At 38.7% G+C, this 137,980-nt stretch overlaps 22 protein-coding genes across 28 annotated transcripts in view; 8 read left to right on the plus strand and 14 right to left on the minus strand.

The window, feature by feature from the left end:
• Window positions 11,572-13,472, minus strand: LOC109721926 (pentatricopeptide repeat-containing protein At2g15690-like). Its single transcript, XM_020249750.1, has one exon. It carries the CDS (start codon window positions 13,354-13,356, stop codon window positions 11,881-11,883), a length of 1,476 nt encoding a protein of 491 aa, XP_020105339.1. The 5' UTR covers window positions 13,357-13,472; the 3' UTR covers window positions 11,572-11,880.
• LOC109721928 (probable serine acetyltransferase 1) lies at window positions 16,736-18,181 on the minus strand. Its single transcript, XM_020249755.1, has one exon. It carries the CDS (start codon window positions 17,833-17,835, stop codon window positions 16,882-16,884), a length of 954 nt encoding a protein of 317 aa, XP_020105344.1. The 5' UTR covers window positions 17,836-18,181; the 3' UTR covers window positions 16,736-16,881.
• Window positions 18,666-22,233, minus strand: LOC109721927 (G patch domain-containing protein 8). 4 transcript variants are annotated; one of them, XM_020249754.1, is made up of 8 exons: window positions 21,906-22,231; window positions 21,594-21,683; window positions 20,977-21,169; window positions 20,405-20,559; window positions 20,063-20,206; window positions 19,493-19,596; window positions 19,246-19,396; window positions 18,666-19,119 (listed from the first exon to the last, which is right to left on the minus strand). In XM_020249754.1, exons 2-8 carry the CDS (start codon window positions 21,663-21,665, stop codon window positions 19,030-19,032), a joined length of 909 nt encoding a protein of 302 aa, XP_020105343.1. In that variant the 5' UTR covers window positions 21,666-21,683; window positions 21,906-22,231; the 3' UTR covers window positions 18,666-19,029. The 4 variants fall into 4 exon arrangements, with proteins under 4 accessions (XP_020105343.1, XP_020105341.1, XP_020105342.1 ...); XM_020249752.1 differs by having other exon boundaries at window positions 20,063-20,559; window positions 21,594-21,686; window positions 21,906-22,233; XM_020249753.1 differs by having other exon boundaries at window positions 20,063-20,559; window positions 21,594-21,750; window positions 21,906-22,233.
• LOC109722588 lies at window positions 22,609-26,562 on the plus strand. Its single transcript, XM_020250683.1, has 8 exons — window positions 22,609-22,927; window positions 23,341-24,009; window positions 24,537-24,725; window positions 24,806-24,897; window positions 25,071-25,130; window positions 25,235-25,304; window positions 25,444-25,647; window positions 25,953-26,562. Exons 2-8 carry the CDS (start codon window positions 23,359-23,361, stop codon window positions 26,340-26,342), a joined length of 1,656 nt encoding a protein of 551 aa, XP_020106272.1. The 5' UTR covers window positions 22,609-22,927; window positions 23,341-23,358; the 3' UTR covers window positions 26,343-26,562.
• Window positions 26,685-27,799, minus strand: LOC109722589 (chlorophyll a-b binding protein of LHCII type 1). The gene is made up of 2 exons (XM_020250684.1): window positions 27,399-27,799; window positions 26,685-27,295 (listed from the first exon to the last, which is right to left on the minus strand). The coding sequence occupies exons 1-2, from the start codon at window positions 27,707-27,709 to the stop codon at window positions 26,806-26,808; spliced, it is 801 nt and encodes a 266-aa protein (XP_020106273.1). The 5' UTR covers window positions 27,710-27,799; the 3' UTR covers window positions 26,685-26,805.
• Window positions 28,304-31,431, plus strand: LOC109722586 (pentatricopeptide repeat-containing protein At5g27110-like). The gene has a single exon (XM_020250680.1). The coding sequence runs from the start codon at window positions 28,345-28,347 to the stop codon at window positions 30,835-30,837; it is 2,493 nt and encodes an 830-aa protein (XP_020106269.1). The 5' UTR covers window positions 28,304-28,344; the 3' UTR covers window positions 30,838-31,431.
• LOC109722587 lies at window positions 31,419-34,619 on the minus strand. Its single transcript, XM_020250681.1, has 5 exons — window positions 33,529-34,619; window positions 33,388-33,440; window positions 32,461-32,627; window positions 32,224-32,372; window positions 31,419-32,093 (listed from the first exon to the last, which is right to left on the minus strand). The coding sequence occupies exons 1-5, from the start codon at window positions 34,346-34,348 to the stop codon at window positions 31,654-31,656; spliced, it is 1,629 nt and encodes a 542-aa protein (XP_020106270.1). The 5' UTR covers window positions 34,349-34,619; the 3' UTR covers window positions 31,419-31,653.
• On the minus strand, window positions 35,065-41,363 carry LOC109722369 (serine/threonine protein phosphatase 2A 55 kDa regulatory subunit B beta isoform-like). Its single transcript, XM_020250418.1, has 14 exons — window positions 41,056-41,363; window positions 40,241-40,344; window positions 40,038-40,133; window positions 39,828-39,947; window positions 39,237-39,443; window positions 38,914-39,005; window positions 38,117-38,235; window positions 37,355-37,478; window positions 37,119-37,242; window positions 36,544-36,612; window positions 36,363-36,454; window positions 36,201-36,278; window positions 35,807-35,874; window positions 35,065-35,724 (listed from the first exon to the last, which is right to left on the minus strand). Exons 1-14 carry the CDS (start codon window positions 41,162-41,164, stop codon window positions 35,588-35,590), a joined length of 1,539 nt encoding a protein of 512 aa, XP_020106007.1. The 5' UTR covers window positions 41,165-41,363; the 3' UTR covers window positions 35,065-35,587.
• Window positions 45,365-48,086, plus strand: LOC109722207 (NADH-quinone oxidoreductase subunit B). Its single transcript, XM_020250152.1, has 2 exons — window positions 45,365-45,882; window positions 47,556-48,086. The coding sequence occupies exons 1-2, from the start codon at window positions 45,485-45,487 to the stop codon at window positions 47,788-47,790; spliced, it is 633 nt and encodes a 210-aa protein (XP_020105741.1). The 5' UTR covers window positions 45,365-45,484; the 3' UTR covers window positions 47,791-48,086.
• On the plus strand, window positions 48,680-52,336 carry LOC109722208. The gene is made up of 3 exons (XM_020250153.1): window positions 48,680-48,838; window positions 50,119-50,307; window positions 51,889-52,336. Exons 2-3 carry the CDS (start codon window positions 50,126-50,128, stop codon window positions 52,073-52,075), a joined length of 369 nt encoding a protein of 122 aa, XP_020105742.1. The 5' UTR covers window positions 48,680-48,838; window positions 50,119-50,125; the 3' UTR covers window positions 52,076-52,336.
• On the plus strand, window positions 56,910-59,045 carry LOC109721891 (aspartyl protease family protein 2-like). The gene has a single exon (XM_020249701.1). The coding sequence runs from the start codon at window positions 56,974-56,976 to the stop codon at window positions 58,525-58,527; it is 1,554 nt and encodes a 517-aa protein (XP_020105290.1). The 5' UTR covers window positions 56,910-56,973; the 3' UTR covers window positions 58,528-59,045.
• LOC109722224 (probable inactive ATP-dependent zinc metalloprotease FTSHI 1, chloroplastic) lies at window positions 61,297-68,996 on the minus strand. Of its 2 annotated transcripts, XR_002219417.1 has the most exons (16): window positions 68,028-68,996; window positions 67,836-67,920; window positions 66,893-67,327; window positions 66,487-66,540; window positions 65,993-66,058; window positions 65,459-65,554; window positions 65,228-65,356; window positions 64,930-64,982; window positions 64,556-64,751; window positions 64,303-64,417; window positions 63,798-64,072; window positions 63,465-63,548; window positions 63,246-63,358; window positions 62,896-63,145; window positions 62,160-62,419; window positions 61,297-62,093 (listed from the first exon to the last, which is right to left on the minus strand). XR_002219417.1 is itself a non-coding variant. In XM_020250173.1 (15 exons), the coding sequence occupies exons 1-15, from the start codon at window positions 68,858-68,860 to the stop codon at window positions 62,216-62,218; spliced, it is 2,988 nt and encodes a 995-aa protein (XP_020105762.1). In that variant the 5' UTR covers window positions 68,861-68,995; the 3' UTR covers window positions 61,297-62,215. The 2 variants fall into 2 exon arrangements, 1 of the variants encoding a protein (XP_020105762.1); XM_020250173.1 differs by having other exon boundaries at window positions 61,297-62,419; window positions 68,028-68,995.
• LOC109722121 (pentatricopeptide repeat-containing protein At3g49240) lies at window positions 69,635-71,875 on the minus strand (the record flags this gene model as incomplete). The annotated part of the gene is made up of 1 exon (XM_020250008.1): window positions 69,635-71,875. A coding segment is annotated over one exon (1,968 nt), but the record flags the coding sequence as incomplete, so codon positions are not given.
• Window positions 73,013-74,758, minus strand: LOC109722122 (premnaspirodiene oxygenase-like). The gene is made up of 2 exons (XM_020250009.1): window positions 73,872-74,758; window positions 73,013-73,808 (listed from the first exon to the last, which is right to left on the minus strand). The coding sequence occupies exons 1-2, from the start codon at window positions 74,716-74,718 to the stop codon at window positions 73,141-73,143; spliced, it is 1,515 nt and encodes a 504-aa protein (XP_020105598.1). The 5' UTR covers window positions 74,719-74,758; the 3' UTR covers window positions 73,013-73,140.
• Window positions 78,128-84,410, plus strand: LOC109722234. 3 transcript variants are annotated; one of them, XR_002219419.1, is made up of 6 exons: window positions 78,128-78,547; window positions 78,630-81,074; window positions 81,309-82,568; window positions 82,682-82,886; window positions 83,267-83,985; window positions 84,163-84,410. XR_002219419.1 is itself a non-coding variant. In XM_020250187.1 (5 exons), exons 2-5 carry the CDS (start codon window positions 78,873-78,875, stop codon window positions 83,725-83,727), a joined length of 4,176 nt encoding a protein of 1,391 aa, XP_020105776.1. In that variant the 5' UTR covers window positions 78,131-78,547; window positions 78,630-78,872; the 3' UTR covers window positions 83,728-84,147. The 3 variants fall into 3 exon arrangements, 1 of the variants encoding a protein (XP_020105776.1); XR_002219418.1 differs by having other exon boundaries at window positions 78,131-78,547; window positions 82,682-82,934; XM_020250187.1 differs by lacking the exon at window positions 84,163-84,410 and having other exon boundaries at window positions 78,131-78,547; window positions 82,682-82,934; window positions 83,267-84,147.
• LOC109722236 (fe-S cluster assembly factor HCF101, chloroplastic) lies at window positions 84,677-90,250 on the minus strand. The gene is made up of 15 exons (XM_020250188.1): window positions 90,087-90,250; window positions 89,878-89,994; window positions 89,481-89,623; window positions 89,340-89,390; window positions 88,323-88,478; window positions 87,969-88,112; window positions 87,745-87,887; window positions 87,075-87,144; window positions 86,901-86,996; window positions 86,591-86,680; window positions 86,434-86,487; window positions 86,112-86,235; window positions 85,750-85,874; window positions 85,409-85,531; window positions 84,677-85,082 (listed from the first exon to the last, which is right to left on the minus strand). The coding sequence occupies exons 1-15, from the start codon at window positions 90,148-90,150 to the stop codon at window positions 84,999-85,001; spliced, it is 1,584 nt and encodes a 527-aa protein (XP_020105777.1). The 5' UTR covers window positions 90,151-90,250; the 3' UTR covers window positions 84,677-84,998.
• On the minus strand, window positions 92,075-97,728 carry LOC109722248. Its single transcript, XM_020250204.1, has 12 exons — window positions 97,046-97,728; window positions 96,183-96,282; window positions 95,872-96,086; window positions 94,610-95,421; window positions 94,394-94,508; window positions 93,769-93,891; window positions 93,536-93,588; window positions 93,383-93,428; window positions 93,182-93,251; window positions 93,013-93,092; window positions 92,632-92,701; window positions 92,075-92,543 (listed from the first exon to the last, which is right to left on the minus strand). The coding sequence occupies exons 1-9, from the start codon at window positions 97,516-97,518 to the stop codon at window positions 93,224-93,226; spliced, it is 1,965 nt and encodes a 654-aa protein (XP_020105793.1). The 5' UTR covers window positions 97,519-97,728; the 3' UTR covers window positions 92,075-92,543; window positions 92,632-92,701; window positions 93,013-93,092; window positions 93,182-93,223.
• Window positions 103,043-109,623, plus strand: LOC109722314 (probable ADP-ribosylation factor GTPase-activating protein AGD14). The gene is made up of 14 exons (XM_020250333.1): window positions 103,043-103,265; window positions 103,374-103,573; window positions 104,678-104,739; window positions 104,968-105,055; window positions 105,177-105,238; window positions 105,313-105,406; window positions 105,777-106,181; window positions 106,814-107,269; window positions 107,635-107,796; window positions 107,871-107,978; window positions 108,069-108,146; window positions 108,409-108,550; window positions 108,636-108,705; window positions 108,991-109,623. The coding sequence occupies exons 2-14, from the start codon at window positions 103,475-103,477 to the stop codon at window positions 109,157-109,159; spliced, it is 1,995 nt and encodes a 664-aa protein (XP_020105922.1). The 5' UTR covers window positions 103,043-103,265; window positions 103,374-103,474; the 3' UTR covers window positions 109,160-109,623.
• Window positions 110,437-111,570, plus strand: LOC109722635. Its single transcript, XM_020250739.1, has 2 exons — window positions 110,437-110,874; window positions 111,394-111,570. The coding sequence occupies exons 1-2, from the start codon at window positions 110,622-110,624 to the stop codon at window positions 111,450-111,452; spliced, it is 312 nt and encodes a 103-aa protein (XP_020106328.1). The 5' UTR covers window positions 110,437-110,621; the 3' UTR covers window positions 111,453-111,570.
• LOC109721938 (leucine-rich repeat extensin-like protein 3) lies at window positions 121,406-123,631 on the minus strand. The gene has a single exon (XM_020249766.1). It carries the CDS (start codon window positions 123,399-123,401, stop codon window positions 121,812-121,814), a length of 1,590 nt encoding a protein of 529 aa, XP_020105355.1. The 5' UTR covers window positions 123,402-123,631; the 3' UTR covers window positions 121,406-121,811.
• LOC109721875 (protein MARD1-like) lies at window positions 129,936-131,135 on the minus strand. The gene is made up of 2 exons (XM_020249681.1): window positions 130,551-131,135; window positions 129,936-130,261 (listed from the first exon to the last, which is right to left on the minus strand). Exons 1-2 carry the CDS (start codon window positions 131,102-131,104, stop codon window positions 130,114-130,116), a joined length of 702 nt encoding a protein of 233 aa, XP_020105270.1. The 5' UTR covers window positions 131,105-131,135; the 3' UTR covers window positions 129,936-130,113.
• Window positions 136,404-137,980, minus strand: part of LOC109722123 (ARF guanine-nucleotide exchange factor GNL2) — a 4,629-nt gene continuing 3,052 nt past the window's right edge. The window contains exon 3 of the mRNA XM_020250010.1: window positions 136,404-137,980. This exon is cut by the window's right edge and continues 1,722 nt beyond it. Within this exon, the coding sequence (XP_020105599.1) occupies window positions 136,519-137,980 (1,462 nt within the window). The 3' untranslated portion in view covers window positions 136,404-136,518.

Raw genomic sequence — 137,980 nt, forward strand, 5'->3', positions numbered from 1 at the left:
TTGCACATTCTGAAAATCGATATTAAAACCCATATTAGCATATAAAAATAAAGTATTCGAAAATTAACTCATATTAAATTTGAAAAATTTTGCTTAAAAATTATGTTATGCTCCGTGGGTGATGTGGCGGACCCGGTGCACCGCACAATTGACTACTACAGTGTGTAGTCACAACTCACAACAGGTGGGTCCCAGCCGCCGTTATCTCTTTCGCCGTCAACGTCAACCCATTGAAAAATATAACGGCGGAGGGGACGGCGTTATGGCGCCACTCGCGGATCGTGTCATGGCTCGGAAGGTCCTAAAGCCTATTCATCTCACTGAAACCGAGAGGTTCCACGCACGAGAATTAATTTAAATTAATCAATAAAAAATTAGTATAATTAACANCAATTTAAACATTTTTAATAAAAACTAAAAAAATATTAAAATATTATAAATTATAGAGTAAACTTCAAATACCACTCTGGTTGTTTCGCTCCATTTCATTTTAATAGTCTGTGGTTTAAAGTGTATCAATTTAGTACCCTAGCTATGATTTTATTTTTTTCTTTCGCTAGTTCCCTAGTTAACTTTCGTTAAATCATATACAAAAAATTTCAGACACCCGACCTATAGTTTATCGAATATTTATTTTAGTACACTTTAGTACCCTTTAGTTTTAATCTTATTGTTGATTTAATAAAAAATTAGTGGAGAGGATAAAAAAAAAGAGAAAAATAAAATAGTAAAATATAAAAGTGATACATTTTAAATGATAGAGTATTAAAATAAAAAAAAATATAAAATTACAGTGACGATATTTGAAATTTTTCTACATTGTAACTCGATACCATAAATATACTGGAACGAGAGAAAATATAAAATAAAGGTGGTTGATAGAGACAAGGAGGGACATGCACTAGGCACGTGCCTCGAGCTGTCAATTTTGAAAATTTTGGAAATGGGGGTTGTCTCAACGTGGGATTAGGTGCAACAGTTGCTTGTGAGATGGAAAAATGCTTTTGGCTAATCTCCATGAATAATTTTCAATAAAAATTAATTGCACGTTGACTAAAAATTTAATAATTGATTGTCTAGATGTTAACTTCAAATCCTAGTTACTTTATATTTTTATCTAAATTTAATTTTAAAAAATGAACGAAATAAATAACATTTTGGATAGCACGTGTAGTGCGGCATTTTATGCCGATTGAGTGCTATAAGAGTATATTTTGATGCATATTCATCTTACACAATTATCTTTATTTATATTTACTTACAATGAACATATTATATATATATATATATATATATATATTTTAGAGATAGATAGCACGTTACCCGCTTCGTTTATTTCATTTAGAAATAAATTTAACTAGAAATATGAATCAACTAGGATTCGAACTTGGGTCTCGGATACCAACCACCAAGCCCTTTGCCACTTGCTCTAGGGACGGTCGGTATGAACATATTATATTTAGTTGATGATATATATATATGTTTTGGTTATTATATTTTTATAAGTATAGATCTCTTTTATACTTATAAGTTTTCGACCGTTAGAACGGTCTTTTTAATTATTTTCACTCGGATTATATTATTCAACTAACTACCAACTCAACCCTAAAAAACTATTAGCATTCTAATCGGAAACCACTATTATTAGAATTGCACATTCCTTCATTCAATGGCCAAAAACTTTTTTTTGAGAGATAGGTAGCACACTACCCACTTCATTTATTTCATTTAGAAATAAACTTAGCTGGAAATGTGAATCAGCTAGGATTCGAACTTGGGTCTCGGGTACCAACCACCAAGCCCTTTGCCACTTGCTCTGAAAACGGTCGGTCAATAGCCAAAAACTTATGAGTACAAAGGATTTATACTTATAAGAATACAATAGCCCTATTACATGTATATATATACACGCACAGAGTCTGACTATTATACGTATTATCGATAGCATATCAAGTTTTCTGCTGTTAGATCTACCCTTTGATCATTTTCACCTGTTAGATTATACTATTCAACAAACAACCCACTCAACTCTAGGGGATCACTATCATCCCAACCGTATATCCTTTCATCCAACGCCCGAAAATTCGATAGTACAAAGTGATTGGTACTATCGATAGTATAGTAACATATATATATATATAAAGAACATATTCGAAGTGCCCTATTAAATTAACTCGTCCGGCGCTAATTAAATTAATCACTAGATCAATTAACTAATAATTAGCGAGTAATAATTAATTGATTGATTGATTAATTAAGGGCCCGTTGTTGGGAGTTGGGGGCATGGTGGGGTCCGCGCTGGCATAATATGCTCGTCCAAAGCCTGTTTTTGTCGTATTCGCCACGTAAGCAAACGGGTTTTGGATTCGTACCCGGGATTCGGGTTGAGTTCTTTTATGCGTGCAAAGTGGCTTATTATTACGAGTTCCAAAATAATTAATTAATTAATTAAGTAATTAATTATGTTTATTTGGGTATGTTGCATTACAAGTAATTAGAAAGAATCTTAAAAATAATTGTTCATTTCCTTTTGTGAGTAATATCACGCCACGCGTATTCTAATAAATCAGTTTAGATAGAATTTTTATTATTTAAAATTGACAATTTTTATGAGTCGTTTAGTTAAAAATTTTATGAGATTTCGAAAATATTATATATTTAGATCAATAAGTTTGATAGCAACTTATTAAATTATTTGAATTAGCCTGTTAAAAACTAGTATGTTATTATCAATGAATTAATAATGATTCCTATCAAATATGAACTTAAAAATATCTTCTAATTAATTACAATTTAGTAATTTTTTCATCCAAAAATTTATAATAATTTTATTATTTTGTTAATATTTTTTATAACTATCTGACTTGAGTTGAATATTAACAATTTAAACATTTATAATAAAAAATAAAAAATATTAAAATATTATAAATTATAGAGTAAACTTCAAATATCACTCCTGTTGTTTCGCTTCATTTCATTTGAATAGTCTGTGGTTTAAAGTGTATCAATTTAGTACCCTATGATTTTATTTTTTTCTTTTCGTTAGTTCCCCCGTTAATTTTTCGTTAAATCATATAAAAAAAGCTTCAGATACCCGACCTATAGTTTATCGAATATTCATTTTAGTATACTTTAGTACCCTTTAGTTTTAATTTTATTGTTGATTTAATGAAAAATTAGTGAAAAGGATAAAAAAAAAGAGAAAAATAAAATAGTAAAATATAAACGTGATATATTTTTTAAATTATAGAGTATTAAAATAAAAAAATATAAAATTACAGCGGCGATATTTGAAATTTTCCTACATTGTAACTCGATACCATAAATATAGTGGAACGAGAGAAAATATAAAATAAAGGTGGTTGATAGAGACAAGGAGGGACATGCACTAGGCACGTGCCTCGAGCTGTCAATTTTGAAAAATTTTGGAAATGGGGGTTGTCTCAACGTGGGATTAGGTGCAACAGTTGCTTGTGATATGGAAAAATGCTTTTGGCTAATCTCCATGAATAATTTTCAATAAAAATTAATCGCACGTTGACTAAAAGTTTAATAATTGATAGTCGAGATGTTAACTTCAAATCCTAGTTACCTTATATTTTTATCTAAATTTAATTTTAAAAAATAAACGAAATAAATAACATTCTAGATAACACGTGTAGTGCGGCATTTTATGCCGATTGAGTGCTATAAGAGTATCTTTTGATGCGTATTCATCTTACACAATTACCTTTATTTATATTTACTTACAATGAACATATTATATATATATATATTTTAGAGATAGGTAGCACGCTACCCGCTTCGTTTATTTCATTTAGAAATAAACTTAGCTAGAAATATGAATCAATTAGGATTCGAACTTGGGTCTCGGGTACCAACCATCAAGCCTTTTGCCACTTGCTCTAGGGACGGTCGATATGAACATATTATATTTAGTTGATGATATATATATATATATATATATATATATATATATGTTTCGGTTATTATATTTTTATAAGTATAGATCTTTTTTATATTTATAAATTTTCAACCGTTAGAACGGTCTTTTTAATTATTTTCACTCGTTGGATTATACTATTCAACTAACTACCAACTCAACCCTAAAAAACTACTAGCATTCTAATCGGAAACCACTATTATTAGAATTGCACATTCCTTCATTCAATGGCCAAAAACTTTNATTGTCTAGATGTTAACTTCAAATCCTAGTTACTTTATATTTTTATCTAAATTTAATTTTAAAAAATGAACGAAATAAATAACATTTTGGATAGCACGTGTAGTGCGGCATTTTATGCCGATTGAGTGCTATAAGAGTATATTTTGATGCATATTCATCTTACACAATTATCTTTATTTATATTTACTTACAATGAACATATTATATATATATATATATATATATATATTTTAGAGATAGATAGCACGTTACCCGCTTCGTTTATTTCATTTAGAAATAAATTTAACTAGAAATATGAATCAACTAGGATTCGAACTTGGGTCTCGGATACCAACCACCAAGCCCTTTGCCACTTGCTCTAGGGACGGTCGGTATGAACATATTATATTTAGTTGATGATATATATATATGTTTTGGTTATTATATTTTTATAAGTATAGATCTCTTTTATACTTATAAGTTTTCGACCGTTAGAACGGTCTTTTTAATTATTTTCACTCGGATTATATTATTCAACTAACTACCAACTCAACCCTAAAAAACTATTAGCATTCTAATCGGAAACCACTATTATTAGAATTGCACATTCCTTCATTCAATGGCCAAAAACTTTTTTTTGAGAGATAGGTAGCACACTACCCACTTCATTTATTTCATTTAGAAATAAACTTAGCTGGAAATGTGAATCAGCTAGGATTCGAACTTGGGTCTCGGGTACCAACCACCAAGCCCTTTGCCACTTGCTCTAGGAACGGTCGGTCAATGGCCAAAAACTTATGAGTACAAAGGATTTATACTTATAAGAATACAATAGCCCTAATACATGTATATATATACACGCACAGAGTCTGACTATATTATACGTACTATCGATAGCATATCAAGTTTTCTGCCGTTAGATCTACCCTTTGATCATTTTCACCTGTTAGATTATACTATTCAACAAACAACACACTCAACTCTAGGGGATCACTATCATCCCAACCGTATATCCTTTCATCCAACGTCCGAAAATTCGATAGCATAAAGTGATTGGTACTATCGATAGTATAGTAACATAATTATATATATATATAGAGAGAGAGAGAGAGAGAGAGAATATATGACTACAACTACCTAGCATTTATGCTCTCTGAGTTAATTAATTTTCCCAAAAGTATGATAAATCAGTTGCAAGCAGAGTATTGTATTAGACGACAATAATTAGCATTAAGAGCAGTACACTGCAGAGGATTACAATAAAAAAAAACCATGTACAGTTTACAAGGGGGAATTTCAGAGCATGTAAATTATCATTTGATGACTTATTCTGTTGTCAGACTAGGTTATAAAGAAAATTTTAATTAAGTGATATTCACATTGGCCACCACTAGCTTTGTTTCATTAGAGTCGATATTTAGCTCACATCAGCTATCTTTGTAACATAATTTAAATTCATAATATTATTGGGTTATTAATACAATAGGTCGAGGCAGGGTACGCTAGCTTTGAGACAAAAATAGTGTTTTAATACGGGACTGCTATTTGAGCAGATATACGGAATATAAATAAATGTGTGGGTAGGTTATATGTATTATTAAGGTGTCTGCTCAGTTGATTTGAAAACTGGGAATTAATGATCATTTTCATTCACATAAATGCACGAATATTATGACACATCCACTTTTATTTATGTATTATTATTATTATCATTGATTATTGATGAGTCTATTTTGGATGATAAGTTTGGAGCTATTGATTGTCACCAGGACATTGATTTTGAAAAGTTATATCATATGATTATAAACTGAGGTAATGTACAAAATTAATTTATTAAATTATTTTAAATTATTTTTTGAAATGCATAAAAAATTATCCTTTTAGCACTAGATTCATTTAGAACTCTCACAATCTAGGTGGAAAATGACTCCAATATTATGTGTCCTTAATTTGTTGGGGAGCTTAAATCTGAAAATATTATACCAGAGTTTTTTCAAAAAAATAAAAAAATATTAAATCATAAAAAATAAATTGTTTTCGGAACTTTAACTCATGGTCATGAGTTTCACAAAATTTTAAAAACGTATATATATTTATATATATATATATACTAATATCTATTAATTATATATATATACTTTTCCGACTTCAGAAGTATAGAACAATCGATCACCATCACATCTAAACAAATCAAAACAAAAAAACTCTATTTTTTTCAGAAAAATGTAGCACGCTACTCACTTCATTCATTTAGTAGATGAATTTAGCTCCAAGGATTGAGATAACGCGGTCTCGAAAAACATTAAAGACAATAAAAATAAAAAAAGACAAATAAAAAAAAATTATAGAAAAATTGATTGTTCTACTTCTCACTTATAATCAAGTCATCAAAAACTGCAAAACTCAATCCATTTTCTGCTTACGTGATTCGTCTAATAGTAAAAAATATAGTTAAAAGATTGATTTGTAAAAATTATGTTATTTTTTTCGTCAGATCATGCACAAATAAATTGCGACCCTCGTGAGATCTCTCGCAACTGTGGACCAATTAATTATTGTGTTTGGATGGTGTTTCCCTATCACTACGCCAGGTAACTGTTGTGGCAAGTGATGGCCACGTGGGAAGATGCCTTTGTGGTGAATTGGCAATAAATAAGCTCACAGTAGCCCCATTAATACCTTCACCAATATTTATTTTGAGTCCCATGAGAACCATTAAAGACAAAGCTTTAGCAAATGTTATACTGAGGATACTACTACTGCATCTGACATGAACCACAGTTTTAACTTGTGCTTTTATGGGCCCTTTAATGCAGATAATATATACAGAGAGAGAGAGAGAGAAAGAGTTGAGTTTATGTACTTTTAAAAAATATAAAAAAATTTATATTTATAATTTTTTAGCCATCAGATTATCTCAAAAGTCAGAAAGTATTATTAACAGTGTGTCCCATTAAGTCCACTTTATTAGTGTTGTACTGATATTCAGATAATCCGACAGCTAAAAAATTACAAACACGTTAAGCTCCAATGCTTCTAAAGGCACATGAGCTCAACTCTCTCTCTCTCTCTCTCTATATATAGAGAGTAAGGCTATTGTATTTTTATGAGTATAGAGTTATTCGTACTTATAAGTTATTTTCGATGATATAGCTTCCGAATTGATGGTCTATACGATTAAATATATTCTGGAGCACTTGAGATTTCTAAAAAATAATTTCGTAATTTTTTGAAATTATAATAAAGTTCGTCAAACGGATATAAAATGAACGGTAAAAATCGATTTACTAAAAATAGAGAATCAGATACTTCAATTTAAGATTAGAGTTATTGATCTTTATCTAGATGGCGAATAGAATTTTCAATTACAAATTCAATCTATTTCAAATCTTTTACATCGTTAACTAACAATTATTTCATATCGACCGTTAAAAATTATCAATCTTGATATCTTTTGATCGTATGGTAAATAATGTCGAAAAAATAATAAATTTTGATTTCAAAATTTTTTTATTATTCTAAATAATGTTTGAAGGTATGGATTGTCAATTCGAAAATTCTATTATCGAAAATGACTTATAAGTACGAAAGCGATCGTGCTCATAAGAGTATAGTAATCGAACTCTGTGTTAATATATATAACAACTATTTATATGAGCAGAGAGGTTCACAGCACAGTTTAAATTTGGGCCCCAGGTGTTGGGTGTGTGCTATTTAATGTGAGATCCCATAATGGATCTTGTTTTTGTCCATTAGAGGGTAAAATTTGAACTTTTGTTGCTTGTTCAAGTTGATGAATTTGGATTCAAAATTGTGACACTTTCCTTAAGAAAATGTTAGGAAACCTGAAAAGACCTACAAAATGCTACTTTTGTACCAGATCTGGTTCTCAAAATTAAAGCTACTTTAAAAGATGTGCCGTAGTGTTTTTACATGAAAACAATCCACTTCAGGATGGGCTGATAATGTACTACTGGATTTGAAGATATCGATTGCTAGTTCAAATCTGAATTGCAAATATACTTTTGAGATTTTTTTCAAATCAGTGAACTTTCCTTAGGTTTTACTGGTCCTTTTCTCCTAATCCCTTATATATATATATATATATATATATATATATTATATATATATTATTATATATATATATATATAATGATTATATATATAGAGTCCAAATCAGCTGAATATATTGTTAAATTTTATTAAAAATATTTTAAAATAAGATCTAGATTCTAAATCATGGAATTACAAATTTATTATTCACTTTTTAAAAAATATTCATTTTTAGCTTTCATTTATATATTTACTTGATGCAGAGAACAGTATATAAAAAAACATAAATTTAATTTTTTAAATAATTTAAATGGTATATAAATTATATTAGGCGACGTCGATCGATGATTTTAATATTTATTATAATTAAAAAATGAATCGCATAAAGTGAGTCGTTTTCTATGATAGTCCAGCATTTTTTTTTTTTCTCTGTTCTCTTCTCTCTCTCTATATATATCTATATATATATAATATCTATATGTATGGTTATTATTATTATTATTATATTATTATTAAAATGCAAGGAGACATGTTCTAGTACGGTGATGCGAGTGATACTTTGGGACCACTTCCACAGCAATAAAGACAAAATTTTCCCACCAGAGAACGTGAATTAATAGTGGTAATTAACTTCGCCTAGCAAACAAAACCAAACAAAACAAAAAGATTGAATAGTCTTGATGCCAAATTTACAGTAACAATCGTATCGTTTTACTCAATGGATGTTGTGGAGTGTGGAGTGATCTCAAGGGACCGGTGAATGGTTTTGTCCTTTGCAGAACAACATGCCCCACTTAGAACTCATTTATATAGTATTAATAATTGAGCTGCTGCTTCTTCTTCTTCTTCTTTTTTAACTTTATTTAATTATAATATGCGTACAGTTCTCTATAAACATATCGAATAACAAATATATCCACACAAAATTTAATTTTTATATTTTTTTCTATAAAAATCCTCATATTTTTAAATATACCCCTTCTGCTAGGATCCATTAAAAATATATAGTTAATCATAGGTAAAATATTTAATTATGATTAGTGAATGAGTTAAATTAACTTTTTTATCTCTCTTATATTATTTGTGATGGTTGAAACGAAGAAGATGACCATAAAAATTTTTTAGAGGATATTTCTGTATAATTCTAACAGTTGGAGCTTTTGTAGAAATATATTTGTAATGACAAAAATATCATTTTATTTATATTTTATTAAAAAATAAATAGTGCTCTTACGCCAATAACAAGAGGGATAAATATAAATATCACTGAATTTTTACGGAAATAAATATTAAAAGTTGAAAGTTAAATTTTGTAGCGATATATTTGCTTACACGGAGCTGTATGAAATTAATCCTATGGGCGCGTTTGGTTCGAAGTCGGAATCGAAATCGGAATCGGAATCAAAATAAGCTGGAATCGGAATCGGAATGACTCATTACCTAATTCTGNATATCTATATGTATGGTTATTATTATTATTATTATTATTATTATAAAAATGCAAGGAGACATGATTCTAGTACAGTGATGCGAGTTGATACTTTGGGACCACTTCCACAGCAATAAAGACAAAATTTCCCCACCAATGAACGTGAATTAATAGTGGTAATTAACTTCGCCTAGCAAAACAAACCAAAACAAAACAAAAAGGATTAATAGTCCTTGCATGCAAATTTAACAGTACAATCGTATCGTTTTACCCAATGGATGTTGTGGACTGTGGAGTGATCTCAAGGGACCGGTGAATGGTTTTGTCCTTTGCAGAACAACAATGCCCCACTTAGAACTCATTTATATAGTATTAATAATTGAGCTGCTGCTGCTTCTTATTCTTCTTCTTTTTTAACTTTATTTAATTATAATATGCGTACAGTTCCCTATAAACATATCGAATAACAAATATATCCACACAAAATTTAATTTTTATATTTTTTTCTATAAAAATCTTAATATTTTTAAATATATAGTTAATTATACGTAAAATATTTAATTATGGTTAGTGAATGAGTTAAATTAACTTTTTTTATCTCTCTTATATTATTTGTGATGGTAGAAACGAAGAAGATGACCATAAAAATTTTTTAGAGGATATTTCTGTATAATTCTAACAGTTGAAGCTTTTGTAGAAATATATTTGTAATGACAAAAATATCACTTTATTTATATTTTATTGAAAAATAAATAGTGCTCTTACGCCAATAACAAGAGGGATAAATATAAATATCACTGAATTTTTACGGAAATAAATATTAAAAGTTGAAAGCTAAATTTTGTAGCGATATATTTGCTTACACGGAGCTGTATGAAATTAATCCTATATGTATATAAATTTTTGATTCTGTTGTAGATTCACTGCTGGGAAATGTAGATTCAAAGAGACTGCTTAAAGATCATTTTAAAGAAATCAATCAAGTAATAAAAGAAATTGATAAAACTAATGAAAAACCCATATTATGCTAGGCGAACCAATTAAACTTAATTTAATTAAAGTTTCACTCCTCTCCTATGCGGGCATTAGAAAGGTTTATGTTAAAAAAAAAATAGTTCTTAGCCTAATTATGCCAAAGATAGTTGAGAGTGAATGAACAACATATGAACAATAATGGAGGGCCATAAGTAAGATGGAGGCCCATGTTTATCGATCTGTTTGGGCCTATCCATTAATAGATTCAGGGTCTGGGGTCTTATAGTTGAGAATTTGAAACTCAATTTTATGATCACCTATTTATGTGAAAAATTGAATAGGTATCAAGCAAATGTTAACACAGAAATAACCTGGGAGAAATTACAACAAATATAGCAAAGTATACATTGAGCAGATGCAATTTTACACATTGCATAAGCTTTATGCCCTTTTAACTATATTAGAGTTTACTAACATAACATATTCCTTGAGAATGTTAAGTTCATAATTAACAGCTGTAGCATACACATTATCACATATCAGCATAGATAATTGCGGTAGACCCTCTGTGCAGAGAAAGATAATCCAAATGAACTAAGTAAAGCACATCAACTATCTCATTCCAGATAAATTGATATCATCATGCTAAGTTCTAGTAATATATATATATAAATCATTTTTTGCGGCTGAGTTTTCCATTATCTATAATTCCATAGCAACAATATATTTCCCACAACAATAAACATCATGTTTTCAACCTCCCTCGATTTGTTTTGGCACCATCATCTTATCTAAAGATGTATTTGATCAAAATTAGCTACTCAAGAACTCAATTGCTGCACATTTGTGGAAGCTTTTTAAAGGGATGCATGTTGTGATTTTATAGGACATAGGAGGAGCAAAAAAGAAATAAAACAAGAAATGTTAGCGACCGTAAACTCGACAAGAATAACAGAAAAGGCAAAAAAGTAATTCTTGCTACCTGTCGGAACAAGATCAAAAGATTTATTTGTGGTTCTGCAGACTGTCGAAACCAAACTAGACTTTTAAGTACTGTAATAAAATTTTAGAACTGTTAAAGCCTACAATAAACCAGGGGGGTGACAATGAGAAATTCATCTTCTGGTATGCTCACTCATATAATTTAGCCATTCCATTAGACCATGAGCACAAACACCATCATCTATTTATACATAAGGAAGGTTTAATAACATATGCTCTTCCGCGCGACACACGATCCTTCCGAGTAAAAGAAACTTCACCAGTAGTCTCCACAGGAGCACTTCCCATCCTTGAAATGATGAAACCTTTTGTTATCCCTCACAATTAGCTCCCTCCCGACAATCCTCGACATGATCTTAATCGCGTTGTGGCAATCCCCGCAAATCCGTAAGTTCTTAATGATCCGAAGAGGCGTCCTAGCTGGCGTACTGATCAAACCATAAGCGATCGCGAGCCGCTCACTGTGATATAACAAAGCTTGCTCCTTTGCCTCTTGATCAATGTCGTGAAGAACGTATCTTGTATCGGGCACATATCCTTGCTCCTTCACCACCTTCTTTTCAATCTTCGGGGGCAATCGGTACTCGCCCAATTTGTTCCTCCCATCAAGCATGTTGATCCCAAGCCTCCTTTTGGGTGGCGGGGTTGCAAGTTTAGAGGCAACGGCTTTGGATGGATCGACTGAAACCAAAAGCTCTTGTGCTCGGTCTTCGAGATCGACATCTCCCTGTGCCCGCGCCAAGTTCATCAAGGTCTCCCACACAGCAGCAGGAGGATCAAATGGCAGCTTCTCAATGAATTCCACTGCTTCAATAAGGTGCCCCGATTTCCCTAATACTTCGATCATCGCAATATAGTGTTCTAGACCTGGAGCGATTCCGTAATCCTTATACATGGAATTGAAATGTATGAATCCATCTTCAATTGCCTCCGCACTAGCACACGAAGCTAAGACCAACAGAAAAGTATGCGAATTGGGATGGATTCCCACATTCTTCATCTGCTCAAATAGCTGCAACCCTTCATCGCCTTGATTATTCAAAGCATACCCATCAATCATCAGGAGCCACGAATCCATGTTCCGGTCGGGCATATGATCGAACGTTCGGCGGGCATCGGTCATGCTCCCGCATTTAGCGTACATCTCCAGCATCTTGTTGTTGATTTGGAGGTCCGCGCGGAACGGGGACCGGAGGAAATAATCGTGGATCTTCTTGAGCTCGTCGAGGAGCTTCGGATCCGAGCACGCGGCAGCGAGGGCGAAGAAGGTCGGCGGGTCGGGGCGGGCGCCCTGGCTCAGGAGCTCCACGGCCTCTTTAACCTTGCCCTGGCCGCAGAGCGCGGCGAGTTCCGCGGGGCCCGGCGGAGGCCCCACCGGCGCCGGCGATGGCGCCGGCCCCGGAGGGGATTGGTCGGCGGGAGCCCGGGGATTGAAGGGGGGGCGTTGGTGCCACTGGCTAGGATTTCCGCCGCGGCCGTGGGGGAAGGCGCGGGGGTCGGAGGGAGGCGGTTGAGGAGCCGTACGGTGGAAGCTGTTGGGGGCGGCGGCGGCGGAGGTGGAGAGGGAGCGAGCGGGGAGAAGGGATCGAGAGACGGGAAAAGGGAGGGGTTTCAGGGTTTTGAGGAGGAAGGGTGAGGAAGAGGGGGAGAGGAGGCGCACCTTGGAGAGGGTGGCGGCGACCATGGGGTTCGCGGCGGCGCGGTGGATCGCGGCGAAGGAGGAGGACGCCATTTCCGCGACGAGGAGGAGGAGAAAACCCTAGGGTTTAGATCGTTGCGAGGGGAAAGAGGAAAGGGGAAAAGGGCGATTTGGTTTTCGGGGAACGTAGGGTTTATCGCTCACCAGAGAAGAGGATATTAGTCGACGACCCGGAATTGGGCCGTAGCTAGGCCGGATCACTAAAAGCCCAACGTTGGCATGGACGCACATTTCGTTGTTCCCGTGTTTTGGCCCAAGTGATGTTCATACTTCGATCCGGGCCAAATCCTGATTAATAAAGAAAGGGAAAACTTCAAAAAAAACCCAGTGGTTTCACACTTTCTCACTTAGTACCCTGTAGTTTAAAGTGTACCAATTTACCCCGTAGTTTCGTTTTTCTCTTTTTAGCATCAATTTTATTATTATTTTTTTCTTAAATCATCAGTGACAAAGTTAAAGTTAAAGAGTACTAAAGTAAATATTCGATAAATCTAGATGGGTATCTGAAGTTTTTTTTGTATATAATTTAACGAAATATTAAGAAAAAAACTGCCGAAAAGATAAAAACAAAACAACAGGGGGAGAAATTGATACACTTTAAACCACAGTGTACTAAAGTAAGAAAGTGCGAAACCACAGGAAGGGGTTTTTGAAGTTTTCCCATAAATAAATAAATAAATGTCTAAGAACTTCCATGCAAAAATGCCACATGCCGAGTACGTGATTTTTAGTATCCGCACTCGTGCAGTGTGGGGCTTTCTTTTGGATCATAACCCCCAGAGTTAAGAAATTTAGCTTTTTAAGAGATCTTGGTAACTAACATTTCTCATAATAATTTGTTCGCCTCTCTGAATGATTTATCGTGCTCTAATTTTTCGGAACATAATTTAGGGACCAAATATGCACATACATATAAATTACAATTGTGAACATTATTTTGTACCCTCAACGGCTTATAAGCACCTATAATTAAAAGGCCTCTTTGACACAGGCTAGTGATTGTAAATGCAAAAACTATCACGAATTGTGCTTGTAAAATATACAGGAGAGTAATAACTAAGATGCAATATCATCAAAGTACCTTGACCATCCATGTCAATAGATTACTATTGCTTGATAAATTTATTGGGCACAATCTATATGTAAAAACACTCATCTGGAAATTCTAATTGTGCATGTCCTTCTAACACAAATCACTCATACAACAGTCGGAGGAAGTGCTTCAAAATGATATTCTCTGACATGCAATTAGATCATTACTCAAAGATCAGAAGCTTCCAGAGAAATCAGAATTATAGGCAGATAGTTAAACAGCCACCACCACCCAATAAATCTATGCTAATTTCCAAACAAAGTAAAGCAAAATCAGAAAATAAAGAAATTCACAAATGAAAACTTACCTGATAGGTAAATGAGAAAAAGAGAGAGTAACTCTGTTAAACCATGAAACTACAAAATAGAGAAAATGACTAGATTATAAGAATCCACAGCCTTTTGTAAATGCCTTTTCATGTTTGCACAAGTTTATGCAACTATCATAAACTAAGAAAAATTTGGTCTTAATCCAGGGTCTGATTAGGACAGCTTATCTACAGTGGATATTATATATATAGGAGCTTGGTTTGACAATTAAAAAGTCACCAACCCCTATGCAAAAGAATAGTCTCTATAGCCTCCAAAATAAATTACAGATGCATCATGCAAAGTTTGATGTTGATAATACAAAGTTTTTGCCCGGGTAGATAGAGAGACAAAAAAAAAAAAGAAAAACAAAAGAGAAATTAAAATATTAAAATACCACAAATACTTTTGTTTGGCCATCACAAAATGCGTGTGTAAACAAAAATACAGAGCTAAAATACGACGCGCCAAATTGGCGTTCGACTAGTACGTAAAGATGTTGCTTAACCTTCACATAAAGATGTTGCTTAACCTTCACATACTTCTGCAAGACTCTAAAGACTCAGAAACAAATATTTAAAAAATACAAAAACATCCTTTTTTATTTTTTAAAGACGAATGGATAAGCAATTGCTTCTACAACATGACACGATTGTTATACGCGATTAGTATTTTGGGATGAGATGTACCAGATGGAAATTGAGCCAAAGTACTGCATGAATCAAATTACTTTCTTGCGTGAAAAGCTTAAAATTTGGGCGTGGAGAATACTTTTGAGGATTCACAGCAACTACAGGAATGAGTGCTAAGATTACACAGATAAGGAAGCAGATACCTATAGACTTGATAGGTGAAATCAAATGCCTATATACGAACATGAAATATGTTGTCAATTATGTTTAAATCTTATAACAAATGGTATTCATGAGAGAATCTAGATACCCAAATGTATGTCAAAGTGAGTAAGCAGCCATATTCTAAATAAACTATTGACTATCACATTCAAAAATGAAGTGCTACCAAATCCACAAAAGGATAATCAATTAATTAGAGGTTGACGTCAGCTGACAATTACTGCAGTAGCAATTTGTCAGCACGACTTAAAATAGGTCAGAGAACCCGAAAATTCTCCACAAGAATCATGTGGCATTCAGAGAAATCTGTGAAAACTTACAGGTTAGTCCATGTTTTAGTTTGTTGTATTGAAGAAGAATTGGCTCGGGAGCAAAGCCACGGTGCTCGCTTTGTTTCAAAGGAAACAACAACAAACTGTAGTTACAGTTAAGAAATCTCTTAAGACCACAGAAAATATATTAGAGATGTGTAAACTGTTTATTTTCCTTCAAATTTCTTGATCAACTAACTAAAGCAACATGTAATCTGAAATAACAGGGAGAGTTTAACATAGAGGACTTTAAGGCAAAGGCTTATTTCATGGGTTGTAATTAAATAGTTGACAATCGTGATTCAGAAGCCTCACCAGTAAAAGATTCCCCAAAGACACATTGTCATCCGTATCCCCCCGCCAAAGTTATAATCTTTCTTTAGTACGAGTGGTCCAAAGTACACAGATTATACTTTGATTCACATTTCAGCCCGAAAGGAAGCAGCTCTTTCCAACAGGTGCTATTTTATCAAATCCCAAATGGTAGAACGCATTATCATACTAGAGAATTCTCCAAAGCAAGAAAACTGCGTTATTCAACAAAAAAAATCCACACTTTTGAACCAAAAAATCCACAGGAAGCGAGCAAGCAAAGAAAATCACGACCACAGCAAACAGAAGCAATTCACCGAACATGTAAAGTGCGTAGCTAATTGATATACAAAAGCGCGCTCTGATTCATCAAGGACGCATATAATTTGAATTCCACAGGTTTGTATAGTTACACTCTATCTGATGAATCCTTGTAACACACTGAACCATAAATTATGGATACCTCAGCTAGTTAAACACTCAAGTAGCAAAATTATTATTGGTAGGAGAAGGAGGAGGACAATTTTTTGTCGCGTTATTAGTATTCCTAGAAGGGGGAGGAGCAGGAGCAACTTGCCATATATACCTAATGAATGGAGATGTTGCAGCAGAGCAGAGGGGGTGGGGGTGGGGGCGGCGGCAGCGGCAGCGGCGGCGGTTAAAACCTTTGAAAAAGGAGACTAGATGGTGTAGTCGGACCACTGGTCCATGAAGGAGGTGTGGTCCATGGACTCGCCGGGGACGTCCTCGTGGCGCGCGGGCTTCTCCTTGCCGCCGACGAGCCGGGGGGGGACGTCGGTGAGGACGACGGAGCCGGCGCCGATCTTGGCGCCGGCGCCGATGCGGACGTTGCCGAGGATGGTGGCGCCGGCGCCGATGAGGACGCCGTCGCCAATCTTGGGGTGGCGGTCGCCGACGGCCTTGCCGGTGCCGCCGAGGGTGACGTGGTGGAGGAGGGAGACGTTGTTGCCGACGACGGCGGTCTCGCCGATGACGAGGCCGGTGGCGTGGTCGAGGAGGATGCCCTTGCCGACGCGGGCGGCGGGGTGGATGTCGACGGCGAAGACGTCGGCGACGCGGGAGTGGAGGGCGAGGGCGAGGGGGCCGCGGTGCTGCAGCCAGAGGAGGTGGGCGACGCGGTGGGCCTGGATGGCGAGGAAGCCCTTGTAGTTGAGCAGGCAGTGGGAGAAGGAGGCGCAGGCGGGGTCGCGCTGGCGGGCGGCGAGCAGGTCGGCGACGGCGGCGGAGCGGAGCGAGGGGTTGGCGGAGAAGGAGGCGAGGAAGAGGTCGTAGAGCAGGGTCGAGAGCAGCGTGGAGGAGCAGAGCTTGTTGGCCAGGTGGAACGACAGCGATCGGGGGAGCGACGGGTGCGACAGCACCGTCGCGTACAGGTAGCTCGCCAGCGCCGGCTCCGATTCCGCGTCGCGCCGCGCCTCCGCCTTGATCTGCGACCACACCCAGCTCTCCTCCTCCTCCGACTCCGGCGGAGGGTACGCCGGCACCGCCTCCGGAGACAGCGCCCGCGGCACCCCACCCCTTGTCCCCCCGCCGCCGCCGACGCCGCCGTTCTCCTCGTCCTTGGACCTGCTGGCGCCGCCGCCGCTGCTGTTAACCTCGTGGTGCCCCCCCGGCATCTTCTTCCTTCTTCGCCGCCGCCGCCGCCGCTAATTCGGAGGGTGAGAGAGAGAGAGAGAGAGAGAGAGAGAGAGAGAGTTGAGGTGGGGAGTACTGCGACGAATGGTGGGATTGGTTGAGATGATGTATTAGAGGGCGTTTTTTGGGGAATTTGGGATCACAGAATAATATGCTGTGGCTGGTCCTCCTTGGGCCCAAGTAACATTTAGGCTCGGTTCAACGAGGAAGAGTCCATAGTGTTCCGCGTGCAGTCGTGTTTGATTCGGAATCCATACAAAAAAATGGACGAAATAGTGGCCGTAGACTATTTTGATTCCGATGGCGGCTAATAAAGCTGAAACAAAAATAGGAAAAAAACAACAAAAAACGAAAAACAGAGAGGCCTTCGATTTGGTATCCAGTTAAGGATCTGTGCCTTCGTGAGCCACACGACATCTTCCCAAGCTTTAAATATCTGCAGTCTTTTCTCCTCCGGGTTCAAAATGTGTGAGGCTGCTGAAAAGAGAAGACGCTGCCATAATTTCTCGGATAAATAACTAACCAGTTTATTTAATTAGTCTTTACATTAATCCCTAATATTAACAGTTACCACATTCCATAAATCCTTTTCAAGTTCAATAGACTACTGAAATTGACAATTTACTCGGCATTAATTTGGGCTGCATGGTGAAATTATCTAATATTTACTACGCGAAGGGGAGAAAAAAAAGAGATCAACTACTACCCATGGTACCAACAAATCGACCAATCATAGAAATTAAATTATATATGAAGCAACAAAGCTGTAAAACAGTTGAGAAGTCATCTTATATGAACTCTCAGAACATAATTCTCAGCAAGAGCCTCATAATGTACTCGGGCATTCAATATCATAAATCTTCATGTGCTTCAGAGTTGAACTTTATAGTTACTCCCAACGAGAGAGAGAGAGAGAGAGAGAGAGAGAGGGGGGGAGCCAGAGAATCACCGAACCATTTAAAACTTGGTTCAAAGAATACAGAACAGCGGACCAGAAAGTATTGGTTAGTTTCTGCAGATGGAAAGGCCAAATTGCACAGATTCACCATTTTAGAGAGATGTATGTATGAGCATGTTTCAGACATGGCAAGCAAATGTCAAATAAACACACACACACAAGCCGTGTTCTACAAAGAGAAACTGTTGCTTCATAATGCTTATCCAGAGAAAGAAGATCATGAATCCTCATCGCTGACATTTCCAAAGATTGAGGATACTGTGGCAGCAATCTTTGGCTTCTTGCTGCCGCTGCCCACTGAAGATTTCTGAGCTCAAAATAGAATAGTAATATCAGTTACACGGCTATTACATGCGTGTAACATACAAGTCGTTAGAAAAAAGGAAAAAAGAGGAAGAAGAAGCAGAAAGATATAAGGTGTCGGTAAACAAACCTTGGACGGGCCAACCCTAGAGAAACCAAACTTCAACGCCTGCCGTTGATCCTGATCGACAAGTGTATTAGCGTTCCTAGGGGGAACAGCTGGTTCTGCAGAGACCTCTGACTGTTCTTGCTGCTGTTGCTGTCTTTTATGTGCATCCGCCCTAAGAGTGCATTAAGGAAGTTGCACAAGAATTAAGACTAGAACTTCCCTAAAGAAAATTCTAATTCTATGTTATTTACAAAATTCATTAGTATACATTTGGGCAAATTTGGCCATTTCCTTCTCTTCACGTAATTGTTCCCGTTTCTGCCTATCATCACGGCTGCTGCTACCATGCATTTCTCTCATTTCCTTAAACCTCTGCACAATTATTACGAAGTAATCATTAGGGCTAAATTCACAAAAGCCCAAGAAATTTTGCCTAATTGCACTTGGACTCACAAACTTTAATCTGGCTGAAGAAAACCCAACAAGTTCTTTCCCACCGCAATTTGGCCCATGATGGTTTACTAGCTGAGAAACCTAACTAATGTTAGTAAGTTCCCATTTGGTGCAGAAAGTCCAATTTAACCCACAAAATCTCATTAGGTGCAAAAACTTAGCATGATATGTTAGATAATTGATCAGTTTGGACACCACATCAAATTATATGGGCTCAATTGTGATGAGGAATAATCTCTGGATTTTCTTTTCACACCAAATTATAGTTGGTGGGTCAAATGACAGTTGAGGAACTATAAATAGTTTTTATATGATTTTAATGCACAATCAAACATCTGAATGGAAAGAAGCACCTCGCAAGAGTAAAATAGAATAGTAGATCTACCTTTCTGTGGTTGTGATCATATGAACTCAAATGACTTTCGAATTCTATCGCCAATTTGTACTGCTTGTTGCACAGATTACAAAAGAACACCTTCTGTATTTCCTTGACCTCGGTTTGGATTTTGTGCTCGCGCTCTGCTATGACCTGGATTGTCAATGATTGGCACGAACCAGGCAGTAGAAGCCGACCAGATAATAAAAAGTGCACGAAATTCTCAAGAATCCTCGAATAGTTGATGCTGCCTACTACTAGATGTAGGGTTTTAAAAGTGTCAAGCATCAACCTCAAAGCATCTAATATATTTACTCTTTTGATGAAAACTGGGCTTTGTTTTTGACATACCTCACGCTTTTTTACATGTTCTTCTGTCTCCGCGTGTTCAACTTCTAGTTTCTTTCTTTGCACATTTTCCTCAGCAGTAAAAAAATCGTCTTCTTCTTGTTTCCCAACACCCAGTTTTGGGTCCCTAATACCTGCTTTTATTGGCTCAACAATACCTGCACGTCCATGTAAAATATGGCATCAACAATGAATAGTTGGAATGTTGATTAAGCTAGACACAATACAGAGGCAATTTCTCACATGACCTGAAAACTAGTGCATGTAAAGCGCTCCAAAAAACATTTCCGAGCCTTTTGCCTCAAAATGTAAGTGAAAGATATTCGCTATTGCTTCTTAAATTATATATTTTACGTCAGTGCTCTCCAGCATACCTTTTTTAACCTAACCTTATAAAAGTAAGTGATTATAACAAAGTTCATGTGCAGGCATTTCATATGCAAGTGCCGTCAAAATACTGTCGTACTTTCCTTTTGGTTAAAAGGCCATTACTGGTGACCTATGCAAAGCAAAAGAATAATACAAATAACTAACGAAAAGCAATAAAACACACGAAATTATCCAAAAGAAAGTACCTTGTTCATTTTTGCCAAGGCCTTTGCCTTTCCAACCCATCTTCTGCAGAAGCCGGAAACCTACGTTGGACGATGTTAATTGTGTATCCAAAGATGCCTGCTCCAAATCATCAGTATCAAGGTTTTCGGTGGGCCTATGATCAATGGGCAACCGAAAGTCCCCAGAGTCATCAGCCAAGGAATCCGAAAATGCCTAGGACATCAAACAACAACTTACAACATTAAACACAGAATAGCTATATGTTCATCCAAAAATAGTTGTAATGCAACTAAGAGCCTATTTAGCCCTGTTTTATGGCTTAGTTCTGTCCAGTGAAGTTTCATCTGTGAGAAGCACTACCGTGAAATTCACCCAACAGCGTCTCCTGCGGCAGAATCATAAGCTCAAATTTCTAAATTCTGCTTTCAGAGCTCAAAATCACATTTCTGCTTCTCCCCACAGCAGAATCTCCAAACCTTCTATTTGTCAGAGGCTTTACCAAGGAGACTGCAACTGACGGCAGAAGCTGATGCAGGCCCAACCAGGCCTTAATTATAGCAGTACAAAGTATGATGTAGCAACTGCGCAATAAACATCATTGTATAAAGTTCAAACCAACACAAACAACGATGCTTACCTCTTCTGTTTCTGCTGATCGTTTATCCGGATCATACAACACACGTCTACTGTTGTAGGGTTTTCCTTCCATCTGGGTCACCCAAATACACTGCTAATCAAGTACACAAATCAGAGAATTCCCAAAGATACAACGTGTAACTCCGAAAGGTTTCCACCTAGTTTACAGACCAAAATAAATAAATAAATAAATCGTACTTCATCTATATGCTGGTTAACTGAGGATTCAGATTATTACGATGCATGAATTAAAATGTTGTGCTGTGAGCTACATCTAAAAAAGAGCTACATCTAAAAAAGAGATGATTGTTACCTCGATCTTCGAAAGTCCGAGAGATCAGAGAGATAGGTGGAATTTTCTGAGACGAAACAACGATATGAAATTATGCGCTCACAGGAACTAAGAATTTCTAGGGTTTGGATCCTTGTGGATCGTTCGGGATCGCGAGGGGATATAGGGAGAGATGGTTTTAGGGATTTGGGGAGGAGATCGAACCCGGAGAGAGGAGTAAACCCTAGAAGAGGAAGAGGTGATTAGGCCGCGGCGCCGAGGGAGGGAGAAGGAGAGAGGCGGAGAACGGCGGCGACGAGGGCGAGGGTGAGGCGGCGACAGGGGTAAGAGTGCGAATTCGATGGGTGAGGAGGGTACTTTCTCTCCGTCGCTTCAAGAAATTTTTGCATGGACCTCGGTCCATGGACCAAGTCCCCGAACGCTAAATATTTTTAAATTTTTTTGAAATTTTTATTAAAGAAATATTAAAGTAAATTTCGTATACACTATTTTTTTAAAATACTCTCAATATACATATATATCGTACGTAGCATTTATTTAAAACACTCTCAATACTTAGATTTCTATATTTAATGAGTTAATTTAATTTGTTATTATTTGATTTTTTTTATTAAATTTAAACATAATTGGTTCTCTACTTCTTATAATTTAGTGTTCGGTGCATAAGACGAAACATTTCGGGCCCAGGCCGTTCGCGAACCGGATTCTCCTAACCCATTTAAACCGGACCAACCGGTCCAGTGAAGTGCATCGTCCCACTGGAACACCGTAGAGCTGGAACGCGGAAGCGACCTCCGCTCACTTCGCTGCATCCACCTGTCCACCGAACAGCCAATCCGCCGCATCCCTCTGTGCGCCACGTACCCCCAACCGAAAGCAACGGTCAGCGTCGGCGCCACCTGGCCGAACGCCACGTGTCCGCCTCCCGCCTCGTCGGCCGACCCATCTTGTATCCGATCCCCTTCCCGTGTGTGGCTCGTTCCCTCATCCTCGGCGCCGCTCCTCCTCCTCATCCCCGTCCTCGTCTCCTCAATTATCACAGCGTACTCTCCTTTCTTATTACTCTCCTTATCAAAATTAAAGTGTAATTCTTATGTGGTTGTTTAGGATAAATTCAACTTGAATTTGCTTTGCTCTCTCATTTTGGGTCAAATGTTGCAGAGTTGAGCTCTATTATTTCACTTCCTCATCCTTTTTTTTTTTTTTCCCTAGTTCTTTTGGTACTAAATTATTGATGCTATGATTTGAAGATTTCTTATAGAGCATAGTAAGATTATTCATGGGTTGGAACAAAACCAATTATTCCTCTCACTTTAGATGGAATTTTAGCTGTAATTTAATTAAACTCTACGATGTTTTTGAAGCAAACAGTCCTCATGTTCAACGCGCACATGCTTAGCATTGCCGCATCATTTTACATATATTCTCGACAGTCCACTTATAATATGCTTCTTAGATAAAATTAGATCGAGGCATGGATGGCCAATCTCCGCCGTGCCACAGCAAGAGTAAGAAGCAAGAGATCAAAGACGGTGCGCCGCGAAGCGACCTATGGACCGACGGTCTCATCTGTGCATTCGAGTTTGTCCGATGCAACACTTGGACCAGCCCGAATTCATCTCGGGTGCAGTCCATGCAGGTTAAAGACAATTTGAACCCGAAGAAACAGGGAACGAGATGTAGGCCGGGTAGCGTTTCCCCGGAAAATTTGAACAAGCACAATTCCGTTCATTCCTTAGATCTGCCCGTAATTGATGATGAAGTTCCTCAATCTGAGGATTTCAAAGCAAATTCGAAGTATGCGACGAACTCCTCAGAGAGCCACTGGATGCCCATTGGATGGACTAGGATTTCCGAGCTTGTTCAAATGGTCCAAACTGATGCTACTTGGGATTCAGAGCGTATTGATCTCATTGAGGATGGGGATGATTTTACAGTTGCTGATGTGGCGGCTCCTTATTGGGTTCGCCCGGCGGGACCTACGTGGTGGTGCCACGTAGCGGCGGGCAATAAGTCCGTCGATGAGTGGCTGAGTAATGCGCATTGGTTGCATCCGGCCATCAGCATTGCTTTGAGAGACGAAAGCCGTCTTATCAGTGAGAAGATGAAGCATCTATTATATGAGGTGATGACTTTCTTGTCGGTTTTTGCCATAGCTGCTCCGATTCCTTTCATGCGCGTATTCGTGTGCTTCCGAAGTGTTACTGTTCGTCTTCAAAAATCATATTCGCTTAATTGTTATTGTGGTTTTGCATTTTTGGAAAGGTTAATTATGCAAGTGAACTAGGTTTTCAGCGTAACTACGGCATTTGATATTATCTATCGATTTGCATTGCTATCTTATCATTAGTTAAATATACAGGTATTGCAAAACGCCGTACTCTTACATTCATGCATTTTTCCTGTTCTGCTTAGGTTTACATAATAGTTGTACTCCTCCCCTGCGTTTGTATGTACCTTTAGCTAAGTCAATCACGATAGAGGCACAAAAAAATCTCTTCTTTTTTTTTTTTTTTTCATCTTGATGCATTTATTTTTGCAATTTCACTATTTAAACTGAAGAATCATCAGCCTTGGTAATTTACTGTATCAAATTTATAAATTTAAATTTTCCTCTAGATTAGTTAAATGTTGATGCTGTTTACTATTTAGGTCCCAGTAAGGGTTGCTGGTGGCTTATTATTCGAGCTCTTGGGCCAGTCGGTTGGAGATCCATCTCGCAATGAAGATGACATACCTATTGTGCTTCGATCTTGGCAAGCTCAGAACTTTCTTATAACCGCACTGCATGTTAAAGGGTCCGCATCGAACATTAACGTGCTGGGAATAACTGAAGTGCAGGTACTTGAACGAAAGATTGGACATTCCTTTTTTTTTTTTTTGAGAAAGAATAGGGACTAGAATGACTTGAATCTTTTCAGGAGCTTCTTTTTGCTGGCGGGAGCGCAGCCCCTAAATCGATCCATGAAGTCATAGCACATTTAGCTTGTCGTCTTGCTCGATGGGATGATAGGTTACCTCAATAGTTTACTCTTTTTGAAGTTATAAGCTTTTGTTCATTTAGATGCTAAATTGATATATGTAGTTTAAGTTATTCTACATTATATTTATGTCATGGTTTTATTATAGTATTTGTGTTAACTTGTGAGCTTCATTGTTTACTTATATTCCTCTAACATGCTATAGGTTGTTCCGCAAGTATGTATTTGGAGCAGCAGATGAAATCGAGTTAAAGTTTGTAAATAGGTACTTAAGAACCATAGTAAATGCTCTTTTTTCACAATTTTGCCTCTTTTGGCTCATTATACTATCTGTTCTTCGATTGATTGATGTGTAATCATCATTTCCAGGAGAAATCATGAAGATTTGAATCTACTCTCCACAATATTTAACCAGGAAATTAGAAGATTGGCTACTCAGGTATCTGCGCCAAACTTCTTTCTGGGTAACATTGATTTTTATCGAGTATCATTTTGTTTTTTTTTTTTTTTTTGTGAGGATTAAGTGAGTAAATTATTGAATACTCTGCGATAACAATTTAACTGTTTGTTTGTGATAGGTTATTCGAGTTAAATGGTCACTGCATGCAAGGGAGGAGATCATATTCGAACTCCTCCGGCATTTGAGGGGAAATGCCACCAAAGCTATGCTGGAAGGGATGAAGAAAAATACAAGGGAAATGTTGCAGGAACAAGAGGCTGTTCGAGGCCGATTGTTCACAATTCAGGATGTTATGCAGAGCACTGTTCGTGCATGGTTGCAGGTTTGCAGCTCAAAGATCCCTCTTGTTAAGAACTCTAATGATCATGGAAACCTCTATAGTGCATTGCGAATTTAAGTAGTCCCCTGTATTTTAATGACATTGCGACTTAGTCTGTGAGCTTTTCACTCATATAGTTCAATTCACGGACTTTTCTACATTTGTCCGAGTGAAAGTGAAAGTAGAGGGAGATTCATATGCATACCTTTGTTTTATTCCTGCTTCAAGTTGTAACATAAATACTGTGTATGTTTTTTGCGCAATATTGAACTCTAATGAAAGTTCGAGCCTTGTTCGCTATTTTGTAGGATAAGAGCCTGCATATCACTCACAACCTAACTATCTTCGGAGGTTGCGGCCTGGTCCTTTCCATAATCACCGGACTGTTTGGGATCAACGTAGATGGAATACCGGGGGCTGAGAATACCCCATACGCGTTTTCCTTATTCACGGGGCTTCTCTTCTGTATTGGTATAGTGTTAATCGTGGTCGGAATGCTCTACTTTGGATTGAAGAAGCCAATCACTGAAGAGCAGGTGCAGGTGCGGAAGCTGGAGCTGCAGCAGCTGGTCTCGATGTTCCAGCGCGAAGCCGAGAATCATGCTAAAGTAAGAGAAGGCGTCTCCCAGCATCACTTGCTTCCGAGTGCCTCCGATATCATCTCCGATGCCGAGAGAGGCTATCTCCTCATACCTTGATAACACAGAAGATTCGAACATATAACATAGTCCATCTAATGGATATGTTGTTTTGAGTAGTAGTTTTAGTTTCCGAGCATATTTAGAACTGTAAAGTTTATTTGCATCCGTGGGAATGTAAATTCCGAATTAAAGTTGACCGAGGATTATTCAGTCCTAAACTATGCTGTTCATAGTCATGCTTCTAAACAATTGCTTTGCTTTGAGAAGCAGTGGTCAAGGTTTCGGAATTCTTGAAGAAAGTGCTTTCGATGAAAATATTATTAAAATATTATTAGTGCTTCTTTAGATGGCTCTACTCAAAAGCACTACAGATCTCTCTGTAGCGAGGCTGAACACAAGTGATTTGGCAATCAAAGAACATTCCTTGATACAATATTAGTACACAATTTGCTCATTTTACACCATCCCTTAACAATCCAACCAACCACATCAATTCGGCGCTGATGTGGACTTTCGGCTCTCACTTGCCGGGGACGAAGTTGGTGGCGTAAGCCCAAGCATTGTTGTTCACTGGATCAGCGAGGTGGTCGGCGAGGTTCTCCAACGGGCCCTTGCCGGTCACGATCGCCTGCACAAAGAACCCGAACATCGAGAACATTGCGAGCCGGCCGTTCTTGATCTCCTTCACCTTCAGCTCCGCAAAGGCCTCGGGGTCATCAGCCAATCCTAGTGGGTCGAAGCTCCCGCCGGGGTAAAGCGGGTCGGTCACCTCACCAAGAGGGCCACCCGCAATCCGGTAGCCCTCGACGGCGCCCATGAGGATGACCTGGCAAGCCCAGATGGCCAAGATGCTCTGCGCGTGGATCAGGCTCGGGTTGCCCAAGTAGTCCAGGCCGCCCTCGCTGAAGATCTGGGCTCCAGCTTTGAACCACACGGCCTCGCCGAATTTGACCCCGTTACGGGCCAAAAGTTCAGGAAAGACGCAGCCCAAAGCACCCAACATGGCCCACCTAGATATATTAGGTTGGCAACATCAGAAACGACACGATAGCACGATTCGAATAAGATACAAATACCATATAACTGTGGAACTAAAATTTTCCACCCTTATACCTGCAGTGGATGACCTCGAGCTCGCGGTTCTTGGCGAAGGTCTCGGGGTCAGCAGAGAGCCCTGCAGTGTCCCACCCGTAGTCACCGGGGAACTCACCAGTGAGGTAGGACGGGGGCTCGCCAGAGAATGGGCCGAGGTACTTGACGCGGTCCGGGCCGTACCACGGGCTCCCGGAGGCGGCGGGCTTGGGCCTGGCGCCGGTCTTGCGCATGGTGACGCGGCCGTCGCCGAGGATGTTGGAGGCGGTGGGGGCCAGCTTGACCGGAGTGCCGGCGAGGGCGGGGGACGAGAGCGACATCGTGGCGGCCATCGGTTGGGCTCTCTTTCGGTGTTTGCTGTGCCGGCGAGAGGTGAGAGGATTGGTTGTGGGTTGTGGTGGTGTGGAGAACAAATGCTGTTGTGGGGGTGTTTAAATAGTGTCAAGGATGAGGAGAAGAGGATAGAGGTCCTTATCCTTTGTGGGTAGTGAGGATCTTTTGCTTGCATCTCATTGGTTGATGGGGGTTTGTGTGTGATCCGAGTCAGCAGCTGAGGAGTGCTTTGTTGTGGGGTCCGAATCTTTGCGGGTTCAGGTTTATCCAATCAGAAAATGCCGTGTCAGCTTATAAGAGATGTGTGAGATAGAATTTGAAACATGTCCGAGCATTGGTCAAGCGCAAGACACACTAATTAATCTTAGTTATTTATCAAAAGAGTAATTAATTTAAGTAACATGCAAGTAAAGCGTAGTAACAAAATAGACACCATTTGATTTATATTTTATTATTGGGCCTTTTACCATGATGTGACTTGCATATTTACATAATATGATTTTGACCCAACTCCGGATTCAAATAATCGGGTCCAGTTAACGGGTTATCGGATCGATCACCACATCCACCTCCTGCATATATATATAAAACGCACTCGCGCTCGCGCGCCAGAAACCAACGGCTACGCGGCGCCATGCTTGTCTCCTTCTCCTCCACGAACCATCTCCACCTCCACTTCTCCCACTCTCTCTCACTACCAAATCTCCCGAGGAGACCCAAATCCATCGAATCCACTCATGGGTTCTTCCAAAGCCGTCTCCTTTCGCCTCCCTCATGCGCCAATGGTACAATCCGTTGTTCAAAATTCCCCCCCTTTGATCACAACGACGCACTCCGGAGCTTCGCCATTACCCTTCAAGAGTGCGCCTTGAAGGGGTCCCTCATCAATGGCAAAGCCACCCATGGACGCTTAATACGAAGCGGAATCGAGCCCGATACGTTTCTCTATGATCGCTTGGTCAATATGTATGCGAAGTGTGGTAGTGTTGGTTGCGCCCACCAGGTGTTCGATCTAATGCCGAGCCGAGATGTTGTGGGTTGGACGGCTGTGGTTGCCGGACATGTGGCGGAGAACGATTCGGAGGGGGGTGTGAGGTTGTTCGTTGAGATGCAGCGAGAAGGGATTCTGCCAAATGGGTTCGCTCTCGCCGCCACTCTCAAAGCTTGTTCCGTCTGTTTGAGATTGGGATTCGCACAGCAGCTTCATGGGGAAGCTATAAAGATGCAGCTTTTATCGGATTCGTATGTTGGTTCGTCTCTGGTTGAAGTTTATGTGAAGTGTGGGGAGATGGAGTTTGCTGAGAAAGTATTCTTTGGATTACCGGAACATAATTCTGTCTCTTTGAATGCGATGTTAAATGGGTATTCTCAAATGGGTTATGAGATTAAGGCTATAAAGCTTTTCCACAAGTTGTTGGAGCCAGAAACAAGGCCTAGTGAGTACATATTTCCTAGTGTTATTAAGTGTTGTGCGAGTCTAGGTGTTGGGCGACAAGGTAAGGCTATTCATGGTTTGTTGGTTAAGTATGCAATTGAGCTTGATGGTGTTTTGGGTAGTAGCCTAATTGATATGTATTCAAAGTGCGATTCAGTGGAGGACGCGCATAAAGTGTTTGAAAGGATACCTGAACCAGATGTGGTGGTTTACACTGCAATGATCTCATGCTTTGGTCGAAACGGCATGCCTCTGGAAGCATTTCAGCTTTTCTCAAATATGAGGAGAGTGGGGATAATTCAGAATCAGTATACGCTCGTAATTGCTGCTTGTACTGCTTCGAAGTTTGGTGATCGGAGACTTTGTGGGAGTATTCATTCTTACATTGTGAAAAGTGGTGGTCTGCTGGAAAAAGAGTTGGGTAACGCTATTCTGAATATGTACATGAAAGTCGACGCTGTTGAAGAAGGTTGTAAGGTTTTCAACTGCATGTTGGACCGTGATATTGTTTCCTGGAACATGCTTCTGTCCGGATTTCACAGCGGAGCCTCTTGTGATCAAGCGCTTAGATTTTTCAATCAAATGATCACGGAAATGTACATACCTAACAAATATACATATATTAGCATTTTAAGATCTTGCACTAACTTTAAAGCTTCAAGCTATGGCACCCAAGTTCATGCTCATATCATAAAGCGAGGAATAGAAGGAGATTCCCATGTTGGAAGAGCTCTTCTTGATTTCTATGCGAATTGCGGGCATTTTCCTAGAGCATGCTTAGTATTCAATAGAATGCAAGAAAAAGATGTCTTTGATTGGACTCTGGTTATAACAGGCTATGCAAAGAGCGATCAAGGCGAAAAGGCTATAGAATATTACCGCGACATGCAGCGAGAAGGTGTGAGCCCTAATGGGTCGACATTGTCGAGCTGTTTGAGTGCTAGCGCCGACCTGGCGGCTTTAAGTTGCGGCCTCCAATTCCACTCGTGGGTCATAAAGTCAGGAATCGGTGACGAATTTGTTTCGAGTTCTCTCATAGATATGTATGTAAAGTGTGGGAGCTTGATGGATGCTGAGGCGGTATTTTACAGCTCGAGTATAAGAGACGAAATCTTGTGGAATACGATGATTTGTGGATACTCTCATCATGGATGTGCGGTTCAGGCAATTGAGGCCTTTAAAAGCATGATGGACGAAGGCAACAAACCTGATGAGACTACATTCATAGGTGTTTTATCAGCTTGTAGCCATGCAGGATTAGTTAACGAAGGATTATCGTATTTTAATGCATTGAGTCATGTATACGGAATGAACCCTACGATCGAACACTGTGCTTGTATGATTGACATACTCGGAAAAGCTGGTAAGCTAGAAGAGGCTGAAACTTTTATATGGAAAATGGCGCTGACTCACAATCCTTCAGTGTGGCAAGCAATTCTCGGAGCTTGTAGGATGCATGGAAATGTTGAAATTGCGGAGAGAGCAGCGGAGAAGCTGTTTGAATTAGAACCAAATCGGGATTCGACTTATGTGTTGTTGGGTAATATTTACGCAGATTTGAGAAGGTGGAATGATGCTTCGAGGGTTAGAAAGTTGCTATCGAGTCGAGGGATTAAGAAAGAACCAGGGTGTAGCTGGATCGAGGTCGACGGTCGGTTTCATGTTTTCCTAGCACAAGATGGGTACATATGAGTACGAAATCTATCTAAACAAAGATTGGACAGCCAAAATAACCTCAAAGAAACAGATGAGTGATATCATCGAACGGAACTAACCAACAAAGCCTCTTAATTATGTGAAACGATTAACAGATTCGGAAGATGAACAAGAAACATAGACCAGCTCCATGGAAACTCTTTCTGATTCTCCATGAAAACTTTTTCTGATTCTCACGACTTGATAATCCACAGGAAATATCGAGGATAAGTACATAAACTGTGGCGACAGGGTGCAGCTACAGGGGAGAAAAGAAATAGTGTAAAGATTAGAGGTTGAAAAATGGGTACACAAAAATAGCAAATAAGTCCCTGATACAATCAAAACCCGCAATTGCTGCAGATTATACAAGAAAAGCGGAGAAACACTCAGCTTCAAGAAAGAGTTTGTCGTGGAATGTTTGAGAGGATATGGCTCTCCACTCGGATTTCACAGCCATTCATTTGGAAAAGTACATCAAACTCACACAAGAAATCTCCAGGTGCCAGCAAAAAGTAATGTAGACCACACTCAAATTTAAGTATTCAGTGCTTGAAATAGAACACTACATTGTTCAATTAGAAATTTTAAGTAGTTCTTGCCGTTAAGAGATTTTGATCAAAATCTACATTTTTTGTCAGTTTTCTGCACAACAGGAAACATAGAGGAGACAACATTGTACCGTAATATGCCCTAGCGAAGTATGTTAATACAGAGAAGCAATATCCTTAACCCTACATTATCCTCTAAATTCCAGGAGAACAGTTGTGTGCCTCAGCTATTACAAAACAACAATTATCCGATGTCATCCTATTAGTCTGTTTCTTCCATTTCAGCATCTGACGGTGAGTTTTCAACCTCGCTGCCGCTACAAACCCCATTGGTTATAGGCAAGAAGTAATCCTTCACTGAGCTATCGTGAATCTTATACTTAACAAATTTCACCTGTAATTCACCCTCACCTCCCGAGCCCTTTCTCTTTCTCCTTCCATCAATTGCTGATTTCATGGAATTAGCAGCAGCCATAAAAGCATTATCCACCATTTCGATGTCCCGATCCTTGTGATCCTCCTCTGTATCATTCCTTTGTTTATCGAAAAAGAAGAGATCGGCGTCTGTTTCTTTGCTAATTGAATCAACCATTGCGTGTTCGGAAACAACTTTAGACTCTTCGAACATCAACCTCTTGCGAAGTCTAGAAATGTTGTCCCCCAACAGTCTAAGTCCCTTGTCTTCAAAATCAACAAGCCACTCTGCAGAGAGTAACAAACAAAAAAGAACAGTTCAAAACAGTTACACAGTGAGAGAAACACAAGCACTTAAGAAATATTAAAAATCTGAAAAAATAAATAGCAAAAATGAGAACGGGTTACATAAACTCACTGAGAAGAGCTTGAGGAGCAGTGGAATTGGGCCTGTTAAGTTTTTCCGAGCCAACCTGACTGCCAACCCACTTTGTCAAATAAATGGGAGTGCTCGAAGTTGAAAAGGCATTTATATATGACAAGGCTCTTCCCTGATCCCCTTTCCTCCTGTTGTAGAGAATGATTTTGAAAACACAATTTTATACTTCGTGGTATATGCAAATGCAGCTGCAAATATATTACGTTTCACCCTTACCTGGCGATTTCAGTGGCTTCATAAGCAACAATCAGCCGTGTAATAAGTATACTTATTGTTGACTCATCAGCTTGTTCCACTTCGACTCCAGGATTAACAAAAGAGTAATCTACTAAGATGAGAGCATCATAGAGGATGTCTCGAACCAAAATCTCTTCTTCGGTACTCTGAATAAACAAAACATGGGTTAGAACATCTCATCAATAGTCAGCTTCATAATTACATAAACTATGCAACAAGAGGAACAAATGAAAGGTTACATTCAAATTCCACACGTTATGTATAGCACGGATGTTGTGTAATATAACTAATATTCGCCTGACTTAGGCTGCTTAGTAGGCCTATCGATTACCCTCGCTTGCTATCTTGTAAGCTGTCATTTTTAATTGAATACAGGGACAGAAGATGTAGTTCACCTCTTTCAATTTAGTATACAACCCCCGCATATGCGCTAGTACAAAAATGTTAATTGACCATAAAGTTTTAATAAAATAAGAAACAAAGGATCTTGGCTCGTTTCCCCCTGTTATTCCAACGTTGATCACCCTCGGCAAACTGAATCAATGTGAAATGCCGATAGATAATAGATTACAATCAAATCAAGAACTAATAGGCATGTCGAACATCTCCCCACTTTTTCCTAGCTTAACAAATATAACGCCGACCCAACAAAGTCAAAAGCTGCTACTCAAGAGAGATATCTAGAATGACTTCCACCAAGAAGGACGAATAGTAAAAATTATTCTTAAAAAAGCCAATAAATATGTATTAACAAAAAGACTACATGGACCCAACTTGAAAAACTTGGATAAGCTCCTCTAGGAATAACTATTTTGCATTGCCAACAAACCTACATATCCATTCAGACAGCGGAGCAGGTGCATATATGAAATTAAACAAGAGAGCCGCCGATTGATATTTACTTACCAAGAGAGAGGCGAGAGGCGTATGTGGTTCAAGCAGCAATCTCAACAAAATCTCTGTTTTCAACCATAGAAGTTCGTATTTGATCAGTAACATAGTCAAGCAAGTTATCTTACCGAACACGTGGATAGCGGAGCCGCTTACCAAAGAAGACGCGGTTCTGGAACACGGTGATCGAGCTAACAGTCCAAATCCTCAGCTCCTTCTGCAACTCCGGCCTCGGAGAACCACCGCCTTGTACCTTCAAGCACAACCTCAGCAAGAACGCCTCGGCCACCACAACCGCAGCTAAGTAACCAATCCCACACCCTTCTTTACTGAACTCATACCTTGTTTCATCACTAACCAACGGGAAAAGCACGCCAAAGCCGCTTCCTTTGTTGTTCGCATGGTGCACGGTCCACACGCGAACAAGATCGCCGAAACCCGGGAGCAAGCAACTGGGAGTAGAGTCTCCCCCACCGGAACTCTTGCTGCTGCAAATGCTAATGTAGCTTAGTATTCCTTCTACTAAACACTCCATCTCCTTGTTAACCCTCTTCGCCTCCTTCTTGGAGAGCTTCGCCGCAGCGAGGGCGCAGTAGTACAGCTCGGAAACGGCGGGGGCGAGGAGGGCGAGGCACTTGGCGCCGCCGCAGGAGGCGGAGCACGCGGCGAGCATCTGGAGCAGGTCCTTCACGGCGGCGACGCGGCCAAGGGGGTCGTCCCTCTTACCGGCGATCGCCTCGTGGTAGCCCACGGCGGAGTAGAACCACACGATCTCGAGCGGGGGGTCGGAGCTCGATTGGAGGAGGCGGAAGAAGATCAAACGGAAGGGGGAGAAGTCGCACGAATCCCGCTTCTGGATCTCGACCAGGAACCGGTCGATCGACTCCTTGAGCACGGACTGGAAATTGGGGGCGCCGAGGGGCCCGAGAGAGAGGGGTTTCGCCATTAACGGGGATTCGAGGAGGACGGAGTTCATCTGGGGTGGGATTCGGGGGTAGGGCTTTTTCGAATTCGAGGATCAAGCGGGAAGAGGAGGGGACGGGAACGGGGACGGGGAGGTGATGTGAAACCCTTGGTTGGTGTTTCGATTCGAAGGGTTTATGGGGCACAAAGTGCAGTGCAGTTATTAGGGTTAGGGTTTTCGCAACGGGCCGAGCTCGGGGATGGTTTAGTATTATAGCAGGTACACTGGGGACCGTTGAACCACTTGCGTTGTAATTCAAATGGAAGATAATAATATAAAATAAAATATGGGTGTTTCTTTTTGTTTTTAATAGAAGAGCAAGCAAATATTAAGTGGGACGGTGTCTGTTGAAAGAGAAAATTGGGTCCGAAAATTGATTTTTTTTTTTTTGTTTAATTCTTCATAAAATACTTACTTGTGAAACACAACTTTACATATACAGAAAACACATCTATTTCCTTTTTCTTTTTTTATTTTTACAAAAAAAAAATCTGTATGTTTTCCTCGTGCGGGAGAATTAGAGTTTTCCAGCAAAAAACAAAGGTGCGTGCTTGAACATTTGGGAAGTGAGAAAAACTCCCCATTACAGAAGCATAATTACTACATAAATCATTAAGCTTCATCTGGTGATAACTGGCATAAATTTATTACACAAGAATTAAGATGCTCATCCCAGGCAGAAAAGTAAGTGCTCATGGCTGAGAAAATGTCAGAATAGCAAACCAAAATAGAAAGAAGCTGATAACAATTTCAGTTCAAATGACGGAAAAGGTCTGAAAGATGAACAATTACAATAAGATAATAATTTTCAGAAAGCCCCAAGAGGCGCGTCGCAACGTTACAAGCCCACAGTTCTCGAAATAAATACATATCATCCTTATCCACGATATATCGTTGGATGCTCTCTGTTTTGATTGAAGGAGAGCTACAATCTATTTTTTTTGAACCTAAAAAGAACATTTCCAACAAAAATGGTCGATATTCGGACCCCCTAAAAAGAAAAGGAAAAAAAGGGGAAAACAGAACCAGGTAGCTCTCATTGAGAAAGAGTAGTAAGTTACTTCCTCGTGTATCTTAATAGCTTTTTCTTTCCCCAAAAGGGTGTTTACATGGCCACCGACTGATACAGCCTCCTGCATTTCCCACGTTCGCCGCGTGAAAAGCAAAGTGCCTTCACCAGAAGCAGCACCCAAAAGAATCATGGTACAAGTAGAAGCTTTTTCATGGAGAAGTGCATTTTGGCCGTCGCCTCTATGCATAGTACATGTACAAGCTGTTGGCAGCAGCACAAGCAATTGAATTCTCGGTTGGGTGCCACGCCAAATGGAGCAGCTTCATAGAAAAGTCGTGCGAGTTCCCATTGGCATCAACTGCTGCGCTGTCCGTTCCTGTTTAAATTTCCTTTTAATGAAAAAGTTTCCAACTAGAAAAGTTGTTAGAACCGAAAAGTTATAACAGCTAAACACTAACCTCTCCTGACAGCACGGGTCAAGTTGCTCAGAGATCTTGCAGGCCTTGAAGGGTTTTGGACTTGTTTCCTAAGATGATAACAGTCGAAGAAAAATACACTTGTAAGTTAGGAACTCGTCAAATTCATGGGAACTAAATGGTTTTGCATTAGAACATGTATTTAAAAGAAAGGGCATTTTACTTTGGCTTGTAGGAATAAGCAGCTACCTTTTTAAAGGGCACATACAAAATACAGATTTCAGGGGCATATGTATAAATATCTCCAACATAAATATAAACTATCAGAAGATAATTTTAGACGTCAGGAGGTCCCAATGTTATTTTGGTATCAACCTATATTTTACAATGTATTATCACTGCTTATTACTTTTATAAGGACTTGCATGACTAATACCTCATAGGATTTTTACTTGCTTCCAAAGTTGTCGCCTCATTGCTTCCAGGAACACATCCAAACACTCGGAAAAGGTTGCTGAATTGACACAAATAGATGGCATTATTATTTTTGGTTGAGTAATCAAAGTTAGGTCTCAATCAGATAAGCACAGAAGTGTACCTGTAAGAACCAGTAGCTACTCTTAATCCATCTCCACTTAAACAACACTCGAATTTGTCAAAAATAGAGTCATTTTCATACAAATCACATAGCTGTAGGAGGAAAAACACAGCTGCATCATAAACAATGTATAAATTGCATGAACTTATAGTTAACTAGGCTTAACGGGAAAAGAGATCACCTTTGGCCTTAAATATTCATGGACCTGGAAAGTCGCTACAGGGCCTGCATTCATGTTTACGTCCCACAGCTGGAAGTATTAGACGAAAACTAACATATAAGAATTTGAAGAACACCAATGAAGGAATCAAACATTTTAGTCTAGGTAATAATATTGCATCCATTGTAGAAATTCAACAATTTGGTTAGACCATTGTATCCATCACATAGCATGACCAAAACAACAAAGCAAAGTAGCTATAGACTAAACGATAGAAATGTTTCTCCCATGAGAATCATTTATACCTAAGTAATAATAAAGAAAGCGTAATATTTTCTACTAGCTACAGATCACAATACATGGAAGGAGCACAGAATTATAAACCTATTCAACTACGGCAATTACTAAAGAAAAGAGTTGTTTGATCTGTGTGAAACAGTTAAATCTGTAGAATAATATTATTGGACCAAACAACCAAACAATCTGATACATATATCTAACAGTATGAAGTTCAAGGAAAGAAAATTAGATCAATTGTGCTTGAAACAACAAAAAGTTACAAAGCAAGACATGCTAGCAGATATAGAAAAATGAACCTTGAGAGTCATGTAATCACGGCTAAGAATATGCCTTCCATCCCTTGAGAACTTGATATCTGAAATTGAAGCAATAATCTCAGTAAAAAATGATCTTGAACCTGGTGCATCATGCTCCTCAAACCTGTAAGGGCCCAATATTAGCTGTTAAGATGATAGAAACGCTACCCGATTTTCTGAAATTTTAAGATTATATGAGAAATACAGCAACGGATAGCACCCAGGAAAGAACTTACTGCTGGGAATGGTTGTCACATAAAGCTGATTGCCTCAAATCAATAAGGCGTATTGAGCCCTTCGAGCTACTATATGCCAATGTGTTGCAATGAATAGGGTGAAATTCAGCAGACGTTATAACCTCTGCATGTTTCAGAAAGTGAGTTCTGCAGTTGGTCCCATTCATTGAAAATAAAACATAAATTGCCAAGACCAAGAATGAAAAATATCATGCAATAATGACACTAAGAAAACTATTGTAAGTTAAATAGATGGAGACATCTTATGAATGAAAATCTTTCCAATTTGTGATGCAAAGACATCAGGCGCCAAGGAATTCCAATATAAACCTCAGCAGTTTAAAATGCTTATTAGGGAATCATCTCTTTCTAGATACTTGATAACACAGATCCTTGATAACACATGTAATTCAATTTGAGTGGAAAAGTTTTTATTCTATGATCTGAAATTTTAATGTACCCGTATGAGTTTTAATATCAACTGAGCTTAAGACCTATCACTTCCAAAGCAAAACTTAGTGTCTAGGCCCTGGAGATCATCCATCTGCCAACCTATCTATGACTTTTATAAATAGTAGTGGTCGCTAAATTAGCAACTAACTTTACAGCAGGGAGTGCATAATACATAGATGAGATACGCATTACGATATAATAAAATCACAAGCATCGAGAAGACCTTTTGCCTTGCCAAACAAATTATTGCAGTAGCAAGACAGAAACAAGTACCCAGAGTATAATACACAGTAGCATCAGAACATATACCAGTAAGGTCCTCCATGTTTGCAGGCTTCACATCAACAATGTTGAAACTCTGGTCGCTGACTTCCAGGTTCCAAAGATTAATCCGCAAATCATCAGCTGATATGAAAGTCTCGGCATCACTGAACAATAAAAGGGAAAAAAAAAAATCATTACAAAACAGAAACAAAATGCTCAGAAAGGAGCTAGAAATTTCAAATTTAAAAGCATCCAAAGTAGTGAGAAATTTAAACAAAAGAACTTATATTACTGAGATAACAAGAAAATAAACTTCATTTTGAGACAACCAAGGAACTGCTTTACACAGTCATACGGCCCTTTCAAAACATGCTAGCAAGAAATAAAGGCAACAAATTAACCAATCACCAACCAATACTGATAAAAGAAACTATCTGCTGATATATTGTGGAAAGTCTTTAACAGAATTGGATGCAAGTTTTAATAAAAGAAAAATCAAGAAGTAAAAAATGCACAAGTTGGTTTAACATTATAAAGAACAAACTTTGAAATGTCATAGCTTTTTTCCAGCCCATTAATAATAAAAAACCAAAAGTTAACACCACTCAAGGTAACTACCATGCTTATTAAGATAAACTCAACTATATTTCTTATCTCTAAGCATTTACTTGCCTATAAAACCTTTAAAAGAGAGAAACATGTGCAGCACTGAATAAATAGTAGCTAATAAATGCAGAAAAAACTAATGTGGCCTAAATAATATATCAAATTTGCAAACAAATGCAGTCATTCAATAAAATCTTGCTTAGGCAACTATAAGGATAAGAAAAAAGTGTACAAACCTGTTATTTGAAATGGAATTTATGTGATAATCATGCGCATGAGCGTATACTCTTCTGCATTTAGCAACAAGGCTTGTTTCCTGGGTTGCAACCTGTAATTATCAAAAATGGGGCACCGATAAACATGAGATGACTTAAACAAGAGTAAGCACTGAGGACAACTAAATTAAAAGAAGAAAAAACAGCAAAAACATCAGGATAACTAATACAAATGTGCGGCTCAGTGCTATAATTTTTTTTAAGAACAGGGAGGGACAAAACCTATACTAATAGAAATGGAAAATTCAGTTTTGCTCAAACAAATAGGTTGGTGTGAGTACAACCACCACAGGCAAGCGAAGTGATGGAAATCCTCCAAGTGGAAATAAAATATCACCACTGGAATAGCCACACGGCCTTTCTGAACAACCACCGTTTGGCAGGCATGCTCTCGGACTAGGAGTGTTACAACCAGTATAGCTACCATTTGCTGAAGCTTGTGAAGAATCCAGGTTCATCTCACAAACTTTCTTCACCTTCTTTTCTTGGACCTACAGAGACATAAACATAGTTCACAAAAATAACCCTATTAAGGTAGTATTAAGATACAAAAGAAAGACATCAACAACAATATAAGATGCAATTAATGTTTCAACTATTTGCATTCCATCACATAAACAAGATAGCAGCAAAAAGAGCGAAAAACAAAAAAAAAAGTAATTTGCCACCAATACAAAATAAATTGATCTGTATCAGAAATGAAAATTCACTTGTGAATGGACAAATATATAGAAGAAAACATCCCATGCTCAGCAAAAGAGAGTCGAATGAAAGAATCATAACTGTTATTAGATATCAAACCATCATGTCAAGCGTATTCTTTGAAAAAATGCATTTACAGAGAAAAATTGATATTCAAAGAAATTTCAATCTACCTTCCAAAACTTGATTGTTTTGTCGTTTGTGGAGAGAAGGAACAATGCAGAATTGGCTGTTTGCCACCATCTTATCTTGTTGATCTTCTCTTCTATTTCCAAGCTTTTAAGGTAATCAAACTGATTGCATAGAAGTGATGCGATATCAAATTAGAGATGGATCAGAAAAGCATCAAACTGCTATTAGTAAGAATCCAGAAAACATAATACCTCTGGTTCATGACTCTGAAACTCTGTTTTGTAGTGGAATTCTGGATGCCTGCGAATTGGACAATCTGCCTTCTCTAGATCCCTTCTACAAACACGCTACAAAATAAAGGAAGAAAAACAAAATTGAAAACATCGCAGAGAAGAAGATGGTGAAAAATTTTGATAGAATTTGGCATGCCCAATGTTTTTTTTTAACAACATACATCCTTAAGGTCTGTCCTCTCAAATAAAACGACACGGCCTCCTCTGTCTCCAGTCGCAAGATGATTGCCAGATTTATCAAATTCTATGGCAGAGATAATGTCAACTGCAACAACCAACAAAGTCAAGGAAGCAAAAAACAAAAGCATTACACAAAAGGTCCACAAGAACGGCAAGACGAGGTAACCCATAAGACACAAGCATAAGGAACACTAACATGGCTAGATATTTAAGCATATGACAAAGAAATCTACTAAATTTTAATAGCACCCAACACTAAGGACCTGTTTGGCCCTGCTATAGGGTGTAATGCAGTTGGATGAAGTTCTCTCTGAGTAGTGCTTTTAGAAGTAGTTCAACAGATTCTCTCTGCTTCAAAAGTAGAAGCACCAAACTGGTATCTCTGCTTTGGACCTCAAAACCTAATTTCTGATTCACTAGCTACAAAAGCACTAAACTTTATTATTTTCCGAAGGATCTAGTGGAAATGACTATTGCTGGAAGCGGAAGCATAAGTGACGCCAAACATGCACTAACTTCTAGTGATTCAGCTACATAAAGTCTGGTTATGCAATTCAACAGCCAAAGTTAAGATAGATCGCAAAAAGATTCCAGCTTTAAGCTAAACGAAGTACCAAATATGCTAATCCAATGATATAATCACGCATTTGCCCTACTTCACAACAAAGCAACTATCATAAACGAAAGGACCAATTGATTCCGATCGCGAGATCATTGGAAGCTCCCTACCCAGAATCCACGAAACCCCAGCAACCCAAACGGATCTAAGTAAGATACAAGTATCGATCGATCGAACCTTCCTGTATCTCCTCTCCCGCGGTCCGCTCGCCGAAGACCTGCGAGAACTTCCAATCCAGCAGCGGCGGTGGCGGCGCGGCAGCGTCCTCGGCCCCCGGTCCGTTCATTTGCGATCGCAATCCGCTGCGAGATCGGCGGCGGAGACCACGCGCATCAATGATCCGAGGCGGAGATCCGGGCGTAAAGGAGGGAGGAGAGGTCACCGGAGGCGGAGGAGAGCGGCCGATGAGCTCGTCGGAGCGCCGGCGAATGCGTTCGCCATGAGAGGATGAGGAGGGGGAGGCGGGAGGGGGGAGGGGGAAGGGGGAGAAGAGAGAGAGGAGAGATGGGGGTGGTGGTAATGGGGACTGATGAGACGGAGAGGAAAACATAAAGAAGAGCAAAATGTATCTATAGCCCCTGTACTATCCCAATATTGCAACTCAATTCCTCGATGCTTTTTTATAATTTAAATATTTTTTTGAGTTAACGCATATGCTTTTAAGGGTTTTTTTTTTTTTCACTAACAACTAATTTTTCTAATCCCGCGAAAGCTCAGAATTTAGTCGAAATGATTAAACTCGAATTTGTAAGCATGATTCATATAAAAGCATAATAAATAATACAATGTATTTTATAATTTAAATTTAAAAATTCTTGTTCATGGTGACATCTTATGGTGGACGATTTGGGGCGATAGAAATAATATTATTTTCTAAACTTACCCTTCGATGTTTCCTCAGTTGCACACCATGTTGAGATCCTGGCGAAGGAGTGGGCCACCTTTTGTTGAATTAGGGAACATCTGAGGTGTACCACCTATTCTCTCGACTTATGTTTGTGTACCTAAGTTTGCTTTCCAATTTTATCTTTTTTTTTTTTTTTTTCTTTCTTTGAGGCCCTGGCTGCCTCACTTTATGTAGCTAAAATCATCTTCCTATTGAATAAAGCGGGTAGCGTGCTACTTTTTTCTCAAAAAAAAAAAAAATCTTGTTTATGTGGAACGATGAATTCAACCCAAGAGTTCTTAAATAACAAACACCCTCTTTATTTTGAGAAAATAATTTTTATTCAAAATATTTTTTGATAAAATATAGAAAATTAGTTTACTATCTAATTTTTTAAAAATTATATTTGTAAACTCACTAAAAAATTGGTTATAAGATATTTACTATATAAGAGATATTAACAAGTTGTTTAGTAATTTTTTGTATTTAATAAAATAAAATGTGTCATTTTATAAGAAAATTAAAATGATTATTTAAAAATAATTATTTAGAACGGAGATGTGAAAATTTGAAGACTACAAGTCTACAATGCTTAGATAAAAAATAAAGGACTAAGTTAAAATATTGGAATAGTATAGGAATATAAACTTTAGTTAATAAAGAAGTGTAATGCTTTTTTAAAATTTTTTTAACTCGGTTTGTGTATAAGCCGATCGATGTTGTCTTTGGTGTAACTGTTGTTTATTACGGTGAGAGAAAACTTCAAAAAAACCCCTGTGGTTTCACACTTTCTCAGATGAGTGCCGTGTGGTTTAAAATATATCAATTTGGTATCATGTAGTTTCATTTTTATCTTTTTATTATTAATTTTACTATTTTTTTGCTTAAATCAGTGACAAAGTTAAAATTAAAGGGTACTAAAATAAATATTCGATAAATCTAGGTAGGTATTTGAAGTTTTTTTGTAAATAATTTAGCGAAATATTAACCAAAAAGCTATAGAAAAGATAAAAATAAAACTACGGGGTAACCAAATTAATATACTTTAAACCACAGGCACTCAAGTGAGACATTGCGAAACCACGGGGCGATTTTTGAAGTTTTCCCTTACGGTAATTGAGACTGACATGTGGGCCACACCTAATGCTATGTGGGGCCCGCATGTCGGAGCCCTAAACGTGTTATATCACCGTCACATTGGTGACCCTGAAGCTTTTTCCCTTTTTTTTTTTTTCAATTTTTTCTTTTGAGTTGCTGTTTTATCATTTACCTTTCATCTTTCGTCTTGGTGTAACTAAAAAACTGTGTTTGGTCTGAATTATTATTCTTAGCTACTACACTTCCTCTTAATTAGTCAAATTTAAAAAAATATTTATTATTTCAGATTTTTCTAAATTGTTTTTTTTTTTCTATCACTGGTGGAGTTACTGGGACTCTGCAAAAAGCCTCGAGGAGTCCACTGTGTGCTCTGGAATTCGTCATCTTGTGAGCTTGAGTCTAACTTGAGTGTGATGTTTTTGTGACAACAGATGAGATAATTAAGTACAGGGTTCAAAGGAAAGCTACAGGCCAATTCATCAAGTCCATTTATTTTTTATTTTATTTATACATAAAAGAGTGTAATAAGAAGAGAAACAGTGTAAATATTTCTCAAAGAGTGTAATTTTTGTTTAAAGAGTGTAGTTTTCATCTTAAAACTGCAGTTTACATCTTAATAGTGCAACTTATAATTTTTTTTGCAGTTAACGATACAATTTGATATTCATCCTTCTTTTTATATAATTTTTTATCTTTATTTTTTTTTTCTGTTTTTTCTATAATTTTTTTTTGTCACCTTCTCTGCCAACAACCACGGTGCCGGCGACGACACCGCTAAGGACCCCAGCTCCGAGCCTGTAGCGCCGCAGTGACCTCCACGGTGTCGACGTCGGCGCCGGCGAAGATGCATCGTCGTCGGAGGCGGCAGAGAATGAGGGAGAGGGAGAGATGAGAAGGGCGGGAAAGGACGAGAACAGGTACCAGACGCACCAAGCCCTTTGCCATACGCTATGCCCGCTGAGAAAAAAAAAGAACGAGAGAAACGAAGAGGAGAGAGAAAGAGGAAAGAGAAAAAGTAAAAAGGGTATTTTGGTCAGTTTGCTGAAAAAGTGGACCGAATCTGCAAAAACGAAAAAGGTGGCCCGGTTTTGCAAAAGCCCAAAATAAGTGAATTTTTTATGCAAATTGGCCTATATATATCCCGAGTTGAGCTAGAATATTATCGATAGCAAACGGGCTATATTGTCATCCATTTATTTTTGATGATAAAGCCTCCAAATCGACGATCGGCACCGTTGAACATGATCTATACCACTTGAAGTGCTTAGAAATCAAATTTCAAATCTTTTCGACATCATTTGCCTAATAATCAAAGGGTTTCAAAATTTGTAATTTTAATAGTCGATATGAAGTATTTTCTCGTTTAATGGCGTAAAGATATATCCAAATCAATTAAATTTTTGTTAGAAAATTCTTTAAACTATTTAAAACAAGATCTATACTCTTGATATTGATTGCAAGACTCCTATCATCATTTTTTAAAGAATATTTATTTTCAGCCGTTCATTTTTGTGTCCACTCGATGGATAAGAGAACACTTTCGAAAATATATGAAATTTGATTTCTAAACACTTCAAGTGGTATACATCATGTTCAACGGTGCCGTTCGTCGATTTGGAGACTCCATCATCGAAAACAAATGGATGGCAATGGAGCCCGTTTGCTATCGATAGTATTCTAGCTCAACTCTATATATCCCTATCGCATGTGTTAAAGAGCTTAATAATTGATATATAGAACCAACTGTTCCTAACGCATGTGACGAAGGACTTGGTGGTTGGTACCAGAGTGTCCAAGTTTAAATTCTAATTGATTTACATTTTCAGCTAAATTTATTTATAAATGAAATAAACGAAGCGGGTAGCATATGGCAAAGGGCTTGGTGGTTGGTACCCGAGACCTAAGTTCGAATCCTAGTTAATTCATATTTACAACTAAGTTTATTTCTAAATGAAATAAACGAAGCGGATAGCGTGCTACCTACTCAAAAAAAATAAAAATAAAAATGGCCACTCTATAATTAGTTGGAATTACTAGAAGACTTAATACCGATCATTCTAAATTTATAAAATACATATTCTTTGATACTATAAATCTTAATTATTTTGCCTTTATCTAGGATTATGGATTTAATGCCTTGTGTGTAATGGAGGATTTTGAGTAAAAAAATATTATTTATCTTCATAATTATTAAACATCGGTAGATCTATAGTCATGTTAAAAAATAAATACATATATTTTTATATATTTTTGTCCCAATTTCTGATCACAATGGAAATAGGATATTCTAGTCTCAACGGGCCCTATGATTTGAATACGTATACTGCAAAAAAAGTTCGGTGTACGAGATGTTTCTGTACACCTTGTGCACGCAACATGTTCTACTTTCGCACCGGTGTGGTTCCTCAACACCGACCAAATGGAACCGGGATCTCACTAGGGCGGTTCGAATCAGTATGCGGTCAAATTTCGAGGTCGCTTTTCGAGTCCACGTAGCTCCTCTCCTCTGCCACTATTTCCGCGAGCTTCGCTTGCCCATCGTGATCATCCACGTTCCCCCATCGTCTCCCCCCTCCTCACACCCTAACCCTAACCCTAGCTCTAACCATAACCATCCAATCCATGGCGCTCCTCCCTCGAACCGCGCGCCTCGCCCTCCTCTCCGCCCAGAGATCCGCCGCCGCGCCCTTCTCCGCCGCCGCCGCGTCGTCGTCGGCATCGGCGTTCCCGGCGCCGTACGCGCGGGCGCCGCCCCCGGCGTCGCCGTCCCCAACCGGGCTCCCGAAGGCGGTGGAGTTCGTGATCTCGAAGGTGGACGATCTCCTCAACTGGGCGCGGAGGGGATCCATCTGGCCCATGACCTTCGGGCTTGCATGCTGCGCCGTGGAGATGATGCACACGGGTGCCGCCCGCTACGACTTCGATCGGTTCGGTGTGATCTTTCGCCCTAGCCCTCGCCAATCCGATTGCATGATCGTCGCAGGAACCCTCACCAACAAGATGGCCCCGGCTCTTCGAAAGTAAAAGCCCTAATTTCTCAAATTTTCCTGTAAATTTATTATCATTGGTGTGCTTTTAATTACAGTTGTTAATTTAAAGGGGTTTGATGGCACAAATCACGTGATCTGTTTGTTTTTCCCATCTCTTAGTTCCCTGAATTGTGAATTTCTCTTCTGCAAACGAGCTTAGCCCTATAGGGATTCTACTCGACTATTTCCTAGTGTTTGTTCTCAATTAAACTAAGAAGAAATTAGTTAGATGAACAGTTCTCAAATTCTTTTTATCGAGAAGAACTTAGTTAGACAAAGAGTTCTCAAAATTACCAATTGATCATGGCTAGTAATGTTCGTTTTAGATGATTTAAGAAGATCTTATTTTGCTTGAAATGTTTGTGTTTAAGTGTTATTCATAGCATTATGCAGGCAACTATAAAAGTGACGCTTTCTCAAGTTACTTGCCAATCTAGATGGATTTTTTTGGAGAAAAGACACAATTCTGACCTTGTATTGTCTTGGATCGATTGTTCGGTAATCCTGGACATTCACCTAAGTAGAAGCTTTTTGATTTACTCACTCTGCTGAATGCGGAGTTATAAATCCTCTTCTGGATCAAAGATGCTTATGTTAAACTGTGTTTTTTGTCCATCAGCTTGTAGATTTTTCAGGTTCACCTTTTCTCTGAACAAGGGTAAAGGGCACGCAGACGTATTGAATTGAGGAATGTTTTCCTTATTTGGACTATGCATCAACTAGCAGATGCGGATTCTTTGCTTTGCAAAGATAGTGACTAGGTTCTCTTGTAGTAGGATAGCTCGCTTTAACATCTGGAAACAGAAGAAGTTTTTTCGAACAGCAAGCTACATAAAACAACTCAGAGTGAATTATTAGCATGCGTCGCTTAGCTTTTTTTTATATTTTTTTAAGGATAGTACAATTTTTACATTTTTTTTTCGTGAACTTGATTGAACTCTGTTGTATGCTCTGACTCCGTTAGATCTATTTTAGATTCGAGACTCTTTCTGTTCATTCTCTGGTTTGACAATTCAGGTTTCTTGTTAGCGTTAACTGACAAAGTATCTTATTATGTTTTAAGAAGTATGACAGCATACAGGAGATCTATATGTTCTGCTTCTATAGGAGTATCTTTGGAATCGCTGATATGGATTAATAAATTTTAGAGCAAGTATATTTTCTGGTCTTGGAAAGAAAAGTTTGATTGGCTTGTTTTCATGTTCACTGGATTAGGTTTCATTTTGCGCTTAACTTATTCTTTCTCTATAATTGACATGATGTCTTATCTCACTTGTGGATTATTTCTACGTCTGGGGGTTTATCTTGAGAATTGTGATTCCATATTCATTAATGTGAACTACTGTTAAGTCTGGGCAATTTTAATTCACTGATCACTAGCCTTATATATTTCATGCATGTATTTCTATTCTCCGACTTAACGGATACTCATTAGACCTATATATCTCTACACATGATATATTGCTCTCTCATGGTACACTAGATGTCTACAACCCCATTGCTTTGTGCTTCCGTAGTCACATACTATATTTCTCATCTACATATGATACATCTTTTGCAACTTTCTTTACTATGCAATGTGGCTCCCCAGCAGAAATAATTCTGACTCTGCTCCTGTGTTTTCTAACTCTGATGTTATAATGTCATCCCTTTGTTCTATGCAGAGTTTACGACCAGATGCCTGAGCCACGGTGGGTCATTTCGATGGGAAGCTGTGCAAATGGTGGAGGATACTATCATTATTCATACTCCGTCGTTCGTGGCTGTGACCGCATAGTTCCTGTCGACATCTACGTCCCTGGATGTCCACCGACTGCCGAGGCTTTGCTCTATGGTGTCCTTCAGCTCCAGAAGAAGATCAACAGGCGCAAAGATTTCCTTGTCTGGTGGACCAAGTGAAACCAGCTGATCTATCGGTTCAACCTTTATGAATTACTTCCTTGGGTCTGTCATTTCCGCTTGAAATAAAAAAAAAAGCTATATGCTGGATTTTGTAAACTTGTGTTGTGATTTGAAAGTTCTCTGGAGACTTGTCTGTCAAAGTGAACCTCTTTTATGTGTTATTATTAAATTACTTCTTATATGAAGTAAACACACACTGTATATGGCTGTAACTTTTTTTTGCTGTTCTGTTCCTTCTATCCGTAAGGATTGATTTTAATTTGTTGATACTTGCATAGTTGGTGGTTTTGCATATATGCGCGCATTGCAGCTGTGCTTTTGATTCCATATCTACTTGGCAGAAGATGTTGCAACCATGCTTTTGATCTTCATGAATGCCGCCGTCTGAAAGTTTCATTTCGAAAGCTGCACAGATATTTGGGATTTTGCTTCTGAGTTTTGTTTGCGAATTTTTATTTCTAACAGAGAAATTTCGATTTTGTTTTAATATATAAAATAGGCCTGTGAGCTGATATGCTTGGATTGTGCATTAACATCGTTTCGAGTTTAGTCCAGCTTTTTAATAGGCTGGATCAATGATCGCTGCTACTTTCCAAGTTTGATTTTGTTATGAAGGAACAACAACCGATATTGTAGCTAGATTGTAAACGAAAAAAAAAATTGTATGAAGAACCTGTCGAGTACAAACCATTTAGAATTATTATCTTTTAAAATTGATACTCTTCAACTGTCGTTTATTTGAATTTAAGTCATTTTCTTTAATGGAGCTGAAAACTAGCTATTGAAATTGGTAAATTTTGCAAATTTTCAAATCGATGTTAAATGTAGTGGATCCACTTCGAAATAGCATGGAGTTGCGGGGGGTCTCCCTACATTTTCACCTAAACAGGCCGGCTCAGTTTGCGGCCCACGACAAACCCTAATCATCTCTCTCTCTCTCTCTCTCTCTCTCTCTCTCTCACCGCCGTAGCTCATCGTCTCGTTTTCTCTCCGATCGATTCGTCGCCCTCATCTCGTGCTCTTCTCCTCTCAATTCTCGGACCAGGTGAGTAGATCCTTCGTTGGATATGCGATCGGTAGTTGACTTACTTATCTTTCACTCGATTTCTATTTTTTTTTTTTTTAAATGTGTTGACCTTGTTAGAACTATGGAGCATTTCGATACGGAGATCCGAGCTTTAAAAATTTTGATACTAACTATCGAAACATTATATTTGGTTAGCATTTGATGGTTTACATTAGAAGAATTAGAGGGTATTCGTTCCAAATAGCATAATATGTTGTTAGATTGAAAATATTTTGTCGATAAATTAGAGATAGTGCAAAATTCTTATAAACATACTTAGATCAATCATATTGCAAGGTTACGCAGTAAAAGCAATATTTTTAAAGTAGATCTAATCATTTCAGTGTTGATCTACTTTTCAGCTTGCTTTCCTTGGTTATTTTTTTTGTGTTGGGGGGCTGAGGATACTCCGGAGGAAAAAGCTCCTATTGATCTTTCGTAAAATGCTCCCATGTCTCAGTGTAGTTAAAACAAGAGGGTGAAAAAGATTGTTTCGAGGGAAAGTGTGGTTTGTTGTGGGATTTTTTGTTGATTGTGGCGAAGAATGCAATTTCAATACACGATAAAGTTCAGGGACTAAAGCGTCTGAGCGAGGAGTTCTGGGGCTAAATCTAAATATTTGGCAGTACTTAGTATCTGTACATTTCACCCTTTTTTTTATTTTTCTTTTGATTGTCATTTAACTGCGAGGACTTATAATATTGAAAATGAGCATGTAAATGATCCTACGGGAGTTAAATATATAATGTAAGGATAAATTCATAAAATAACAAGAACTGCCAAAAGAGGGTTGAGAAGAAACGGCCTAATACATTTTACTTACAAGAATAAATGTTGATGTAGATATTGATATAACATATCAATGCGTATTTCTTCTTTCTGGTCCTTCTGAATCTAGATGTGTTGAAATCTATTATTCAAATCCTTGTTTTCTGCCTTTTTTTTCATTGATGATCTGTTCATATCTAGGATTTTATGATACTTTCCAGAATTTCCCAATCACATTGGAGAGCAGTTGTTATTTACTAGATGACTTTTGTTTGTCTTAAACTCTTAGATTCCAAAATTTATCAATGTAGATTGACTAAGATCACTTATGTTTGCTTTTGAGTTCCTCTTTTGGTAGGTACCCTCTGGATGTGACTTTCCTTTATTTGTTCGTTCCATTTTTTTTTTCATCTATATATATATATATTTTGGTTATGCGTTGAGAATGATAGAAGCAACCACGTTTTTGTTGTTGTTGAATTGGTTTTTAGTGAGTAGATGGCATCGAAGCTGAATCAGCTTCGATCAAAGGCAGCTCAAGCCTCGCAATTTGTGACGAAGCATGGGTGTGCTTATTATAAGGAACTGTTAGAGAACAACAAGAAATACATTGTTGATCCACCCACGGTCGAAAAGTGCCAAGAATTGTCAAAGCAGCTCTTTTACACACGCCTTGCAAGGTCAGTGCTCACTTTGTTCTAAAATTTAGACTTCTATCTTCTGTTCAAATGCTTATGATTAATGATACATGTTTCCTTTAGTTGTCTACTACAGAATTGTGATGTTTGATTGAAGATTATTGTTGCATGAGTGGAGTTTAATTAGCTTAATAGTATTTTAGCTGATTGTGAATTATCGACGGTATGGATTACATGGAATGGATCAAATGTTTTCCTGCATCTTCTGGGAAGAATGATTGGGCAAGAGCCATTTGAAATTATGTATTGTGATTCCTTTTATATTACTATCTTCTTCTCCTTCGGCAAACTTTAGCGCACTTCTCTTCTGCGTTTCATATTCGTTGTTCATCGATTCTTTTTCTTTTCTTTTCTTTTTTATTCCTTTTCCTAGATGGCACTTTGTGTTGAGCTGTATGATTCCTCAAGAGTACTGATTGTCTGCATCACGTAATTAGAGTTGCATTTCTAGAGCTTGATAAGTGATGACATACTGTAGTGGTCTCTATACGTAGATACTTCAATGGACTTCTCTTTTGTTTTCTGTGACATTTTATTGGCTTATTAACGTCCTTGGACGTACAGGGGAGACTCTGTCCGCGGCACAGGGAAACCCTGTTCATTCGGCGGTCTGTTAACATACCCGAACCCGACCAAATAGGCGGGGCACGGGGCGCGGGGCGCGGGGCGTGATAGATAAGATGGTATCAGAGCATAAAGTAGAAAATGGGAATGGTTTAGGCAGACCTAGGAGACCCTAGGATAGTAAACCATAGGAGAATAAGGCTCATGAGAGACGAGGACTTGTGATTCGTGGCGAAAGGTTGACGGATTGGGTTGTGTCGAAACCTCTAAAACAGATATTAGAGGTAGATTCAAGGTAATGTTTATTCTCAACCGAGGGTGTTCATGTTGGGTGCACACAATATGAAACCGAGTGATGAGAATAGACACCCTTGTGTGACTTTCGCCTGATTGGCTTTTGAGCCGGTATTAGTAATCTCGTGTTCGACTTATAATGGTCTTTTCTTGTGTTGTGGCTAAGAATATTTAATCAAGGGCAACTTTTCTCTGGACAATTTCTGTTTTGAACTTTGTTTGGCTAGTATTTGAGAAAATAGGATGATAATTTAATGTCACAGTTCAATCATGCAGATGAACAGAGTCTATGCAGTACTCATCTTGCATAGCTTGTGCAAGGCGCGTCACCTAGGACATCGGCTGATATAGTACTAATGCTTTGATAACACAACAATAGAGCTAATTGATACTTGCTTATATTGAGTCCATCTATGTTAATTTGTGTCCAAAAGTGTCAATTGGATGTCAACCCCTTTATTTCAGTGCAAATTGTTTGAGGCGATTTGGTTCTACTTAGCATAGTGACGGATTAACCCATGTTCAGTTAGTAGGCATATATCTTGCCAAATTTCATGTAACATCACTTCGTTGGTGGTGGAATTTGATAAATCTCCTCGCTTGTGCTAACTCATTTCATGCCATTATGCAGCAATAACTTCTTTTTTAACATATGTACTAAAACATTCACTAGCTGCTGTAAATCACCACATTTCCTTTTAACAGCATTCCTGGCCGTTATGAGGCATTCTGGAAAGAGCTCGATGGCGTGAAACACATATGGAGGAACAGGAAGGAGCTCAAGGTTGAGGATGCCGGCATTGCGGCCTTGTTCGGGCTCGAGCTGTACGCCTGGTTCTGCGTCGGCGAGATTGTGGGGAGAGGATTCACTTTCACCGGCTACTATGTTTGAGCTGTCTCCCGGTTAGATATCTGGTCTTACACACTATATCTCTTTCCTTGTGTAATTGTTCGTCGGATGATTTAAGGAGTTTTATCTCATTTCACCTGCGAAATTTTGTCGCCCCAAGAGATTTTTGGACCTGGTTGCCGGTGAGACAAACATCCTTTACCTCAAATAATTTGCGGGCTTGATTGGCATCTCTTGTTATTCTATCTATTAAATGTTATATTTGGTTCCTACTTTCCAAATTCTCTCTCTCTCTCCCTTTTATTTTTTTCTGGCCTAGGATTTTTTGTTTTCCGAGGTTAATTTTACAGCAGTAACTCAACATGTTACTATTTGCAATAGTTCGACCTGGAATATCCTGATCAGGAGATGCTTTATCTTGCAGGAATGTGGTCTGAGACATTAGTAAATGCTTGTGGTAATTTACTTCCAGAGCACATTGTCATGAATGTAGTATCTCATACGAAGCATTAGGGAGATACAAACTTTGAAAAGATACTTTACAGCCTAGCTCCTGAAGATCAAGTTTTTTTTTTCCTCTCTTTTTTTTTTCTTTTTACTTATTTTGTCTTCAATTTGAAGAGCAAGTCAACAAGTCCACATCCGGAGAGATTCTTCATTTAGTACAGTATAGATTCTCCATTAACTACAGTATAGATACTCATCAAGTACTGGAACATGGATTTCTCCTTCATATTTATTCTCGTCCTCCCTTTCTTTTCTCCCTTAACACTAGAACATGGGTTTAGATTGGTGTTTTAGAACTTCTGGGCCAAATCCGGAGCTTACTATTTCTTTGGTTGATCAGCCTGGTGTAGCCATTTTCGGAGAGGGCTTGAGCTTTTGAACTGGGTATAAACTTTCTCGCAGGATCGGTTCCGGGGCACGATATTAACCGAGTCCGAAATCAAGCCTCGTTCGGACCCGACCCAGCCCGGCTCAGTCAATGCTCAGGTCTAACCTTATAATCTGAACTCTAGCTTCTATTCGCACAATCATTCCTTCTTATCAACTCTCCCTCAACCTTTTTTTTTTTTTTTTTTGGGTCTGATGATCCTACTCCCTCCTACAGTCCATATCATCCTCCAGTAGCATCATATAGCATCACATACAGAATAAACAAAGCATGATAAAAGCATTGACCTATTTATGTATAAGAACCTTATCAAGTTCCCCACTAGAGAAAGGCCCTACCTAACAAAAACCCCATCACAGAGCACTGAGAGGCTTGGGATTTCGCACTATTCCCACTCTTGTTGGTATTGTGCTCTCCCTACCCAGAGAAAGTTTCGGAATTCTCACAAGAACAAGCACAACAAAGCGCAGATCCTTTTTTGTGTTGGTCTGTGGTGAATAGCATGATTCTAGATTAAAAAAAACCCAATAGCACGCATTAATGATGAAATATTGAGGTATTGTTGGTGATTATTACGTATCCATATAATGTCCACATCCTTGTACATGCACACACACAAATTATCTCCTGCTACTGAAGCTTGTAGGATTGGTTTGTAATGTCTTTAGATTCAAACCTGGCAATTCTATAGGACAAAAGTAGTAGGGCCAATTCTCTTATAAATGTCCTCATATGTCATAACTCCTCTTTATTTGATACTTACCCTTGTCCTCGGGTAATTAGGTCAATGAAGGATAAGGCTATGTGTACCTCATAATGTATCTAAAATATTATTACCAGATTATCTTTTAGCTGGTAAATCAACTTTTGAGACTTGATGTTCAACCCGAATGCTATATTTAGAATTTGACTAGTTTTTTTTTTCTTTTTTTTTTTTTTTTTTTTTTAAGAGAAAGTTAACATGCTACCCGCTTCGTTTATTTCAATTAGAAATAAAGTTAGCTGAAAATGTGAATCAACTAGAATTCGAACTTAGGTCTTGCATATCAACCATCAAACTGTTTCGCCACTTGCGCTAAGGACGGTCGGTAATTAGACTAGTTAATAACACAATAATATTGTCAGTAGATTCTAAGCTACGCAAAAAAAAGCATTGCTTTTATTAGAGTACTGCTACGACTTTTTAAAGAATGCTGTATTTATGAGTTGTATATATAATATGAGAAAGTTCAATTCGTGCATGCATGCAGTTTAATATACTATATTGATTTGTTCCTTATTGTGCGTGTGTGAACCTATATGTAAGCAAACTAAAGTATATTAATAACATACAATGATGGTATTATATCAAACTACCGTCGGAGTATTCGATGTCAATACAACAACAATTGATTAAAAAAAAAACAAAATAAAAATATTTTTTCATATATTAGTATAATGATGAAGTGTCTGAGGAGCAAAACAGTCAATTCACAGGATACCCTTCTTAAATAAGCGGTACAATGTGGTTGACAGGCATAGTACCGCAACAGATATAATCAATGCTGCATCAGATCCCTTAAAAACTTACCGTCCCTTTTATATATATAAAAAATTATATAACTATATACTATCTGTAATACCAAGGTTTTGATATTATCAAATTTTTAATTATCAGATGAAAGATTATACAGTTAATATGATAGTGATTCTCGATTAGAAATAATAATAATTTTTTAGGATTGAGTAGATGATTAGTTTAATAGTATAATCCAATTGATGGAAATGATTAATGATAGATCTAACGGGAGAAAACTCGATAGTATTAAGAGTTTGGTACTATTGAATATTGATAATATAGTAGCTCGACTCGCTCTCTTTCTCTTTATATATATATATCGATTATTATACTACCGATAGCATCAAGTATTTTGTACTGTCAAATTTTCGCCAAGCGTTTAATACTGTCGAATTTGTTACCATTAGATTTATCATTTGAATCATTTTTTATCTATTAGATTATACTATTCAACCACCATTCAAATAATTCTAAAAGATCATTATCATTATAGCTACATGTTTTTTTCCTCCAACGATCAAAAATTTAATAATACCAAAAATTTGTACTATTACTAGTATTTATTACTATCTATTACTAAAGTCCGTGGAGCATTGTTCTTTACTTGACACGTGTCCGACTCAATGACTCGATACACCCGGTGCACCGTAGACCAACCCAGTGCACTATAATCCTTAAAAAATATTATTTTATTTTAATATATATATTTAAATTTTATATTTGTTAATATAAAGATATTTAAAGTATCATAAAATAAATTTAATTAATTAGATTTTAGTTTAGAATTTTTTTTTGGTACTTTTATCATACAAGTTTATCGGTATTTATGAATCGTACACATACACCAGGTGCAGGCAATAATTTTCAACAATGAGGAGTCATGAGGCCCTCTCGCTTTATGACACATATCTAGCCCATATACTCGGTGCACCCATTGCATCATAAAATCCTTAAACAAATTTAATACATACATCTAAATTTTATTTTTTTAATATACAAACATAAAAATGCCATGAAATAAATTTAATTAATTATATTTATTCTAAAATATTATTTTTCACATTTCTAGCATACAAATTTATCAGTATTTATAAAATATACACATACATTGGGTGCAAGCAATAATTTTCAATAGTAAGAGCTATTGTTTGTTGACATATGTTCAGTTATTGGTGCAATGGGGGCATCATGGATCCAATAAGAAAAATATAATTTTATTTTAACAACTATATCTAAAATTTCACGTATAGATATTTTAAATATTATAAACTAAATTAAATTAACTAAAATTTAATTTTAACATCTCTATTGTACAAATTTATTGGTGTGTATAAGATATATACACACTTGGCCAGTGCAGTCAATGAGTTCGACTAAATACCACTTTGAGTTAAACCCTCAACTATGTTAATTTGATTAATATTTTATCGACCTTTAATTATTTTTATTTGAGTTATTCATTGCCTGTTAATTATTAATTCAATTGAAACACTCTCCCAATTCTTGACATTGCTTGCATTGGTCGACAAAAATAACCTAAATAGAATAAGAAAAGTAAAAGGTAAAAATAACACAAAAAGATGATATGTACTGACACAAATAATAAGTATATTATTAAATTACTTTTTCTGTTTCAGAAAATTTTACTTTTTTGAAATTAAATGTTGATACAAATGTATGTTTAATACATATATTAAAAACTTGATAGCAAAAAAAAAAATTTACTATTAATAGTATTCCAGCCTAATTCTATATATATATTCTAAAAATATAATTAAAAATATATTCATCTTATACACAGCAAACCGCGGGTACATTGCTAGTAATAATCTAATTCTCTTATTCTCTCTCTATTTATTTATTTATTTATTTGCGCAAACTCGAACGCTTACGTACCTAGCTCCTTGGTATTTGCTTTTATTATTTATTAATATTAATATTATTAATAATTAAAACCCCCAACTAATTTTTTTATTGTACGACAGTCCCTTCCTCCGCAAATAATGCTCCTAATAAAATAATAATAATAATAATTATTATTATTATTTAAGGCCCCCACATTAATTTATTTATTTACACAATATACGGATTAAGCAACAGCAAGAGCAAGAGCAAGGGCAAGGGCACTTTTGTCACATTCAACGTATTTAGTTCTTCACGGTTCCCACCGCACTCCTTTTTAGCCCCTTGGAAAATGTCTCCCGAATGGCCAAACCGTTTGCATTAATTACGAACGAGCCCTCGTATTTTAAGCTAGGAGTAGGGGTAACAATTTACTGATATCCCCTTAACTTTAGACAAGTTTTAAAAAGAGGCCCATCTACTTTCTAACAGGGTGGTCTTCGTACATTTTAGCCTTTTTAGGGGTTTTTTTTTTTTCTTTTTTTTCGCTGTTTATATTAATCTTTATCTCCCTATATAAATGTAAATTCCCCACTCCCCCACTCCTTACTCTCGCTCCCCCACTCAGCCGCGGAGAGTGTTCACATGTCCTCTCACATGGCGGTGACCGCACCCTGCTCCTTCCTCTCCCTCTCTCTCCTCCTCCTCCTCCTCCTCCTCCTCGCCAATGGCGGCGGTGCGAGCACCGTCGAATACCAAACCCTGGTGCTCACCCCTCTACAGAAGCCCCACGCCCTCCGCGACGATTACCTCCTCGACGAAACCCTAGTCGACTCCGGGGCGGCAAGGGAGGGAGAGAGCGATCTCCTCTCCACCACCGCCGCCGCCACCTCCTCCCTCCAGGTCCGCGTCGCCCACCGCGACTCGATCCTCGCCTCCGAGGCCGCGAACTCCACGGCGGAGGAGATCCTCCGCCTCCGCCTCGACCGCGACGCCGCCCGGGTGTCGGCGATCCGTGCGTCCCTTGCGGCGGCGAGGTCGGGGTCGGGGTCGGGGTCGGGGTCGGGGTCGGGGTCGGGTGGGTCGAATGCGAATGCGACGGGGCGGGGGCGGGGGCGGGGGCGCGGGGGGTTCAGCAGCTCGGTGGTGTCGGGGCTAGCCCAGGGCAGCGGTGAGTACTTCACCCGGATCGGGATAGGGACCCCGGCGTCGCCCGCGTACATGGTGCTCGACACGGGGAGCGACGTGGTGTGGCTCCAGTGCGCCCCCTGCCGCCGCTGCTACGCCCAATCCGACCCCATCTTCGACCCCCGCCGCCGCTCCTGCCTCTACCAGGTCTCCTACGGCGACGGCTCCGTCACCACCGGCGACTTCTCCACCGAGACCCTCACCTTCTCCGGCGGCGCCCGCGTCGGCCGCGTCGCCCTCGGCTGCGGCCACGACAACGAGGGCCTCTTCGTCGCCGCCGCGGGCCTCCTCGGCCTCGGCCGCGGCGCCCTCTCCTTCCCCTCCCAGGCCGCGCGCCGCTTCGGCCGCCGCTTCTCCTACTGCCTCGTCGACCGCACCTCCTCCTCCTCTTCTTCTTCTTCTTCCGCCGCCCCAACCCCCACCACCCCGCGCACCTCCTCCATGGTCTTCGGCGACGCCGCGGCGGCGGCGACGGGGCCCGACGCGGCCTTCACCCCGATGGTGCGGAACCCCAAGATGGAGACGTTCTACTACGTGGAGGTGAACGGGATCAGCGTGGGCGGCTCCCGCGTCCCCGCGACGGACCTGCGCCTCGACCCGTCCACGGGGCGCGGCGGCGCCATCGTGGACTCGGGCACCTCCGTGACGCGCCTCGCGCGCGCCGCCTACGCCGCGGTGCGGGACGCCTTCCGCGCCGGCGCCGCGGCGGGGCTGGGCGGCGAGGCGGCGGAGGTGGCGGGCGGGTTCTCGCTGTTCGACACGTGCTACGACCTGGCCGGGCGGGACGAGGTGCGCGTGCCGACGGTGGCTCTCCACCTGGCCGGCGGCGCGCAGGTGTCGCTCCCCGCCGAGAACTACCTGATCCCCGTCGACACGAAGGGCACCTTCTGCTTCGCCTTCGCCGGCACCGACTCCGGCGTCTCCATCCTCGGCAACATCCAGCAGCAGGGCTTCCGCGTCGTCTTCGACGGCGACCGCGACCGCCTCGGCTTCGTCCCCAAGGGATGCTAGCTAATTACCCCAAACCTCTACAACCTACAACGCCGTATACGCATACGTAACAACGTACGTATATATTTACTTATTCCTCTTTAGTTTACTACTACTACAAGCGTTTTGTTTAAGTGCTGCTGCTGCTTTTGGGTCAAAAAAAAGAAAAGAAAAAAAAAGTATGAGAGTGGTGGTGGGGGGTTGGGGGGGGCTTCTTTTTCTTTTTATGGAAAGGATAGAAGAAGGGGACGTGGGGGAAAGAGAAAGCAAAAAGTTGGGGGGTGGGGGGAACAAAATCTAACGATGCTTCGCTGTGAACTCGTCGGACAAATTTCTTTGGCTTTTCTAAGTTACTAGTAGTAGTAGTAGTAGTAGTAGTAGTAGTATGAAAAGGTGGGGGGAGAAAAAAAAAAAGAAAAAAGAAGAAAAGGAGATCAGGAAGAAGGTGTAAGGTAATGCATGTTTTAGTCCGGGAGTTTCCAGCGAATTGTTGTGGTTTGAATCCTTGATCATTAATCTCACCGACAATTTTACTGCCACCAACCTCCCAATTTTTTGCTAATTCCGTTTCCCTTTTTTATGTTTTGAGTTTTTCCAGTTTACTTGTTTGATTCGAGGCTGAATGAAAAATGAGGGGGAGTCACTGATTCGATAGTTATTATTTGTTTTATATGAATTCGGTTCATTTATAATTAAAATTTTAACTTTGAATTCTGATCTACTCCAGGGGTCAATCATTTAAAATTTTCTCTCATAAATATCTATCTTTCCACTGCCTTAATCACTCTAAAATTTTTTTTTTTTTTAGAGACGGGTAGAATGCTATCCGCTTCATTTATTTTATTTTAAAAATAAACTTAGCTGAAAATATCACTCTAAAATTTTTCTTTCCAAATTTTTAAGTGTTTTAATTGTTTATTTCTGAATTTTATTTTAATAATGAATTAAATAGTTTTAGATTATTTGTTATTTTATTTTTTTATTTCAATATTAATTCAAATTATTTTTTTATTTTCTTTTCACTTATGAACTAAATACGCCCTAAGACCTTAATCACAATAGGAATTGTACTATTTGATATCGAGGAAAAGGATATATCGCCGTACTTTTTTTTTTTTTTGGTCCAAGCACCATACATATTGGGAATTGAATCATGCTTCAAATGGAAGGTGCGAGGGTGGCCTACGAGCATTTATTAAAGAATAAAGACACTTTGTATTCGAGACTAATTTTTTGGTGACCATATACGCTGATGAAGTATAAAAGAGTAGAGATCAGATAATAATGAGCAATGCTTTCTGTTTAGGTGTAAAATTTATATTTAACCCCTTTTTTTTTTTTCCTCTAGTGGTATCACCTTTTTTTTTTTTTAATCAAAATTTAGACAGCGTGTTGTCACGGACAAAATATTTTCCGCTGATTTCTCCTTGACAGTGGCCCAAATCTACTAGCGAAACGAGTTGAATCGGATTGTTAAGAACACTAAGGCTGTGACAGTGTGCACCCCCGAGAGAGGAGGAATTCTATATTGTCACACTTGTATTACGTCATCAATAACAAGCCAATCACATTTCTTCTTTTCAAACAAAAGTATAATAAAAATATTTTTTTATAATCATGTTGGGATATATATTTTTAAAAGAAGATATTTGATTGGCTTGTTACGCCACATTATCAATATACACGTCGCATTTTAGAATTTTTCCAAGAGGGGAGATGTAGTGAGCAAAGATTTAATTGTAGTGGCACGGAATCGTGTTGAAAATTTATCGGTACGGTATGTACTAGTTAATATATATATATATATATATATATANATTATTTATTATATATTTTTATTAATTTTTTAAAATTTTATTAAGAAAATTATTTATTAATTTTAAGAATAGAATATTTTGAGTTTTGCCATTGATACTAGAGCTGTATTGTGTGGATGTTTTACTGTCATAATAAATACTGCCTGTGTCGGTGACATTTTAATTTTTGATAGTGAGTGTTTTTTTTAATAATAATAATTTATCAAAAGGAAGGGACCAAATATGAAAAGAAATATTATTAAAAGAAAATGCTATGAGAGAGAGAGAGAGAGAGAGAGAGAGAGAGAGAGAGAATGGGTGACGGGGCAGGAGAGCACATGGGGGGGAAGCGGGATTGTTTGACTCCGCGTCTCCGCGTGTCTTCTTCTCTGCCTCTCGACATGCGTAGCAGCAGGGGTAGGTCATAGGTGGGATTGTTTGTCGGCTTCCTCTGGCACACTCCGATGCGGTTCGGTCTCAGCATCTCAATCCCCGCTTCGGTTCACACCTCGCCTCGGTTCAAGATCCAGCGTCAGACGGGTCGTCCAATCATTGGAAAATGTTGTGGAGCTTCGTCACATTTTTGTAACGGTTCGGTCGGGTCATAAATGGGCTCATCACTCAAACCAAAAAAGTTATTAAGTTGCAAAATTTGCCGTAATAAATTAAATTGCTCTGGTTAATTAACCACTCAATAAGTTTAGATCCTAGTCAAAGAAATTCTATTGTAAGGGATTGTTTAAGAAGCATGGGGCAAATTTAAGCCCAGTTAAAAAATGAATTTGAAAAACCAGTCAAGTGTTATACCAAGTGAACAGTTGCTGTTGTCTCCTTTAATATTTATTATGAACATCCGTATTTTCCAAGAATAATAGACACAAAATCTATCAGAGTAGTAACCCATCAGATATGATCACCAGCATCTAAAATACTGAAAAAAAAAGAAGAGAAAAAGCATAGTCATAATATACAGTAGAGGTTAGGAACATCCATATTTGGGCACTCAAAAAAGTTTCCAGATAATAAAAGAAAAAATAAAGGTATAATTTGTACACTCAGTAATCAATATCAAATACCACGCATTAATACATTAAACTGGCTCCAATTCATGTATCTGCTACCTCTCTAGCAGTTTCAGCATGATATGGGCATACATCAAATTCATGCTCAGCTTCCAAGAACAAAAGGAGAATCTTATCAGCTTTTACTCTCTTTTTTTTTTTTTTTTCCCCCACTTATATCTTCCGACTTATTTAACTTTAAAGTCAACAATTAGGTTATTAAGCATTAATAGATACATCTCAGTTAGTGGTCCTCATTCTTTAGTTCACATTAAACAAAGCCCACAAATAACTTACAAAAGCAACGAGAGAGAGAGAAAACAGGCATGCCAGGAACACCACTCTCTGATTTTAATTCACTGGTGACTCAATTATCAAGAACGGAAATCAATAAAATAGAAAACCGTCAGAGCTTCCCTGAATTAGGGTTTCTACGGTAAGCGAGTCGGCATAACCTTTCATGTAACAGAGAAACAGACTACTTCTAACTATTTTATCATTCGTACCTCTTCGACGACAAAACGCTCGTCCATCGGTTGAAACCAAAGTGCATATCAGCATATACATTATTCAGCAGAGAAAATGCCTCGATTCAAGTAGTTACACCCGATCACAAACTGGCGGAGTAGGCGGTGGAAAAGTCCGACCGAGCCAAATGATATTGTCGAGAAATGTTGATTGGAGCAAAAGGATATGCTTAGCAGCTTTTGCTACACATTCCTTTCTCGCACTAAAGAAACCCAAATTCTCAGGTATTGCAATGGGCTAAAGATGAAACTTGAGAGTCCAAATTTACCTTGCTGCGGTTGCGTGGTCATGCCACTTTTGAGTAAGAGGTTAAGCAGTTAGTAGTTATGAGCCAGCAATGTCACTAGCTGCTTCTTTTAGAGGAAGAAGAGGGGAAAAGGCCATATTTTGATCCCCATCGACATCGAAAAATGGCAAGCTTCCTGGATCTTTCTCTTCTAGTACAAGCTTTATAGGAGTATCTGCAGGGTAGCTATTTAGAATGAACTCAATTTGTTCTCCACTAATCTCCTTGTTGTCCAACAGAACCTACACAGGGAAAAGAAGCAACCGTGAAATTGTCTTAAGCTATAATATCAACCGAAGATCTGGCACCGCAAAGTCAAGGGTGCCAAATTTACTCTACTCAACTTTGATCCACTTCCCATTAAATTTGCAAATTTAGACAAATCGTTGTTCATATAACAAAACACCCTTGTCACACCTGGTGATGAATATCTGCATTAGAGATTTCAGCCAGGGATGTTTTGGTCCCAAGTTGTGAAGATGAAAAAAAGTAGATCAAGATTGCAATATTAAAAAAGAAAAAAAATGGAACTTTGTGCTAAATGGCATAAATAAGTCCTTGAGTGGCTAATAACACACTTCTGTAGATAATATTACTGTGTTTTGCTACTATTAGATTTAACTTTTGATAGATAACAAGCCAAACTCCGGTTAGGGCCACTAGAATAGGAATATAAAAATAGATTACACTTTAAAGAGGTGCTAGGAAGAGAGGATACCTTTACAGTTTTTAAAAGAGCAGCGACATGCCTTTTCAACATTGACATTGTTTTACCATACATCTCTCTCATCAGTTCCTCAGTTCTCTGAGCAACTTGATCATCCAAGTCAAAATTAATTGGAGGTTCGACAAGGCCGTAATCGTCGTATAGCGATCCTTCAAAATCTAAGCGTGGGCCCACAAAACTAGGTTTCTTTCTCCAAGGAAAGGGCTCCCCATGTATCGTCATAGGATTCTCCAAGTTCCAGCTGTCAAAATAGGTGGGGAAAAAAAAAAACATATAGTGGCTGAATATGATAAAAAGTTGAAAAATAACTTCCCACATAATGAATAAACAAGATACTTTACATGCATAACATTTTCCGAGCAAGGCATGTGGCGTCTTCAAGATATTTTAGAGATGCTTTTGATGTGTCACGTCCAAAAATAACTTCTTCAGCAGCTCTGCCTCCTAGTAGTACCTTTTCAATTTAGCAACCACCAATTAGCACTCGGAAAAATGTTAGCGAACTCATTAGGTAACCAAATTCTGATGTATGAACCAAGTTCAAACTAAACTAAGAGTACCTGAAGGCGATGTAGCAATTGGGGTCGCCTTTCAAACATGTATGACTCTTCGTCGAGATGGTGGAATACTATTTGCGAGAGCGTCTGCCATTATTGATTTAAACATTTATCTTAGCTTTTGTTTCAATGTACTGAAAAATACAATTTTGTTCCCTTACTGTTGAGGCACAAGAAACCAAGAATCATGCAATTAAAAGTGTATGGTTAACAGTTTAATCCTTAAAAAAGCTTTTTTTGTTTCACATAGAAGACTAACAAAGAGCTCAGTTGTTAGCAGAACAAACTTGAGGGGCTAATTTTGTAATTGAAGAAATGCAGGAAAAAAGAAAGTACCTGGCCACGAGGGACAATTGATATTCGTTCGCAGAATTCAACTTTTGCGTTCTCATGCCGTCTCAGCAAATGGGATGTTACTGCAAGTCCAACCTCAGTAACGGCCCGTCGACATTGCCCTTGATGCCCTAACTCAATTCCCAATCGCTTGGGCCCCACCGTTAGGCGATCGACAGCATCATCCATGTCTGACTGAAGAATCGAATCATGCCCCTTCCTCACGGCTACTAAAGCAGACTCTTGGATCAGTTGTGCCAATTTAGCTCCCGTCCAACCTAAGTCAAAGTCATGCTTGCTATAAGAATTGAATTAGCTAGAGTGCGCCCAAATTTCAGTAATTTGCATCCTTTCGATCTTATAGTGGATGAACGTCTGTATATTTTTAATAGCAAGAAATAAAGTGAGACACCAAAACCTATGAGAACTAGATGAAAATAGTTCCTTGCGGAATCTTTCTGCTGAAGGCATAAAAGATAATTAAGCAAAATCTATAAGAGTAGGTTACCTGGCAAATTTTGGGCATATGCTGATAGATCAACTGAAGGCGACATTTTGACTTTGCGAGCATGGACTTTCAAAATGTCTAATCGTCCTTTCACCCCTGGAGGACGAATTCTTATCTGGAAAAGGAGGTAACCACACATAAGTAACAAAGATCTACGATCTCTTTGTATCTCACAGCAATATTATATTGCTTGAGGTCCCACCAGAAAATTAACCTTCAAAATATCCAAGCTGTATAGACATAGAAAACAGACCTTGCGGTCAAATCGACCAGGTCGAAGAAGTGCTGGATCTAACAAATCCATTCGGTTAGTTGCACCCAAGAATATAACGCCCTTTCCAGTATCAAAACCATCAAGCTCGATTAAAAGCTGGTTCAGTGTAGTTTCTCTCTCTTGTGTTGCAGCATTATAGAGGTAGTTGGTAGACTCGCTGAAAATCCCTTGGCGTCTGGTCATATCAAATAAATAAAGCATTAATCTCCCATATTTATTGAAACAATCTACTTCATGAACAGAAAAGGAAACAGATTGAACAAAAAAAAAAAAAGAAGAGAGAAATATTTGAGGAACAGTTATTAATAGAAAGCATTCAACTGTCGCCAAGACCGGCAGGGTATCAGCAATACCTAGTAGCCAAGGCATCAATTTCATCAATAAACACAACAGATGGTTTGTTTACCTGCACAATGCAAAACATAGTAAATGTGTTTATTGTGGTGAACAAAACCAAGAAATATTGAGATTAATCACCACCCAGAAGGAACAACAACTTGAAGAATTTGAACAACATCAACAGCCTCTAATAAATACCAAGCCCATAGAAAAAGTAAAGATGGAACAATATGACATTATTGGAGCAAATTAAAATACAACAGTGAAAACAGTGTTTAGAAAAACACTATAACTGGATCATCTTATTATTACCTTTGCTCTCTTGAACAGATCTCTGATTCTAGCAGAACCAACACCAACTAAAACTTCAACAAACTCAGAACCAGCCATTTGATAAAATGGCACACCAGCTTCACCAGCAATAGCCTTTGCAACAAGGGTCTAGAGAAAATGTATGGAATTGGTTCAATCATATATGATAAAATAACAAATTAAGGCCTATTAGAAAGCAGACTAAACAATAAGATACACATGACAACTAACCTTCCCGCATCCAGGAGGTCCTTCCAAAAGAACGCCATGTGGAGGCTTGATTCCCATCTTATCAAACAATTCTGGGTTTTTCAAGTATCTGACCAACTAAATAAATAGAGAAAAGTTTAGAATAATCACATTAACAAGGAATATGAAGTCTAAAACAATAGTACATTACAAAAACTAATTCAGTCCATAAAGCTGAAATATGTAGGAAGAGATAAATTATTCAACAGACAGCATAGGTATTTCTCGATCCTTTCTGAATCTCAAAGCAAGAAAATGCTTACATATTTGCACTTATTCTGTGTATACAACAATATCCTTATGCTTCCAAGCATCAGGATTATGCACTTATTCAGGATTCACAAAAAAATAGAGCTTAAATCTTTTCTTAGATGAATTTTCAGAGAAACTATCTGCTACTGTATAAATGAGCCTCCAACATTTCATTAGAAACAAAAAAAAAAAGAAGAAGAAAAGGATGTGCTACAAGATAATACCACACTAGAACCTCAAGTGATTAATTACACAAAATCAGACCTCCAGGAGTTCTTCCACTGCTTCATCAATCCCAGCAACGTCACTAAATTTCACCCCTGTAGAGCCCTACAGATCAAGCAACAATTAAGCAGGTCACATATCTGCATAAGCTGAACATCAGAATCGGTAAGTGTTGGGGCAGATAGAGATCGAAAAGATGAATATTCTAATATATGCTGATGAGAAGAAAGGAGGCTTTATATATATGTCACAGCAAAATCATCTATTTCTACAACTAGCCGTATAAACTCTGAATTTTCATACAAATCACTATCATGAATTTTTTTACACAAGTGCCGTTCTCTTACTTTGGGGAGTTAACGAATTCATTAGGGGATGTTCTAGAAAGGGACATTTTTGTAAGTGCAAGTATATATGTTAAGAGACGAAGATTTTCAAGGGCATAGATACGTACGTAAATAGGCAAATTTTTATGGTACAATTCTAAGTATGTCAATAAAAAAAAAACACGAATTTAAGCTGTAAGAGCTTACATCAACTCGTGCCTGCGGCTTGGATTGACCAAATTCTATTCCTTGCCATATGTCCTGCTCCAAAAATGTATAAATAGGTAAAGTGGAAAAAAAGTGAACACAATACACAACCTAAATACTTCGCCATTAGGGTTGCTGATGATCCAAGGTACTTGCAAACAGCATGGGCTCGATTTTGTTCAGTTCAAGACGAGCTTCAGCACACAAACTTGCTTATATTTTGAATTGTGGCTCAGTGAGGCTCAGCCTCAGCTTGTTTAAGTAGTTCAGAAACTAAGCTTTAGTAGTTGATTTAGCGGTTTGCTTGAGATGGAGCTGAGCCTCAAAACACATATAGAGACAAGTAGAGCCCAAAAGTGTTAGAAACTCTACAAGAAAAGGAAGAAAAGCAGGAAGAAGGAAAAACCCATTTTCTGAAGTTCTTTGGTCTTCTTGACAAAGTAAATCGAACTAGAAGAACCATGGTGACAAAAACAAGCATTATCGGTTTCAGCATCTCAAGACTAGCAGACACACCACCAAAGGTGTAAAACTCGTACATTTTTGAGAAGATCCCTCCATCACTGAAAATATCAATAATATAATCCCAGATCCTTTCTCCGATATTTGATATTATACCAAGCACAAGTTTAAGAAGCGGTCTGGCGATAGGCCACACAACATATATGGTAGCAGCATATAGAAAGCTGGTTACAGCAAAAGCTGCAGAAGCCATGAAGCCAGCAATCACTGCCGCTGCTGCAGCTATTAGCGCTGTTACCATCCCAAGTTCGACCATCATTCTGCTTGAGATAGAAGATGCCACCGGATGTGGGTATTCAGGTAATTTGCCAACATAAGACTGCATAACCACACTCCTCTTGTCAGAGGTTGAAATACAAAAAAAGATACAGAATTAAAAAAAGGGCAAGCTTAAAAATTGCAGTTATTTATTAAGTACCAAAAGTGAATGATTCAAGGTGCGATCTCTCAGCTAGGAACAAGTTCATAAATCATAAGAGATCATTGTAAATTCTTCGTGTGTGATTCGTCAAGTTTGTTATGTAAAGACTTTACTACAAGAAATTTACTATGTTTTGCTGTTAAACCACAAATGCTTGATTTACGATTTAAATCAGCATAGATTCAATGCATTTTTTGTGTTGAATGACGAAGAGCAATGTATGAATTAAAATCTAAGAATCTAAAAATGTTTTTGAGAAGCCAAAAACCATAAAGTTCAGGTCATCACTCTTCTAGACAAACACCAAATGGCCAATTAACATAGTTAATGGTAATATACTATCAATATTTGTCCTATAGTAAACATTGCACTCAACTAGGAAGGGGGGGAAGGAAACAAAACTGACCATTGTATGCCTCTCAATCTCGTATTGTTGCCCTTTGTACTCCTCCATGACCGTCTGCACCTGACTTGCACTTAACCTAATCGCCCTGCCATGAGTTTTAAAATACACAAGGAACTAACTAGTTACAACAAAATTGATAGGCCAAAACTACAAAAGGATGGTCAGAAACAAATCAATAACTGATCATCTCACCATTTGGTCTTCTGTATACTTTTGTCTCCAGGGATCTCCTCCAAGTCGACAATAAAATCCCTGTACCCAATTTCAAGAGGACTCCCGGCGGTCGATTTCGACGTCAAAAGCTTCACCTTTCCAGCCTTCAAATGCTTCTGAAAATCCTCAAAGCTCATCAAAGGAAGCTCCTTTAAGTTCCTCTCGAATTCTTCTTCTTCAGACAAGTTCTCCTTGAACACCTCCTCAGGAACATAGAGCTTGCCCTTAAACTCCCTCAAAATATCATTTAGATGCACCGGTTTCGATCCATCCCCTCGCTTACTCCCACCACCACCCTCATCTCCCTCCTTCTTAGTGAAGGACTCACCCAACAAGCGCTTCACGAACTGCTTTAAGCTAAAATCCGAAGCTTTAGTGGAAAGCTGCTTCTCCCTCAGCGTGAGAAGTCGATCGCCAACTAAGAACTTGGGTTCCACCTGGGTAGGGTTCTCCCTCAGAACCCTAGTGACAAAGTCGTCCCCCGAAGGGGCTCCGCCATCCCTATTCTCATCGAGCTTCAGGGAGACGACGAGGGATCGACGGAGTGGAGCTCCAATTAGGGTTTTCCTCCCGAAATGGAGGGGATTGAGCTGGATCCGAAGGGGAAATGAACCCTGCCGAGGTCGGGAGAGGGACGTGACCGCGGCGCGGCAAGGAGAGAAGGGGGAAGCCCTAGCGCCGGATATTGAGGTGGAGAGGAGGGGATTATGCGAGGGCATCGGAGATTCTAGGGTTTCAAAGGGGAGGGATTGGGAAATGGGGGCAAGAGGGTTGCGCAGGTTTATCCGAATTCGAGGGTTTTGGGCGGGCATGTGCAACGGTAGTGACAATGGGACGACGCACGCTTGAACTCGGCGACCGCTGGTAATTCGTCGACGACTTGTGTATATTTCGGATGGAAACGACCGACTTCCCGATGGAGCAACGGAGATGGCTATTTATGATGAAGTCGGTAACAAGTCGTAGTGGGCTAGCGACTTCTAGGATTTTCATCAAAAACTTTCGCTTGTTTGTTGGTGCAATGCGACCTATTACTGCAGAACTGGTCTGTCTGAAAGTTTGTTTCTTTCCCACCGTTGAATAGGTAACAATCAATATTTCGCAGATGGAGATTTTACAAATCGCGCCGTAACCATTATGTATTGCACGAATTCTAAGTTGCCAAGTCATCGATTGTACTTCAGGTGCCCGGAAATACTCATCGGAAATGGCATGATGTGGAACACCGCGTCTATTAAAGTGGTGACACAAGCAATTCGGCGATGAGTAATGCTATATTCACAAACTTTTTATTAGTTCGTAAATATCTGGATGGTGCCATTCAAAGAGTTCGCACCAGGGCAAGAGAGAGAGAGATAATATGCTATGACTTAACTGATTCCAACAATAATGTATAATAATACAACTAGTTGGTTGCATTCTACTACAGATCAAAGAGGATGGTGTGAGCATGCATTTTCTTGCAACCGATTAAATTCAGTACTCAGAAAGATCGATCAATAATTATAGGACAACAGAACCCAGTTTTTAAAAAAGAAGACAAAATCAAAATACACAGACCACCAACAGGAAATCTTTCAATAGAATGAAGCATGAAAACGAAACCACACACTTTCTCATTCTATACTGCATATATTCTCGACAACCATAATGGCTTACAGTTTAAACCCCAACATCATCAAAATACTCGGTTCAAAAATATTACAGATCACAGCAGGCAGAGAAAATGATGAACAAAGGCAGCAACTGTTGAGTTAATCAGCCTTCAAAAGCTTACGAAACCTTTTATATCTATCTCATTATCCAACAACTACAATAACAACTACTCGCCAAATAAAAATCATGAATCGAGCTCAAGTTCATAAAGCTGTAGCCTGGTCAGCAGCACCTCCAGATCCGGCTCCTTCCTTTGCTTCACCATCCTGCTTCACACTCTCGTCACCTACACTAGCACCAACTATGTTTCCATTTTCAGCTCTTTTTTCTTCTGCTGGTCCATTCGCGATGCCTAATCTCTTCAGAATCCCACCATCGTCAGCATTGCTACCTCCATCAGGCGACTCCTCTTTCGCCGCTTCTTTTCTCCTACCCAAAACCGCCTCAATAGCCGCCTGGCTAGCCCTGGCGGCGGCTGCCTCCTTAGCTGCCGCCTCCGCCTTCTTCCTCTCTTCTTCTTCTCTGGCGAGAGCCTCAGCTCTTGCCTTCTCCTCTGCGGCACGAGCCGCTCTCTCTGCCTTCTCCCTCTCGACGTCCTCATACATCTTTGCTATATCCTCCTCCCGACCTACTTTCCTTAGAGCTCCCTCCAAAAGCTCCTTCATTTCGTCACTAAAAGCCACGGATTCATCCAAAAGAATGCCTTCGGCCGTCTTAATTGCATTGTCCAATCTACCTGCTTCAACATATGCCTTCAGCAACAGCTCGTAGCTTGCGACATTCGGCTTCACCTCCTTCTCAGGCATCTGATCGAAGAATCCCTGAGCCTCATCAAGCCGACCCACGTCCACCAATCCGCCAATAACCTTATTATAAGCATTCGCATTTGGCCTAAGACCCAAGTCCACCATCTTCTTAAAGTACCCAACAGCATCATCCGCCCTATCAACACCGAAGCATGCTTCCGCAAGAAGAATATACGTGTACTCATCTGGATTAATCCCCCGCTCGCCCATCTCCTTGTACAACTCCTCAGCTTGACCAACAAGCTGGTTCTTCCCCAGTTGGTCGATCAGATTGTTGTACGACAGTGTGTCCGGAGTGCACTTCCTCTCACCCATTTCACCGAACACCTTAATGGCATCATTGAACCTCCCAGCAATGCAAAACGCATCCACCATCACATTAAAGCTGCCCAAGTTCACAGCGATCCTTCTCGGCGGGTCGTGCTCCTTAATCATTCTATCGAACAGCTTAATGGCATCATCCAACTTCCCATGCCTACCCAGCGCATCGAGCACCGAGTTGTAGCTCACTGCTCCAAACCTAACCTTCGATCCCTCTCCCAAAACCTCACTGTAGCAAACCATCGCCTCCTCCTCCATTCCCTTCATGAAGTACGCCTTCATCAAATTCCCGTAGGGCGTTCCATCGTAAATCATTCCGCCACCAAGCTTCTCCTTGAGCTCCTCGAACAAAGATATCACCTTTTCGGGCTCGTTGGCCCGAACAAACCCACCCATGAGGAAGTTGTAGACGAGGGGGTCGGGGGCGACAAAACCCTTCTCGAGCATGCCATCCTTGAGCTCCACGGCCTGATCGAGCTTCGAATTGTCGACTAAGCCCTTCGCGAGGATCCGGTACGTGGTGGGCGAGGGGAGGACGGGGGAGTCGTCCTTGAGGAGGAGGCGGAAGTGCTCAAGGGCTATATCGGTCTTGCGGCAGTCGCAGTAGGCCTGCAGGAGGAGGTTGTGGGTGACGACGGTGGGGGCGACGGAGGCCTGGGTGATGAAGCGGTGGAGGGAGAGAAGGTCGGCGTAACGCGCTTGTCGGAGAAGCGCGTTGAGGACGGCGTTGCAGGTGAAGACGGTGGGGCGGCAGTTGGAGTAGATGGAGTGGCGGGTGAGGAGCGCGGCCTCGTCGAGGTCGTTCTCGCGGATTAGGGTTAGGATGCGGTTGTGGAGGTTGAGGCGGTTCCCGGCGAGGGCGGAGACGGGCTCGGGGAGCTTGGGGGCGTTAGGGTTGGACTGGGGCTTGGGGATGCGCTGTTGCTGGGGTTGGGGGCGGTGGGAGAGGGGAGGCTCGATGCGGAGGCGCCGCTTGCGGCGGCGGCGCTCGGCGGCGGCTTCCTCCGGCGTGAGCAGAGGAGGGAGGCGCAACGCCGGGGGCCGGCGTCGGGGAGGCGGGCGGCGCGGGGAGGAGGGGGAGGGTGAGGGACGAGGGTTTGAGGGAGCGAAGGTGGAAGAAGAGGGCCATGGCGGTGGCGGCGGGGAAGAGGAGGAGAGAGCGAGGAGAAGGGGAGGAGCCGAGGAGGGGAGGTCGAACAGAGGAGGGGTTTGGGAGTTTGGGGTTTTGAGAGGAAGGGGGAGATCATCATTTTGGTTGGGAATTTTGAGGGATTATCGGACGGTAGAGATTCGATTACCATTGCAGTGAACCTATCGAGGAGTCTCCAATAGAAGCTTCTTTAAGATGATAGTGGGCCCACGTCGGCCCATACCCTATTGGGCTGGGATAGTTATACCCTATTGGGCTGGGAAAGTTACGACTAAAGCTGGGCCTATTACCACACAGATCTCGGAGTAAGACCCATCAAAGTTATTGTCGGCACCTTTGCCGCACGAACGTCTTTTCTGTTATTACTATTTCACATAAGATTTATTCTAAGCATTACTTTTCATTGTTCAATTGTAGCGATCAAGAGATCAAGTTAATGGAAATAAGACACTTTCAACTAGAAAATATGCCACAGAAAAAAATCTTGCCTGTGTACGATGTTTGGTTGGATGTTATCATTCATGAGGGTATATTTATTTTACCGAAAATAAAGTATAAATTAAATTAGATTTTTTAGATAAACTAAATTTCAGATAAAAATCATTTTTTTTTGTTGTTTTTCTGTATGACTATAAAACTTAAAGTTTTTTCGATTCTACTGTTTGCTCAGTAAAAAATATATATACATAAAATCTAAAAGCAATTTTGATAAAAAATAAAGTTACAACGAACCAAACAATAAAAATAAATATTTAAAGTGGTGAAAATTACTTTAAATCTCGTCTTTCCGTGAAACAAACACTAAACACGATTTTGCTAGTGGTTCCATATTTTTTTTTAAGAGAAAGATAGCGTGCTACTACTTGGTTTATCTCTTTTAGAAATGAACTTAGCTGAAAATATGTATCAAGTAGAATTCGAATTTGAAACTTTAGGTACCAACCATCCCTTTGTCACTTGCGCTAGGGACGGTCAGCTAGTGGTTCTATGTTATATAAAAAAGATGACTTACTCTGTTGTAGTCAGTTTAATTAGAGAATATATCATCACAAATTAATGATTCCAGCAAATATAGTAATTTACATTTATTTTATAATAAGCAAAGTTAAATTAATTTAGCTTAATTAATTTGAAAGGTTGAAATAGAACAAGTAGCAGTTCAAATTGGCCGATAGGGAATCGCGACCGCCCAGAGATCCGACCTCCTCCCCACCACCGCCCCAACCAACTCGCCCATGTCCAAATCCCCAGCCTCCGTCCCCTCGGGGAGCTCCCAGTCGAAGAAGCAGAGCAGGCTCGCGAGCGCCGCCTCCACGCTCGCCATCCCGAACCCCATCCCGGGGCACATCCTCCTCCCCGCTCCGAACGCCAAGTGCTCGAACCCCATCCACTTCTCCCCCTCCCCTTCCCCTTCCCCTTCCCCTTCCTCGTCGAACCTCTCGGGGCGGAACGCCTCGGCGTCGTCGCCCCAACGCCGCGCGTCCCTCCCGATCGCCCACGCGCTCACCAGGACGCGGCTCCCCGCGGGGATCTCGTGGCCGCCGACGCGCCGGGGCTCGCGGGCGAGGCGCGGGAGCAGCAGCGGGAGCGGCGGGTGGAGGCGCAGCGTCTCCTTCACCACCAGCTTCGTGTAGCGGAGGGAGGCGACGTCCTCGTCCCGGAGCTCGGCGCCGCCGCCGCCCCGCAGGGATCGGCGGAGCTCGGACTGGGCCTTGGCCATGGCGTCGGGGTGGCGGAGGAGCTCCGACATCGCCCACGCCAGCGTCGTCGCCGTCGTGTCCGTCCCCGCGATGAACACGTCCTGGACACAAACGCGGTGAGGGGGCTAATCTCGGAAAAGACCAAAATTTCACTGGAGCTGAGGGGATGCTTCAGTTCAGATTTCAGAACCGGGAATATCATATCCACACTCTTCTCCCTTCTTCTTCGCCCTCTCCCTCTTCTCCTCGTGCTCTCCAATGATCTCCTCGATGATCCCGTCGAGCTCGCGGTGCGTCCTCTCGATCCCCGCGCTTGTCCCCGTGAGCGCCCCGAGAAACCCTAGCGACGGAAAGAGATCAGCCACCGCGAACCCCGACCCCGCCTTGATCGCCTTCTTCGCCGCCGCCTCGAACCTCCCCAGGTGCCGGCACTCCGCCCCGAACGCCGCCCTCGACGTGATCGCGTACGCGAGCGCGTACACCCGCTCCGAGAGGTTCACCCGCGACGCGCTCGACGAAATGCCCCTGAGGGCCCTCGCGATCTCCTCCTCCCGCAGCGCCGCGAACCCCCGGACGCGCTTCGCGGAGAGCAGCTCGACGACGCAGATCTTGCGGAGTTGGCGCCAGTAGGGCCCGTAGGGGGAGAAGGCGATGTCGGTGTTGCCGTAGCACATGACGGTGCTGGCGGCGAGCGCGGGGCGGGACGCGAAGGCGAGGTCGTGGGTCGTGAGCACCTCGCGGGCGAGCTCCGGGGAGGAGACGACGTAGTGGTCGACCTCGCCGAGGCGGAGGTGGAGGAGGGGCCCGTGGCGCCGCGCGAGGTCGTGGAGCGTGCGGTGCGGGACTCCGCCGCCGAGGGCGAGGTGGTGGAGGTGACCGATGACCGGGAGCTTCCACGGGCTCGGAGCGCGGCACGGTCGCTCTAGCTCTATGGTTTGAGATTTGGGCTTGGCTACTACTCTTATCAGTAGTTGAATGAAGATCAAGCTGAGGAAGAAGTAGACGAAGACGAAGAAGGGGGAGAGCGAGAGCTCCATTGATCACGGAGGTTGAGGAAGCTTATTGAGTCGTCCTCAAAGCAGGTATAAATAATAATTGGTTGCATTTTTGCATGAATATGGTTTATATTAACTAATTATTCTAGAGTAGTTCTATCCTAGCTTTTTAGCTGAGATGGCTCGCCGAAACTGCGAGGAGGCACGATAGGAGGCCCCACCTTATATGTTCAGATCGTTGAATCGTTAAAATACAAAAAAAAAAAAAAAAAAAAAATTTATTTAGTTGTAGCCTTGTAGGTGTGATAATAAGAGACAAGATTCTACTAGCGGTGGGATGGAAGATGCCGTTGAGAAAAGTTTTGGCCTTGACGAAGAAAACAAATTAGCTTGCTTTGTGCCATTGCCTCAAAGGGAAGAGAAGCCATAATTTTCGGCCTAATTAGACTTGCCTTCTTGAGCCACAATTTTCGATAATGGTAGAAGTTTGAAATTCTACTGTGCTAAGCCCAAGCATGATTTGTTAATATTTGAGCCAAATCCGTTAGTGCTTATTTAATTTTGAGTTGACTTCGAGCTACTCACAAATAGTGAGAGTTCTAGGGTGCTTATGGAATTGGCTGCGAAGTTGTATCACGCATAAGCCTTTATTAACAAATATAGTTATAAGATTACTCTTGTGGACAGCAAATATGGTTAAAGATATTCAATACTCTTTTTTGAGAAAGGTAGAAATTATTCATTTCATTCATTAAGAATAATAAAGTTAGCTATGTAAATGGGGGAAATCTCAAGGAGAAATGAAGGGAAAAAAAAGAAAAAATAGGAAAAAAAAAAAAGAAGAGTCTCAAAAGTGCATCAGAGAAAGAAGAGAATAAAAGAGAGAGAGAGAGAGAGAGAGAGAGAGAGAGAGAGAGAGAGTGGTTATTGGAAAATTCAGTTGAGAATTTCATAAGCCGTCAGATGCCGGATAGGATTTGCACGGGATTTTGTAGTACAATATTGGATGATAACATTATTATTTTTTAACTGGTCGGTTCTAACATAAGTGGTAAAAAATTTAATAGTTTATATCGAAATTTTAAAGTTTGAAATTTATGTGCTTTGTATCTTTAGCTAAGTTTATTTTTTTTAAAAAAAATATTGAAACAAAAAAACAAACTCTATTCCTTTCTAGCGAACTCAACCACCATATATGGACAGCCAGGTGAGCCTTTTTTTTTTTTTTTTTTGGAGAAAAAGATAACACGCTATCTGCTTCATTCATTCAGGAGATGAACTTGGCTATGGGTGAGGCAACAAAGCCTCTAGAGAGATGAAAAGCAGGGCAGAGACAAAAAAAATAAAAAAATAAAAAATAAAAAATAAAAATAAAAAATTTAGCGTCTCTCTACAGGACGAAGTTTCTTCCACAGGGACGTCAGCTATTTAACTTTATAGCAATCACGGATTGGATCAGTCTGATTCCCCCTAAAGATCAGACTATTTCTAGTTTTCCAAATGACCCACCAGCAGGCTATTAATCTAGGTAAACCATCGTTCATGGACTGTGACCCCTTCTTTCCGCTCCATCTGTCCCAAACCATATGCACATCTTTGCCCAAATTTTCTGCTTGGACATCCTCCAAAGACATCACCATAAGAAATTTGAAGAATACATATTAAGAAAAACGATAATCTACTGTTTCCACATCAGATCCACACAGCACACAATTCGAGTTGCCTATCCATCATCTTTTTAATAAATTATCTGCAGTAAGAGGTCTCTTTTTTAGAACGAGCCAACAAAACACTTTAACTTTTAATGGTATGTAGAGCTTCCAAATTTTGCAGGTCCATCCGTCCCCCGTCCCCCCGTCACACAGTGCCAAATACGTTGACTTCATAATAAAATGACCGTCAGGGCTCCACCGCCAATGCATGTTGTCCGGTCCCAGTCCAGTTTTGAAGGAGGAGAGCCGTTCCTTAAGGGTCGAGATGCATGTAGTCATCATGTGGTCAGTAGTGCTGGTGCTACTTAGAATCTTGTCTCAGCACCAGCCGTTACTATTAGAGCATTCACTAATTTTTAAACTTTTACGAGTCGATGACTGGAACACCTCAGGAAAAGTCGAAGAGAGAGTGATTTCTCCACACCACTGGTCTAACCAAAAGTCAATAATACGCCCATTGCCCAACTTATAGCAGACTCCCCAGTTGAATATATCTTTTTGACTTAAAACACCCTTCCACCAAAAGGAGGATGGTGGAAAGCATCTGCCCTCTTTTAGTGGTCTTTTTCTGAAATAAAACAGCTCACAAATTATTTTGTTCCATTACAACTGGGGCACCTTAAGAAATTTCCACCACCATTTGGCAAAGAGGACTTGGTTCATGATCGTTAAATCAAGGACACCGAGACCTTCCTCTTTCTTGCTCCTGCAGACGCTCTGAGGTATCTGTCAGCAAGCTGGTGTTCTTCCATGTTGATATATATTCAATAATTGTTTAGTACCTTTAAATTGAGTTTAATCAAATCGAGCGAGCAAAACTAAGCACAAGTACAGCTCTTCTCGAGGCAATTTTTGAGCCAAACAGGGATTATTCGCGAACCATGAACTCAATAGTATTCCTAGGAAGATTCTTTAGAAAATGCCATTTCAGTTACATTTTTTTATTTTTTTTAAAGAGAAGGGAAACAAGTTATCTGTAAAAATGTGAATCAATGATTTACTTGCATGTTGATATGCATCAAATGTAGACTAATCAACACAGCACAAAGCATTATATTGAAAAGATTATAAAGTATCTAGAAGGCAAGGCTGTTTATTTCCTCTTTATTGAAAGCTTGGAACTTGGAAGGTCCCAGTCCCGACACTCCCACTCTTTAACGGCAAAATTAAAACGAAGAAGAACTAACTCACATCTTTCTGAATTTTTTGAACCTTCCTAGCATTTTTCTCATTATATATAATTATACTATTAAAATATAGCCAGAAATATATTATAAAAGATATATTGTTATATTAATAAAATATGGTTTTCTATCATGAAGAGCAGTACCAACCGAAACGAATAAGCTGCCACCTACGACGACGGCGAAGAAGTTGAATTAAAACAAATTGATAGTAGGTAGATAATACATCAAAAGAATAAAACTTAAAGGGGATAATTTTAAATTTTAAATTTTAAATTTCGAACTCATATTTAATACAAACGATGTCGATATATTTTTACCTACTATAAAATATGTTCAGTAAATTAAATTCAAATTTTTAATCATCTATGATCGAGTTTGAGAAGTGTATTTCCCTGCAATAAAAAGTTGTTTTAATGGTCACTTTAATTCCGACCAATCTGAGCCAACGGGCGGTTATCTGCTAATTTATCAAAATGCAGGGGTGTTAACGAAAAAATGGCGTTCGTTAATTGGTTACAAATACATCATGTAAAAGGCGTTCTGGAAACTTCACGGGGTCCAAATCTCCCTCATCTCATCCGTCGATCTTTCCCGACAATCGAATCCCATCCGTCCATTTCTTCCTCGTCCGCTCCGAAATCACGCCTATCGTTTACAATTGTTTAAAGCGCTATGGGTTCCATTTGTCGCTGCGAAAATAATGGCCGTTCGATTCGAATCCGACGTCTTAAATCGATCGTACGGGTGAGAAAAGGAGGAGCGGAAATGGTTTTATTTTCGTGCTGGGAGTTCGAGGAAACCCTAGCTCCCCCCTTTTCCTTCTAGGGCTTGGAAAATTGCTGCGGAAATCGCTCGCGGTTCCACCAATTCCCGCTCTCAAAAGCCTCGATTTCGCGTCCTAATCGATTCCCCTCAACTTTTTCTCCCCGATCGGTGGGGAATTTGGTGTTTGTGCGCTCTTTTTCGATCCAGGTATGTGCTTCCTCCACTCAATTTGATGAATTGACTCGATTTGTCGATTGGGGATGTGTATTGATCCATCTATGTTCCCCAGGGTTCGTTAATGGTAAGGATTTGGGTTGAATCGTTTGGGGTTTTGCTCTTGGATCTAGATTAGGGTTTCGATCTGAGGCCTATGTATCAGAATTTGGGGGTTTTCGTGTTTTCTTTCCTACCCATTCAATTCGGGTACAATTGAGCTTTGACAAGTGGTGCCTCTGGATTTCGCTTGTCATGTATGATGGGAGATGAAATTTTGGGGCTCTTCTATCTCATATTTCCAATTGAGGGAATTTAGATGGAACTGAGCTTTGAAAAGTCTACTGCATTATCAAAAAGATCAAAAATTTTCCGCTTTCGGAGCTTTAATATTGGAAAATCTAGGCATTCCATTGGAAAACCAAGGATTGAAGAGCCGAAGGATTTGAAGCGGAAAAGGAGGTTGTTGTTCGGGAGTGGAGGGCCATTTGTTGTGGAATCGAAGAAGAAAAGAAGCAGAAGGGAGGTCTCTTTGAGCAGTCTCAATCGTAGTAACAAGAGTGATTTGAGTAATTCGAGATCTAAGCTCAATGGGCTCAATTTGGGTGGTGAGAAGAAGGAAAACTCTAGCAATACGAGTGAATCTTTACTTAATATAACCTCTTTTAGAGAGTCCTCAACAGCGCAGAAAACTGAATGTGGTACTACTATTGGTTCAAGCAATGCGGAGAAGGCTAATGGATTGGATAGCAATATCGTGGTTCCCAAACGTCCCAGGGGCATCTTCAAGAGAAAGAAAAGGGAGAGGTCTGTTGGTGGAAAGAGTGTAGCAAGTAATTCTAATTGCAAGACTGAGAACACTGAGGATGCTCAGAAAACAAAATTATCCGAGTTCGAGGAGGTTGGTTCAACTGTACAACATCCTGATTCCAGTCTCAAGATTGAAAATAAGGATTTCCTGCAACCTAATGAGAAAAAGGTTAAACGTAGAAAAAGGCATCGACCTGTATTGGAATGTAGGACAAATGTGGACAGTGAAGCCTGCTTGAGTGAAGATAATGAGAAGGCTTGTGAAGAGTTCTTAGACGATGATGATGGAGAGAATCTTGAACAAAATGCTGCTAGGATGCTTTCGCTACGATTCGATCCAAGATGCATTGGATTCCCCGAGGATAGCATGGCCCCTCAAAAACTTGAAGAAGGTTCGTGTTTGCTGCCAACTGGCAAGAAATTCGATGAAACAAGTAGAGTTTTACGGCCCAGGAAGCATGACGGTAAAAGTTTTGCAAGGAAGCGTAGGCATTTCTATGAGGTCTTTTCCAGTGACGTTGATCCTTATTGGATGGTAAAGCAGAGGATAAGAGTCTTCTGGCCCCTTGATGGAAGTTGGTATTTTGGTGTAGTGAAGGAATACGATCCTATAACAAAGAAACACCATATCAAATATGATGACAGGGAGGAAGAATGGATCAATCTTCAGAATGAGAGATTTAAATTGTTACTTTTTCCTAGTGAAATGTCAAGTAAATATGACTACGGAAAACCAGTATTGACCATAAAACGAGAGACCGAAAGTTGCGATAGAAATGCAGTAGATGATAGCTGCGACGAATGTATTATGGAGTCAGTTCCAATTATCTCATGGTTGGCTCACATAAGAAACCCCATGAGATCGACCGCACCTATTACCAATAAGAAAAAGCGAAAGAGTCAACTAGTTAATGACCCTGAACCTAAAACCATGTCTGTGCGCAAAAATCGTAGGGCTGCTAGTCACTCTAGTGTGATTTCTACTTTATCGTCTACTGGTAATGCTGCTACTACTATTGCATTAGATGACAATGAAAGTCAAGTTTCTCTGCTAGTAAGAAAAGATTGCTCCAAAAATAGGAAGGTATCAATTGTTTATTTCAGAAAACGGTTTCGCAAGAAGGGGTTGGCTTTGGATGAGTTGCCACAAAAGGGACTGCGCATCTGCATCACGCAAGTAGAACCTAATAAATTGACTTTGGAGTTGCGGATATCGCTTAAAAGCATTTATTACCGTACATTTCGAACTGAAGATGCTTGGTTATCTAGGCAAAACTTTCTCTCTTATTACGGTAAATTAGTGCTAATCTGGCCAGCTGTTCGCATGGAAATTGCTTTTGTTGATAAAACTCTGGGCTCAAGAAAATTTTCATTTGAAGGATGTTTCAAGGGGGCTGTTTCTCTTTTGTGTTTTGTTATGAAAACATTCTGCCTACAAGAAGAATGCTGCAAGCTATTAGAGATAGAAATGCCTTCGACCTCAATTGCAATTAAGGTTTTAGACTTGCATGACCAAAGAATGCAGTTTTTTTCCTTCCGGTACTACTACTGGGAGATGGAGAGGTCAAAGCAGAGGCTGCTGAAAAACAACTTTAAACAATATTGTTTGTTGTTTAGTGAGCCGGCCATATCTAACTTCAGAGACGATAACATCGAGAATCTTTCAAATAGAAAGGATCATGCCTCAGTTCTTGAAGACTCAGTTTTTACGGTATGTTTTTGCTGGTTTGATTTCTGTTTTCTTTACTTTCTTTCTGTGTCCAGTTATCAGTGCTGCTATTTGACTTTTTAATTAGTAAATGTTTTTTATATATTTTTAAGATTAATTTTCTTTAAATATTTTTTACATTTTTTAAGATTAATTTTCTTTGAAAAAGCAAATATAACTCTTTTATTATTGGGCTTTTCACATGCCTCGTTATTTATTTCTCTTTTTGTGGTGAAGGATGCTCTCTCGGTAAGTAATGATGTTGATTGTATGCGCTCGTTCGGCAAGCATAGTCAGACTGATCAAAGGAAGAATGAAGATGAGCAAACAGTCATCATACTCGAAAAGAATGGTTCTCCTGGCCAACCTGAAGCAAGGCATAATGATTGTATGAATGTTGTCAATATCGAGACTGATAATCTACATAGTCGAGTTGAAGAAGAATTAAATGGTATGGAAAGCCAAATTAGCCAATCTTCATCCAAAGTGGATCAGGAAAAGAATATTCAAAGTTTGTACGGCTCAATTACAAGGGATTCAGAGAACATGCAGCATGATAATCGGCTCTCTTCGGCTTCACCTAGATCTGTCCCTTATTCGAAATTGTGGTCAGAAAATTTCATTCAAAATGGATTCACCTCCAGGAAGCCGCGCACTAGGATTTCATATATATCACCAAATTTAGGCCATGATATCAGTTTAAAACACCACATTCAACAAAAAAAAGGACAGACTTATAAGAAAATTAGAATTGATAAACCAGATATGGAATGTTCTGCAAACGTTCTGGTCACACTAGGGGATAGGGGCTGGAGGGAATCTGGAGCATTGGTTGTTCTCAACTCTCTCAATCAAAAGGACTACTGGATTTTGGTAAAACTTTCTGGGATTACTAAATATGTGCATAAAGCAAACCAATTTCTGCAGCCTGGTATTCCAAATCGTTTTACCCATGCTATGATGTGGAAAGGAGGAAAAGATTGGATGTTGGAATTTACTGATCGAAGCCAGTGGTCGCTGTTCAAGCTGATGCATGAAGAGTGCTACAATCGGAACCTTAGGGCTGCTTCTGTAAAGAATATTCCAATTCCTGGTGTGCGATTAATTGATGATTTTGACGAGTCTATAGTTGAAAAGCCGTTTATAAGCACTTCATTGAAGTATCACCAAGAGGTGGGGACTGAGGTTGATAGGGCTTTGGATCCGTGTAACACATTATATGATATGGATAGTGATGATGAGGAATGGACTAAAACTTTTGATAGCTCTTGTGGTAATGATGATAGTATAGTGGCTGAGAATGACCTGGATATATTTGAGAGGGTGATGGACATGTTTGAGAAAGTTGCATATGCTAAAAACTCTGATCAGTTCACTGCTGAAGAACTAGAGGAATTTATGACTGAGCTTGCTCCACTGGACATTATTACAGCTATCTATGAATACTGGCGACAAAAGAGACAGAAGAAGGGTTTGCCTCTGATTCGGCAATTTCAGGTATTTTGTTTCTTCTTTTTTATCCTTTTTGTGTTTCTGATTGACATTTTCGATCTGTATAGAATGAAACAAAGTTTAAACTTATAATCTTATCACATTTTCTGTCTGATCAGCCTGCACTATGGGAGATTTATGAGCAGCAGTTAAGGGACTGGGAAATTGCAATAAATAAGATGAAGAGTTCATCAGACATGCATTTAGAAAAGGCTTGTATTCTAGAGAGGCCTTCCATGTTTGCTTTCTGTTTGAGGCCGCGGGGCCTGGAAGTACCAAACAAAGGTTCGAAACAAAGATCCCAGAAGAGGTTCATGTTTGCCGGTCACCACTCTTCTTCTCCAAGAGACCATGATACTCTTAATCCTTTTGGTACATCTTTCTCCATGCTTCTTAGCTGATTTACTGTGTAGGGGTTTTACATATATATCCTTGCAAAATCATTTTTTCACACGCGCGCTCGCGCTTACATGTACACCCCTCTAAAGGCAAAGCTTGTTTAGAAAAGGAAAAGGTACGATTATCTTAAGTTGGGATTCATGGGGGGAAGTTGGTTTCTAAAGGGTGTGTATGGACATCCAGATTTTGCAGGGGTTTATCTGTAAATAGATGATATTGCAGGAGTATACTTATAAATATTTGTATTATGTGTTTCTGGCTATTCTTCTTTATAAGCATTCTTACGTGTTTATTTGCGTTTTTAGGCAAAAAATCTGAAGAGTTAACACTTGGGGGTGGCATTGCCTTAGCTTCTGTTGCAAATCATGAGCTCTCTTTCTCCCCTCGCTGGCACAAGTCTTCATCTTGTTTCTCTTCAAAAGATTCTCCAAGGACTGGAACCTTAATCTTTACAAAGAACACCGTGTCTGTGCCTTATAAGAATTCTTCAATTATGCCAGCCTCATATGATGGAAAAGCAAAGAGAAGTGGAGTTCGGCTGTCGAGTTCTGACGGGTTTCAGAGAGAACGACCTGATATCGGCGAATTGAGATTGCGTGATGCAGCTAGTGCAGCTCAGCATTTGTCAAACATGGCCAAGTTAAAGAGAGAGAAAGCCCAATGGCTGTTCCACAAAGCAGACCTCGCCCATCATAAGGCCGCTTTTGCACTCATGATTGCGGAGGCAATAAAAGCGTCTGATAGGGATGTAACCGGTGATGGGTAGCCTTAGAAGTGTAAGAAGATATACAAAGTGCCTATTTTATGTCGGTTTTGGTCGCCAATTTCTTGCATGAAGATCATAGCGGAGCTTCTCTGAGATGTATTTGTGGTAAATTCCATGGAAGATCCAATGTCAGAACTTCCGATGCCAGATCAAGTTGATTTTTTTGAAGACTTCTCCAGCTGGTTTGATTTGAAAGTTTTGGCTTTCTGCTATAGCATATCTCCGTTTAATTTCCGACTGTATCCCATCAAGCGGATGGTGTGTAGCCTTTTTTTTTTTCATTTCTTTTATACTTACACCTTGTACAGATTTTCTTGCTTACCTTATTGTTTGCAACTGTTTGCCAATTATACTGCTTTCGGCGGAAAACAGTAATGAGCTGAAAAATCATATCTACGGTTGCTTTTTTCTAACGAGTAAGGCTGGTGTTTGTAGGGCATGTCGGTTAACTGAAGCAATCAGATTTGACGGAGGGGATTTTGGCTATTGTGTTATCAGTCCCAAATCAAAATGTAAGTAATGTACTAACTCTTTTCATTCACCTAGCTTCAGAGTAATGTTCAGCGAGAGTTGCTAACAACATTTCAAGAATCACGTAGGGAAAGTTATGTCATAGATATGTGTTGGTTTATGTTCATCTATTACTAATTTTTCCATATGTAATGTAATTTTGTTTGTGCTTATTTTGTCGATTTTTGAGGAGAATTTCTGCTAGGGGTCTTTAGTATTATGGGTGGAAAAGATTTTATTGCATGTAAATTTTGTGGATGATGCTACATAGTCAAAATGCTTAGCTTATAAAAAGTAGTTTGTCATTTATCTCTACACAAAAATCTGAAAGCATCCACTTGCAGTTCCAATTGTCAGAAAACCTTTATATTGGCCCTTCGTTGCGACGATTAATTATTTTAGAGTCTTTTTCATACAAGAAAAAGGTATAATAGCGGCATTTTCCTGAATCATATTTTCTAGTGACTATTCACAACACCCTTGCTGTTCTAGTTCTCTGCAGAAACATTTTAACAAAAAGTCAAAAATGGAACAGAATCTGCTTCTTCTTTTACAATAGCTAGGCCCTCTTTTTTCCCCCCCCTTACTGTTTGGAGAACTTTTGGGAGCAATTCATGAGATATTCCTCCAATCCTATGGATTGTCATCAAGATATTCATGCATAGGAAAAATCCATCTTTACTAACCCTCACCCTTGGTGAACTAAACAATTAACAACCTTCTTCACGTGCAAAAACTTTAAACAATCTGTGTACAGTAAATCAAGAAGCATTCGCATCCACAGGTGTTGGCCGTGGAATGTCGACTAGCCGCTCTAGAGTTTCCAACTGATCATAAGGGGCTATCTGCAAATAGCAATAGAAGATTAAGTATCTGAATTTGTAGCTCATTTGCTGTTTGCTCAGAATTAACGTATATAATAATAGATTGAAACTCGATCATGATGGGACTATGTACGTAGAAACAAGTCTATACTTGGATTATAGTTTTTCGGTTTCCTTCCAGCATTTCTTGTTGATGTAAACATTTGATAGAAACAAAACCAGATAATCAAAAGGCATCCTAGCTTACTAGTATAAAATTTGGCATACAAATTTTATGTCAGCTATAATATCGCGCAGGTTTATATGAATAAGAAAAAAGAGCCTGAAAGAATGAAACATTGGGTTACCTGGCTAAAGCCATCAGGCCATGTTATAGAGACTGCATAATTGCCCATTGGGCGAATTTCTTCGGGCTCAATGTCCTCCGGAATATCGCCATATTGTATTTTCTGCTCTCCTGTCCATTCATCCTGCATTAAGATGTTATCAGTGGTTTAATACTTTTTTCGAGATTTAATAGCTCAGCTACATACAGGTCAGGGAATCATGTGTTCTTGGCTCTAAATAAGTAATTTTGTTCTTTGGTTGGTTGATAAGCTCTTTTAACCCTTGACTAGGTAGTAAAAAATTTTGCCGCTTAAAAAATCAGAGAAACGAGAGATATCCATGACGAATGTGCTTTACACACCACACTCTGGGCCGAACGGTCATTTCGTCGAACTGTTGCAGGATGTAGCAAAAATTCTTCATCTGCATCTGGTAGTTTCACTTTGATTGCCTTGATTGATTTGTCGTAGGATACTGCTGTGGAAACTGAAAAAAAGGAAAATATCTGTCAATGCGGATCACATCAAATATGCAACCTTTTGTAAGATAATTTGCTTAGCACAACTATCTAGCAGAGTTAGAAAGCTTAATTTTTAAGTGGAAAATAAATATAATTCCATGGATATTTTCTGACACTGCCCACTGTACTAGCATAGGCAAAACTATAGTAAGTAGTGCATAAGATTTCTCAATGAATGCAGCTTCTTCGGGGATGAGAGTTACCTTGCTGACGAATTTTTGCGCACTGTTGGACAACACATACTCCGAGATTTTGAAATGTCTTGGCCACTTCACCTTGAGGATCAGCTACAACTTCGGGGGTTCCGCTATCTCCAGAAGCCGAGAGCTGTCAAAATTAATCTTACCCCTTAAAATTTGCAGAACCCTAAGTCAGAACTCCACAGCTATCCTAAATAATGTATCCAAAATTATCACTTAGTTTTAAATATTCTGTTCGTAAATTTACAATATACATATATTCCCCTAAAACTAGTGATATGTACAAGACAGAAAAGCGTGTTCTGAAACTAGGTGTATAACATACAGTCGGCCTAATAGGGAGATCAAACAGGTGTGGTATACCAAACTGCTGCACCACCTGAGAAAAGGGGGGGGAAAAAAAGAGTCAACAGTATAGAAAATACTGAAATCTTAATTGAAAGACGAAGAACGCTGTGATAGCTGCCGCTATTGAAACATGCCTGGCTTCCAGAACCTTCACCGAAGGGGTAGTAGCGATTCCCGTCAGCATCAAAGTAGCACATGTTTTCAACTACTGCAATACAAGGGACCTTCAAAGCAAACAGTTTATCATTGAATACAATGGAAACAGAAAACTCAATGATATCTAGCATTTGTATATGAATATCCTTGCAGTTTTTACATATATATCCGAGAAAAATCTACTTTGTACACTTAACCCTGTAAATTCAGAGTTTTCAAGATTCTCCTGGAACGTATCAAACTTTTATTATGAATTGCAAGAACCGATATACACACTAGAAGGCAAACCTTGAGTTTTGAGAACATACGAACACCTTTCGCAACATCAATGAAAGCTAATTTCTGTGGTGTGGTAACAATCACAGCAGCTGTTAATGGAGCTACCTGAAATGAAAGTAATGTTGAATTTTTGAGTCAGACTTTTAGGATTACAAAATTTCTCAAGATTACAGAGGAGTCAACCTGGCATAAAGTTAGCTGTATATCACCAGTTCCAGGGGGCATATCCACAACAAGGTAGTCAAGCTCTCCCCTGCATGTGGTGCGAGAGTTAGGACAGCAAGCCCTTTCTCATATTTTGCCAAGATTGGTGAAACATGATTAATCTAGAGCAAAGTCTTAAAATTGATGAACATGACAAAATCTGCCAAAGCATGTACATACTCATCCATAGATTTTATTAGGTATTATGCACATATACCATGTTAACATGCAAAATTGTATAAATAGCCCAACTAAATTGCGTTATTTGTGTGCATGCCCCTGCTGAAGGAATCTGTGCAAAAGCAGTTTGCACATACTGCTAACAGGGGCATGAATGTAAATACATATATTGTCGAGGGGCATGTACATGAATATGTTGTGGGGGTATTTATGTACTGCCATAGGTTAGAACTGGAATATATGGGGAAAAAAAATCCATCTCGATATAGAATTGCATAATCCAACGATATGTGAGAGTCCTATATAACGACGATGACCAAATAAAGAGCCTGAAGTAACAATACTTACAGATGAACGTGAAAACTGGTTTGGCTCAAATTTAGATGCACAATAATGAAGAACATACTGATTAGTACTCAATAGTTTTTACACCATGAAAATTCACTCAGACGTTAAAATGTAGCATTACCACTCGGCAGTCGTGAGTAGCTGATTGATCACCCCTGATACCATTGGGCCCCTCATTATTGCCCTCCCTTGTCCAGCAAATCCAAAAGACACCAACTTGACTCCCAAGTACTCGGTCGGAAGTATAGTTCTTGTTTCTGGGTTCTAAAGAAGAAGCTGTTTATGATCATTAGTACAAAAACCCAACTCCATGAAACAGTTGAACATTCAACTTAAGAGAGATACCATCTCTAGTAACCGGTTTTCAGGAGAAACCATTGTCGGCAAGCTTGGACCATAGACATCGGCATCGAAAATTCCAACTCTAGCTCCCATACCAGCTAATGTGTAAGCAAGGTTTACAGCCACAGTAGACTTCCCAACACCTCCCTGCATATTTTTCATTTACCTCCAATGTAAATGAAATGTTGTAATGTGGCTATGTAAATTACTAGATGAAAACAAAAACTCAATGAAAGACATTGATTCTCGAGAGTGCATTTAGAATTTAAATTATGTCTCTATCCAAAAATTGGATTTACAATTTTGAAGCGTTTTCTGAGCTATTGAGAAAGTATCATGGAGATAAAGGAATCTCGCCTTGCAGCTTGAAACTGCTACAATGTTTGAAATCTTCTGTAATCCCTTCGGAAGCTCCCCAGCAAATATAGGCTTTGCAGGTTGTGCAGACATTGTCACATTTACTTTTTTGACCCAATGAAGAGCTGTCACAACCTCATTTGCTTTCTCTTCAAACTGGCAAAAAATAATAGACCCCAGATAGTCCTATATATGAGATATAATAGGGCTAAAACTCTTAACCCGGCTTAAGCATTTTGGGTGGTGGCAAGTCCCAAGAGGTTAAGAGAATTAAGCGTGCTGGGATGGAAGTAGTCCTAGGATGGGTGACCCCCTGGGAAGTTGGGGCGTCACAGATGGTATCAGAGCCAATTACCAGCCGGAAGTGTGGGATGAGTCTCGGCTGAGCCAGGGTCTGGATGACGGGCTAGCCAGACGAGTCTCACATCGCCTGGTACTTGTGAGTTTGAGCCTGACGAGGACGTCAGGGCTTAAAGGAGGGGAGATTGTGAGAACCCAGATAGTCCTATATATGAGATATAATAGGGCTAAAACTCTTAACCCGGCTTAAGCATTTTGGATGGTGGCAAGGCCCAAGACGTTAAGAGAGTTAAGCGTGCTAGGACGGGAGTAGTCCTAGGATGGGTGACCCCCTGGGAAGTTGGGGCATCACATAAAAAATGATTGAAAATAATAACTGTAACAATAAACATTTTTCCGTGCTTTATCAATGAGTGTAAATAGCTAAAGCTAATTTGCAAAATTTGACAACTGTTGGAGATTCCCTATAGCCAAATTTAAAGAGAGTAGTGAAAAGTTTTGATGGTATAATGACATGGCAATTCGGTAATGACAACATGATACCTTCAAAAGTACTCCAAAATGGAAAATAGCCCAAACATCAAAGATTACTGACACTGAATTCCTGATAATGAGTGTCTATATCACTAACACAAAATGAATCCATGGATTGTTGAATAATGGTCCATTAGATGAGTTATTTCTTTGTTAAATAGCAACATAAACGTTTTCTCTTACCATGTCCTTTATAGGGCATGCAGGTGTTGTGAGCTCCAACCGGAAAGAGACCTGAATGATGGAAGTGTGAAATCATGTATAATCCTCAACATGTAAAAGTAGGTTATATACTTATATAATGTCTTTTTTAGCTCAAATTACCTCTTCCAGAGCTTCATCGACCTCCAAATCCTTTACGAAACCGCATGAAACAATGTCGGTTCCAAAATCAGGATCGATGATTTGAGACAAAGCAGTCAAGACATCTTTCTTCGCCATGTCTTTCGACATTATCGAGGTACCGACTGGAGGAGAGAAACAGTAAGTGTATAACAAAAACAAAGCGAGTATCTAATTCAGATGTTATCAGCAAAGAAATTAGTGGCATGATCAGTATGGATTGTATTTCTACAAAATTGCAAATATTTCAATTAAAAAACAAAAAGAGAGAAACTTCTCGGCATTATCAAAGCAGAAGAAATTTAGAAAAACCTTATAGATCATCATGAACTCATAATTTTGAACAAATTAGTCATCAATTAACTGAAGACGTAATCACCTCCAACTGGAGCAACTCTCGCAACGATTAGAGGTAGAAACCGGCGGTGGATCCGGAAATCGGTGAAGTGAGAACGGAGGGGAGGGAGAAATGGGATCTTTGAGGCAACAGCACACGCTGCAACTCGATCCGATCAAAGGAAAAAGGGGGTGAGTGTGAGATGATGGTGGAGATACAGGGGAAAGGAGGGGAAGAGGGAGAGAGATTACCGCCATGGGAGGGGATCGTTGATGTGGGGAGAGGGGAACATGACGGAGCTTGGAGGAGATTCATGGCGGAGGAGGAGAGAGAGAGAGAGAGAGAGAGAGAGAGAGGGGGAGACGGAGGGTTTGGGGCCTCAAGCTCTTAAGTAGCCATTATCCGCTCCCAGGATAAGTTGGCCGTTACCTTTTTTTTAAAAAAAAAATAAAAGAATTATTTGAGAGGGAAGAAGTAAGTTATTCATTGCATTTAATTTTTGCAAAAATAAATTCCAAGTTAAAATTTCAAATACTTATTATAAAAAAAAAAAATAGTCGACTGTGTTAGGTACCGTCAGTATTATTACTTATTGGCCAATTTGCATAAAAAATCCACTTATTTTGGGCTTTTGCAAAATCGGGCCACCTTTTTTATTTTTGCAGATTCGGTCTGCTTTTTCAGCAAACTGACCAAAATACCCTTATTACTTTTTCTCTTTCCTCTTTCTCTCTCTTCTTCGTTTCTCTCGTTCTTTTTTTTTTCTCGCCGGTAGAGCGGAGGCGGAGCGGAGGCAGAAACGGTCCGTCTCGCCTCTCACCCTCATGCTCTCGCCCTCGCCCTCGCCCTCGCCCTTGCCCTCGTCCATGCACCCCCACCTTTCTCGCCTCCGACCCCGTTAAGGCCGCGCCGCGACTTTTTTTTTTTGCTTTNAAAAAAAAAAAAAAAAAAGTCGCGGCGCGGCTTTAGCGGGGTTGGAGGCGAGGAAGGTGGGGGGTGCGTGGACGAGGGCAAGGGCGAGGGCGAGGGCTAGAGAATGAGGGTGAGAGGCGAGACGGACCGTTTCCGCCTCCGCTCTGCCGGCGAGAAAAAAAAAGAACGAGAGAAACGAAGAGGAGAGAGAAAGAGGAAAGAGAAAAAGTAAAAAGGGTATTTTGGTCAGTTTGCTGAAAAAGTGGACCGAATCTGCAAAAACGAAAAAGGTGGCCCGGTTTTGCAAAAGCCCAAAATAAGTGGATTTTTTATGCAAATTGGCCTTACTTATTTGTAAAAGTATGTTATCGGTAAATAGCTTTATGAGAGTTTTTTTTTTTCTTTTTTATGGACAGTGTTGGTGTAAATTTGTCTTGTTTTAGCTCCAGAGATATTTTAGTGTGTAAGTAATTGCACTTTATTAATTAGTTCCTTATGTGAAGAAAGGCCAACAAAATAAATCTTATATTTTATAAAATACCTATTTTGTTTTTTTTTTTTTGAAAGATAGATAGCATGCTACCCGCTTCATTTAGTTTATTTAGAAATAAACTTAGCTAAAAAGATGAATCAACTAGGATTCGAACTTAGGTCTTAGGTATCAACCACCAGGTCCTTTGCCACTTGCTCTAAGGACTGTCAATTACCTATTTTGCTTCTTGACTTGTGAAATAATTCGTTTATTTGAGCTAGTTTGTGAAATGATTTATTTGATTTCCTTCATATTGATTTAAAAAAATTAAATACAGATAAATTTTTAAGGGGAAGAGATTAAAATATTATATATAATATTCCAGCCTAGTTCTATATATATATATATATTCTCAAATTTGAGTTCTTATTTTGCAAAAATAAACTAATTTTCACTTTTCTTTAAGAGAGAATCAGCTTAGAGTAAATAAGTTATTCCACAAGTTTGATCATATATGCGCGTATTTGTAGAATCCATCGAGAGCCAAACCAGTAAGTTCCGAACGTATTAAAGAGGTTTTTTGTACGCCACAAATGCATTTAGGAGAAAAAAAAAAAAACACTGTTTCAACTATTTTTTTTTTTTTACAATTATGGTTGTGACAGTTTAATAGTGACTTATTCGAATATTTTAGCTATTCAAATAAATCGTGCCACATCAGCAGAGAGGCTCATCTTCAGGTGCACAGAGGCTCATCTTGCTGTTATACATCAAGAAGTACAAAGAAAAAGATAACGACATAAAAGGTACTACTCTTCCAAAACATAAAACTTAGGAATCCTAGGCTAGGTCAGATACAATCGAAATACTCATTTATTGAGTTCTACATCCAATAAATGTTGTTGACAAAATAAGATTAATATAAAAGCGATCTACTAGTAATAATGTAATTTATTATGCAATCACTAGTTTCTCAGTATGACAGAGCATTCGTTCATATGGGCGAACTCGCTTGCGGGCGCAGGCGAGCGTGCTGATGTGTGATTTATCGAGAGCGAGAGAAAAAAAGGCCCAATAGATAAGGTCAAACTGCATCCATTTCCTCTTAGCTGAAGCTGCTTGTAAGTTTCAATCATATAAACCATACATACTGAAGAAGGTCCACTACACTGAGAACACGTGAAGTTCTACAAAGCAAGATTAACTCAGAGCAAACCACCAGAAACAAAGCTACTAAATAAAACACATATCCAAACTGTTCTCAAGCTTTTTCATCACTCAAAAGAAGCTCGCAACCAATTTCTCACAAGCTCCACCACAATATCTGTGAAAATTCAGAAACCGGCCAATCAAAATAGTTATTCAAAACCAAGATTATTACATTTTATAGCTTGATAGAGTTCAATACTCACCACTTGTCAAACAAGAAAATACCACCATCCCTGCAGCAACACAATTACAGCAGGAACTGCATTTGTATACCTGGAAGTTCAAAGATTAAAATACAAGAAAGTCAAATGAAATCAATGAGACTTACAGGGGGGGAGAGGATGTAGCAAATGTGAGAAGGGGAAAAAAAAAATGTAACAGATGCGAGCTCAAAAGGCATAAAAAAAAAAATTCACTAATTTATCCACCGAACACAAAGAACACAAAGCAAGGACAACAGAAACGACATCTCTAACTACCTTGAAGATACATATTCAAATAATAAATACTTATGTTGGAAGAGAAAAAAGTGTGATAAGAAAAGTTGGTAAAGGTCACAATCAAAAAATGGAAAAATAATATACCTAGCATATTTTTGAGACATTAGGCAGCCCAAAGTGCTCCAGAGCAGAAGCTGAAGATCACAAAGGGCTCGAGTAATTGCCTGCAGAATAATAAAAGAAAAGACTGAGGGCAATGAAACAAATGTAAAAAATCTGCAACAGCACAACATAAGGAATTAGATATACTGACCATAAGCAGCTTATTCAGAAACACTCATCTTATCTATGTACTTCACTGGCCAAAGTTCATTTCTGAATATCTGATAAAATATAATGACCAATATACTTTAGATGTGGTAACAATGACGAAAATCAGAAAGAACAACTATCTGCACCAAGATGAATACAAAAGCGCACAAAATGTGATCAATTATAATGACATTGAACTTGCCTACGTGGCTTATTCTGGCGCTGCCCAAGTTCCTCATTTACAAGCTCTGCAAAAAAGATAAGAAATATAATGAAGTTACCTGATATAGTTCGAAGCGAACTTTGCGACCAATTTTCTACAACCAGGATGAAAGGGGAGATCAGAGTAGTTTACCAGCTCTAGGTGGGGATTTAGTTGAACTAGACGCTTTGCTTGTACTAGTTTCTCTGTGAATATAGGAAATGACATCTTTAGATCTTTCAATTATGCAGAAAAGATGCACCCGAAATAAAAAGCAATAGATTTTAGTTATCATTTCCACCTAAACTGCTCAAATGGGTCCATCACAAAGAAAATAATAATAATAATAATAATAACGAGTATAATGGTAACATGGCAAAACCCACCTGGAGGAAGCTGATGAGGATGTTTGTCCTGAAGGACGTGCATAGTAGCTGCCATCAAGAGCTATGTACGGTGGACAATAAGATGCTCCTAAAGCACCACCTGCTCCTGCCAATACTGGCACCCTACATTCACATGGGAAAAAAAAAGTCTAATGAGCTTATCGAAAGGACGTAGGAGGAATAACTGTTTCCACCCAGCTAGACTGTAAAAGCATAGCAAAAATCAAAATTCAAATAGTTGGCTTTTGATTTTACAATATAGACAACCAAAAAACAAAAAAAAAAAAAAAACTTTTTTTAAAAACAGAAGCAATTCAGACCATTTAACATGCTGTAAACATGAATCTTATGAATATAGTAGTATGAGAATAAATCCATTAACCACTAGCACCAACAAGACTATCTGGTTTAACTCATCAACCCGAATGCTGAAAAAAAAAAAAAAAAAAAAAAAAAAAACTTTTTTTAAAAACAGAAGCAATTCAGACCATTTAACATGCTGTAAACATGAATCTTATGAATATAGTAGTATGAGAATAAATCCATTAACCACTAGCACCAACAAGACCCTAACTATGCAACCAGACTAGTCAAGCATAAGAAGCAGCAGGCATAACAGTTATACCAAGTCATTTCAGAATTGCCAAAACCAAGCTGCGATTGGGCCACATATCCTGGCAGAGCCATACCAACAGCAGGAACTCCAAGGCCACCAGGATGCTGCCCTCCGAACTGCATAACTGCATACAGACAAGGATAGGCAAAAGAATGGTCAAGTATCATGGTAACAGAACTGAGTTTTCAAAGAAAATTGGAAGAAAAAATAATTAATAAACTGAACCTGGCAATAGTGTTGGAGCGCCAGCAAAACCTTGATCACCATGGACAAGGCCCATGGCTCCAGTTGCTCCAATAACCTGAGCTCCACTGTAAAGGAAAGAACCCCTTCCGGTTCCCGGACTGGTTATCTTTCCCTTTCCAACCAGCTGAGTCTTAGATGTATTCGAACCGGAAGGTGAATCAGTTTCCCCATTTTCCACCAAATTCGTGGATGAATGTTGAGGTGGTGGTGATGCTTGATTTCCACTGCCAGATTGACTTCGTAAAGCAGGTTGACTGCCAGTTTGAACAGGTCTCTGTTGAACAATAGGGGATACTTTTGGAGCCTGACTTTGGGAAGAGACCCTGGCAACTTGGTGAGGCGATGAGGTATGATTTGCTAAAAAGCCACCACTGCTTAAGTTTCGACCTTGAATCCTAGGATTAGAAGATTGACCAGCATTCTTTGATGGCAACATATATCCTGATCGATGAGAATGAGAATCGTCACTATATACTGTCTCATGTCCACCAGTATCAACAACTGCTTTCCCTCTTAGTACCGAGCCAGATTGTGGCATAGTGGCATTAGACTCCATATGTATGGAGGTTGAAATGGGCGATTTAGAATTTCCACCACGAACATCCTTCATTTGAGCCACAGAGATTTCTTGGTTGGATGATCCGGAAGGGTAAAATGGTGGTGAAGCAGAATTTAAACTTGAAGCGAAAGCTTGCTTCTTAGGAGCAGCTGTTTCCGGGTGGAAATTTAAAGTTTCAATAGGCTGTCTCGCTGCACTAGCATTTGGTGTTGATTCTTGAGGCTTCGCAGATCTGAACGTGCAATTTGACAGAATAGATAATAATTAATACTAAATTGCAGGAGAGGAAATAGTTTTTTCCCCCCTGATTTAATTACAAATTTGATCACTGAAGTTTTAGCCTGGATTTCATATTTGTCCCCAGAGTTTCAGCTGTCAATTTAGTCCCTAAAGTTTGACTTCTATTTCAATTTTGTCCTCAACAGTTTCAACTTTAATAATATAGCCCCTGAAACTTGGTTCCAATTTGAACTTGTCCTCAGAATTTCATTCTGAAGCAAAGTCTCATAATGATGAGGGCTTTCTTGGGCATCATACTAGCAAAAAGGATTTGATAGTTATGCTGAATAAACTTCACAGGCTAGATTGTTATAATTGAAACTATCAGGTCAGGGAGATTATTACAAATTAATCCATCTTTTTTCTTCTTGGAATAATCTTAAAAAGATAATTCTCTACTCACTGCTTGGGTTGAATTGTGGAATTTTCAGATTTATTCTTTGTGGAAGGTTCATAGCGTCGAGGCCCTCTCCCTCTTACAACCTTCGGAGGCCGGTTCTGATTGTGTGCATCATCATAATAGTTACGAGATCTGCCACCTCTGTAATAACCACGACCACCGCCTCGAGTTCTCCCACCACCTCGACCTCTAAAACGACCTCTCGACCTTCGTCTTTCCTAAATTTACAACATATGCATCTTTTAGAATGTTATGAATAATAAAATGAAAAAGGGATTTCACATAGAGGAGGGAAAAGCTATATAGAAGCTCACTTGATCATAACGAGTGTCTTGTAAATTCATTTCTTCGAATCTATCGTGCACCCAGGCACGTTCATCTTTCGAATCCAGCTTCCTTCCACCAAACATTCGCCTGCTTCAAGTATCAAATGCTGAGAAGATAGTTGATCGACAGCGCAGTAACCATCAAGATAACTGATATCGCCGCAATTTCGCGTGTATCCATTAAGCATCTTAATATCCATCGGATGGATAATTTGAGTCATAGAGTGATTACACATCATCACACTTTCTTTTGCGATTTGAGTAAAGAAAGGGGCTTTCCTTAATTACTTCCTTTTTGCAGGGACACACTGGTTTAATTGGTAAAATATCTTGTCCTACACTAGAAGACTAGCTTTACAGCAAAAAACATTCAAGTAGGTTTAACACAATGCTTGTTCTTCTTTAAATATACTTAATAGATTTTTGAGGAATCATGAATGCTACTCAATAAGCTTTTATGTTGAAAAACCATTAGATGGTGTCTGGAAGGGCTGCTTACAATTGGTTGGGTTGAATACTGGAAAAGGAAACAGAATAACAAGGCAAAAGGCATTGACTGAAGGCAAAAAGAATAATTCTACTCTTCCTACAGTACTAATGCAACTAATGTACAGCTCTCTATTGCATAGAATTAGTGTCTTAAATAACAAAAAAAGAACAGCAGCAGTGCAAAGTGACCCTTAGGTGTACAAATTGGCAAGCACCCACCATACGCCAGACCATTCAATCACATAGAATTGTATTATTAATTTTATCACTCTAAACAAGATGCGATATTTATCAGTTTTGTTAAGAAGAAAGTGTAATTACACAGAAACAAAAATTCATCAAAGCATATGACGATTCAAAACCTGTGACGCCCCCTCGTGTTCTCCTGAAACCGATCATCGTGCATGTAGAAAGCTCCGGTGGTCGGGACCGCATAGGGCTCATTCTCCAACTTCTCCTCTCCCTCTTCCCCCTGTTCATCCCCTACCGTCTCCTTCCCCGCTTCGCCACCGCTCACCGTCTTCGACGCCGCAACCTCTCTCCTTTCCTCGAATTCCCCTCCATCGTCTTCTTCTGCCTCCTCCAAATCCTCGTCCGCTTCCTCCTCAAACCCCTCATCCTCCTCGAACTCCTCCTCTTCGTCGTACACCTGCGCCCCACCTTGCCCATCCGACTCCACATCGGATCCCACCCGACCCCTCAAATCCTTCGGCGGCGGGGGCGCCGCCTCCTCCCCGTCCTCGTCGTCGCTCGCCGCCTCGCGCCGCCGCATCGTCGGGAGCGGCGCGTCCTCGGGGTCGCTCTCATACTCCACCTCCGCCGCCGTGGACGCCATCGATCCCCGAGAACCTCCAAGAACCAGAATTCCGCGTCCGAGTCGAAACCCTAATCGCTCGATCCGACGAAAAACCCCTTCGATTTCGCCAATTTGGGGATCTAGGGTTCGTAGATAACGCGATCAGGGGAGAGATAGAGCGGAGTGGATCGAAGAGAACGGAACGGAATCTTTCGATCTCCACAGCTGTTTCTCGATTTCTATACGACCGGCTCCGAGCGGTATTAAAAACGACGTATAAGCACCTGTAAACCATCCAATAGGATTCGTCTATTTTGCCACGTAGGACAGCGAATGTGAATGCTTAAGTACGTATTTGTCTAGTGCCTATACATTCGTTCGTTTTAAAGTACGTATTATGCTTCAATAATACATGTATGATGCGTCGGACAAAACGAACGTAAGTTGTTGACTACTAAAATAGACTCAAGAAGTAGAGGGCAAGGGACCACCAACTTATGCTGAGTTGGCCACATATTATTGGTTGTAGATTGTGCGCACATGTCTGTACGTGTGAGAGAATCAGAACCGTCCCTTCCTGGGAATATTCCTACCTGGTACCGGTTACCGTCATCTGAACCGTCGATTTGGGTTCTTCTATATGGGCTGGGCCCGCGTGTGGTTCAATGGACCGACCAAAACACTGCCACGGGTGTCTAACGTATTAGAATTAGTAATGGACCCGGTTTTGGTCCAAAATAAATCTTAAATTTTGCACCTCGGATTTGTTCAATTTAGTTAGAAACTTAAAGGAATTAAACTTGGAACTTAAATTCTCCAATATCAACAACCAAATTTTTAAATAACTCTACTAGATATGGTCAATTTTTTTTAAGAAAAAAGAATAAATGGTGTGCACGTTATTAGAATGAAAGGTTCAATTAAATTTTGTAACATATGTTAAAATAACAAGTATTTTTAGATTTTTAGATTTTTGTTGTATAAATATGGGCTAAAACTATATTCTAACACATGTGGATGCCACCGACTATTTCTAGAGCAAGTAGCAAAGGGCTTGGTGGTTGGTATCCGAGACTCAAATTCGAATCCTAGTTGATTCACATTTCTAGCTAAGTTTATTTCTAAATGAAAAAAACGAAGCGGGTAGCATTATCTCTCAAAAAAAAAAAAAAAAAGAAAAGAAAGAAGGGCAAACACATGTGGATGCCAGCCGACATGTGATCAACCTGTTGTTTGACTAAACCTATCATGACTGTCGTAGTATTAAAGCTCAAGGATGAAAATATTTACTAACCAAACTACCGGTTAGTAATAAAATAAGAAAATGTTGTTGGGTGAAAATGGCTCTGTTTGTTCCAACAACGTCGTCAATAAATCACAATTCTCAAGGTAATAGACGTTTAAGACTAAAACTGTTGGATTCTGTATGTGGGCATAGTAGAAAGCTAAAATGGAAAATGCTACTTGTATTCCACGTGTAGGAATGTATATCTTACACCACTTCATCTGTAGAATTTATAAAATTTCAAATAAATTTTTAGTGAAAAAAAGGATAAGACTATTAAAGTAATACTACCTATAAAAGTTTAAAGTGTAAGATGTAGATCTAGGCTTTAGATGTACACATAGGTAGCATTATGGACAAAAATAAGCCTCTTTCTCTTGGAAAGTTACTAAATTTTATTTCTAGCTGCATAACGGAGTAGACCCAACATATCAAACTTTGTACTAACAAGTGAGTCAGCAGTTGTTTGGATGTTCTTATTCGGCATATACTCTCGATTTTTCAAAGAAACATATAGTATCTTATATGAACAAAAAATATAATCAAATACCATATCCGACATTCAAATTATTTTTCTAGAATAAAGTAAATTATCTTGTTTGTGAAATAACTTATTCTATCAAATTAGAAATGTCAATATTTTTTAAGGAGCAAAAAAAATCAGACTCGTTGTTTCTAATAATACAAGAAAATGTTCGTGTAGATCTGGCATCGAAACAGGGCCAAATTGGTGAAGCCTATTTCTACCATGTTAAGCTTTCTATTGGTGCGAGCCAAAGAGGACCACAGCTTGGTCACTTATAATATGACTATGATTTAGTTTGGTATTGATCATAGAAAATATATCGTAACCAACTAACCGCAATATGTGGAACGCAATATTACGTACAGAAACAAACAAGATGTTTTTTCATTTTTCACCGCATATAACGCAATCTCTCCGTGATCCTAAACGAAACCTACGATATGTAATAATCGTTTTAATACGTTAGGCCGTAGCAACAACATTGGTGGTTAGGCTAGAATACTATTGCTAGTCTGGTCCACTTTAGCAACGGACTGCAGGACTAAATAGGCCCTGAGAAAAGTCTAGAATTTTTTGTCGTTAAACAAACTTTTCTTTTTCTCGTTGTTGTTAGCTGTTTCGCAGTTTGGTCCACCTTAGCAACGGATTGCGGGTTCAAATACGAGACTTTGAATTTATAATTTGAGATGCCAATGATTAAATTCTTTGCCACATGTATTAAAAATAGTTAATTTTGCTAAGAGAGTTGAAACATATATTTGAATTTAATTATAAAATATCTACTGAAGCTCATGCTTTTGTTATAAATTTTAAAAGTTAGATTGTTTCAAAATTAGAAGAGAGCTTGTTGCCATGAATTTAGAAAAAATTCTGCGCAGTCCGGTCCCTAACCCAACTCTGCAAATTGAAATGGGTTGTCAATAAAATTCGAATCCAGTCAACTTTGGAAGAATGAAGGGTTGCAAAACTAGTGCCATTATGCTCTATTATTTTTTAGAAAAAACTGTCAAGAGTCATGAGAAACACTCTTGGACTTAACTTTTATGAGGGTTCATTATATAGGTTCATTATTAATGTGTGAGTTAGTGAATGAGTTATGGTGTCTAAATTCATTATATCTTAGGTTTATAAATAGTGGGTGTGAGTAAGACCAAAACACAAGAGAGTGTATATGTGTTGTAATCCTTTTTTTAAATAATTAAGAGTAATTACCTTTTTGGGTTAATCTCTAGCTCTTTCTTTTCTTCCCTTTACATACTAAATTAAAGAATTCGAAGATCCGGTCTAACAATAGGGACAAAGACTTGTCCATTTTTATGGAGAAATGTGGACATCGCACGGATTTTACGAGCAAAAATGCTAAGTTTACGACATTGTGGACTAAAATGCTCGAATTCTCTGCACCTGTCTTAGTATTTTCCGTGCTATCTTATTTTTGCAACTTGATTCCTATAAATTTTTATTTTAAGTTTTTAAAGTTTTTAAGCTTTTACATATGCTACAACTTTATGGAAGCACAAATAATAATTTTCGTTATCTAAAATCTTCAAAATAATATTATTTTAAAAAGTAAATTAGGGAAGTAAATAAATACATAATATGTGAAATTGATTTAGGACTTTTCCTCTCATAGAGTATTTGAAATTTGATCTAGAGTATTTAAAATTTATAGAAAATAAATTTCGTAATTTTTTGAAATCATTATAAAGTCCATCAAGCGGGTATAAAATGAATAGTTAAAATCGAACGACATCCAAAAAATGGATGATCGGATCTTTCAATTTAAGATCGGAGTTATTGATTTTTATTTAGGTAGTGAATAAAATTTTCTATCGAAAATAATTTATGAGTACGAAGGCGATCGTACTCATAAAAGTATAGTAGCCAGACTATATATATATATATATTCTTGATATTTTTTTTTATTTNAATTTTCTATCAAAAATTCAATCTATTCCGATTCTTTTTCACTGTTAAACTAGTAAATGTTTTTTACCGGCCGTTAAAAATTATCAATTTTGTGAGCTTTTGATTGTAAGGTAAATAATATCGAAAAATTATAAAATTTAATTTCTAGAAGTTTTAAATGCTCTAGATAATATTTAACGACATGGATCGTCGATTCAGAAACTCTATTATCGAAAATAATTTATGAGTACGAAGGCGATCGTACTCATAAAAGTATAGTAGCCAGACTATATATATATATATATTCTTGATATTTTTTTTTATTTAAATCATGTGTTTAATTAAACTATTTTTATAGAATAATTATGGCTATCCAGGTAAGCTAATTTTTCTCTCCGACGGGACATCAATCCGTGAAAGCGGAAGCACTTCTGTTTTCTCGCCTCCGTTCTAGAAGCGCTTTCCCGTTTCCAACCCGAATCTACAATTCCGAGCGCCTCACGCCGACAGAGGCGCCACCTAATTTTTATTTCCAATTATGCCCCTAACTAATCATATCCAAATCCCCAAATTGCCCATCATTTAGATACATAAGCACTATTCTTTGTTATTAATCACATCCACATTGTCTAATAATGGGTTGTTGACCCAACTGATGCATCATAAGCAGTAAAGTAGTTTTGAATACACTCATAATAAATTTTAATCGTCATCAACAAGAGGAGTCACAACTCAGCAAAAAGGTGTCTGATCATAACGAATAATAAAATTTTTTTATTAAACATTTTATACATAATTATATTAAATGGCAGGTTGAGCTATAATATTGTTAATAATAGATGAATAGTATTTAGCTATTTAACCTTTGGAATCATAATAGTATTATCATCAAATAGTTAACCATATACATAAAAAAAATAAAGAATAAATATTATTTATCTACTATTAATGAAATTTTAATTTTTCGCTATTAATGGACGGTTATGACGTAGTAATTTAAATAATTTAAAGAATCAAATATAATTTTTTTTGTCAACGATAAAATAGGTACAAACAAGTTTATTAACATCGTCCTAGATGAAGTTTGATTAAAGATGTGTGTTTTTTATTTACAATATATGCAAAAGAAAAGTAAGGAAAAATCTTACAAGAATAATTAAAATAATATTGAATTGAAAATTTTATTTTATAGACATATGTCAAATTATCTTTATTGTGAATATCTATGTTATGTATATCAAGATTCATTTTCATCACATAATTTATAAAATATTATAGACACTTGTTGGCGGATTTACGCCCGTATAGAGATTTGTGGGAGATTTATTATATGTAGACTCAATTTTCTAAATTTTATTTTATTTTTTTTGTGTGGAAGTTCGGTTGCTTTTCTCTAATGCTAAATTTATTTTTTTTATAAATAAAGTAATAGCATGTTATTTTTTTCTAAAAAAATTATCATCATACATATCTCTTTCATTGAGTTAGTGTAGATATGTTAGAAACAGAGTTTAATATAACTTTGACGTCATCAACTACTAATTATTAATTTCTCGAACACTTCAAAAATCATAGGCTAGCACAGGCCAATGAGTTTGAATTTTTTTTTTTTTTTTTTTTTTTTGGAAGGAATCAACACCACATTTCGTTATTCGGCCCTTCATGGGCTTGATACCAAAATATAATATAACAAGGGAGTAAATTCCGCGAGGGCATTATAGTCATTTGGCCTGGGACGAGGCCTAACTAGAACGGGCAATAGCCCGTCGCCCACCGGTAGAACCGGCGACCACATGCGCCCTGCGCTTGACTCAAAAAAAAAAAAAAGAAAAAAAAAGGAAAAAAAAGAGGGGCGAAAGTATAGAGCGGAGAAACAGCTCATACTAGTGCGTCTCTCTCTCTCTCTCTCTCTCTATCTCTCTCCCCCACAGTTCACGGCCCCTCTCCAAACACCTCACCTCGCCGAGGAGAGGGATAAAGAAGACGACGAGGTCGAAGCCTCTCTCCCTCTCTCCCTCTCTCTGTCACTCTCGCTCCTGGGATCGGTAATTCATAAGCACCAAAGCGGTGAGCTCTCGCCTGTATCTCTTCTCGATCTCAGATCTCTAAAAATTCCCTTTTTTCGTGAAATTTTGAGGGTTTTCTGTGGATTTATGCTGTTTCTATCGAATCTAGGGTTGATTAGAGCCTTCAGGAGTCCAGTTTGGTCTTGTAGAGTTGGATCTCGAGTTTGTGTGGAGGATTCGAGGATTTAGGAGAGGGATTTGGAGTAGGAGATGGCGAATCGGGTGAAGGAGGACGAGAAGAACGAGAAGATTATACGGGGGTTGGTTAAGCTTCCGGCGAATCGGAGATGCATCAATTGCAACAGCTTGGTATAGTTTCTAATACTTTTTCGTCTTCCTTTTACTCTATCTGAGCTCTTATCTAGTCGGTAGTGTGAATTGAACTTGTAATCTTGCTATTATACTTCGTATACTGATGCTGGTGAATGGCTATGTTGCCTATGTACTTGTAGTTGGATAAATTCGCTTGCTTAGTGTAAAAAAAAATAGTATCTTTACTAGTTGGGTGTGATGACCGAATTTGAGGAGAGGTTGCGATGTACTTTGCCTCATTGCTGGATTTTATTTTTTATTACTTCGGTGAGTTTCCTCTTAAATTTTGGTGATATGGCTAGGAGGATTGTCAGTGAAAGTTGGGTTTGAGGTGCTGAATTGTTTATGAAGTCGTAGTGTTCATTATCAGATTTACCATGGTAATTGCTTAACTGCGAGTAGTTTTGAAGGGTATGCTGTTGTTCTAGAGGTTAAGCTGTTGTCAATCACTATCTTTTAGAGGTGGCATGTTGATTCAAGCATATAAAAAACTTGATTCTCCTTCAAGTACTTTAAATGTTTTAATATCAATAAATAGAATCATGTTATAAATATCTACAGATGACGGCCTTTGTAAGCAGTTAGTGGTCGTTATTGCTTTTACGCTAGTGAATAAAAGAACACGATTTCTGTTTCACTTGATTAAGAAAGCAGAAAAACTTAGGTCCCACTTTACTCCTTTTGCTTTGTAAGCATTTCTTTGGCACCCTATGCTGCACAATTATAGGTGAATCTGTGATTATCAATTTCTGAGGCTTTCCTCCGACATTTATTTTCCTGCCCCATAATAGTCTTAGCCTGTAGAGTTAAGATTCTTCTTTATCTCCACTAAGAGAATGATACATAGCTGTTCATTTGCATTATTAGAAGTGAATCATATCCTCTGACTAGATAAGCAAGACTGCTGTCTCAACTTGCAAGTGTTAAAATTATGGATGATCTGTAATAAAGGTGGAAAGGCATGAATAACTGTGCCTTTCTCTGCCCTTTTATGTCTTTTGTCCTTTTGAGATTCCATCTTTTATTTGCATGTCTGTGATGATTTACTTGTATAGGGATGCTTTTTTACAAAAATATTTGACGAAATGCTTCTCTCAACAGGGTCCGCAATATGTATGCACAAATTTCTCAACCTTCATCTGCATAAACTGCAGTGGAATACAGTAAGTGCTGATCAGTATTGCTTTAGGGCTTATACTTTTTCAAAAATATCTTTTATTTGTTCTTTTGTAAATTTATATATCTATTGGTAGTGAGGCTTTCGTTTACTGATCTTTTGTAATGAGTTATGAGTAATATTTTATGAACTGGTAAAGTAAATATTGGTCCCTTATAGACTTGCTATGAAGTTGACCTTCTTATATGCTGATTTCCATCAATGTTTTTTCCAGTCGGGAATTCACTCATCGTGTGAAATCAATATCAATGGCCAAATTTACTCCTCAAGAAGTTTCTTCTCTTCAAGAAGGGGGAAATGAGGTATACAATGCATATACACCTCTGCTCTGCCAGCCGAATTAGTTCCTGTTGGGGCTCCACTGGTTTTTTTTAGTGTTGCTTGCTGATATCATAAGAAATTTTTATTTATTTTGATATGCAGCGTGCTCGAGAAATTTATTTCAAAGAGTGGGATCCCCAGCGCAACTCACTTCCAGATAGCAGGTTTATTGCTAAATCTAATTTTATTATTTATTACTTTCTGTAAATGGGATACTAATGCAGCTGTCTACTCTCAGTAATGTAGATAGACTCAGGGACTTCATCAAGCATGTTTATGTGGATAGAAGATACACTGGGGAAAGGAGTATTGACCGGCCTCCGAGGGTGAAGGTAGTATTTAATTGATTTAAAAAGAAACCAGAAATCATCTTCTTGTAGTCATATGCTTGGTGTGATAAAACAGGAGCTGTCCATGCATATGCCCCTACAAATATGCATAATTGGGTAAATGCCCCTGCAATATTGGTATTTTGGTTCGTGCTCCTAAAAGCCATGTTAATTTGCATTCATGCCCCTGCCTGGGGTATAATTACAAAAAGCTTTGTTGCGGTGAGATATCCGGCAACGGCATGCATGCAAACAAGCAAGATATTCAGCACTACGCATGCAAATGCCATCTTTGCAGGGGACGTCGTGCAGTTTGCATATATTATATAACCCATGGAACTTTAGCTTAAAGACTCATGCATGAATAATGCAGGGTGACAGGGAAGATTCTTACCAAAACAATAGGGAAGATTCATATCGGGGAGGTTCAAGAAGTCCTCCATATGATGAGACCTATGAACACCGATATGGTGAACGGCTTGGTTCTAGAAGTCCTGCGAATAGGCAAGATGATTATAAGAGAAGTCCTGCCGAGAGAAGTCTAGGTGATAGGACCCCGAATAGGAGCTCTAGTGGAAATTTTGAGGATCGCAGAGTTCCAGATGGAATCCCGAAGCCAGCTGTGAAGTTGCAGAACAATCAGAAAGATGTTGGTGCAGCAAGTCCGCCTACGGCACAGCCGGTCAGAGATATTTTGGCTGGGGTTCCACCTGTTCGAGTACTTGAACCACCTAAAACAAATAGCATCCCAACCACTAATTCCTCTGCTCAGGCACAGGTAATTTAATTTTGTTTTATAGAAGACTTGTTGTTTCATTGCTGGTAGTATGAGCGGAAATATTTTTTTTCTTAAACTATACACCCTCAAGTTATTGTTATAATGAGCTAGAGTAACAATGACTGCACACTCAGTACCTTTCTCTAATCATCTATGCTGAATGCTCCATTTAGCAAATGCATGGCTTGATAAGAGTAGAAACCAAGTGACGCTATTAGATATTTAATGCAACGATTGGTGAATGGTGATATGGTACTCCTCTAGTCTCATTGTTGCAATTGTGACTGTCCTAAGAGTATACAGTCGAGGACCTTACGGTCCTTACATGATTTCATGTTTCTGAGCTTCTTTTTCCATCATACTTCACTGAGCTAGCTGACCTGATATTCTTTTGCCGTATTATTCAAGTTGAATTGGCAATTGAATTGAGAGGGTATGCTCATGCAATCGAGGTCATATGGACCTTCAAAGCGTCTGTTTCTGGCACTGAAACAAGTGCAATTTTTTTTTTTTGACGTAGTTCTGTTCATGTTTTGGCTGAACAGAACTATTGCTTTGGAGCTTTTGATATTATGTTTCTTCTTATAGTCGCTGGATATATTAGTAAAAGAAACTGAAGTTATATATTGCAGACTGTTCCAACTTCAAGAAGCAACTCCAATCAAGTAAACTCAGCAGAAAATAATGCATTCAACTCCAAAAGTTTAATTGACTTCGACCCAGATCCTGAGCCTCCCCAAGCTGGAGCAATGCAATCGGTGCCGCAACAGAGCAACTCTTCACCTGCTATAGAGGGTGGTTGGGCTTCATTTGACTCTGCTTCTCCACAAAAACCTCCACAGACTGCTACAGATTCAAGTACATTGGAATCAACATTGGTCCAGTTGTCTGCTCCTTCTTCATCGGCCCCTGCACCCAACTTTTCAACCATGACAGCCAATGCTGTCAATTCATTTCCTAAAGCTAATAATGGAGGCCAATGGCCTACTTTGCAGCAGCATCAGCAGCTTTCTCTCTTCCCAGATTCAAATGGTCAAGCTAATAATCCACTGCTCGCCACACCTGTAGTTACTACTCAAAATAACCAGGTGACTCATTTTGATTTAAAGAAAACAAAGTGGTCTTTTTTACACATACGCCTCTGCAATTTTTTCCTATGTACTGTTGTAAAATTTGAATTTTCGATCAGAAGTGCCATTTCTTACAAAAATACTATTTACTTAGGGTGACACTAATGATGGGGGAAAGTTGGTTGTCTAAGAAATTTTTTTGTTTAAGAGGCGCAGTGTTGTGAGTACTATAGGTGTAAGAAATCGAGTTTTTTTTTTTCAGAAGTTACATATGAAAGATCAAGTTTTGCCGGGATATATATGTGAATAGACAAATAGGCAGGTGTATGTCAAGAAAACAAAAAACTGTACTGATAGAATGAACTTGTGTCAATGTTTCTTAGCCATGGGGTGCATCACTCGCTCCAAGTATGCAGGGTTCCACCGCTCCTCCAGCTGGTCGGGCTATTCAAGCGTCTATAAATGGTCCTCAAGTAGTTCCTACAGTTTCATCACATCCTCCTGCCTCAGAGTATAAGAATAGTGGAAGAAAAGCACTCCCAGAAGTAAATACTTCATAGTAGTTTGATGTTTTTTTTATAATGCAATTCACATTACTAATGAAATTAAATTACCACAGGATCTCTTTACCGTGATGTATCCAACAGGACCTCCATCTGTTGCCGGTTGGCAAACAAGTCAAAATTTTGCTACCATGGGATATGGATTTCAGTATCCAGCAGCTGCTGTATTTCCTATTACCTTTTTCTATTATTGGTTGATCGTCTTTCTTCTCTTTTTTCTGATGTTAACTGATCTTCTTCTCCACTTGCTATAGATGATGCCACCATATGCTCCTTCAAGATCAACAAACCCCTTTGATATGAATGAGCATAAGTTAGCTCATTCTTCCACGGTATGTGGTTTCTCTGTAGTATCACGCATATTACCAAATTTGTATTATCGAACAAGAGTTAGTAGATTATTTTAAAATTTAAAGCCATGACCTTTTATTTTGAGTTCAACTCTTCATGCTCTTCGGTGTGCTGTTCTGCCTTCTTAAATCTCCCTATGAGGCCTTATCCTTTTTGTTTTTTGCTGTTATTTAAGATGCAGTTAAGTATTTATTCCTTTTTATTCTTTGTTGATTGTGTACAGTTTTGTTATTCTTTTTGCAGTTCCCGTCTCTATCATCCTTGCAAGGAGCATTGCCAAATATGAATAATACTGTACCGCTCTCACGTGCCGTCAGTTTGGGATCCCTTCCTGCACAATGGATGCCCTCACAACAGCCTCCTTATGCATCAGCTGCTGCTCCAAGTAACTTCCCGTTTTTAGTTTTGCCTTATTACTTGTATTTTGCTGTTTAATTATGCTTACTGAAAAACAATTAAACAAATATCAGGTCCATATATGTTGCACCCAAGTGCAAGTAGCTTGCCCCAACAAGCACCTGCTAATGTGTTCCCTATGGGGTAAGTTGGTCTGATTTGAAAATTTCTTTTTAACATTATTCTTCGTTATAATTGATGAGAGATGCAAAAGATCCTAGATAGTAACAATTTTTTGAATCATACATGTCTTTATTAAATCCAGGAGATTAAAAAGCATAAAACTAAACAAAGTAATTCCATTCACGGCATCAAATATTAAAGTTTTGAGTTATCCAAAAATAGATGATCACAAGGGCATAGTACACCTAGAACTTCTCTAGCAGCTAAATGCCTTAATTCTAAGGCTATTCTACTTTTCATGTGCAGGAATCAAGCGGTTGGAGCTTTTCCTAATGATAGAAGTGCTTTGGGCTTTTTGAGCATGGATCAGAATTTGGCTGTTAGAAATGCACAATCTGCTACTCCAAATTCTTTTGCTCCTGTTGGAGCTACTCCAAATTCTTTTGCTCCTGTTGGAGGAAATCCCTTTGCTTAGATACTTACGCCCAGTTGATTAGATTGGATAAAGCAAAATATCAACAGCTCCACCGAGAACCAAATTTTCAGTCAGTTATTTGGGTCACTGGAGTGAAATGCGATGCACGGCTACCATCGGGAGAACGCGAGATTACCTCTTGATTTAAATGTTCACACCAATAAGAGGCAAAAAAAAAGGTATCTATTTCCATACTATTTAGTGTATTCTTAAGCTTCCATGTGGCAATGCTAATGTGATTGGCTCTTTGCTGCTTCTGTGGATCTGTAGTTATGTAATATTTTGTATGTGTTTCAATCTTTGTTTCCAACTGTGGGTACATGTTATTTATATAGCCTTTGCAGTCTTTGTAATCATTGATTAGTATGGTTATTTAAGTTGGGAGGGGTTTTGTAACATTCTGCTTGTTTGTTGTACACTCAAATCAATGAAAAATATGTTTTGTTTTGTGTTTGAGCAATAAATGGCAATTATTTTCCTTTAAATTTTTGCTCTTCAAGATTAATCTCTTCTGTGTGGTATAAACTAGCATGTGACTTCTCACTAGTATACTTTTCTTGGAATTTTTGGCCGATGAATTTTGCTAAGTGGTTGTGTGACGTTATCCAATTTGGACGGTTTTGTGAAGAATTGGTTAGGATGTTCTCATGCGACTGTTAGCTACTAGAAGGCATTCATAATGAATTCTTTCTGGCGTATTGATTTCGATCCATTTATTCTCTCCTTTTGGATCTGATCCTCTTAAATGTTTATTTTTGTTGTTTTGGTTGGGACTGGAATTAAAAGTAGTATATTTGTGAATTTGATGTGACATCCTGTAAATTTTATGCTGTTTTTGAGTGCCTTATATCGAATTTTCTTCTTTTCTTTTCAGTATAATTTTCCACTTTTTTTTTTGAGAATTTTTTTTGAGAAAATACTTTGCCACATTTTTTAAGTCAGCGGACATGCAGTGGGAATTTAATAACATTTTATAGGAATATATGCTGTTGGGAAATTATAACTACTCTTAGGTCTTGTTTTAAGCAACAAATTTTCTCTCTTAATGAAAATTGCATAATAAAAAAGTATAGGATATATGCACAGGTGATTCTTGATGTGCGGCTTTTGTAATAATAATTTGATTTCTGAGTTTTCTCAATTAAACAAAATATGCTATGATTTTGCATTTTTGGTGCAACGTAGTCCCTTCTTTTATTTTATTTTTTTTATTTTTTTTTCTTTTACCTTCAAAATTAGTGACATACTCTTTTGTGGTTGTACATTCCCCGCAAAACTCCTCTATCGATACATTTGCATGTTTGTTAACTGAGAAATTTTCACATGCTTAAAAACACAGACATGAACGACCTTTCTTTGGCTTGTCACATATATCCCTCATGCAACACTCATGATCCTCAATCCTATATAACATGCACACAACCCTCCTCTTTCTGAATGAGAACTAATCCAACACAAATCAATGGAGTCGAAGAGCGCGCGAGCCACCGCCATCGTCGTCCTAGCCCTAATGCTCGTCTTTCTTGCGGAAACGAGCTCCGCATTGTCGTACAAGCAGTGCTACGAGGCCTGCTACCACCCGTGCAGGGCCAACGGAGAACCGAGGTGGATTTGTAAAATAAAATGCTTCACCACCTGTCTCTCATCTTCAAGTGTTGCCGGCAAATGCTACGATTTGTGTTTCCGCTCTTCATGCAGCCATCCTGGTAACTCAGGTATTCTGGAAGTGATTCTTTGCTCTGTGTTGTAATGCGACGCCGCATAAACTTATCTCTGATATTCGGTTTTGTAGGGGACTAACACATATTGTAGCCTCTATTTTACTATATGCAGCAACAAAATAGAGAGTTTAGAATAACTATTCTGGTCGAATCTGAGTTATTTAGAGTAACTCAAATAATATTTTGACTAATCACTAGGCATCATTTGGTTGGACCTTCATGAAAAACCTGCTTTGAGAATTTACTCTTGTCGTGTTTGGTTAGGAAATTATTGTCATGAATGTCACTTGCATGTTTGTAAGAAAACTTAAGGGGGAGTATAAATTTTTACGTAAATTTTATCGGCTACCCTCTATTCTGATTTTGGTTACTCTTATAATTTTTAATCAAACACCACATTTACTCATAATCGTCGATTACTTTTAGAATAATTAATCACAAACCAATAATAAGAAAAAAAAAATCCTTAAAAAGTGTCTCTGAACCAAATTAAGTGTTTGTTTTGCATGGCAGATGAGAAGGCGATGGGTAAGTGCATGGACAAATGCTTCAGTATGTGTGGCAAACAGTGATCAAGCTTCTCTCTCGAGCAAATGCGCGTGGCGATGTCATAATTAAATCCAAATTAAGCTATATTTGTTCTATTGAGTGTTTCACCCAATTATGGGAGGTAAATAAAGGCAAAATGTGCTCGCCATGAAAGATGTATTGTGGTTTTTACTACTAATAATATATTCAAAATGTTAAGTAATATGGCTTAACTCTGCCTCTGAAACTGTCGAAGGAACCTATATATATATTTAATGAATGCACATTGTTGGTGCCAATCTATTTGCACTGTTGTTAAGTTATCTGCTGCAGAAGAAGCAGAAGAGGTTTTTCTTTTGGAGATCTGGAACCTTGTTTTAGCTCCTTCAGAGCAAAAACTTTGGAAATCTTATTTTGGAGATGTTTAATTAGTAGTTACTATTTCACAGAATAGAGAAGTTTTTCTAAAACCCATGCTAAACAAATAATTGAATTACTAATCCCTGATTAAGCTCTTAAAGAAATTGATTATTTTATGCAAAAAATTTACCAGAACAAACCTGCATTAACAAGAAATGTATTAATTTTATATCTGCCTTCAGACTACAGGGAGACTGCCTAACATCAGAATTTCTTTCTGTGAGAAAGAGCATATCCTGAGAATAGTTTGCAGCTGATCACATCTTTCGATTATGATTACTTAACATATAAAGTGTTGGTGAATATTAACTAACAAAAAACAAAGGAAATCTTGAAACAATTGCAGAGAAATCTTACCCAAAATATGAATTCATCTTAGACTTCATACAAATGAAAATGTCACTGTGCTCAATTGTGGCTACTGCATCAATCAATGATCTCCACAAAAAGGCATGTACAGGAAAGTCCAGTTGAAGTTTTGTTTAAACATTATGACTACCATACAGAGAAAACTTCAGTTGAACTCTTCTTTTACCTAATAAATCATGCCATTTATTTAAGGCATACATGAAAGTAGAGATAAAACTAGGCAAGTTTTAATGAGCCAACAACTATGAATTGCTTTGGGCAAAGCTCAATTCCTCCTTACATCCCAAAGAACACTACAGCAACTGCACCTGTTATAAATATCTACATTAATTAAACATCCATCAACTATGACCAACCAAGTATAAATTAGTGCTTCTTCTTCACTGCTTTGAATCCAAAAGTTGTCAAAAGCAGTTCCTCCACCATTCCTGTGCCTTATGGCAGTGGTTAAGATGGAGCAAAAGCGCATGAGGGCTAGCCTTGTGCTGACTCTAATGCTTGGACTGCTCATCAACCAATGCTCATCACATGGCTTTGGAGAGTGCTATGATTGGTGCTGTCACATTTGTGACCATTGGCACCACCACTGGCACAAGATTTGTCATGTTCAGTGCTTCTTCTACTGTAAGTTGCACTCACACCATTACTCACACGCTGATCACCCTCCAAAGGAAGTTGGCGATGAGTGCAGCTTAATGAGTGCAAAATCAGCATGTGGGCATCTCAATTCCGGTGAGATGATATACCATTTCCCTTCCAGGGTTAGATATCAGCTTCTACGAAACCATTGTTTCAGTAGAGTTTACGAAGAATCGCTAGTAACCTTTTTCTCTAATTAAACATCTGTATTCGTTTTAAACTACAATAGAAGCAGAAGCTTCAAATTAGAGTCATTTTCAGTCTGTCACGAAAGCAAAAGCTCCATATAATCTTCTGCTTTCGGAATGCTCGGCTGCTGCTTTTTAGAATAGATAAGCTGTTTGAGAAACCAGGCGAAACAAGCAGTTAAGCTAATAAGTTTTATGTAATTTAATTATAAAAGTTTCTGTTAATTTGTACTATGAATAGCTTATTGTCCCTTCCTTTTCTTTTAAATCTGGTTCCTGTGATGCAAGAGGTCGAAGGGGAGAAGATGAGAGGTTGCATGGATAACTTCATGAGCAGCTGTGCCAAGATGAAGAAGTCTCCTTGAGTACAACCTGTTCAAGATGCCGATTTCGTGAACAATTCGGGACTGGATACATGAATTTCCTCTGAATGCGGAGTAATAATAATTGCAGTAGTAGCTACCATCAAATAAAATTTTCTCAGTCCTGCTATGAACTGCGATGTATTTAAAAAGATCATGAATGTCTCTATCATATTTGTGCCAAATATGTATTTTCCTCTGTTGTTGCAACTCCAGTGGCTTCTGATTCTCTTACATTGCTCAGCTTCTAAGTATTGTACGAACCATGCGTCTAAAAATCGACAACTAAAACACCAAAATACTTTTCGATGTCTTGCTTTTCGGTCTATCTAAAAGCCAAAAGCATGAAAGCTAACATGCATGAGATGCACACACCAGTGCTCCTAACCTTCACACAACAGCATCTTACGGCGTACGCAACCTCATGCATTTGAGATGATCCCAACTACTATTAAAACAACACAAAGAGCCTCTCACCATACATTCCACCCCTTCAAATATATAGAATCAAATCCTTAAGCTTTTTCCGCAAAGCTACGGTGATCAATGGAGCCAAAATCTCTTGATTCCACATCCGCACTAGCCCTCGTGCTGATCTTCTTGTTTGTTGGTTTAAGCTCAGCGTCGAACTACGGCGCCTGCTATGAGGCATGCTACACTCCATGCGCCAATGTAGGCCACTCGAATTGTAAACTCGATTGCTTTGTAGAGTGTGTACTTCACTCTCCATTCCATGGTGATAGGGGTTGCATCTTTCCATGCATAGAGTCTGCATGCCACCAACTTGACCCAGGTGAATCAGAACCCTTATTTTTTACTTTGATTTTGTTTTCGTTAAAAGATCGACATATAACAATCGGGCCTGCTTGGCTCAAATCTCCTTAGAAACTTTGCACTGCAAGGAATAGCAGAAGTAAAGAAGAAGAATTAAAGCTTCTGCTTTTAGCGCTCAGAAGATCATATCAGCTTTGTGCTATAATTAGAAGTTATATAGGTTTCTTATTCGTCAAATTCAAGAATCTTAGCTACTTTGCAAATAGAGAAGCTATTCAAGTGCAAAATAGACATTTAATTCGTTCAAAATCTCTTCCACCTCAAGTAAAAGAAAACACATTTCTTAAAGCATGGACTATATGAAGAGCACTAAACTACGTACAAAGCTTCAAAAAGAGCACAAATGTATAGTTTACCTTTAAATAATTTGTAATTTTCTAATCTTAATTCTTTTCATTCCTAATTTTGCATGGCAGGGGAGAAGTATATGGAGACCTGCATCACGTCATGTTTTGGCAAGTGCTCTCCTGCGCCAGGTCCATTGTAATTCCTCTATATATATATATATATATATATATATATATATATATATATATATATATATATGTTTAACTTAGATCACCCTATAATTTAATTTAAAAAAAGAAAAGAAAAAAGATAGTCGAGGGATGGCGAAGTAAATAAATGATGCTTAGTTTCTCTGAAATTGCATTAAGAAGGACCAGGTGAATAAGAGCGAATTTTATGTGCCTTGAAATGTTTGTCTTAAAAAAAAAAAAAAGAAGAAAATTCTATACTGCGACTATGATTAATACATGGAAATCTCTATTTAAAGAAAATGTGTGTCATATAACAATATTTCAAGTCCATTTTTAATTGAATTTGAGATTTTGTTTAAAGTTGTATCAGCAGTATACATTTAGCAACAGAACATAATTAATCCTTTGTGCTTCATTTTGCGAAGTGCAAACTTTTTGGCATGAACTGCATATATGCTTTAGCGAAATTTTCTATCGAATAGTTCAAACCTATATACCACTTTTTAATATCAAAATTAGATTTTTTTTTTAAAATTAAAATTATGAGATAGACATAGACAAAGAAACGACGAATTTACGGCGTACTAACAAGCGGATCAACTAGGTGCAAGTAAACATGTTATAATCAAAGATAAGATCTAAAATAAAATATTTATAAAAGTTTAGGACCTAACTAAATTAAAATCTTTCTAAAAGTTCAAAATTAAAAGGTTTGAAGACCAAAATAAAATTGGACTCAAAATTGGAGGACTAGCAGTGCAATTTACCCAATAATTAGTTCATAGTTAATGTTTAGTAGGCCCATACAAGCTCTTATTTGTGGCCGCATGAAATGAAAAAACAAGAATATATAATTATTTCCTTTTATGTTGAATTTTTAATAAAATGTGTTTCTTAAACAACTCAAAATGATTTTGCCCATTTGTGAGGGGGAAGTATTGGTTTTTCTTGTTGTACTTTTCTCCTCCATGAATAGTACTCTTGGGCTAACCTTGCTCGGTACCTTTTCTATTTTCTATATTAATTTTTTTTGCCATTAAACTGGTTTGAAAATGGCCACGACCGATAATATTTTTATTTTTTAGAGAAAAAAATAGTATATTATCTATTTTATTTATTTATTTTAAAAAAATTAGCTAAAAATATGAAATAATTAGACTTCGAATTTACAACTTCGAATACCAATTGTCAAGCCCTTTACCACTTATATTAGGGACGGTCAGTCACATGGGCTAATATTTCATCCCATAAAAATGTAATGCTTTATGTATCTTAGAAATATCTCACATATGCAATTTATTGAGTTAAATTATTCAAATTTAAATATAACATCAGAATTAGACTTCAAAATTGAAAATCTAAACCACTAACTAGTCCCCATTTTACAAAAGTCAACTCATCAATTGGACTTTGAATCACGTTCGAAGTTATTCAACTTTCTCTTAAAAAATAAATAAATATATATATATATATATATATATATCGTAAGGCATTCAAAGTTTCATGTTTCATTGAAAAATAAAATACAGGACTAAATTAATTACTACATATTGAAGAAGAAATTGGAGGTTAATTGTACTATCTTTTAAGCCACATTGTATAATTAAAGTAAAAAATCTGCAACCTGAGTAACACAGCTAATTAAAAGTTAAAAACCATTAGATTGACCAAATGTAGATGACTTTTAAGCACAAAAGCTTTGATAAATTATTATGAAATGGCTATCTCTTCGAGCTGAGGCCCTTGGTCAACTTAAGGGGCACTGGTTATTCAAAAATACACAATTGAGGAGATGCACATCCAATGTCCTAAAAATACCATTATCTGTTCGTGCAACGCGCTGGCGATTATATATATTGGATCGAGAAGGATGTGAGTAGTCAATTTAAAGTTTTGTTTGAGTTGAGACATCAATATCGTCCGAATGACATATCTTCCACATATGGACCAGATCGATTGAGATGAATATTGAGACCACGCATGTAGATGGAGAAGAATTTATTTAATCAATGATAATTATACCAGTATGCAAATATCTAAATCATTAGATCCTTTTTTTTTTTTTTTTTGTTAGGAGATAGGTGTATTACCTGAAAAAGAAAGGAAAAAATCATACACAAATCCTTTATTTCATACTGCGCATCTTTTTGTGATTGGATTTCTTAATTGCAAATTTTTCAATCTATTCGGGCTTAATTTACACGATTTGTCATGCTACATTTGGCTTTACGAAATACTTCTATGAACGACGATGTAATATTTTTGAGACATGAAAGAAATATTGCAATTGTTTAGCTAATTATCAGTAGATTACAAGTGTGGTGTCCGGTTAAATCTTACATAACCAAGTATGCTTGATCGACATGATAATCTTATAAAAAACACTGCATTTGCTTGAGAGCATTTGATACTAGAGTTTGAAGAAACATTCATACTATATATGTGATTAATTCTAATCTGATCCACAATTTTCCGGTTCAAGCTAATGAGAACGCTAAGAACTTAACAGCATAATTACATAAATTGTGATTGCAAGTAACCTAAACATCGCAAACGAGCCAAGTTTATCATTTTTCGGTTCAAGAAGCTAGAACAGATCATTTCAAACAGATTGCATGTCTTGATTCTTCGAAAATCGATCGATAACATCTTTTATGATACAAAACAATTATTGCTATATAACTCAATCTAATTGCTTGAACGAACACGACTCTCTTTAAACTTTGTAACTTTGCTCAAGCATTGTTGTTGGAGATGGAGATTCCAATTAAGAGGTTGTGATTGTTACAATTTCTCTATCATGATCTTGGATGCAGCTGAGATGTTGATCCTTTTTTGTCTCTAATACTACTACCTTATCTTGATCCTTCTTATTTTATTATTATTATTTCCCCTCTTGTTGGTTCCAACCTGTTTAGGAAAATTATGGAGGTGATCGACTTCATGCAGGGATGGCTTGTTGCTATTTAAACTCAAAAGCTATGTACTAGAGCCAACTATTTCTAGATGTACTTATCCTTTGACCATGGTTTTATACTTGGAAATTCTAACATGAGATCATCAACACCCTAAAATCTAATTTTGCCAATACGGGGGTTCTTATTCAAAGTGAAGTCTAAGAAATTGAAGCTTTAGTACAAAAATTTTTTGAGGCGAAAGTAGCATATTACCGCTTTATTTAGTAAGGAGGCTACAATATTAAGGCATCAAGGCCTCGAAAAAAGATCGTGAGGGGAAAAAAAAAAACAACCCAAAAGTAAAACGGAAACACCCAAAGAGCTTATTTACTCCTATATTTTTCCCAAACCCCGAAAGATACCTAATCTCAAACAATAGTTGTCTCAAATTTACTTTTTACTTTCTTATTCTCGAAGATTCTTCCGTTCCTTTCGAGTCATATCACCCATTAGATTGTGGTGAGCATTGAGTCCTTTAGGTTTCAGTGATAAGTTAAGCGGATCAGTGCAAATTTCTGATATCCTAATAATTCTACATTCGATAAGAATGAGATTGTGATTGGATATATAAAAGATTATAAACACAAATAATATTAATTAACCTTAAGTATTGTAGGCAGGTGATTTGAGTTTAACGAGTTGTTATTGTATGCAGGTCAAGTGTTACAAAATTTATATTCAAGTTAATAATTCGATTTGAGACTTTCAATTTTTTTTTTTTTAGAAAGAAAGTTAGTATGATATTTGTTTCGTTCATCTTTTAGAAATGAATTTAGTTGGAAATATAAAGCTAAACTTTGAATTTGAGATCTCAATCGAGTACTAACCATCAAGCCTCTTTAATATATTTATAACCATCTTGACCAGGGGCACTTGGTAACTTTATACATATATATTCATCAAATATGTTTTGAACCACAAAAAATTAAACTTAGTAGCAAATTATTACCATGAAAAGAAGAAGTTAATGCAGCCTAATTTTGGATAAAAATAAGCCCATTGGATGCTCTTTTTAGAATTGACCACTTGAGAAGATCCAAATCGTGCAATTCGTGGCGATGATAAAGTAAACAGGAGACTTGTTACTCTATAAAAAATTAAACGGTTAGAAAAATAATATTTACAGAAGTATATATTTTTAAAATCAATAGACATCATGTCACATCTATAAATTGACAAGATGACATAAAAAAGGAGTGCAAAGTTTATGTCAAGGAGGAGACTCAGCATCACCATCAATGGAAATTAAGAAGAGAAACAAGAGACTTTTTAGACTTTAACTTAGTAAAATAAATATCCATGATCACTAAGTTTTTAGAGCAAATTAATATCTGACCAATAATTGATCTCAGGAATCCAAAGTCACATGCTTGTAACTACTAGGCCAATTTTCTAATAAAAAAGGACTAATTGGAAGAGATAGAGTTCATAGTCCATATATGTATAAATTAATGAAAATGGGAGAAGTTGATAGAAGCTTCTTCCTTTTAGGCTTTAGCCCACCAAACCCCTGTGAGGTTGTCATCAACTTTTCTTGATCACAACCTGTATATACATACTTTTTGAAAAAGGGTAAAAAAAAAAAAAAGTATGAACAATTAATCCCTGTACTATCTCCAGTTGGCAACTATATAGGCTACTCCAAATTTGAACACTTAAGTTTATGTGCTTTTACATATATTATATTTTAATTTCTATCGTAAGAAAAATTGATTTTTTATTGTGAATTAATATTTTTATAAGTATGAATAATCCCTGTACTATCTCCAATTGGCAACTATATGGGCTACTCTAAATTTGGACACTTAAGTTTATATGCTTTTTTACCGACCGTTCCTAGAGCAAGTGACAAATAGCTTGATAATTGATACCTAAGGTCCCAAATTCGAATCCTAGTTGATTCACATTTTCAGCTAAGTTTATTTCTAAATGAAATAAAATAAAGCGGGTAGCGTACTACCTATCTCTCTCTCTCAAAAAAAAGCTTATATATATTTTTTATATATATTACATTTTAATTTCCATCGTAAGAAAAATCGGATTTTCATTGTGAATTAATATTTTTATCAAATTCGAAATAAGCTGAAATAAGTGAACCTAGAAAGTTATTTTATATAAAAAAAAGACTTTTCTTTAATGTTCAAAAACTAAAGCGTTCACGTGAAAAGTATAAAGGCTAAGCCATAATGTTAAACTGCTGAAATACCAGCGCGATGCTGCGGATTTAAAATTTTTTTTTATAAATTTTAGTTTTTTATATTTTTAAATAATTTTATAAGTCTAATTATTAATTAAATAAAAGTTATATAAAAATAATTTAATAGTTAATTTTATTTAAATAAAATTTATTAAAACGACAACTTATTTTATAAAGATTTATGCGAAAAAAGATTTGTGATAAATATATCAAAATAATTTAAAAAAAATAAATAGAAGGGAAATAAAATAATGGAAGAATTTGTTTAATAAAATTAATTATATATATACACACACGCACTATATTTCTAAAATCTTACTCAAATTTAAATTATGTATTTTTTTATACATCGATCAAATTAGATTTTATTATGCGATTTATTACGTGTATTATTAATAATATTAATTAATTATATTATATACAATGAATTTATTAATAAAATTAATTAATTAATTAATTTCATAGAGTTTAGAGATTTAAAATTTAAAATTTTGAAGTTTAAACTTTGAAAATAAATATTATAAATTAAATTTAAAATTTAAAATTTAAAATTTTGAAAGTATCAAAATTTTAAATTTTGATATCTATCACTACAACAAAAACGGTCTATAGCGACACTTTTAAATGTAGGTGCATGTCAAAAAAGTACTGCTAGCTAAAATTATTGACACTTTTAAAAAGTGTTGCTATATATGGGGTCGCTAGGTATATAGTGACAGTTAAAGAGTGTTGCTATAATCTAAAAGAGTGCTGCTAATTTACCAATACTTATTTAAGCATTTAGCAACCGCCGAAACTCTATTTCGTTGGCTGCGGTGGCGGAGGAGGACGACAGTAAAGGCTCTTCGTCTAGAATTTCAGTGGATTGAGTGAAGAGAGAAAAAAAGATGGTAATTCATTTTTCTTTTTTTTTTTCTTTTCTGTTTGTAATCGGGTCAAATGGATTGGATGTGGTGGGTTGAGTAGAGTAACTTTTATTTTTGATTGGATTGGGCTTTATATTTAGGCATTAGTAGATGTGTTTTTAAATTTTAGTATAAATGGGACACTTACTCAAAAGTGTCCCAAACATATGTCCCTATAACCTAATTCTGTTGTAGCGTTATATATATATATTTTTAATATATATAGAGGGAGAAAGAGTAAAGGGGGGTTTGGGGGGACACGTGTCACCCCAAAGTCCCCCCAAACCCTCCTTTATATATGTGGAGAAATAGAAGATTATAATAGGCGACAATAGAGAGAAAGGGCTTTATGGAAACATAGGATATCACAGCTTCAAGAACATATATAAGCCATTGACACCACATATTTCAATATTGTTATAATGAATTCTCGAAATTTTAAGAAAGCCTATACAAAGAGCTTAAATATGATAGCTGTTACCATACATATTACATACCATATATATATTATATATATATAATGGCAATATCCAATATACGTAACATATATAATTAGTATAGATACGGTATGTAATATATACAGTAACAATAGCAATATCCAATAGTAGAAACAATCAAAAGTGAAAAGCCAATCAAACACTCAACACTTCAGAATTCAAATAATCATATTAAGAAAATGGAAACAAAAGAAGACCATGAATAGAGTACAAAGTATAATTTGAACAAGATAATTCCACATTTGGTCTACATGATAAATGCCAAGCTCTATACATTCATTACCCTGCATCTAGTCTCTCTCTTCCTCTCTTTATATGTAATTTATCATTCAAGGCCATTTTATTCACAAATACAATATTGTAAATTGTAACACAAAACAAACTGAGAGAACCCTCCCCCAACAATCACAGGCCAAAACCAACGAAGAATTCGATGAAGAAATTAAGAAAAGATTACTTAAAAGTAAGTAAACTTGATCAACACCAATTACTATTTGAGCTCATTGAGTGTAGGAGGAGGATTGAGCAACGGTTTTTTCCTTTCTTAAATAAAGAATTAATAGTAAGGAGGAGGAGGAGGGTGTGAGGCATAGGGGTGCGCAGGAGGCGGCGGCGACAAGTAGTGGTAAACCGGTAATGTGGTCGGCGGTGGCGGTGATAGGTATCGGTCTTCGGGGGACACTTCTGAGTAGGGCGGCGGTGGTGGCGGGAACTCGCATGGCGGAGGAGAAGGTGGCGGTGGCGATGGCGATGGCGGAGGCGGAGATGGCGGTGGAGGAGATGGTGGAGGTGGAGATGGCGGAGGCGGTGATGGCGGAGGAGGGGATGGCGGAGGCGGAGAAGGTGGCGGCGGAGAAGGCGGAGGTGGCGACGGAGGCGGAGGAGAAGGCGGTGGCGGCGGAGGGGAAGGAAGGATGAATTTCTTGCATTTGAAGGCATCACAGTCGACATGATGGCTGTTGAAGAACCTGCACTGGCTGTCGGACCGCTGCGCTGGCCGGTCCGGAATACAATTCTGCTGATCGCTGTACGCCGGAACATGCAGGCAAACCGCCGGCTCGCCGGTCAAGAAGTTATACGAGTAGGTAAAATTCTTCAGCCGCGGGAGATGGCATATCGCCTCCGGTATATCACCGACGAGCATGTTGTGCGCGACGTCGAGCTGCTCCACACTCGTGAGCGTGCCGAGAAACTCCGGTATCGGCCCCATCAGCTTGTTGTAGCTCACGTCGAGCACCGTCAGGCTCTTCAACAGTCCCAGCTCCGGGGGGATGCACGAGCTCAGCCCGTTGTTCATCAGTATGATCTCGTTCAGGGTCTTCGACATGTTCGCTATGCTCGCAGGGAGGCATCCCCCGAACTGGTTGTTCGCGAAGACGATCACGGACACGGGCGAGTTGCCGATGTTGTCCGGGATCTCGAACTGGAACCGGTTGCTGTTCACGAACAGCGCGTCGAGGGGCCGGTCGAAGAGCTCCTTCGGCACTGCCCCCTCGAACTCGTTGTAGCGGATGTCGAGGTATTTGAGCGCCGGGAGGCGGAGGAGCACTTCGGGGAACTTCCCCGCGAAGCGGTTGTTGCTGAGGTCGAGCTCGTAGAGGAGGTGCAGCTTGTCAAATTCATGCGGGACGGTGCCGCAGAAGCGGTTGGAGTTGACGTGGAAAAGTGCGAGATCGGTAAGGAGGCCAAGCTCCTCGGGGAGGTACCCGGCAATGTCGCCGTGGTTGAGGTCGATCCCCGCGACGACGGTGAGGTAGGGGTCGACGGGGGACGGGGCGCAGTACACCCTGGTGTAGCTGCACACGTCCGGGCCGGCCCAGTTGGCGGTCAAATTGTAGGGGTCGGAGAGGATGGCGTGTTTCCACGCCTGCAGCGCCACGTAAGCGTCACGCAGGTGCGAGTTCGGGAACTCGTAGGAGGGGTCAACATAGACCCGCTCGCCGCGGTCGCCGTTCTCGTCGAGGTAGTACAGCAGCTGGCGCCGCCGAATGTATCCGGCCTCAGCGTCCGTGAGGCCATAGCTGGTAAACCCCGCGGAAAAAGGAAGGAGAGAGAAAATAAGAACCGAGGAGAACACGAGTGCGACGGCGGGGGCACGGAGAATGAACCCCGCGGCGGCGGCCGGTTTATCCTTCCTTTTTCTCATCTCATCGTCAGAATGCGAGAATTGAATATTCAGATACAGATTGGACCGGTAAAATAGAACGAGAGGGGGAGGAAAGGAGCGGGGGGAAATAAACACAGAGGGACAGCTACATCACAGCTCAAAGGCTAAGAACGTGATTTAAATAAATGTTGTAATGGACGGTTACGATGACTTGTCCACACTATTCTACAAGGCTTATTCAAATGTCGGAGTTGCCACCCACGAAGGATTAATAATATATATGTTAAAAAATTAATATAATAATAATAATTATGTTAAAGGAAGTGAGAAGAACCGCGGAGACTTCATACAATGGGCTTTGAATCGTATTCGGTTCAAACTAAGAAGAGGGGTTTAAGGGATTGGAATAAACGATAAGGAATACAGGGATAAATAATAAATTGCATTTACTACTCCCTAAACTTACAGTTTAGTTTCATTTTAATACTCAAATTTTTAAATTTAAAAATTAAAAATCTCTTATTTGGCTACATTTGGTTTATAAATATTTTCTTATATCATAAATCTATATATATTCTCCATTCATCTCACACATTTAAATAGTATCTAAATTTAAAAAATACAGGAAAAATAACTCAATGGATAATAGAATTGAAATATGAGAGTGAATTAATATCTAAAGTTGTGCCAAATACAGATAAGCATTTTTTTCTTCTAATAATAAATTATTAAGAGAAGACTATAATTTTAAAAATTCTACAATTTAAATATCAAGTTTAAAAGTTTTAAAAGGAAGTTTAATTGGGACTTGTGGGTGCAATTTTTCACCTAAGGGGTGTATGGGTGGGGCCCGCATAGAACGTGTATGTATGTATCTAACGCGCTTAGTGGGAAACCACTCTAACGTAAGGAGCTAATAATTTTATTTTTTTTACAATTTTTTTTTATTTTTCCGCTGACTAATAAATATGAAATATAGGATTGGTTGTTTATTTGTCTTTTATAGATTTTATTTATTTATTTATTTTTGTTTTAGGTGCATAAATGGGGCTTTGTAATTTTGTATTCAGTGGCCGCCACCGAACGGATTTGAAATGACCATTCTACCCTTGTTTTGTGGAATTGTGGAGCTCCTAGTAGGGGTAATATTGGAAATTCGTGATGATTTGCGCGGGAATAAATGGTGGGGGATTAATGAGCTAGTAAGGGCCGATGATTAAGGTCTCGTGAGGGGCCCACTTACTTGGTTACGTAATGGGACGGGAAATCGGTGTAGCATGTGAGTGGGGCCCACGCGCATTGCGTCCAGCGTAACGGATTCGTCCGTGGCGACCCGTAAATTTCTACGATGTAGTGCCTACGTGGCAGAAGTGGAGAGTTGATACGTGGACTCTACCGGTGTTTGGGTCCCACATGTCAGTCTCGTGACCGTTACACCGAGATCTCTCCGTGGAAGTACCGGTCCACGAGCTCCTGGCGCACAATGACTTAACCGTGGACTTCGTGGACACAATTTTTGCGTATGTGTGGTCCAGCTCGGATGGGCACAATTATTTAATTTTTACGCTTTTGTAGTAATTTTTTTTATATTTCAAAATTTTATTTATTTTTAAATCTTTAGAGAGATAAGTAGCATGTTATTTATTTATTTATTTTTTAAAATAAACTTAACTGGATGCATAAAATAACTCGGTTTCAAACATGGAACTATATATATTAATCATCAAGTTCTTTTCATTTTAATTTTGATTCTGATTTTAGATTTATTTTTGACTCATGACACATTTGGGCGTATTGCGAACTAGAAGCTCAGGTATAGTCTATTGTAAAAAAGTTTGTAATACTTTTTTTGAGAAAAAAGGTAGCACGCTACCTGCTTCATTCAATAGAAAGATAAATTTAGCTACATAGAGTGAGACATTCAAAATCTCAGAGAGAAAAAAAAAGAAAAAGAAAAAAAAAAACAGACAAGAAAAAATTGGAAAGCAAACTTAGATACAAAAATACACGTCGAGAGAATAGGTGGTATACTTCAGAAGTTCCCTAATTCAATAAAAAGTGGCCCACTTCTCCGCCAGGATCTCAACACGGTGGACAACTGAGGAAACATCGAAGGTTAAGTTTCGAAAAATAATATTATTTCTATCGCCCCAAATCCTCCACCATAAGACTGCCACAAGACTCTGAGCCTTGAACCTATCCGTGGGCGGCCCCTTCCCCCGCAGCTCCTCCCAGATGGTATAGAGAAGTTTGTAATACTAACATTCTAGAATGGTATATCTCACTTATAAAATAATATACTATAATTTAAAAATATTTTTTCAGCTTAACGAATAATTAATAAATATATATTTATATATAAATTAATAAGAAAATTATGCTGAACAAAATATTCATAATAAAAGCAAGCAATTAAGCTCAAATTAATCACAACACAAGCATGATCAAACCTAAGCTTGATCAAGCTTCCGACACACACACAATACATTGTGAGGCTTTAAAATATATATATCTCTGATTGATGTAGAAAATTACATCAAAATATAGAACAGTAATTCACCAACTCAGCTCAGTGGTGGTGGACCCATTGCCACGTCATCCGAGTGGCCCTGCAGAGGCCCACCAATTGCCAATTGACGGCTGGCGCGCATCTGTTAGTTCCACCAAGTCCACGCTATACACCCTAACCCTTATTAGAATTTTGACTTCACTTGAAAAAAAAAAAAAAAAAAAAAAAAAAACTTCAAATGCTACACCAGTAATTTCATATCCTTTTATTTTAGTACTATATGTATCAAGTTAGTGCTTTATAGTTTTATTTTNTGTATGAGGGTTTTTTTCATGACTCTCTAATGCTAATATAAAACTAAATAAATTAAAAAACTCCTTATACTCAAAGAAGAGAGGGGGAAAAAGCATCATACATAATAAACAAATTAAAGAGAATAGATATAAATATATATATGGCATAAATAGGAAATATTATGGTTATCCAAATGCCAAATAAGGAAACACAACTGAACAAAATCTACAAAAGCGCGTGGAAGTTTAAGCATTTGGATAGAAAAAAGGGGAATAAAACGGATATTTCATAGCATATATAGATATGGAGTTGTTAAGTTAATGTGTCAAAAAAATAATAAAAGAATTAATTAATAATAAAGGAGAACAAATTAACCTTGTTTTTAAGAATCCTTTCCTCTCACTGCATGCAATGTTGGAGAGCTCTTGGAGAAGAAACCAAGTAAAAAAAAAAAAGAAATATTTTGAGATAAAATAGTGAGAAATATTTGAAAAAGTTTCTCTCTCTCTCTCTCTCTCTACGTGTGCGCGTTTGTAGCACCAAACTACTGCATGAAGCACCAAGGATTGCCAATAATATTGCCACTCCAAAAAGGTGGAAAATTGCAGATAGCACCATGAATTATTACTTATTTTACACTAGGACCTTAATTCACCTTTGTTCAATGGGAGAAAATATATAGTTGTTACATATTTTATATTCTAGACCAACCAACCAAAAAAGCTTATTTCAAAAAGAATCCATTGTTTCCAAAAAATGGTGGGCCCCTCTCCTTGTCCGTTCCCCAACCCATCTTCCTCCCTTGGTGGTCGTCCTTTCCCCCCTGCCTCTTCTGTGCAGGTCTCCAACGTGGTCCCTTGCCCTCCAAGGGAGTCACGTGTCCGACAGGGGGTTTCTTTTAAGGACGCCACTTTGGCCCGACCACCTCAGCTCGGCCCCCNTATAATTTAATAAAATATTAACGAAGAAGCTAACGAAAAAAAAAAAAAAAAACTTCAAATGCTACACCAGTAATTTCATATCCTTTTATTTTAGTACTATATGTATCAAGTTAGTGCTTTATAGTTTTATTTTTATCTTTTCGTTAGCTTCTTCGTTAATATTTTATTAAATTATATATAAAAAATTTTAGATACTTCATATAGATTTATCGAATATTCATTTTAGTACCTTTTAATTTTAACTTTGTCACTAATTTAACAAAAAAAATAATAAAAAAATTATATGACACTAAATTAATATATTTTAAAAGTGATAAAATATAAAGCTATATCGGCGGTATTTGAAGTTTTTTCAAAATGAAATAAAAAAAAATTTCTCAAACGAATCACAATTCCCGGTTGATCAAAGAACGTGCAGGGCGGCTGTAGCCTACGCCTCCAACTGCCACGTGTCCATGTGGCCCCCATTAAGAGCATCTTCGTTTTTTCTCTTCCACTACAATACACGCGAGAACAATGCCGAGAATATTTATATTTATATTTAATTAATTATAATATTACTTATTAACCGATGATAGAGATACACTACAGAGAATATAGCGCAAAGTAAAAGCTTCTGCAACTTGTCATTTAATTATTACTTTTTCTTTTGTTCGAAAAAAAAAAAGAAAAAAGGAAAAAGAAAAAAAGCTTCTGCAACTTGTGCACCGAAGAATATGTGTACATAAACAAAAGAATAACGCTTCGATCTACCTTCCAATTTCCCCCCTATCTTTCCAAGTCAAAATGAGACGTGCATTCGACCAATTCAAAATTAATTCCATAAAGAGATTCCGCAAAGTAATTTTAATCCTATGATTTGAGGGACGGAGATAAATTAGAAAATCAGATCGCACCAATGGACAGAATGGAATACGCTTTTCCATTCTCTAATCATATTGTATGAAGTTGTTTATTTTCACTGTCTTTTAATCTACATAGCAAATAGGAGAGCTATTACTGAACTCAGAATTACAACGCGATTGTAGATCTGGAAGCACGAATCATCCTAATCAGTCACTTTCACAGAAGCAATACCTCCACTGTTGTATATCGATATTATTCGTTGTCGACTCGAATCAAAACAAGTGAATCAAACAAGCACGAGTTCGGCCAATTCCCTAAGGGGGGACCCATTGTGAGAAAAATATTCTATCTAAGATGTAGATAAAACTCTTTTCAGGTATTAAGATTTGTGAACCATGATTTTTATGCCCTTATAATTCCTAAAAATAAAAAAGATAAAAGAATATATTCATAGGTAAGGTGTAAGCCGTAGTAGTTACCACAGAATCATTCATTCACTTTGTTAGAAGTGAACTATAGCAATGTTAAATTTGGGTAAAGCCAATATTAATCACAAATCGACCTGACCTGGCCCGGCCCGTCTAGCCCGAATGATGTGTTAGAGTTTACTGGGCCTGATGGGCCTTCAAAAGATTGACTTTTTTATTATTATTGGAGTCCGGCTGGGATATTATCTATAGCACCAAGGGTTTGGTGCTATCGAGTTTTCCACCGTTAGATTTAATCCTTTGATTATTTTTACCCGTTAGATTATATTATTCAACCAACCACCCATTCAACCCTAGGAGGACCCACATTATCCTAACTGTACATTTTTCAATTCAAGGACTAAAAAATTAATAGCACTAATAACTCGGTGCTATTGATAGTATTCTAGCCTAGTTCTTATTATTGACAAAAAAAAATTCAACAAAAATAAATTTTTTGTCGCAATTTCTCATTGCACATTCAATACATATAGAGCAATGCTTCCTGTGCACCTAGAAAGTAAGGGTAAGATGTACATTCTAGAGTTTGGACGGCTTAGATCAATTTACTGGTATTATTATTATTATTATTATTATTATTATCATCATCTTTTTTTTCACTAAAAACTCATTGGAGTGCTTTAAATCTTTGAATTTATTGGTTGTATAGAGTGTACATATAGTATTTTTCAATACTAATATTAATACTGGCTAGAGCAGTTGGGTCAATATAGATAACGAGATTAAAAAGTTGGTTAGATTTGTGGGCCGATGTAAGTAGAGATGTCAATTGGTCGGATTTGAAATAAATTTTTCAAAACTCGAATCCGAGCCTGATTACTGAAACTGAAACCCGAATTCAAAATTATCGGGTTTTAAAAATTCATAACTAAAAATCGAATCCAGTAAAAAAAAAAAAAAAAACTGAATTATAAATCTAAGCCGAAAATCCATACCCAGTGACAATCATTTCTTTTTACCCAAAATTTACTCAAATCTATATCCGGTTAGAATTCAGTTCGGATTCAGGTTTAAATAAAAACAATATCCGAACCCAAATTTGTCGGACCTTCATTTTTTTATATTTATAACCGAAATTATATTATACCCATTTAATATCATTTAAATTCGCACCATTCAAGTTTAATAAAATTTCTGTACACATCGACATCCCTATATGTGAGCCTTATTGTTGGGCAAAATGCCCTAAATAATCTCAACAGATAGATCTAACCGGTAACATTTTTCGGGATCAATAACAAACATTGCAACAAACATTAATTCCAAGAGCAAAAGAATTATAGCATGATATATTTAGAATTAACTCATCATTATCATAAACATAAACAAATTGAGTTTCACTCAAAAAGAAAAATTAAACATATTATTTGGAAAAGCTCAGAACAGTGCTTGTTCCTGGCTATAAAAAAAAAAGTTTTAAAAAAAAGCCATGAAATGCCTAACACTCAACTTTCCAATCAAGATAATAATATGAAAGGAAAGCTTAAAAGGCAACTCAATTGGAAGACCCCTAAAAAAGAGAGAAAGGAAAAGGAAAAAAAAGGCAAACAAATAACACACACAAAAAAAAAAAAGCTTTAGCAAACAACTTTTTGGTGATCATCCATGGCTGCAAAAAAGATCAACAGCTCATAAAATGATCAAGTTGTTCACTAAACCATGCTACAATTTTCTCAGTGACTGGTGATTTGGAAAAAGCAATCCCCACTGTAGGATGAACTAAAAGAAGAAGAGGAACAGTGTTTTGTATTCATCTCCTCCTCAATCTCCTCTTTGATGAATCTCTCCCTGCAATCACTGCTGCAAAAAGCTTCCTCACCCCTAACAATACATTCAAAGGGGAAAAAAGAAAGAAATCACTAAGTAATTGTTATTCGAGCGCAAATCAAGTTTAGTAAAAGCAGAAGCACTACTTTTTTTGCAACACGACAGTCGTTTTTCATGAAAAGATTCAAAATGTAGCCCACAGCTAAGTATCAGATCTCCTAAGCATCATTGTGATCTATTGTGGGACTATATATATTAATCTCGCTAAACTTAAATTTACTTATAGCTGGATCGTGCGCAATTACATCAATTCGAACCCTCTCGAATGCGAATGATCACTTACCTGAACATATAAATATCTTCTCCTTCTCCGAGTGTCTTCTTGCAATACCCACACATGCCAAAAATACCACCACAAGGTTCAAGTATAGGCTCCTCAGAGGATTCCACAGCCAAGGGAGATACTATCTCTTCGGTGCGAGTCTCCAATATGAAATCCCCGAAAATGTGGGTTGTTTTCGGATTCGGACCACGGGAAATTACACAAGTGTAATCCTCCGAATCCACGATCTCGCTGACCAAAATCGAATTACGAGCTTGTAAAGCCGTGTTTGTAGCTTCGAGGGATGATTCAGGATTACATTCTAACAAATTCAAGTTGAATTTCGAACTAAGGGTGTTCATCCTGGCCTCGAGCCCCAAAAGCACTGTTCGTGACCACGGTGCGGTATCGTCGGCGAGGGAATTCACTAGGCCAAGCCCAACACTATTGCAATCCCAACTCTTTAGGTCAAGTGGTTTAATAAGGGATTTGACACTACTACTAGTGCCTGAATTGGGGAAGGGTTTATACTCTAAAGGAGAGGTGGGGCTCCAAGCTGAATCAGTTTCTAACATGTTTTTTGTGCTTAGCCTTGTTATGAGCCCTGGAACCTGTCTGCCGCGAACGAACCGGCCCCGCCGTAGGTTGTTTCTAGGGCGAGTGGTCATTCATGGTAGAGATAAAGTTTGTTTATGTTTTATTTTGAAATCAGGATTATAGGTTCATGGCTTCCGACAGACTCAAGAATCTGTTGTTAATTACCCCACACTTTCGGTGTTAAGGAACCCTCGATTAAGAGACCAAATATAAATGCTGATAATAAAAGAGACAAAACAGGCAAATGAAATTTTATTGATATGATTTGCCGTTTACATGGCTTAAGCAGGGGCATACCCCCACTGTACATAGATTGAATCCTAAGTATATGTATTAGGATTCAGTTGGATTTGAGATTGACTAGGTCCTAAGTATATGTGTTAAAACCTAGTCAATATTAGACTCTATGTATTAGAGTCTAATTGGCTCTAAGTATATGTCTTAGAGTCCGATTATATTCACCTTGGTTGTATGTTCCAAGGTGGAGATGTGACCAGACCTCAAGTATATGTATTGAGGTGGGTCGAATTACCCGAAAGTGGAGAGTGGCTAATTCCCGAGTATATGTATCAGGATTAACCGAGTTTCACTCTAGTTATATGTGCTAGAATGAAGGTCTGACTAAGCCCTAAGTATATGTATTAGGGGTAGTCGGATTTGAACTCTAAGTATATGTATTAGAGCTCGATCGGGTAAGGATTTCACTCTAGGTATATGTGCTAGAGCGAAAGGCTAACTAGACCCTAAGTATATGGGTTAGGACTAGTCGAGCATAGCTTGACTTCCACTCTAGTTATATGTGCTAGAGCAAAAGACTGACTAGACCCTAGGTATATGTGCTAGGGCTAGTCGGATATGGTTTGACTTCAGCTCTAGGTATATGTGCTAGAACAGAAGGTTGACTAGACCCTAAGTATATGTATTAGGGCTAGCCGGATGAACTCTAAGCATATGTATTAGAGTCCGAATGAAGTTGATATCATTTGACCGAATTCTAAGTATATGGCTTAGAACTCTGTCGATTTGGAGATGCTTTGCCTTAGTTATATGTACTAAGGCGATTGACTTAGCCCTAAGTATATGTATTAGGGGTAGTCGATATTTAATTTTTACTCTAGGTATATGTGCCAGAGTAAAAAAAAGGTTCACGATGAGATTTGGGTATTGGTCCATGAGATTCGAGTATTGGCTCATGAGATTTGGTTCATGAATTTGGATATGATTCAAGAATTTGGTGTATGGACTTGGTTTATGAACTTGGATATGGTTCATGGGTTTGGTGTATGGATTTGGTTCATGAACTTAGATATGGTTCATGGGTTTGGTGTATGAATTTGGTTCATAAACTTGAATTTGGTTCATGAACTTGGATATGGTTCATAGATTTGGTGTATGGATATGAACTTTGATATGGTTCATGGGTTTGGATATGGTTCATGGATTTGGTGTATGGATTTGGTTCATGGTTCAGGGAATTTGGGTTTAGTTTAACGACTTTTCGGTCGTTTGGATTTGGATTTAGTTTAACGACTTTTCGGTCGTTTGAAATTTGGGTTTAGTTTAGCGACATTTCGGTCCTTTGAATATGGATTTAGTTTAGCGACATTTCGGTCGTTGAAATATGGATTTAGTTTAACGACTTTTCGGTCGACTGAAATTGAGATGTTCATGAAAATTGGGTTTGGGTTTAGTTTAACGACGTTTCGGTCGACTGAGTTTAGGCTTTGGGATTTTATTTGTGGACTTTGGTTTTGGGATTTATCTGTGGATTTTGGTTTTTGGGATTTATTTGTGGACTTTGGATTTTGGGATTTATTTGTGGACTTTGGATTTTTGGGATTTATTTGTGGACTTTGGGTTTGGGTTGGCTTAATCCTCTTGTATTTGATTTGGGATGAACCGCCTTAGGTTTTCATTTGGTTTACCCCTTTCAGGTTTGGTTTGGGCTGAACCGTTATGCTTTGGTTCGGGACCCATCAAGACTTGATTTGGGTTGAACCGTTATGCTTGGGTTCGGGACCCATCAAGACTTAGTTTGAGTTGAACCGTTATGCTTTGGTTCGGTTCGAGTCAGATCCTTCATGGTTCGGTTCGAGTCAGATCTTTCATGGTTCGATTCGAATTGGACCCACTTTGGTTCGAGTCCGATCCTTTATGGTTCTGATCAGATTGGATTATATTCGGCTCGAGTCGGATCCTTTATGGTTCTGATTGGATTGGATTTACTTTGGTTTGGTTCGGACCGGATTCTGTTCGGTTCAGTTCGGATTCACTTTGGTTCAAGTTGAATCCTGTTCGGTTCGGTTCAGACAGGATCTGGTTCGATTCGGATCCGGTTCGGTTCAAGTCGGATCCCTTCCGGCTTGGTTCGGATCGGATCCACTTAGGTTCGAGTCGGATCGAATTCGCTTCGGTTCGAGTTCAAGTCAAATCCATTATGATTTGGTTCAAACGGGATCCGGTTCGGTTCAACTCGGATCAGATCCGCTTTGGTTTAAGTCGAATCCATCATNGCTCTTTTGGCTGTTAGGTGCTTATTTTGTTTGTGTCTGTGTTACCTTGTATTTTGTTCGCTGCTTTGTTTGCTGTTTGGTTTCTGTCTTGGATCCTAAGGGGATGCTCATGGGACCTTTCATTGGTTGCAAGTGCTAGGATGCACCTTGTTCTCTTCTGATCCTCCCTCTGTAAAATAGGGTTCATCCCTGTTTAATCAAAAAAAAAAAGAATCCATTATAGATGATCTAGTAAACTATTTAAGAAACCAAAAAATGACAAAATACTGTCACAAAGATTCAATTTAAATTGATTTTATTATTCCAATCTTATAATATTTCTCTATACAAGTTTCTCATTTTATAATATTTTTGACAGAATATATTCTGAGTTTCATATGGTCTTACCTCTTTTTTTGTTTTGAAGTTTAAAAAATTTAGAGAACTGGATTCTCTGCTGTTGGTTAAGATTTGGTTAGAGAATATTCTAAAGTTGAAAAAAGAAACCTAAAATCGATATCTTAATCTTATCCAGGATAAATAAATATTCATTAGTGCTAAGATAAGTTAATCTTTGTGCCCTTAAAATTCGAATTGTGGATAGACTTTTTGTGTGAAGGGAACACCTATATTTTGGGGATAAAGTAGATTCAATGTATCTGATCAAATTCATATGTAATTAATTATATTCAAGTTTAATAAATATAATAATAATAATTGTTTATAGAGGAAAAAAATATTTTGGTGGATAAAAATGGTTGATTGAATATTGTTGGTTTTTACGGAGAATATCTGATACAAATTAAGAGGACTTTCTCATTTTATACTGTGACAACAAGATTGTAAAAAAATTATTTTTATTTTTTTAAAAAATAAATAAATTTTCTTTCCCCCACTTTAAACACCAACTAGGGTTGAATTAGAGATATTCAACCCTAAAACATTTGATTTTTTTTTAAAAAAATTGAGAAATAAAACCAACTTCTCCATTAATAAATGTTTCATGAGCTGTAAAATAAGCATTAAAATAGCATCCATTACACTAGTATCATTACAATACATAAATTAAATTAGAATTCAGCTCTTATCATGCAGCTTAAATTAAGGGAAAAATGGCATTAATTGGACCTAATGATTAATTGGACCTACCATTAAGCTTAATAATTACCTATCATTTTGGCTTATTAAAATCAATGTAATTAATTATTAATTAAATGGCACAATTAATGAAGCTTAAAATATAATGATTAAGCCAAATTTACCTACTAGTATTCCTTGCGTCTCCAAACATTATCCAAATTTAATATTGTGTTATTTGTCCTAGTTGTTCAGCCAATAAGGCGCGGACATATGGTACACCGGTATTCCATTCAGTTGTATTGATTTGCAGTGCACCAGGAGTACTGGAAGAATATTAAACCGCACGACTTCAGGAAAGTTACAGTAACCGCAAGCAATTGCAAGTGGTTCCGATCGGCTGGAAGTGGTCCGGAATATTAGAAGATAGTGGCCGATCGTGTAAAAACAATAACTGATTAAAGGACGATCTATAAATAGGTCAATAACGCCCTAAAAAGGGGTCTTTTTCCTGTGAACAAAAGACTGCCCTTATTTCCTCGCAATTTTCTGCATTTTCTAGAAATAGTCTACTTATAATTCTTTCTTTCCCGCACTTACTGTTTTTCCTAGGAGTAGTTCTTTAAGTAAATCAACCGAGTCTGCATGCCATTCGGCACACTTGACTCCTGTATTTCTCATCAGTGAATATAAAGGCATTCGGCTCTTCAAGCCGATCAATTCCTGTGTTCTTTAGCCATTTGGCTCATCGGCCGACTTTAGTTCTTACTTGGTCCGTACATTCGGCTCATCCGGCCGAATCGAATTTACTGTAGAGTTTTCGAACCCGGCTGATCCGATCCCTCATCAGCCGAATTGCTTGATCGATTGAATGGCGCAAACTTCGAGGGTCAGTACCATAAGCCGTTTTCATCCCGACACGCTCCTCGAGGAGGATCTTTGACTAGGTCAAGACTCAAGAGTCGGGGATATCGACCACCAACACTAGTAATATGATATCACAAGTCATTATTAAAGGCCATTGGACTAGCCGTTAAACTTTGCCATTGGAAGCAAACCAAGAATATGCTCCATGGAGTTACTAATATTGTTTCTAATTACACCATTTAGCGCACATCTTGATGTGCATCGGATACCGAAGAATTCACCCGTGGATCGTGACACTAATCTGATGCTAAACATATATGTTTGCAAACAACACTAGTTTTTAGAAGCATGCTAGCTCAGTTCTACTTTGGTTGCGTCGCACATGAAGAAGATCGAAATTACTAACGCGTTGCTCTACCCGAGCCTAAACCTGATATGTTTAAACCTCGAGGGCCTGCAATGAAATTTGATCCAATATAATCTGGCTTAGACTCGAATTCCATTGTTTGATAAAGAGCCCAATCCTTTAATAAGGCCTTGGAACATATTGGGCAATAATCTTTGGCAAACCAAAGAGCCTAATATATGATCAATAACAAGTAATATACACAACCACAAGGGAGTTAGTTGCACTCACTACCTGAGATCTGTAAAATGTTTATGAACTTTGTACTTTATGTTCAACAAATAATGTGGTTACATGCAAAAGGTTTCTAACCTTCATCCTTCATATATTATTATCCTCACATCAGCACCAAAATATAATAATATATGTTATATGCCATCAGAAAACCTTCTAACTAAATAATATTTTTCTGATTTAAACAAAAAATAAAATAAAATATTGAGATTCTTTTCTTAAAACGAAAAAAGAATTTACAGCTCAGGAAACTCTATAGATTTAAGAAGTTTTTAAAAAATGGAAAAACAAAAAGAAGAGAGTTAAAACTTAAAAGTTAAAACTCTTCAGGGAACAGCTCCTCCTTGACAGAGGGAGCAATCCACTGGATCTGAATGTTGGTGATCTCCCACAGCTCATCCCCTTCTCTCTGCACCAGCACCTCTTTCTCCTTCATCTCCAGTATCATCCGCTTCAGCAAAGCCGGCACCGTCTCCTGCATCAGCGCCGACTCCCCCGCCTCCCCGAGGCTCGCCTTCATGAACGTGTCCATCCGCCGCAGCACCCCGAGCCAGAACGACCTGAACCCGGGGCTCTGCGAAATCGGCACCAGGAACATCACGAGCACCTCCGCCAGCAGGTCCATCGCCGACTTCAGCGTCCCCTCCATGCTCCGCATCTCCCGCTCCGAGTTCTCCCGCCGCGCGTACTCCAGCATCTTCTCCAGCAGGTCGTCCACCATGGCGAACACCACCTGGTTGAAGCACGCCAGCATGCTCGCCGGGCCCATCCCCAGCAGAGGCGCCGCCGCCGCCGCCTCCTCCGCCGCCGCGTCCGCCGCCGCCGGCGCCGCCGCGGCGAAGCACCGCCGCAGCGCCGCCACCGCCTGGTTCCGGATCTCCTCCCGCCGCACCAGGCTTGTCTTCCGCAGCGCCTCCGCGAGCTTCACGAACAGGCTCGCCGCTAAGCCAGGGCTCCCCCTCTGCCCCGGCTCGTCCGCAGATGAGGTGCTCGACGAATTGCTCGTGAAGCTGCTCCCGCTGTTGCAGCCGCTCCCGGGGTCGGAGAACCCCGATTTGTGCCACTGGATTAGCCAATCCACCGATCCCGCCATTAGGTCTAGGATCTTGGAGCTCGTCTCCAGGGGGCTTATCTTCAGCGCCGCGAACCCGAACGCGGCTTCGATGCAGTAGGCGTAGTTGAGCCGGGTCACGTAGGTGCCCTCGCTCATCAGCTTGATTATGGCCTCGACGCCTTGGTCGAAGGTCTCCGGGAGGCGCCCGGTCACCGAGAGCAGGTGCAGGAGGGTCTTCCAACCCAGCGCCGTTTGCACGTTCCTCGGGTGCTCGCTCAGTATCTTTCTCGTGCTCTCCGATATGCTCTCGCAGCAGGTGTCGAGGATCTCCTTGTCGAGCTTCCACATTAGGTTTATCGATTTGAATATGAGCTCCTCAGGGAGCTTGTCGAGCCGCGGGGCGGGGCCGGAGAGGAGCTTCAGGGCGATTTTGAAGAGCGCGACGATCGCCTTCTCGGCGAAGGGGCACGGGGAAAAGAGCGGGAATTGGGAGACCACGGCGAAGGAGTCGTGGAGCTGGGGCCAGAATGCGGTGAATCGGTGCAGGTTTGCGGTAGTGATCATCGCGAGGAGGTCCCAGCAGAAGCCGACCGTCTCTTCCTCTTCGACCGGAGTACTGAATTTTTGCCCTTTCCCCGCCGCTGCGAACACCAGCGCGCGGCCGAGGTTCTGGAGCGACTCGTCGGGGAGTTTCGAGCTCTCTGTGAATATGCTCCCGATCCGA

Source organism: Ananas comosus, linkage group 16 (assembly GCF_001540865.1).
Source record: "Ananas comosus cultivar F153 linkage group 16, ASM154086v1, whole genome shotgun sequence".
Taxonomy (NCBI): domain Eukaryota; kingdom Viridiplantae; phylum Streptophyta; class Magnoliopsida; order Poales; family Bromeliaceae; genus Ananas; species Ananas comosus.

Coding starts and splice junctions, on each gene's coding strand:
- LOC109722369 (XM_020250418.1), bottom strand. CDS start 41,164: ATGAACGGACCGGGGGCCGAGGACGCTGCCGCGCCGCCACCGCCGCTG. Junction 40,134..40,240: donor AGAGGACAGACCTTAAGGAT/GTATGTTGTTAA, acceptor TTTATTTTGTAG/CGTGTTTGTAGAAGGGATCT. Junction 39,948..40,037: donor TTCAGAGTCATGAACCAGAG/GTATTATGTTTT, acceptor CTATGCAATCAG/TTTGATTACCTTAAAAGCTT.
- LOC109722586 (XM_020250680.1), top strand. CDS start 28,345: ATGCTTGTCTCCTTCTCCTCCACGAACCATCTCCACCTCCACTTCTCC.
- LOC109721926 (XM_020249750.1), bottom strand. CDS start 13,356: ATGGCGTCCTCCTCCTTCGCCGCGATCCACCGCGCCGCCGCGAACCCC.
- LOC109722236 (XM_020250188.1), bottom strand. CDS start 90,150: ATGAATCTCCTCCAAGCTCCGTCATGTTCCCCTCTCCCCACATCAACG. Junction 86,488..86,590: donor GTGAAGGTTCTGGAAGCCAG/GCATGTTTCAAT, acceptor CCCTTTTCTCAG/GTGGTGCAGCAGTTTGGTAT. Junction 85,083..85,408: donor GGCCTGATGGCTTTAGCCAG/GTAACCCAATGT, acceptor TGCTATTTGCAG/ATAGCCCCTTATGATCAGTT.
- LOC109722248 (XM_020250204.1), bottom strand. CDS start 97,518: ATGGCGTCCACGGCGGCGGAGGTGGAGTATGAGAGCGACCCCGAGGAC. Junction 96,087..96,182: donor AAGACACTCGTTATGATCAA/GTGAGCTTCTAT, acceptor TTGTAAATTTAG/GAAAGACGAAGGTCGAGAGG. Junction 93,429..93,535: donor TAAATCCCCACCTAGAGCTG/GTAAACTACTCT, acceptor TCTTTTTTGCAG/AGCTTGTAAATGAGGAACTT.
- LOC109722314 (XM_020250333.1), top strand. CDS start 103,475: ATGGCGAATCGGGTGAAGGAGGACGAGAAGAACGAGAAGATTATACGG. Junction 105,239..105,312: donor AACTCACTTCCAGATAGCAG/GTTTATTGCTAA, acceptor GTCTACTCTCAG/TAATGTAGATAGACTCAGGG. Junction 106,182..106,813: donor ATTCCTCTGCTCAGGCACAG/GTAATTTAATTT, acceptor TATATATTGCAG/ACTGTTCCAACTTCAAGAAG.
- LOC109722635 (XM_020250739.1), top strand. CDS start 110,622: ATGGAGTCGAAGAGCGCGCGAGCCACCGCCATCGTCGTCCTAGCCCTA. Junction 110,875..111,393: donor CAGCCATCCTGGTAACTCAG/GTATTCTGGAAG, acceptor TTTGCATGGCAG/ATGAGAAGGCGATGGGTAAG.
- LOC109722208 (XM_020250153.1), top strand. CDS start 50,126: ATGGCATCGAAGCTGAATCAGCTTCGATCAAAGGCAGCTCAAGCCTCG. Junction 50,308..51,888: donor TTTTACACACGCCTTGCAAG/GTCAGTGCTCAC, acceptor TCCTTTTAACAG/CATTCCTGGCCGTTATGAGG.
- LOC109722234 (XM_020250187.1), top strand. CDS start 78,873: ATGGAACTGAGCTTTGAAAAGTCTACTGCATTATCAAAAAGATCAAAA. Junction 82,569..82,681: donor CTCTGATTCGGCAATTTCAG/GTATTTTGTTTC, acceptor CTGTCTGATCAG/CCTGCACTATGGGAGATTTA. Junction 82,935..83,266: donor TGATACTCTTAATCCTTTTG/GTACATCTTTCT, acceptor TTGCGTTTTTAG/GCAAAAAATCTGAAGAGTTA.
- LOC109721891 (XM_020249701.1), top strand. CDS start 56,974: ATGTCCTCTCACATGGCGGTGACCGCACCCTGCTCCTTCCTCTCCCTC.
- LOC109721938 (XM_020249766.1), bottom strand. CDS start 123,401: ATGAGAAAAAGGAAGGATAAACCGGCCGCCGCCGCGGGGTTCATTCTC.
- LOC109721875 (XM_020249681.1), bottom strand. CDS start 131,104: ATGTTAGAAACTGATTCAGCTTGGAGCCCCACCTCTCCTTTAGAGTAT. Junction 130,262..130,550: donor GAAGATATTTATATGTTCAG/GTAAGTGATCAT, acceptor ATGTATTGTTAG/GGGTGAGGAAGCTTTTTGCA.
- LOC109721927 (XM_020249752.1), bottom strand. CDS start 21,665: ATGGAAGGAAAACCCTACAACAGTAGACGTGTGTTGTATGATCCGGAT. Junction 21,170..21,593: donor GATCAGCAGAAACAGAAGAG/GTAAGCATCGTT, acceptor TTGATGTCCTAG/GCATTTTCGGATTCCTTGGC. Junction 19,120..19,245: donor CTAGGGTTGGCCCGTCCAAG/GTTTGTTTACCG, acceptor TTTTGAGCTCAG/AAATCTTCAGTGGGCAGCGG.
- LOC109722224 (XM_020250173.1), bottom strand. CDS start 68,860: ATGCCCGCCCAAAACCCTCGAATTCGGATAAACCTGCGCAACCCTCTT. Junction 64,073..64,302: donor ATATGCCCAAAATTTGCCAG/GTAACCTACTCT, acceptor ACTTTGACTTAG/GTTGGACGGGAGCTAAATTG. Junction 63,359..63,464: donor AATTGCTACATCGCCTTCAG/GTACTCTTAGTT, acceptor TAAATTGAAAAG/GTACTACTAGGAGGCAGAGC.
- LOC109722588 (XM_020250683.1), top strand. CDS start 23,359: ATGGATGGCCAATCTCCGCCGTGCCACAGCAAGAGTAAGAAGCAAGAG. Junction 24,726..24,805: donor TGGGAATAACTGAAGTGCAG/GTACTTGAACGA, acceptor GAATCTTTTCAG/GAGCTTCTTTTTGCTGGCGG. Junction 25,305..25,443: donor TTAGAAGATTGGCTACTCAG/GTATCTGCGCCA, acceptor TGTTTGTGATAG/GTTATTCGAGTTAAATGGTC.
- LOC109721928 (XM_020249755.1), bottom strand. CDS start 17,835: ATGCCGGGGGGGCACCACGAGGTTAACAGCAGCGGCGGCGGCGCCAGC.
- LOC109722587 (XM_020250681.1), bottom strand. CDS start 34,348: ATGAACTCCGTCCTCCTCGAATCCCCGTTAATGGCGAAACCCCTCTCT. Junction 32,628..33,387: donor CGCCTCTCGCCTCTCTCTTG/GTAAGTAAATAT, acceptor TTGTTTATTCAG/AGTACCGAAGAAGAGATTTT. Junction 32,373..32,460: donor GAAGCCACTGAAATCGCCAG/GTAAGGGTGAAA, acceptor TCTCTACAACAG/GAGGAAAGGGGATCAGGGAA.
- LOC109722589 (XM_020250684.1), bottom strand. CDS start 27,709: ATGGCCGCCACGATGTCGCTCTCGTCCCCCGCCCTCGCCGGCACTCCG. Junction 27,296..27,398: donor CTCGAGGTCATCCACTGCAG/GTATAAGGGTGG, acceptor TAATATATCTAG/GTGGGCCATGTTGGGTGCTT.
- LOC109722122 (XM_020250009.1), bottom strand. CDS start 74,718: ATGGAGCTCTCGCTCTCCCCCTTCTTCGTCTTCGTCTACTTCTTCCTC. Junction 73,809..73,871: donor GTGTGGATATGATATTCCCG/GTTCTGAAATCT, acceptor TTTTCCGAGATT/AGCCCCCTCACCGCGTTTGT.
- LOC109722207 (XM_020250152.1), top strand. CDS start 45,485: ATGGCGCTCCTCCCTCGAACCGCGCGCCTCGCCCTCCTCTCCGCCCAG. Junction 45,883..47,555: donor ATGGCCCCGGCTCTTCGAAA/GTAAAAGCCCTA, acceptor TGTTCTATGCAG/AGTTTACGACCAGATGCCTG.